The following is a 142,241-nucleotide window of genomic DNA, read 5'->3' as shown; positions in this document are numbered from 1 at the left end:
TAATAGTCTTATGCTACTATTATTTTTAAAATTATTAATTTTAATTGTTTTTAATCAAGATTCTTATAATTCAAAATTTACGAACACTTTATATATCTTATTTATTCTATCCTTAATCGGACCACCAACGTATCTCAAACAGGTTAAAAACTTGTCAAACACCAAAAAAAAATTAATTTTTCATAATTTGTTACATTTATTAATCATTAATTGAAACTTGAAGGATTCACATTCAATATTTTATTGAAGCCCCTTTATTTTGTAACTTATGTCCCTTTATGCAATTTGGTAAAAGAAATATTGATTTGCTATTCTTCTCTTTCTCTTTTGTACCGACGAACATTAGCATTGGGCACAAATTGTACCGTACAATCTTAATGCGCATATGGAGCTCACTTTTACAAAATCTTGTGCAATATTGGGTATTCACAAAACTGTAGTATATGGAAGAGGAAAACAATTGCAAAAGGAGATGACTTCAAATTTATGTTATAAGCATAATAATGAAATCTGGTCTAAGATTAGAAAGCATATGAATTTCGACGTAGCCTTGTAATTAAGAATGTTGGTCTCTTAAATTTGCACTCAGGAATAATTACATAGACAGTTCATGTTATAGGTATTTGATGGTCCTGTTGGCCTAGCTTACTTGTCTAAATGACTTCTTTGGAATGCAAAATGTCTTTTCTACCTGTGATAAGGTAGCTTCAACATATTTGTAATACAAACTTCAGCACCTTTGTCTTTAAATTTACCTCTTCCTGAACCTTTGTTTTTCCCTATTTTAAGTTTATCTCTTTTTTTCTGGAAAAAAAAACATGGATCCGTTGTTCAAAAGAAAATTATACATAAAAAAATAGCACTAAGGGAACTATTTCTTTGAAATTTAAATGGACGCAAGACTTTCCTAACTAACCTGAGGAAAGAAAGTTGAACAACCACAATGACCTTAAAAACTGGCTACTAATGCCAGTCATTCCATTTAAAAAATAAAAAGAGACAACCTTAGAGAGCTGAATCCAAAAGTTAAAGTTACATTTAAAACGTAGGAGCTTGATACAATAAAGCACAATGATTATCACATCGACAAAGCAATGCTACTAAAATAAGGGTATACCCAACTTGCACAATTTTTCTTCAATTTGAAGCGAAGGAAGTGGGAGAAGTACAGAATTCTCCTATAAGTTGCTCCCAGGAGTAGATACCTCAGTATTACAAACATGGCAAACCTTGTATATTTTCAACCAATTGTTAATGCACTAAGGATGGTAAAGATGTTTGCATGAAAGATCTGTCAAGGACTCACCAGTGTCACAGTCCACCCGGTAAATAACACATGATTCATTGCTTCCATTTTGATCTTTCCCAGTTTTGTACTTGACTGAAGGCAAACATGTATTAGTATCAGTTGGATGACCTCTGCTTTCAGTTTCAACTACTTCCCCCCAATGCTAGTATGAAAGTTCATATGGACCTACATGCTCCCAAGCATCCTATGAATTACCACCATGTCCATGGCCTCCACTGTAATTGAAAATGATATTGTCTTTATAGAATTCAGAAGCTGCAACATCATTTCAGAGAACCTAAAAACGAAAGATAAATTCTATGTCACTTACAAAGAACACATTTGAAAAGCCAAAGCAATGTAAACATAATTTTGATAAGAGGCTAACTTTGCCGGTTAACTATGGCAATAGCAATTTTCAGAAATTTCAAACCAAATGATGTAACTAAAAGCATATCAAGTTGAGCAAAACCATGTCCATTTAGTTTCAAAAACAATAGAGCAACTCCATAAAGATTTATGCATTAAAAATTAAGGGAGGAAATAAAAACAGAAAACCAAGTCCAAATTGAGCAAAACCATATACTTTGCCAGCATGAAGTTTGATAGACACAACATCCCCAAATAAACATAAACCTGAAATGCAAAGGAACACATGAGTCCAACAAAAAAACATAAATCACTAAAACAACAGCTATGTGAGACTGACAGTTGTATTATTCAGGTTTGTGAAAAGAGGAAGAGCAAGAAGTTATTGATGGTCTTGGAAAGAAAAAGATTGTGGCTGGTGGAGAGACGATAAAGATGAAGTGTTTGGGAAGGTGGAAGGGGATTACGAATTTAGGAAGTTTCCGGGTTATATTGAACTGAAAGGAAAGACAATAGAAACACACAGCTAAGATTGAAAGGTACACAGTTAAGATTTGATCCCTGACTAATTACTCCCTCCGTCCTAATTATAAAACACCATTCAAAAAAATTTCTTTTATAAATATTTAAGATAAGATTAAGATGTTGTCCTCAATGTAATGCCATAAAGAGGGTTTATAAACTTTCTATGGCAGGTTCATATAAAAGAGGTACTTTGAGGGTGATGTTAAATTTTAGTACTAATCAATCAGACCTACGAATGAGATAAATGATCTTAGACAACACATACATGGAAGGTAGATAGAGAGATCAATCTTTACCTTTCTTCAATGACTCAAGTACTTCTTTCAAAATCTAAGGAATAATTGGAATCTAATTTAATCAGGGAGGTAGTAGAAAATCAAAAGATAAGCAAGACACAATTCTGTGTGGCTGGACCAAAATAGAAGAAATGCGACAAAAAAGAGAGCAGATTGCTTAAAATACAAAATATTAAAAAAAAGAAAGTGTATATTTATTCAATACACTTTGTTTTGGTCAATTTTTTTATCATTATTATCCACTTTAAAGCCGTATTTAAATTCCTTATTAAATGGTACAAATTCTATAACTGCTACATAACTTTTGAAGACAATTAAACTTCGTAACTCATGTTTTTTTTATTATCCACATGACATCTTTATATTTATTTAAGACACTTTATTGTGTTTAATTTGGATCATTATTGAAGACAATTTAAGTTGGTAACTTATGTTTTTTATCATCCATTTCAATGTCTCACTGATATTCCACACGTTGATCATTAATAGCATTTGAGAAGCTTCCATATACATGTGCAGTATTAGCAGAGGACCCATATAAATCATTGATGTCCCTAAATGAGAGTTGAAAAAACACCAGAAACTCCACATAAAGCAAAACTTCTAAACTATCCCCTCACTAAAAACTGTCCAAACAAATTTTCCTACCTTCATTTCTCTCAATAGGGTATATAGAGATAAAAAAATGAATAGTATCATTATATTTAGTAGATAACTTTCATGTGTAATGGCATAGCTGTAAAAAAATAAAAAACCTAACCTTACCATCTATGTCTCCAGTAGAAATTGCATTGTTTAATCAATTCATTGCAGATAAAACTGAATCCATTTCCTGGCGCCATGATTTGAGCAAGTCCCGTGCAGCTCTCTCTACTTATATTGCAGCTCTAACTTCTTGATTATACTCCTTGCAAATGGCCTGATCAAATTATCATTCAAAATGACTATCTAACATAAGATATGGACCTTAAAGTTAAACAAAAGTATACTGATTTTGCCATTGAAATAACTCCAAAGTATACTGCACTAATTTGCTAAAGAAAACAACACATATCCCTCATATGTAAAAAACCCAACGGTTACGGTCATGACATGCTTTTCTCTTCATGTCAACACATCTATGCGAGCCCTTTCTAAGTTTCTATCCCTTCTATCACCCTTGCAAGCCCCAAAACCTGCAGCATTATCTCTCAGTATCTAGCAAAAATAAAGGGAAGAGAAAGGATTTTCTTACCTTGCCATATTTTTGGGAGAGGAAACACATTCTGTAGCGTCAAGAGCAACAACGGAGTGGCTGGAACGAATAAATAGGAGGGCCGAAACAGATGAAGGAAGCCAAAGCGATACATGGAGTGGAGAGGATGAATGGATCTAGCTAGATTTTGCATCGTTTATTTGTACTCGCTAAGAATAGTAGTTGCAAGTGCAGTGGTAGTAAGCAATAGCAAAGCTCTCACCATTTCTCAAAAGTTAGAAATAATTAAATGAAAAATAGCATGACTTAATAGTTATATGATTTCAACTTAGAAGAAAAGAAAGAAAAGAGGTTAAAACGAAGCTGTAGAATAAGGTTAAAGGGTTCAATTTAGATATATGGAAGTAGAATAAGAGCACCAACATTTGCATGCAATTTAGTCAAAGAAAAAGGGTACAAAAAGAGGAGAAACACTTGCAGAATTGTAATCTGTAAAGCAGCAAGGGTTGCAATTTCAGACACAATAGTAGTGAAGGATAATACACACAGAGGGAAGAACAACAAACACAGTGAGGGAAGAAGGACAAAACATGTACTGCAAATACAAAAATTTTACTCACTTGATATTTGGTTGGAGATTTCTGAAAATTCCCAGAGAAGCACAAACAGAAGAATGAAGCACCTGATTTGTGAAGAACAAAAGAAAGTGATCCAATACATATGTACTACAAATGCAAACAAAGGAAAATCAAGAGAAGAAAATCATATAAATAACAAAAAATACATGGAATAGCAGACCTTGCACTTTAAACTCAGTACTTCATGCTGACCATTGCTAGCCAAGAATGATGTTTTATTGATGAAAGCTTCAACATTCACTGTGTCATCATCCTCAAGGTTAATCGATCTATTTCACTTTCATCATTCAGCTTTAAAAGGTATAATATCAATCAAAACCAAAGAAAGAAGTACATAACATTGTAGGTTACCTTCAAGTTGATCCTTCTTCCTCTATGGCCAATGGCAAATCCATGAGCGATTAAATTCTGCAGACACCGATTTCATATCAGCAGAGAGAGGACGGGGCTGCGTTGCAGCCGCTGCTTCAACTCTGTCGCCAGGTGCGCCATCAATATCACATTCAGGACCACAGAAGAGAAAGAAATCATTTTGAGTTTGCATCCTCCAAAAGTTAAAAACATAAGAACCAAAATTTAACAAGATTGTATGAGAGAAAAAAGGAAAGAAACCACACCTATCCAAATTTCTAAGCTTCTCTGAAAAGAAAATGCTCCAAAACCTGGAAATTAGGCATGGATTCAATGCAAAGCCGGAACTGATCTCTCTGATGCAGACAATCTAACGAAAGGGGGAATGTTCAGAGCGAATGAAACGATCACCCATGACCCACCTTAATACTGGAACAAAAGGTGGTGGAATTGAAACTGAAGCCTTGATTGCAGAACAAAAACGTAAACATCAGATAGGATGATAGAATGGAAACGGAAATCTACTGGAGCGAATGCGATACGGCAATCCGCAAGGACCGTAAAAATTAAAATCAATGGACGGCTAAGATTGTGTTGCAGTATAATTATTTGGAGATTTACTAAAATAACCATGTCAAAATTGAAGTTCATGTACATTGGCTTATTGAATTACTGATTTGCCCTCAAGGCTGCAGAAACTCTGCTTTTATATATAGTATAGATAGATAGATAGATGAGGTGACTGGATTTCAACAAATAAATGTGACTAACGATAATCGAAAAGCAAAATTTGTACATACCTACAGGCTACAATAAGTTGGTAACATGTATATGATCGTGTGTACTAGTTATCATTTTTATCAATAATAAATAATTATATTTTTGTCAAGAATAAGTATTAATCCCAACTAATATTCCTTTCTATCATTTTATCTAAAAAGGAAAAATGGGAAAACTTGTAGAAGACTAGAAGTAGACTTAAATAATTAAAAAACCTTTTTAAAAGTTCCACAGCCGGGATTCGAACCCGGAAATTCATTAAGCGAATTTATCCAGGTGAGCTACTGCGGAATTCATGGCATTTGTTGCTAAACAATAGTATATGTACAATAAAAATTCGATGCCAGTTATTACAAGTTCTACATAGAGGTTAAGAGCTTTGCCATTTTCTTAATTTCTTGTATTCTTTGGTCATAATGATTTTATTTTACATATTTTTCCAAAAAGAAAATAAAATTTCAACTCCTATTTAACTAATTTCTTTTATTCGTCTTCGTAGTTGACATTATATGAATATGCCTCTCCGACCAAATCATTTTTCATACACATCGCTCAGAAATCAAATCGTAGATTAAATGCTTGAATTTTTTTTACTAATTCTCTTGAAATGTAAAAGTTTAGTAGCGGTAGTATATTAAAGCTTTCCTATATGATTAGATCTCTCAAACCTCGATCCACACTAACATCCATCAGACTAATTCCTTCATGATTTAGAGATCACATAAAGTGGGAAGGTCTCTTCAACCAAATATTTCTCTAGACACATCGCTTAAATATTGAATCCTACATTAAATGTTTGGAATGTTTTTGCTAATTTCTCTTGAAATGTAAGAGTTTGGTAGTACTAGAATATTAAAGTGTAATTTTTACATTTTTATAGTTAAATATCTCCGTATTAAAGACTGATGTATCTTTATAAACTCAATTTTTGTTTATATTTTTCTTTTGGAACAATATTTGTTTATATTTTTTATAGCAATTTTTAATACAGATGATCTGAAATTACAAGTAGAACAATATTTTACTTTAAAATAAATAAATATTATTATATTGTATATAATGCATCCACAATTTGTTAAACCCTTTATTATTGTTTTCAAAAGTACTAAGAAATAATTTCATACTTTAAATATTTTTTATGAAACTCGTGCATTGCACGGGCAACTTCCTAGTCAAATAGAATTTAAATCAAAATGAAAACATTCGTTGCCTCTAAAGTTAGCCACCCTAAATCTTTCTTTCTGCCTCTTCAACTTCAAGCCTTCGTTCCTCTGCATTTGACAATCCATAACCTTTAAGTTAAATTGAAGGACTTTCTTATAACTAAATTTGTTTTGAAGACTTAAAGGACTATTTTGAAAAAAAAAATATAATTTGAGGCGTTACCCGCTATAATGGGTAAAAACTTGGTCCATCACTGCACCAGTATTTTTATGGTTCATTCTGGAATAGTCATGTCCCCGAGGGTTAGTTCAAGTGGTAAGAGTTAGGGGACATACAAATTTGTGGGATGAAGGGTGAAGAGTTCAGAGTTAGAACTCCCATGAAATACTAATTTACTAACTTTACTAACAACTAACATTTGCATATGAAAAAAATTCTAAAATTATCTAAAAAAAATTCGAAAAGAATTTTCACAACCGAGATTCGAATCCGGAATTTCAATCCTCTTCCAAGTAATTTGCAAAGAGCTACTACAGAAGTTGTGGCAGTTATTGCGAAACTATTAACTATATAGCGTTCCCAACTTGAATAACAAGTACTATAATTGGTAAGAGGTTAAGATCTTTTACCATTCTCCACATCACCCTTATGGCGAAGTGCTCTCCGAGATAATGATGACAATATTTTCTTCAGCTTTGACTGGGACTCTTGGTTTGCTAGGAATCTTACTGGGTTCTTCAAGGGCGGGCATGGTATGGATTGGGCCAGGTTTTTTGCGTCGGCTCTTTGTGCAATATGGCAGATGAGGAATGACTGGGTTTTTAACCAAGTCCCCTTTAGCACTACTCGGATCTGGCAATTGATGAAATCCCTGGGTATGGAGCACCTCGCGTTGGACAATGCAATTGGTCCCTCTCTAAGGGGCATTCAAGGTCATTGTTCAGGAGTGTTCGAGTGTAACACATGCATTGCTTCTATCCCGAGATGGATTCCTCCTGATGCAGGCTGGTTGAAGGTTAATGTCGATGGCGCGGTTAGTATCGATCTCTGGGCAAGCTGCGGTGGTGTCATCCGTGACAGTGAAGGCCACTGGGTGAAGGGGTTCTCGCGACATATTGGCCAACTGGAATCATCGAATGTGTTGTTCACAGAGCTTGTTGCAGTCCTCACCGCAACTGAGATGGTGATGGGGATGGACCTAGCTGAAGTTATTATTGAAACTGATGCCTTGGAGGTAGTCAATCTACTCACGCCCACTGACACTACCAGTCACAGGTTCGAACACTTGGCTTCTGAGATCCTCCGTCTTCAGGCTGCTCATGGAGCTCTAGTCTTTCAACATACCTCTAGGGATGTGAATTCCCTGGCTGATTTTCTAGCTCAGTTTGGTTTATCTCCCCTTTGGTGAGCATTTGTTTGATTCCCCTTTTGGTGAATGCCACTCCTTGCTATTGAGCGATGGTTCCTCTGATCACCGTTTGGGTGATTCTGTCCCGCCTTATTGCGCGTGGTCTTATTGCACCACTCATTGTAACAAAACAAAAAAAAGTATTTTTGATTCAAAATTAACTAATTTCTCTTGGAATGTAAAACTTCGGTGGCACTATATATAATAGTCTATATAATTGGATATTTCCAACTTTATTACTAGGTTTATATATAACTTTAATACATGTATCATAACCTTTTTAATAGTGTACTTTTTTAAAGTGAGAGAATGATGTTTCACACTTTCACTTCAATACACGAGAAGCCATCTATCTTAATAATCATTAATAATTGATTTATATTTATCTCACATGTTCATACAAATTAAAAGAGACAAGACTTTATATCAAAGATAATATAAATTTTATTCCTACTGTAACAAAAAAAATATTAATGTCAGTCTTCTTAATATATTTTAGCAAATTTAATCGTTTAATTCTTTTAAATTATTGCAATGATTGCTTCTATTAAAATTAAAACTCTTAAATTATCATTTTCTGTCCCCGAATTATAACTCAAGTGGTAAAGAGCTAAATGATATATGAGTTAGGGTGGGAAAGTCCATGGATCAAATCCTAAAGCGTGCAATTTATCTTTTCGATATACCAAAAAAAATTATCAATGTCTACTTAAATATTTTAAATGTTGAATTAATTAGCGTCGGGTAATCTCTTCCAATACAAGAAAATCAGTGGTTAGCGGGCCAAAAGCCGACGTAATAAGGTAAAAATCGACGTTAAATCTGATTTAACCTTGGCTTAGCATCCACTTTACCAACGCTGATGCAAATCCAACGCTATTCACGTAGAGTCACCCGTAAACCAACCATAACAACAATCAGCATAAAAAAAAACCCAATGAAATTAAGTACATGAAAAATAAATCAAAGAGAGAAAGTGAAGAGGCTCAGTCGCGATCCTCCTTCTCCTCTAGAACAAATCACAGTGGCGGTCAGTGGAGCTATCAACAAAGAGTCTCGATGGGTCAATTGAGAAGTGATGCTATGATGCAGGAGAAGGGAATGCCTAAGGGTTGAATTGTTTCAAGGGATATTTTTGGGGAAGGGGAAGAAGTTGGAAATAGTGTAAGAAACAAAGGGTAGTTTTTTTTTGGAACTCAAATTTAGCATCAGCCGATGTTAGGCCAACGCTACCACTGGGCTATAGGATATGGGCCTTCTATTTAGCCAATGCTAACTAATGTAGAACAAGCCTGGTCGACGCTACTTTTAAGTTGCGTAAAATCTTATTTTAACGATTTGAATAACTTTGGAGCTAAATCGACTATTTCTTATAGTGATTATTATGATTCAATGTTTTTGGCCCACCAATTTTTTTTTTATAAGAAATTACCTCTCATTTTTTTCAATTGTTAAAATCAAGCATTCCCCCAATTTCCTTATTAGAATTTCCAAGTCTCAATTTTCTAACTAAATGGTTTTATAATTAAATAATTTTACAATTGAATATTGAAGATTTAGGATAGATGAGAGATAAAAAATAATTTAAACAGATTTCAAAATATAAAAACTTATACGAATTAAATTTTTAAAACTTTGAGAACTTTAGATGAAGGAATAGTAGAATTTTAAAATTGGAGAAAATATAATTTGATTATCTACTACTTCTTATTCATGAGTTTGGTTTTTACTATTCCTACAAGACCTCCAATCACGTTGCGCCATCTGTCCTTCTTTTATTACTTTTTTGAATTTGTTTTTCATCTTCACCGTTCATCTGATCTTCTGCTTCTTTTTACTGATTTCCTGCTTTTTTTCCTTTTTCCCCTCACCGGTCATCCTCTTCTACGTCATATGAGTGTATTCTGACCCATTCATCACAGCTCGCGTTTCCAATCCAAGGTCGTCATCTTCGTTCGCTGGCTCCTTCTATTGCTTGCTCATCCATGTCTACAGTTCAGTTGCTCATCTGCTCCCGTCAAATCGCGTGTTTGCTTCCTTCCATTGCTCATATGAGTGCATTCCCTAGGAGCAAATCGCGGATGAACAATCCTTTGGTATGTTACCGGTCTTAATCGCCTTGAATGTTACTGATTTTCTTTGATTTTTTTGTACTTCTCATCCATCTTTATTTGTGTTCACATGATTATTTTCACTTAATTTGATTTTTGGAGTGAACATTTTTTATTCAAGAACATATGATGACCTACAACTCTCTATCAGATGTAGGTATGTCAGTTAATTTATGCAATTTCTCTATAAATACTCCCCTATGTGAGGATTTTCATTCATCCTGCTTTCCCATATCCCATTTGCATCTTTTGTTCAACCATTTGTATATTTTCACTGATATCTCCAATGTCTGGTCCTGCTTCAGCAAATTCGAAGCTTATGCGCTGGAAAAGAAGCATGAAAGATCAGAGCAAGTGTTATCAGAAAGGGAACTCCATAGTTGGCAATTATGATCTTGATTTTGCTGAAGGACTGTCGGCCAGTGGGTTAGGTGAGAACAAGAATGAGGACAGTAAAAACTTGAAGGAGAAGGAGGAAGATCCACAGTCGATTGTAAGGAGGACAGTAGACAGTTTATTCTGAGGTGGAAGCTTGAAACTAGATATCTTACCTCCAATTTTCCCAATTCAGGCATCACCTGCATCTAAAATTTAAGTCCTGCATTGTCCCTGCTGCTCCTTGGGCATGTCCCTATTACATTACCTAAAAATAAAATAAATAAAATCTTGATATAAAGTACTGCATATATTAACATGTAATATCTAAGTGTCACGTTTAGAATTTGCTTGCTTCTATGTGAAGCTTCTTGCTATAAGTTAGGGAAGTTGTAGTTCAACTTACTTAATCCAAAAATTTGCTCAGGAAGCTTAAAATAGGGTTCCTTTGGTTTAAGCCCCTACAAAATTTTTTCTTGGGAATAAGCCCCTAATGAGAAAATAATATATAGTGATAAGCCCCTGCCGTCAACTTCCGTTAAAAAATATATGAGTCAGCAAACGGAGCTGACGTGGACCTTTGCCACCTCATCAAGTGGGCCCACAAGCTGTTGACGTGGAAATGAGAAGAGAAATATGAAAATGTCAAATGTGGGATTTGAACCCAAGACCTAGAGCATAATGGGCAACATCCTTCCCACTAGGCTACAAGCTGCATCTTTAATACAAGTGCAAAATTTGATATATATCTCATTTAAACTAACAATTTTTTTTAAAAACACCATAATCAGGATTCGAACACCATAAATGGAGGATCATACTCAATGTCCTTACAATTGAGCCACTGGCTCATTTTGTTATTCATGCGCACAACAATATATATATATATATATATATATTATGTAAAAAAAAGAACAAGAATTCAACCCCACTTAAATCATAAAAAACTATTATTTTGTTCTTTCAGTATATATACTCATTAGTACTTAAAAAAAGTCAATATATGAACTCTAATAAATTTGTAAGATTTAACTTTTTTACGTTTTAAAGTTTTGTAAATATGTTTTTCTATTTACATTTAATATTTTATTTTGTTTCAAATTGATACATTATATAAGAGCGTCTAAGAGCCTAAAAATGTAATTTTTAGATCTACCACATCAAATTTATTTAGCATTATCAGTTTGTTTTTAAATATATATTTAGTTTTGCGCTAAAAATACATGCATAAATTAGGCATTGACTTAGTGGTTAGAGCCTCCTCCATGAACCTCTATGTTTTGGGTTCAAATCATGCTTAGGACATTTTTAAATTTTTGGTTGAAATATTAGCAGCTTCAGTTTAAATAAGATATATATTAAATTTTGCACTTATACTAATGATGCAGCTTGTAGCCTAGTGGGAAGGATGTTGCCCATTATGTTCTAGGTCTTGGGTTCAAATCCCACATTTGGCATTTTCATATTTCTCTTCTCATTTCCACGTCAGCAGCTTGTGGGCCCACTTGATGAGGTGGCAAAGGTCCACGTCAGCTCCGTTTGCTGACTCATATATTTTTTAACGGGAGTTGACGGCAGGGGCTTATCACTATATATTATTTTCTCATTAGGGGCTTATTCCCAAGAAAAAATTTTGTAGGGGCTTAAACCAAAGGACCCCTATTTTATAGGGGCCCCCAACATATTTAAGCCTTAAAATTTTATCATTTGAAAATCTCAGTGCTCATTTTGGCATGCAAATATTTGGGTATTAGACTACTTTTTCTACCCTTTAGAGGTTTATTTTCTCGATTTGTTTTTAATGCTTGTGAGCTCATCTTAAATGTATCTCAAGTTTCCATTTGAGAAAAGTATTTGAAATTGTTACAGTTACTTTGTTAGCCTTTTGTGATTAGATATTACATTAGTGTAAAAAAGGCCTAAAGGGGCCTGTCATTCTTGGTGTTTTGCTATTTCTTCATTGTCTGTTGTGTTTATTAACTTTTCTGTTTATGCTTTATGACTACATATATGGATTAATTGATTCAGCCAACTTATTTTGTCCAAATGCCTATAGTTTTTTTATTTCCAGTCACTTTTATTGAATAGGTATGTTTTTTAGTTGTGACACCTCTTATTGCTAAAGAATAAAGATATTTTTTGGTTTATGGTTTATGATGGACACTACCCATTGTAGTGCATCTTCAACTTCACCTGAACTACTTTGATGCTTTGCAATTCATTATTTTCTATTTGATATCCTGTTCTGGAGCATTATGTTTTGGGGTGAAGTTTCTTTATCATTATATTGTTGGTATGGCTGATCAGTGGTATGCTATCTTGATGGTGCTTGTGATAATTGAGCTTTGGAATTATTATCAATCTTAACATCTATATTTTAATGAAATATCACTTCTACTTTTTGTGCAGATACTGGTTTGCCTTTCTCTCTGTATTCAACCTTTATGATTGAGGCTCTTCATGGTTTTAATAAGGTTTATATCCTTTTTTCAAATTCAATCATCTATCTCTTATTTCACCAATCATTTTAGTCCGCAACTTTTGAGTTTGATCTGGCATCTTATTTTGCTAATATTGATAAAAGTGCATCTGTTGTAAAATTCATATATGCATTCCTTTTATCATGTCCTTAAAGAATAGTCATGGTGTTTGCTGTATGATAGGAATTTTCCTTTCTGTAATAACTGGTTCACCTATTGTGGTTGCAATTGAAATAGTACATATAAAATCTCAGACTACTGGAAATAACTATCACTGACTTGAAACCTTAGCTTTTAAATAATTAAATTTGGATTATCCAGCTATTTTTGATTTAGAGTTACTTTTGGTTGTGAGGCTTTGATCCATCAAATTTAGAGTATATATAGCCTTGCTGGCAATGTGAGTGAAAAAAAATGGCCCTAAACACTACTGTCCAAGTAGTTTCCAACTCTCTTCTTTGATTTTCTTAATTCCATTGGTTGTAAGAAAAATGATGATCACAAGGTTTTTATCCAAGTTTTGGAAGTTTAAGGATCTTTTAAGAAGCCACAGTTTATGGAAAACTCAACATTGCTTGAGTTTTAACCTATTTTGCAAGCTTTATTAGTTTCGTTGAATAACTATGACTCTGTCTTTTGAATTCAGCGGCTTGCTTTAGACTTTAGACAAATTGAACTCAGGTACTTGAGAGCTTTTTGGCATGATATCAGAGTCTTTTGAATTCAGCTACTTGCTTTACACTTTAGAAAAATTGAACTCATGTACTTCAGAGCTTTCTGGCATGATCTAATGTATTCAAAGGATATATTTTTTCTTTTTCAATATAAGGGTAGTCAATGTAGAAAATGGATAGCTATGACTGATAGTTGAAGTGAACTGAATTTGGTTGATGAACTTGGTTCGTACTTAATCTATGTGATTTTGGTCCTTGTGACATGTTCTTTTCTTTCTTAATATGATACACTCCTGAGGTGATAATGAACTATCCGTGTCTTTATCAAATTCTGAAATGGTACTTACTTCGGTCTCTTATTAACTTTATTGAGTGTTCGTAATCTCTTTTTTTGTTTCATTTCATTATTCTTTTCTTACTTCTCCCTATGTCTTATCACCCCCACTTTCTTATTTGGGTTTGTTGCTGAAAGGTTTAGCCTTGCCATGGAGTTCTTGAATTATAGACTCATATACAAAGTACAAAAGGTATGATATTTTTTTCATGCATAATATTCTTGGGTTGTTAAGGGTACTGTTTCTCCAATAATTGTGTAATGAATAGTTCTATTTATTTTCATTGATTAGTCTCTGAAGGCCCAAGAAATCATGTTTTTTGTGATGTCTTTTTCATTCTTCTGAGATAGGAGATGAAACCCCTTTCCTTAGATTTTTTGTGTTATCATTTTGTCTGTAAATGAAAGAACTAACGAGGAGGTGAACTCTTCGGTTCGTTATGAAAGAACTAACGAGGAGGTTTATGTGGTATTGGTTTATCATGCTCTTCATCATTCTCTTCAGTTTCTATTAAAATTTGAGGGAGAAAAGTTTTGAATCAAGCAGATTTTACTATAGAGGTACATGATCAGCCAAAAATTTAGAGGTCCGGAAAAATAATCTTTTATATAAAATGTCAAGCATGACTTAATTTTTTTTGGACTTACTTTATTGTGATGAACCATGTATTCTAAAAGATTACATTGTTGAGATTATAACAAATTATCAATGGGTTCATATTAAAACGGTCAATTTTGTACAGAATGTAATAATTTAAGAAGATAAGGAAATTCATGGACAAGGAAATTATTTATTCATTTTTGTGCTTTATCTCAGTCACTATAGATTTATATTAGCAATGGATCATGAATCGTCATAGGTCTTTCCATTGTCAATTGGGTTTCTTATTGTCCTTTTAAAACAATTTATTTTTTATTGGATGAATTATAACTGATGTGGTTTTGTCTCACCGATTACTGACATACAATAATGTAAATATGAGAAGATGAGAATCAGAAGCGTTACCTTTTTAAGCTTGGTGATTAGTAATTAGCTAGAGTATTTTGTAAATTTTAGATTTTGAAAGCTTGATATTGATTCTCTAATGTGATAAGTCAGTCACTATGTTAGACAAATCTGATAGTTTATATAGCTCACCATATCTACCCTATATTGGTATTGTTCTTTTTTATTACGCAATTGAAACATGAAGGATTTATGGGTAGGAGTAAGAAAAGAAAAGAGAGTCAAATCCACACTCACAAGCCATGTGCTTATTTAAAATGTGAACCAAACTTAATATTAGAGAGTTATCCAATTACTATCTATAAGTAAGATGAAACATTGAGACATAAAGAAAGATAATAATAACATATAAATATTTTACTAATTAAAATTGTATGTTTTAATAAATATATCATTGTATTAATCTGTATATATCAATTACTCAATGCAATTAATAATTGATTTAGTAAAACATTACCCGTGCATCGCACGGGCAAACGGGGTCTATCCTAGTTAAGTTTAAAGCTAAAGAGAATCAATAATACTTCATCCACACATAAACAGAGCATTATTGGGCCAACTTCACCACCCTGTGTGGAGAGAAAATTTGAGTCTGTGTTTGACATAACCAGGCCTATTTGATTATTGGTTCTTCTCCAAGCAAAAGCTGTCTGAAAATGGCTTCACACAAATATTTTTCATGAATCATCAAATGTCCCCCATCAGGAACTTCATGGTAACTTATCCAAGGTAGTTTCTTGGCAAGGTATTGTTGTAGTTCAAATGGAACAAGCTTGTCCTCATGACCCTGCCAAAGGTAGACACTTCCCTCATTTTGTGGGAATGGACTTTCTAGCTCCATTGGGTCAAATTCCCACCTTCCAAAATGCACTATTAGATCTCGATACAGAGATTCATATTCACCTTGCTGTCGTATCTTATACTACAATCCCAAATGGACAATAAAAAATTGTGACAATTAATGTTCTTACTAATAAAAGTAACATATAGTAAAAGTGAAATTATATGCTTAATATATCATGATAATTTAAATCAAAATAGAACTTGTACCTCATGGGGCATAGGTACTTGTGACATTTGTTGTATAGTTTCCATGTCCCTTTTGTTAAATAGTATTGGATGTCTTTCCGTTATAGAATCACAAGGGAACCACTTCTGGGTCATCCACCAATATAACAATCCTGGGGCATAATGTGCAATCCGCAATTTCCATTGATCCCTTTTAAGTTGCTTCTTGAATACCTCGTTGGCCAATTTTGAAGGAAAAGAAGGCCACCAGAAATTGATCACAGGAACTACCAGTGTGACACCAGCTAGCCTGCACCCAAAGCTCTCAACGAAACTTATTTTACTTTTCTGGGGTCAATTACAAATTTGATTTTGAGAACTTAATAATAGAATACGAATGCGTTTTGAAGAATTTATTGGAATTTATCTTTTAAGATAAATGTTTGTGCAAATGTTTAAATAGTTTACAAACATAGTTTATGATATGCTTATAAGCTGTTTAGTGTCTTTTTCACAAGTCATAAGTTGATTAGATTAACGGATACGTAAACACTTATATCTACATAAAATCAGTTTTGACCTTATTTCAATAAGTTTTTTAAATTAACTTATAACTTAAACTCTTGGAGCTAAGCTGACGCTCCTGGAGCTTATGTGAATAAGCGATTAATTAAGTTGTCTACGTAAACACATACTAAAATATTAATAAAGATATTTCTTTTTTAGGTAAAAAAAAAGTGAATGAAGATTGAATTTCATATAGCATGCCTGTGGGGTATGTATTTGAGGCAGGCCCAGACTGCATAAGTTCCTATGGAGAGTCCAATGACATTAAATTTTGGACCTAGCTGCAATTCATCAGCTAGTTCTTGGATATCAAATGCTTCACTTTTCACATTGCGCTTTGGGTTTGGATCACTTTCTCCATACCCTGCTCTGTCAAATGTCACAACGTACAAACCCAGCTCATCCATGACTTCCTGCAAGACCACCAGATCAGCCAATTCCTCTAATTAGCTTTAGCTGCATGATTCCAACTCCATTAGGGGTGGATAGTACTATTTACTATTATCATATCAATCTTTCAAAATATCAACCAAATATTGTGGAAAAAGATGTCACACAAATTTTAAGTTGGGTGAGAAAAACATCAAAACTTATTTGTGACTACAAAATACATATCAAAGATCGGGAATTTTTTTAAACCAAATATTGTGGAAAAAGATGTCACACAAATTTTAAGTTGGGTGAGAAAAACATCAAAACTTATTTGTGACTACAAAATACATATCAAAGATCGGGAATTATTTTAAGAGTTTAATTTTGATGCACCGACGGTGTAAAGTTTTTTTATACCGTCAACCAATCAGATTTCAAAGATGTGAGAAAATCTCTCTTTTCATTTAATTTCATTAATTGACGTGGCATATCTTTGAAATCTGATTGGTTGACGGTGTAAAAAAACTTTACACCGTCGGTGCATCAAACTTTTTCTCTTATTTTAAACCATGAGTATGTTTAGAATTCAAGTACGAGTAAAAAACCCCATATTAGATAATTAAGGGAGTGTTAAGTTTATAAGTGAGAGAATTTATAAACGCAATATCTTCAGATTTTGGGTGAAAAAATGTGGTGTCTAATTCATTTGTGTTTTGTTCTTTCTCCCAATGTGGAGATCTACCGGAGTTTTATGCGTAAAGGAAGGACGGTTGAAAGCAGTTATTGCTTCTTAATGTGAAACTTGCTAAACAGAGAACTGAAAAATCTTTGCCCTTCACTTCCAAATTTACAACTCAGTTGGAGGAAACTCTACTAAACAGAGAAGTGAGAAAACTTATATAAATGTCTAACCTTCTATAAACTCATTAGAGTTACTATTTAATGAAGATTTCAGTCAAGGAATCTTTGCAAAGGTGTTGATAGCTTCAGCAAACAAGCTAAAAAGGATGAAGCAATTAATATGGTGTGTAGAGTTCTTACTTGAGAAAGTGGCAAATACAAATCCTTGGAGCTGTCATAGCCATGGACAAGAATAACCTTGTATCTGGATTTTTCTTTAAGAACACCTCTTTCCTTGTATGCCAAATGTCTTCCATCACTGAGCCTGATTCTTGGTGAAGTAACAGCAGGACCTTTTGATGGAGGAGGTTTCATTTTCTGATATGCATAATAAATCAGAACACTCACTATCAAAATTACAGATGCTACTACTGTGAGCATCCTGGGATGTGAGAGAAAAAGTCGTTTATCTTGGTACGGATTTTGAAACACAGAATAAATGGTATGGAATTTAAGGTCACTTCTTTACTATCAATATATAGGCATTATTATGATCCTGCATGTGAAAATTCTCTCGTACTCTATTCTATTGTGTTGAAAATTTGTGTTTATCTCTACTTTCATAAACATTTTAAGGGTCTCACCTACACATACTTAATGCATACACATGTGAAGAAAGAAAGACACAAAATTTCAACACGACGGAATATAAAAGAATTTTGACTTGAGAGGATCTTATACCAATATGTAAAACGTAATTGTTAATCCTATGTGTCAAACGTACATAAATCGCCAAGACTCACTATCCTACGGTCTTCATGTTCGCCAAACAGGGCATGAGGTCGCCAAGACCCTCAAACGTACATAAAGCGCCAAGACTCACCATCCAACTGTCTCCATGGTACGTGCTCGCCCGTAAGTTTTTGATGTCACTGGTCGCCTTAAGCGAATCTTGACCCAATTCCTCCAACGCGTCCGCCATCTTTGAAGACCAAATGGGGCGACTATTGAGCTGAGTCACCCGATTGCAGTCCAAGTATCTAGCATTGATTTTTTTTTTTAGTCTTATTTACTTTGAATGTTTGTTGGGGAATCTATTAGATTGCTCTCGAGGTGCTTATTAGGTGGTTTTGAAAAATTACATTTTGGGGTATTTTCACCATACTGATCACTTGAGATGGTTATTTTTCAGTTTGTTAAATTGCTATCGCAATTCTAACTTAGGTGTGGTGAATGCTAACGATTTTTTCAAGAGTGCGGCTTTTAGAAATTGTACTCTCGACTAAGAGAATGGATCCTCTGCAACAGTTAATTCCCTCAATCTCTCTGCTGCAGAGTTTTCAGCCATTTGATTGATCCAACAATTCACAATTTTCAAGCATTAAAAAAATGTTTTAATTAAGTGAAAACACGCACGTGACCATCAAAGTGATGCAAAGTGTAGAACAACGCCATTGGAACTGACAGGATGTTTAGAAGCAAGGGAACCATTGCCAGTAGGCGGTACGCAACCCATATTGGAAGAATTGGTGGCAACAACATTCGCCGGCGCCGGAGAATTGTTGTGTCGTTGACGTTCAGCGGCAAAAGTCTGTCGTCCAGCACTGTTGTAACGATTGAACCGCCGAGGTTGAGTCCTCCACATATGTTGCCCATCAAAATTGAATGCTTTCATCAAATTGCTCTCCTCTCCACTTTCTCTGTATCATCATATCGCAATTTGTGCAAAGGTTGAATCTTATGGGTTTTTCTGCAACAATGATGAGAAGACGTAGAGTAAGCAAAGGAATTGACGGGAATCAAAAACTGGTGGAGTTTGTTTCGGAAGATCGATGAAGAATCGGTTTCGCCGGAGACTATATTGATGGACGGTGGCGGACGGTGACCGGCGTGGAGCGGCGCAGTGGTAAAGGAAGAGAATATGGTTACCACGCTTCCTGCAATGCTTCTGATGGTCACGTGGGTATTTTAAATTCTTTTTAATGCGTGAAAATTGTGAATCATTGGATCAATTTAAAGGCTAGAAACTCTGCAGCAGAGAGATTGAGGGAATTAACTGCTGCAGAGGATCCAAATCCCTCGACTAAGGAGTTCAAACAACCACCCTCTATCACTACGATCTACACTCATCAGATACTTTGAGAGGGTCCTATTCTCAAGTTTTTTTGGTAGATTATGTTCTCAAGTTTATATTTGAATAAATTTAGTTTTCAAAAAAAATACATGAACCCGTAAAACTGTAAGACTATCATAGCGGAAATCCTTCTTTCTTGCGTCATAAATGATATTAACAAAAATTTATTTAATAATTTACCCTAATTATTCTCTCCCCTTTACATTATTTTTACATGTCTCCCCTTTTCATTAATCATGGAAGTATCAAGTATGTTGACTTGCAAGAGAATTGAAAACTTAAAAAAATTAGTTTATGTGATGTACTTGCTTCTAAAAAAAGTTTATGTGATGTACTCCGTAAAAAGAAAAGAAAATGTTATGATTTTAGTCCTTGAATATATGATAATATTTTTTTTGGATATAGTCTCTTTTTAAATTTTAGCTTTATATTCAAAGATAAAAAACTGGTTGTTCTTTTTCCTAGTCTTATGCCTAGCTCTTTTTAGCTTTTATTGTCTTGCTTTAAGTGTATCTTATTTTTGTTTGTCCTGCTTCTTTTCTTTTATTGTACTGTTATGAACTTCTAAAACTCACAAGGGAGAGTCTTGTTCCCTTGACCTTTATTTTATTTTATGAAATGTTTCTATTTTCTAAAAAAAAAAACTAGTTTTCCAATGCACAAAAAACTGATTTAAATTAAATAAAAATTATGTAAAGTCATTTTGATTAGTGACGAGTTGTTGTATCATTTTCAATTTTCTAACCTCTTTTCTCAACAACCAAAATCAATGAAAAGAAAAGTAGCTGGAAGCTACCACTTTGCTTGATGTTCAACTGCCCTTCATTCCTATTTCCTTTCAACTCTTATTGTTAAGTAGTACTTGATGAGACGGCAGGTCTGTATTATTGGGATTTGGGATTTAGCACTTCTTAATTAAGGCTATGTTTAAACATATCATTTCAGCTAGCATATACTCCTTCCGTTCATTTTTAAGTGTCGTTTTAGAAGAAATTGTTTGTTCCTATTTAACTGTCTTTTTTATGTTTTAAAGTCTATTTTGTCAATTATACCCTTACTATTAAGTGGAAATTAAATTCTCATTACATCAATTCAAAGTCTTGTCTAGTAAGTGAAAATTAAATTTCAATGAAAGTACCCAAAAGAGCTTTCAAAGTTACATAGAAAAATGTGTTAACATTAAAAATTGGGGGTCTACCTAATATGCACCACTTTTTAGTGGTGTAACTTTGCACCACTATGTTAATTGTCCATTTTACCCCTGTTCAAAAAATTAATCCCATCAAAATCCACCCGGTAATACCAATATTTTTTTCTTTTTATAAAATAATTTTTTTTAACAGGGGTAAAATTGACAATGGTATAGTGGTGCAAGGTTGCACCACTAAAAAGTGGTGCATATTAGGTGGCACCGTTATAAATTTTTATTGCTACTAGGGAAGGAAGAATGATAAATAGTTTAATGATATGATAGAGAGTGGAACAAAAAATTAATTATTCACTATTTTGGCCGGAAAATTTTTAACTTCATGATTAGGATGTGAGAGGGTAGAATGGAAAAAAAACTCTAATAACTCACTATCTTGGTTTGAGAGTTTTTTGCTAGAATGACACTTAAAAATGAACGGAGGGAGTAGCTTATTTGACTAGCTTAAAACTTATTTAACTAGCTTAAAAGGTCTTTAAAAGTGTTTGGTAAATGAGCTTATTTCAGTAGCTTAAAGCTTTAAGCTATAAGCTACCTCAGGATAGTTTATTAAACATATTCTCATTTTTATCCTTATTATTTTATTAAAATTCCACCTTTAGCTTTATATGTTTTTTACTAAATCTATTTACTTATCAGTTATCACACTCGTCTTATTATGGGATGTAAGATGATATTTTTTTATTACTACTTTGGAATAAAACAAATAATTTTATATTACATATTACAAATTATTTATTTAATTTAATTTAATTTAATAAAAATATAGAAAATTAAATAAGTAAAAATTAATATTATATTTTTAAGATGATAAATAAATTGAGTGAAATTAAAATATTTATAATAATTGTAATATTAATATCATATAGATATTAATGTGAAAATAAAGTAATGTTAAATATAAAAATAATTATATAAGTATGTCCTTTTATGTCATTTAACAATGATCAGCTTGTTGAACAGCTAGTTTTACCAAACACTTTTGTTCAAATCACGTAGCTTTTCAACTTTCAGCTATCAGCTTTCAGCTACCTTATCAGTTTACAGTTTTCAGCTAGCTTATCAGCTAGGCGTGCCAAACATTTAAAATTTCAATTTTCTAATATTATATTTCCTTATAAGTTATATCATCTCTCTAAGACTCTGATATGCATTGATCCCTCTTTCATGTGATGAATTATTTTCACCATACAGTAATATAGACAAATTTCTGAATTGCTACAATTTAGAAAGTCAGGTGCCTAATATTATATGGTGAAAATTAGAGTGAATTATTCACCATAGGCATCAGCTACGTTACATCAGTCTCAGAGTGATGATATAAGGCAGAATAATATTAGAATTGTATTAATTCATAAATTTGAATCTTCATATAATTAATTTAAAACAAACTAATCATCAATTCTTAAAACACTAGAATAATTGTTTTAAAGAATCATATGTAGAAAGGAAAAAAGCAAAGAGTACTAAAAAAATGATAAAAGAAAAAATGAGAGAAAGTTGCACCAATTAACTGTGAAATTACTTGCAGATATAGATTTATAGAAATTTTACTCAAACTTGAAGTAAAATTCACAAAAAAAAAAATTTGCAAAAAAAATTGGTAACAAAATTCGAGGTAATAAATAGTAAATGAGGTAGAGTGTAATATTTAAGTAAATTTGGAGTTTAGTGTTATATATGAAAAACTTTTTTTTTGTGCATCGAAAAATTAACAACAGACAGAGCAGAACCAGGGGACGGCTAGCTAGAGAATCATTTTGCTCGAGAGAAGGGGAAACAATAGTCTGAACACCAACTGAGGGAGAAATTAAGTGCGCCCTATCTGGGAAGCCAATAAGCCGAAGAATTACCATCACGATGAATCCACGACGCCCGAGCCCTCTGATCTCTATCTAGGAGCTCACGAATGTCACCCAACACCTCAGCATTGACATGGAACCACGCCCTATCACCATCCTCCAAAAAAATCGCCACCAGCTCAGAACAATCCACTTCACAAAGAACTCGACGGTGACTACGGTTCCACTCCATGCACAACTCATTTCTCAAAGTTGTCGCCTCTTCAGTATAGGAAAACCTTAAGGTTGTGGGTGTAATTTACTCAAAAAATAAATCCGTAAAAAAAATTAAAATCATAAACTTATATTTTTTGTTGTTGTCATGTACATGTGTAAATTTGTTCGAAAAAACTCTGATTGTCCCTTCTAACAAATAATTTTCCTAGCTAGGGTACAACCTTTTGACTTTCCTCGATCATGAGTAAAATTATGATGTACTTTTGGATTGCAATAAGGGCGATTCAGTCTAGGGATCATCCCATTTGAGCTTCAATAATAGAGGGTGCACCGAAAGGGTTGAGCCAGGATCACTCGAGGCAACCAGTGGCGACCAAGGCCTATGGGCGAGCTAGTGAAGATAGCAGAATAGAAGGTTTTGGCGATCCCATTCCCATTTTAGAAATTTATGCATGTCTAGATTTGTGGCGTTCACATGCCCTTATTGGTGATTTAGGTATATATTGGACGTTTTTAACTTAGGCCCAAATCTTAAGATATTTTGGGTTAAGGTTACACACCTCTATAAAAGGAAAAGTAACGTATTGGAATAAGTATATTCATTGGAACCTAATTACATAGTCTTCTAACTTCGTACCTTTTTTTTTATCAACCAAACAATTATAATAAGGGAAGTACTAGGTGTACTTCAAACCAAGAGAAAAGGAAGAAAAAAAAGCCAAAACAGGTACTAAGAAATAGGGGAAAGGAAAAGTCCCAGTGAGAACTATCAAAGTATCCACAAAGAAATCCTATGTGCAAGGTCCATAAGCATTATATAAGATCAACTGAGAGGTCCTTGTGATCAACAAACAACCAAGAATGCATCCAAAGAATTATAGCAATGACAGATATAAAGATGGATGAATTTGCCATTCATAGAAGGAGCATCCAAAATCTTTGAATTTTCCACAAAGCCAAACCCAAGACCTGAATTGTAAATTGTCAATGACTTTATCAATGTCAATTTCCCCTTCTTTAAATATACTTGCATTTCTCTGAGACCAAATTATAGCAATCCAAACGACCCATGCATGTCCCCCTTATTTGATTCTTTGACCAGCAAGAGAAGGTGTGTCGAAGGAAGTGATTCACACCATATTTAGGTAGAACAGTTGAGATACCGAATCATTTGTAATAGGCCATCCAAATATTCCACACAAAAGGGCAATAGAAAAGAATATGAGAAGTATTCTCCTCTTCAAGCAAATAAAGGGGGCAAACCGCTTCCTTCGGTAAATGAATCACATGCCTTCGTCTAAGATTTCCTCTAGTTTGGATCGTATCATGAAAAACCTTCCATCTAAAAGCTATAGCATTGGAAGGTGCTAGCACTTCCCATAAGGATTTAAAGACAGAACCCAGTACCTCATGTGTAAGCCCCTGCATAATAGAATAAGCAGAAGAGACAGAATAAATGCCATCAATAGTATCACACCGAATCCAACTATCACAAGTGTCCAGCTGAGGTGAGAAAGTATTAATTATTGAAATCAGATTTTCCTTCATAAGTGCCTCACTGTCCCTTAGATTTCTTCTCCAATTTCGGTCCCAAATCCATGTACCATCATGCCAAAAGCCCATGTCCTTCACAGTTCACACGCTATTATCCTTTTGAGTTGAGAGCTGAAATAGCTGAGAGTATTTTTCCATGAGGTTGCCTTGGGAGTGCCAATCATCATGCCAGAATAATACCTCATTCCCTTCTCCATTTTTTCTTTTTAAATTGTCCCCGAACCACTGTCCATTAACACCTGGGAAGCAAGAATTACATAAGTCTTGCCACCAAGGGGAAGGTTTGGAAGGATTGACATTGTTGTATTTTGCTTTAAGGACCTTGCACCAAAGGATTTCTTTTTCTATTAGCCACCTCCACCTCCATTTGCCTAATAGTGCCAAGTTAAACTTTCCCCAATCCTTAATGCCTAGTCCTCCTTCACACTTTGGTCTACATAATTTTTCGCATTTTACCCAAGCAATCTTTGTGTTCCCTTCAAAGCCTCCCCATAAAAAATTCTTCATAATACGAAGACAAGCTTTGATGACACCAATTGGAGCTTTGTAGAAGGATAGATAATAAAGAGGAATTTCCGATAATACACTCTTAACAAGATATATTCTCCCTCCAAAGGATACCGTTTTATTCTTCCAAGCCGACAATCTCTTCTTGATTCTATTTATGATAGGATCCCAAAAGGTTAATCTTCTAGGATTGCCTCCAACCAAGATACCTAGATACTTGAAGAGGACAAGGGCAGTGTTGCAATGAAGGATAGTTGCATATTCACCAAGAAGGATGTTCTCCATAGCTACCCCAATGAGATTGCTCTTGTGAAAATTCACTTTCAAACCTGAGACCATTTCAAAACAGCGAATAATGCATTTTAGGGTCATCACATTTTGAGTTGAAGCTTCCCCTATAAAAAGAGTATCATCTGCAAATTGTAGCATTGAAATTTCCACCTCATCTCCTTGACCAATTCTAAAACCTTTAAATTTTTTTAAATCCACCGCCCTCCGGAGGAGGCCATTTAGACCCTCTGCAACAACAAGGAAAATGAAAGGTGCCATAGGATCACCTTGTCTGAGACCTTTCCACATTTTGAATTCCGATATTGGGCTTCCATTAAGTTGAACAGAGACAGAGTAGGAGTCAAGGCACCCTTTTATTCAACCAACCCACTTTGGACAAAAATTCATCCTTTGTAGCATATAGAAGAGGAAATCCCATATGACAGAATCATATGCTTTTTCATTACCACCGGTTCACTAATACTAACGTGAACAACTTTAAATTAATTAATATTATCTCAACTTTAGCAATATTAAATAGTAAATGCCAACTTTAAAACAATTATGATGGGTATTTGAGTCTATCTACCATCATTGGTAAAATTTAAGACCCAAATTTTTCAATATCGTCATGGATTGACCCTAAAGAAATTTAAAAGATGGAAGGAGAAAAATCGACTACTCTTTCAAAAGGGAGAAGAGAGGTACTTATAAATGTTGTGGTGCGAGCTATTCCCTCTAATATTGTGCCTTGTTTTTCCATCCCTTAGAATAAGTAGTTAAGGTATACTTAAGCGGTTGACACAGTTAGCTCAACACCTCGTTCCTTTGTGATTCATTTCCTATACCCCTTAGATATATTTAAGTGGGTTGACACATGTAGATGAAAAAAAAAAGACTATTTATCCAGCCTTATACCACTTTGATAATTGATTGTCTAAAGACAAGCCGGACTAACTAATCAATTCAACCATTGATGAATTATTAAAACTACTATTCATCGCTTTAATTATTAGTTTAAAATTTTGTAAATTAATCAAACAATTCTTAATTATATATTTTGTAAATTAATCTTCATATATGTTAATGACATGCATAGTTAAAGACTTGGAATTGATATAAAATTTCAACAATATTAATTAAAAGATTAGGAAAATGGTGAAACATACATACAGTTGCCTAGGTGATTGCTAGGAAGTCATATGGAAAGAAGGGACCAGGACATGGCCAACTCTTTGGCTAATCCTGATCCTGTAGGAAATACTGAAGTTTCTCAATGATAGTGCTCTCATATAACGTCAGGGGGTTGGGGAATAGAATAAAATGGAGAGCAATAAGAGACTTGATAGTGAGGGAGAAAATAGAGATGGTACTATTGCAGGAAACAAAGGTGCAAGAAGTGGAACAAAGTTTATGTAATTCCTTATGGGGAGACTCGAGTTGCGATTGGAGAATGAGTCCGGCGGTGAACAGCGCTGGCGGTTTACTTTGTATTTGGAATAAAGATGCTTTTGAACTGTTGGATTGTACAGTCAATCAATCGTTTATTATTCTGGTTGGCATTTGGGGAGATAGGCATCATGTCATTGCAAATGTGTATGCACCTTGTGACCGGGAAGGAAAGAGAGCAGTCTGGAGGGAATTGCAGCAGTGGAAGCAAGGGTGCACGATTGATTCTTGGTGCATTGGTGGAGATTTCAATGCGGTAAGAGCGGCTCACGAGAGAAGAGGCGAAGCAAATGTGCTGAATTATGGAAGACGAGATATGGAGAAGTTTAATGAGTTCATTTCCCAGATGGAACTACTGGACTTACCTATTGCGGGAAAGCGGTTCACTTGGTATCGTCCAAATGGGAAGTCCATGAGCAGAATTGATAGATTCCTTATATTGGGAGCTTGGTTGACATATTGGCCGGAAAGCTCTCAGCTTGTGCTTGGTAGAGAGCTTTCTGACCACTGCCCTTTGCTATTGAGGAGTGTTATCCGCGATTGGGGTCCGAAGCCTTTTAGAACTTTAAACTGCTGGTTGCAAGACCCGCGCTTTAAGGGGTTTGTGGAGAAAACTTGGGAAGAGATCCATGTTCAAGGATGGGGGGCTCATGTTCTAAAGGAGAAACTCAAGTTGTTGAAACCTTTTCTCCGCACTTGGAACAAGGAGGTGTTTGGAGACGTGAGAAAGCAAAAGAAGGCGATCATAGAGGACTTAGTGAAGCTCGACAAGAAGAAAGAGGAAGAGGGTCTCACAGAAGAGGAGTGTTTGAAAGGCAAGGAGTTAATGGGGGATTTGTGGAAGGTCTCTAGGCAAAATGAATCAATCCTCTACCAAAAGGCTCGGGTCCAATGGTTGAAAGAAGGTGATCGCAACACAAAGTTTTTTCACGCCTATGTGAATTGGAGACGACGCACAAATAACTTGACAAGGCTCACAATTGATGGAAGGTGGGAAGAAAGACCAATTGAAATTAAGAAGGAAGCGAAGAGGATCTTTGAAAAGCGGTTTGAGGAAGTAGCATGCCCTCACTTGAACCTAGATGGAGTCCCGTTCAGGTCTATCACTTCGGTAGACAACATTGCTTTGTGTGCTCCGTTTGACTTGCCGGAGATATAGGAGGCGGTTTGGGATTGTGATGGCGACAAGAGCCCAGGACCAGATGGGTTCAATTTTCAGTTTCTAAAGGCTTTTTGGCATATCTTGGAAGGTGATATTAAGCGAGTCCTAGACGATTTTCATTTGAACAATGCTTGGCCCTCGGAAGCAATTCGTCGTTTATTGCCTTGATCCCAAAATGTGACTCGCCACAGGGCCTTAATGACTATAGGCCAATTTCCTTGGTTGGGTGCGTCTACAAAATTGTGGCAAAGATTTTGGCTAATAGGCTCAAGCTTGTGCTTCCTAAAGTGATTGGGGATGAACAATCAGCCTTCTTAGCTGGGAGAAGTATGTTGGATGGCATCGTAGTGGCAAATGAGGTGATCCATGATGCAAAATGCAGGAAGAAGCAAGCCATGATCTTCAAGGTGGATTTTGAGAAGGCGTATGACACAGTGGGTTGGGGATTTTTGAGCTATATGATGAGAAGGATGAACTTTCATGAGAAGTGGGTGAGATGGATAGATAGTTGCTTAAGATCCGCAAGAGTGTCGGTCCTTGTGAACGGGAGCCCAGGAGAGGAATTCAAAATGAGAAGAGGTTTGAGGCAGGGATACCCATTGGCCCTTTTTCTTTTCCTTATAGTAGAAGAAGGTCTAAATGGCCTTTTCCAACAAGCTGTGCGGTTAGGGAAGTTTGAAGGCTATGATATAGGTCAGGCAAGTGGAGTGGGAGTCTCCTTACTACAGTTTGCGGATGATACACTTTTCATTGGAAAGGCAACTCGTCTAAATGCCTTGGCAATAAAAAGTGTCCTAAGATGTTTTGAGCTTGTTTCAGGGCTAAAGATAAATTTTCACAAAAGCAAGCTAGCGGGACTTGAAGTAGAAGGAAGCATTACTAGAAACATTGCTAGTTTCCTCAATTGTAAGGTAATGAAAGTTCCTTTCATTTACCTCGGATTACCGATTGGGGGAAACCCGAGAAGATTAGGATTTTGGGATCCAGTGGTGAATAAAATTAAAGTGAGATTATCTCGGTGGAGGCAAAAAACTATTTCTTTTGGAGGGAGAGTAACTTTGATTGCTAGTGTGTTGTCTTCTTTACCGCTCTTTTTCCTCTCTTTCTTCCGTATGCCAAAGGGTGTGCTTAATAAGTGTACGAAAATTTTGAGATCGTTCCTTTGGGGAGGAGGAGAGGAGAGCAAAGGGGTAGCTTGGATTAAATGGGAAACAGTTTGTAGGCCAAAAGAGCTAGGGGGCTTGGGCTTGAGAGATTGGGGCAATTTTAATAAGGCGCTCCTTGGCAAATGGAGGTGGCGGCTTTTGTCGGATACAGAAAGCCTGGCCTGTGGGCAAGAGTATTACGGGCAAAGTACACCATACCTGATCATTTAGGCAGTATTGAGCGAGGGGGAAAGATGTCTAGCTGGTGGAAGGACATTATTACAATGTGCTTCGACGACGGAGGAAATAGATGGTTTGATCATGGTTTGAAGCGCATTGTAGGAGATGGAAGGGGAACTAGGTTCTGGTCGGATCGCTGGTCAGGAGAAGAGAAGCTACAAGAAAAGTACAGCAGGTTGTTTAACTTGTCGGTGCAGAAACACTCTTTTATCCCTGAACTGGGATCCTGGTTAGATGGGACATGGCAATGGAATTTCCTATGGCGAAGGCAGCTACTGGAACGAGAGGAAGAGTTGGTGGCTGGTCTCATTTCCTTCATAAGCTCCAGAACACGTACTCGTGGAAGGAAAAGAAGATAGTTGGTTATGGCCGGCAAGTGAGGATAATTGCTATAATGTGAAATCTGCATACTGGTTTTTACAGGGCATAGAGCTTGAAGAACGAATCCCGGCTTTTGAAGTATTGTGGCGATGCAAGGCACCGTCAAATGTGCTCGCCTTCGGCTGGAAGACCCTGTGGGGAAGAGTGCAAACAAAGGAAAACTTATCTCGTAGGGGAATCCTACCAGCAAACGAATCTTTAGCCTGTGTTCTTTGTTCAGAGGACGAAGAAAATCTGGTTCACCTACTGCTACATTGCCCCTTTTCATATCAGATTTGGCAGAAATACAATAGGTGGCTTGGCATATTGTCAGTAATGCCAGATTCGTGTGTAGCACATTTTCTGCAATTTGGGGGAGATCTTTGGACAGAAAGTCAAAGGCGGGGAGCAAAATCAATTTGGCTCGCAATAGTCTGGACATTATGGCAATCAAGAAACAGTATCATTTTCAGAAATGGTGAGAAGGATGCAGAAAAGTTATTTGATTTGGCACAATTGAGGGCATGGAACTTGCTCAAGGCAAAAGATAAGAGGTTTGTCTTCTCAACATATGATTGGGTTTCCAATCCTAGATATTGCTTGGGATGTTTATGACTCATTCATCTTGCTACCTTGGCTGTTTTCCTACTGAAGCCTTAGTAGTTCTTGTACTGTTACGGGCTCAGGGGCTCTTAAAGTGGCAAGAGGGACACTTGAGTTTTGTATTTGTTGGGGAAAGGTAGGTGTTAGCAGGCAAGGAGTTGTTAGTGTCTACTTTCCTCTCTGTTCGTGAGAGTAGCATTGACATGCACCACTGTTTTGGTTTTTTTCTGTTCTTTCTCCCTCCCCTTGTAATTATTCTCTTGTTTTTTTTATATTTTTGGGTTAGAGTACCCCTAGTACTCTTATTCAATACAATTTTGCTTATTAAAAAAAAACGATTATAAATTGCATCCTCTTTCAAATTTGTCATTGAAAAGAGATCAACCACAACAACCAAAAATATATTCTTACATTCTAAATAAATTGCAACTTCTAACAAAATATATCGAGTACACCATTGGTTTAATATACTTCTCATCAAAGTTTGTAAAATTTAAGTAACTATAACGTTGTAATTACCAAACAATTCTCAATTCATATATTTTGAAATGTTCATATAACAGAGTTAATTAAAAGACTTTGAATAATTGATGTAAAATTTCACAATCCCAATAACAATATCAAAAGATAAGATCTTATGAGGCTAGAAGTGCTCTAATTATAGATTCACATTCATTTCTCGATTTGATGAACATATGCCCCGCATTAGGAAGCTCATGATAATGAATCCAAGGTTGTTTGTGTGCGATGTAACGCATCAGCATACATGAAATTATCGTATCCTTGGAGCCTTGCCAAAGGTGAACAGCACCATCATTGTCAGGGAATGGATTTTTTATCTCTGTTGGGCCAAACTCCCACTTTCCCAAAGCAACTATTAAGTCTCGGTGTAATGATTCATATGTACCTTGCTGAGTTGCTTTCTGCAAAATGTTCAAACACATGGATGGTATTATTGTTGGAAAATATAGCAATAGATCATGCAGAATGCCTTTTCTTTTTCACTGGAGTCTGGAGTTTACCTCCCTAAATTTTAAATGCATGTGTGATGGGTGTTTGGAGAGTCACGAGAGAGAGAGACCATATTACGATGCATCAAATCGATCAATGCATAATGAATGTGTGTTTGCATATTATTTCATTTTTCAAGAAAAACCAAAAAAGATATTAATTTTTATGCATGACTATTACTCCCTCCGGTCCTATTTATAAGCATGAAAGAGAAGAAAAACCTTGGTCCTTTTTATAAGAACCAAATGAAAGTTTGAGCTATATTAATTAATTTTTTCCAATGATGCCCTTATTAATTCTAACTTGTAAAATGTGTCTCATTAATTATTCTCTCTCTTTCCCACTTTCCAACACTAATAACAAAGGGTAATTTTGGAAGTTTATTTTGATTTAAGACAAATTTAATGCATTTTATCTAGTTTAACTACATTTCTTAAACTATGTGAATTTTTTTTTTGTTGCTTATAAATAGGACCGGAGGGAGTAATTTTAAAGGCAAAACGAATTGTAGGAAGAATCTTATACAAATAAATAGCTTTAAGATGTGAAAAATGATTATGAGAGAAAATAGAAGTAGATATTAGCATATGGCTCATGTGCAGTCCTAATTATTTTTCTCCCAAAATGTATGCATGTGTTTGGATCAACATTGTAAATTGATTGTGGATAAAAATTATTGAGAAGTCTCATATTGATTAGAAATATAGTTAAATAGGTGTTTATAAATGGTATAACAGCTTTCATCACTAAATTAGCTTTTGGTGTAAAGTTAAACATTAACATAATTATAATATAGTGGAAGAGTCTATCCTAAACATGTATATTGGAGACCACCTATATATGAGCCATCCGCAAATGTTCTTTCACGTAAATTTTAGTCCTACCTTATCTAGATTGAACCTCAAAAATAATTATCAAGATATCCATCCCTAAGTTTGATGGGGTGTGTTGAGAATATGTGTCTATTAAGAGCATAACAACCCTTATCTCTAAGCTTGCTTTTCACATAAAATTAGACCTTACATAACTTTTTATAGAATAGATTTTAGTAAAACTATTATGTCCACCGCATAAGCTGAAATTTGTATATTTTTGAAGCTAGAATCAATTGTGAACGGAAACATCAAACACCCTATAAATTTATTTTGGTACCTAATGGAAAGATTTATACATGCTATAAATATGAAGATAAACGGATAAACTCAAAGTGACGAAGAAGTTAAGTTACCTGGCCCATGTTTGGATCTTCTGGCAAGCTCTTTATGGCCTCTATATCCTCATGAGGCAACGTTTCAAGATTTACCGGCGACAATGTTGGGAACCATTTTTGAGTCCTCCACCAATAGAACAACCAAGGGGCGTAATGAGCAACTCGAAGTGTCCACCGGTCTGACTTAGGTAGCATCCGAAGAGCCTCTTTTAATAAATTATCAGGAAAAGAGGGCATCCCAAAGTAATTTAGCACTGGAGCTACCAATGCTACTCCTAATAATCTGTCAAAGAATCAAGAATGGTAAACATTAAAACCTTGCAAAATCAAATACGTATTACAATTTGTGATGCGTAATTCTACTCAAAAGCTAGATTAAGATGTGATGATTGTCTTACCATATATAACGACTATTTTTTTCATATATCTAGTCAATGTAAAACTTACTATGATATACGTACTATATTAAAATTTGCGAGGCATAACGCTATCTTAAAAGCTAGCTCAATAGGTGAGGATTATCTTTCTTATATATAAGGATTATCTTGGTTATATATCTACTCAATGTGAAATTTGCCAACCGTCGCATACCTATGTGAAATGTAGTTTAGGCAGCTCCAAGCAGAGTAGCCTCCCATTGACATTCCAAGGACATAAAATTTATCCCCAATTTGCACTTTATCAGCTAGTTCTTGAATATCATATGCTTCACTCTTCACTGAACGCAATGGATTTGGATCACTCTCGCCGTAACCTGCTCTGTCAAAGGAGAGGAAATATATCCCTAGATCTTCAACAAGTTCCTACATATAAGCAAACCCAACACATTCAACATGATGGTTATTGTATTATGTCAAATAACAGAATGTGTAAAATTATTCAGTAAACTAGAACACATTCACATATATCTATTTTAAAAAACAAGTAACTATTTCACGAAAAAAGCATACTTCAAAACCAGACAAAAGCATAAAGAAGAAATAAACAGAGGGGCGCGTTCATACTTGAGAAACATTAATCAATTTTGAATCTTTGGAATCGCCATATCCATGAATGATAATCATCTTGTACCTAGCTTCTTCCTTTGGAACACCAAATTCCCTATAGGCCAAATGCCTTCCATCACTGAGTTTCACTCTTGGTGAAGTGACTGGAGGACCACCAACAGATCCACATGCTGTTGGAGGAGGAGGCTTTATGGCCCTATGTACCCACCCTATGAGAATCACCACCGCCGCCACCGCCACCGCCACTGCTATTGGATTAAACATTGCTTGAAAGAAACTGCATTTTCAATCATATTATCAACATGATAACAATGTACGTACATTTAAAAGTAATTTTAATGAACTTTTTATGGGGTGGTCTCAACTTTCAAAAATAATAATTATTTTAAAAAAGCTGAAAAAATTGTTTTAAAAACTGCATTTATCTCTTTTTTGGTACATCGGAAAGATAAATTGAACCCGCCAGGAATCGACCCCTGGACTTCCCCCTACCCAATCGATATGTCCCCCAGCTCTTACCACTTGAGCTATCATACGATGACTCTTTATCTCTAATATGATGTACATGTGTAACTTACTGCAACGATTGATAAAGGATATTATTAAATTAAACATGTAACAAAAAAATTATAAGAATATTTTAATTAATAACATATGATGATATCTAAACATTGAATGGCTTTGAAATCTGTCTTAAATCTATAATAATAATAGTTATTCTCTAATAAAAATAGTCATCGTTCAAGATTTTATTACAAAAGTTAAATAATTTTAATTAAAAATATATGAGTGCATTAACTAAAATATTGTTTCACTCAATATTTGATTTCTTTTACTTTAAAATTTAGGATTTAATTCTAAACACCGACAGGTAAAGAGTTTTACATATGCATACAATTAAATCTCTCCATTTTCTATTTCAAATTTAATTATGACATGATAAATTGATGAATTATTATTAGATGACTATGCCTAAATTTTTTTTTGAAGTCAATATAAAATTGAGAAATTATTCATGCATTTTTAATGTATATCTTTTTAATCAATATAGTAAAAATATTGATAACATAATTCACGAATAAAAATTATTTATGAAAAATGTTAGAATTAATTATATATTCATAATTCAAAAAATTCTGCTTTCTAGTAGAAAATCAAACCCAAATTTTCACTTTTGATATCCCACTCACCTTGACTAAAATTTTACGATCTTTTCTTTATAATTGTATCAATTATCACATACATAATTATTTCGGGGGGCGGGTAGCTCATTTGGTGAGCTAAGGAAAATGAAGAGATTTGCAGGATGAAGGACCAGGATTCAAATCACGGCGAAGAATTAATTTACTAACAATTAGTAACTAACATTTGTCTATCAATACAAAAAACATACATAATTATTTCCCTTTTTACCGCTTTCCATCCCTAGCCTCTTTTCTATCCAAGAAAATGAGGAGGAATAATTATGTTCAACAAAAAATATGCACTCTTTATCTCATTTTATTCATTTATTCTCTTCTTATTTTATTTTCTTATTTTTCCTCTTTTTTTATCAGATGTCCCCAAAGGGACATTCTTATTATTTTCTTATTTTTCCTCTTGTCACTTTTTCTATTTTCTATTCGTATTTCTCCAATGTAGAGGTGAAATTTGAATGTGAATAAAATTTATAGCAAAGATTTCAGAAATCTTTAAGAGGGGTAAGGTAACATCGGATTATAGAACAAATTTCCAATACTCTACCCGAGACTAAAATTTCCAGAAATTGTTTAAATGTGCCATTCACAAAATCTGAAGCATAATCAAAATCAGAAGGATTGGAAAACCTACCTGGTTCCTTGCTGGTACTGAAGATGATGATAGTATGAATGGTCCTGAACACGAACCACTGAATCAGAATGATGCTTTAATTTCTCTCCTTCAAAGAGCCACGTCCTCTCCAAAGGTCACGACACTTAAACTCTCTAGGTTCGATTCATGGTCGCTTCACTCTTACACTTATATATAGAGAGAGGTAAGTAACTAAACATAAACGCATATTGTAATTTCCATTTTTTTTCTTTAAACGCTATTGTTTTCCGGTCAACATCTCTTAAGTCATCATGTCATTTAAGATATTTGACCAACAATTAATGATGTGTTAAAAAAGAGTCAATGAATATAAATAAATAGTGAGTTTAAAAAGAAAGGTTTTTCTTATTCTTTGGGTTTCGTTTTTTGTATTAGTCTCGATTGCTGAGTTTTTCTGGGCTTATGACTGGTGTATGTTTTTTTATTCTTGTTGGGCTGTGAAGCTTCCTTTTTTGTTTCTTTTATCTCTGTTTCGTTTTTTCGTCTTTGCATATGGGTAGCATCCCTCTTTTGCTACTATTTATTCATTCTTTCTTTTGCCTTCCAGAAAAAAAAAAAAAAAAACTTACTCATGTTATAAAGAGGGAATTATAGTGCTACCAGACACGACCCTGTGGCCAACCAAATTGGGAACCCACCTATCATTCCAAATGTACACCTTATCTCCCTCGCCAATCCTCCATAAACTTACATTACCAATAACACTCTTAGATTGTCTAATGTTTCTCCAAGTGTAGTAAGGTCTAAACCCCAATTTCGCATTTTGGATAAAGCTATGGCTATAATAACAAGCCTGGAATAATGTCGACACCAAAGAATCACCACTATTCAAATCAAGAGCACTTGACCACTAATTGGCTAGAATTGCTGAATTATATATCAGCAGAGCATGCGAAAACCCAAGCCACCTTTCCTCTTTGGCCCAACCTGTTTCTCCCACCTCATTCATTAAATTTTCCTTGACTCCATATATCACCCACCTTAAAAATTTTGCTTATAAAAAAAAAAAAACCACCTGAAAAAACTTGCCTACCATTTTCATAATTTGAGAACAAATAGACTGGGTAAAAGGAAGCAACCTATGATGTAATAGGTTATTTTTTAAACAATTGATTTGATGAGCACCTCCCTCTCCGCTTGAAATAAGGTCTTCTAGTTTCAACTTTCATGAACAAAACTAAATATCTGGGACTTTGATATACCACTAATGGTAAGCAAAAGCTACCTAAGCTCATCACAACAAGTACTAGCTAGGCACATTTCGGTTATAAAGGAGCTGTGATTTTTCAAAATTCACCACTTAACCACAAGAAATATCAAAAGAATGGAGAATTTCATTTAATTAAGTGTGTCACTTCATGAAAATTTCCTTAAAGGAATACAGTGCTATCATCGGGAAAAAGTATTTGAGAATTAAGCGGAGCCTTAGGAAATGTTTATACCCTAAATAAAGTGCACCTGATTCCATATATTTTCTAAGCATAACAGTAAGGGTCTCGAAATTAAGGAATACACAGATAAGGGGAGAGAGGATCACCCTGCCGTAAGCAAGAGAAAGGATCACCACTTTAGCACAAAACTAGAATGAGGGAAATCATTAATCATAATAAAGCAAGAGAAAATAGACATGTCTCAATACCTTGATCTAAGTGGTGCTTTCTTTGCTTATTCGTGGACACGTTTTCTGGAAATGAGATTCAATGGTCCAAAATAAAAGAATTGAAAAACCAAGAGAGTTAAAGAGAAAGAAAAACAGATCGAGAGTAAAATGCCACTCCTAAACGACAAATATTGTTATTTTTTTGGAAAGAAAAATACACAGTTCAACCACCACTTCTATTTCTGTTCGGGAAGGGTAAAGTGTATTGATTCAGTTGCTTTATATTTATATTATTTATTTACACCTAATACTAAATTAATTAAATTAATTTTTGTGGTACATCGCAAATATAAATTATTAATTCAATATAACTTAATTAATATTTAAAAAAGATATAATAAGTTAAATTTCATCATGATAGGAAGTGTATAATTAAAATTCAATATGAAGGAGAAAACATATTATTTTATTGAGTTCTGGTGCTCAAAGAAAAAGAAACAAAGATTATTTTATTTAAGAACTCACTTTTGAAATTTCAAAAAAAAAAAATCTCACTTTTGAAGGTTGCTTAACTAAAGTACGGATCTTAGCTTTTACTAATAACTTTAATGACGGAATCAATGTTAGATGAAGATCCACTACAACAAATCCGGAGATTAGCCTCCAAATTTACCTGCTATTTTTCCACCCAGTAAACTAGAGGTTAACAAACCTGATTTTTACTTCTAATTTTCACATGACATTAAAATACACTTAACTTAAAAAAAATACAAACATTTTAATTTTTTTTCTCAACCGCTTAGTCTATGTTTGGATTGATGGTACATAATGGAGCGGAGCGGAATGGAATGTAATGGAACAGAATGGAGCGGAACGGAATGGAGTAAAAATCTCATTCCATTGTTTGGGTATTTTGTGATGGAACGGAACAAAGTTACCACTCCACTGTTTGGATATGGGACGGAGCAGAATGAATTATAACTTTATTATTCCTATATTACCCTTATTATAAAATATCATTAAAAAAGTCATCTTAGCTTATAAGAATGTCAAATTGATCGTTAAGGGAGCTCAACAATTTATCTTCCTTTCATACATATTATATATCTCATCTCCAATCTGGTGTTTATATGAAAACGGGCTTAAACACTAATTATCCTTAAGAAATCAAAAATACCTTCAAACAAATGGTACAGTAATATCGTCAAAGTGGATTGCATAAAATAGTCCGTGATTAAAACATGATTGCAGGTAATAAAAACTAATTACAAGCCACCAATGAGGAACATACTTAGAAAAATTAATGAGAAATAGCGCAAATATGCTTAGAAGTAGCCGATTTATACTGAATTTAAAAACAGAAAATTACTATAGGAAATAAGCCTTGCTAGTTACAGAGTTATGACGTGCAAGGGAGGTTATGGTGGTAAGTTACCAGGGGTGAGAATTCAGAACAAATACATGTATATGAGTATATGGAAAGGCTTAGCTACATTGAAGAGATAAAAAAATTTTACTTGCCCAGAGAAAAGCTTGCACCAGACATGGGAGCAACTGCAGGGGAAAGGCAAGAGAAAGTTGCAAACAAAGATGGCAGCAACTATTGAGAATGGGTGAAAAAGAGTGAGTAAGAACGTGCAAGGGAGGTTATGGAGGGAGGTTACTAGGGGTAAAATAGTATTTTTACAATTTAATTAAATGATGGTTTTGCTTTCCATTCTTTTCCATCCAATTTGGGGGGAGCAAATATGAAGGTAACCAATGGAGCATGATGGAATTTGGACCATTACTTACCACTCTCTTCCATCCTGTTTTAAATAAAACAAACAATGGAACCCCCATCCTTCCACTCCACTCCTTCCCCCTCCCTCAATCCAAACAGACCCTAATCCCTCACGTAACACTGGCTTTGTGACTCTCTCTCTTTCTCGCGTTCTCTCTCTCTCTCTCTCTCTCCAGATCCTTCGCCCTCGATGATTCAGTGGAACCCTTGATTTTCGACCTTGATTCAGATCCTTCGCTCTCCACTCTCTCGATTCCTCAAGCTTCTTCGTTTGAATTGCAATCACCGAAGCTTAAGCTTCACTTCGATTTTCTTCACCAATCTTGTTAGAAGTCCCACATTGGCTAGAGATAGAGCCAAGATAAGCTTTATAAGGGTAGTGCAAACCTCAACTCTTGAGCTAGCTTTTGTGGTTGAGTATAGGTCTCCCAATTTCTAATAAATCTCAATCAACCATTCCTTTTCTCTCCACCGCTTCTGGAATCTCCTTTCCTAATTTCCACACATTACAATGTTCGTTCTTTCTTAATTCGAATCGATGTTCATTTTCAGATTCTGTTGAAATCGCTGGTGTGAAACAGCATGATGAGGTGCTGATCAGCGGCGGAAGAAGGTGCTCCTTTGGCTAATTTGATCACTCTGGTCCTGACTCAGAAACGAACTCACGATTTCACCATTTTCAACGTTACAACGGTGGCTGGAACATGGGAGTTGGGTTTGGGGCCCCCCCTATGGGGCTCCGCGCCCCACTTAAAGTGGGGAAATTACGGAAAAACCCCCTTTAAAAGAATACGGAATATTAAATTTCGTATTCAATACGGAATATAAAGTTCCGTATTATATTACTATGTAATCGACAGGGGTTTTTTCAAAACCCATTTCAGCGCTCCAAACCATTCCCAACCCTTGCTCTGCAATCTTCGAGTTCGACGCTCTCCTTGCTTCAATCATCATCTGGACAGGGTACCATCGTCTCCATCATCAACCCCATTCTCCCCATTCATTGCATTGAACCTAGAGGTAAGTAAGTTTGGATTTCAACTTGAATTCACCATTTAACTTGAAATTATGGAATCTTTCAACCCTAGGATAGTCGATTTATGCTTAAGTAGATGTTAGGTTGGCTGAAATTGTATAAATTGGTCTTTGGGGCGAGTTCCAATCATGCAATGTCGTTAATGGAGTTCTGGTTCGATACGGAACATAATATTCCGTATTCAATATGAAACTTAATGTTCCGTATTGGATATGAAACTTAATGTTCCGTATTGGATATGAAACTTAATGTTCCGTATTTGGTGTCTGTTTAGAGTTATAAACTTAATTTATAAAATGTTTTTATAAAACTTAATATAATTAGCTTAGTTTATTTATAAAACCTAATCTAATTAGCTTAGTTAATTTATAAAATGTTTTTAATTTAGTTATAAACATCGTGAATTATTTAGTGATTTTATTTAGAGATTTAATTGAGAAATTTAGTAATTGAGCGAGTATAATTTATTCAGTGAATTTATTTAGAAAATGTTTGCTCTGAATATATAGTGAGAATGAAGAACAGAAAGAGGTCTCGAGCTAGTGAGGATGCGGGGCCTACAGAGGATAGACACCGGCGATTACATGCTTCTAGCCGGCGCGGCGATCATGCTGCGACCTCTCACGCGGTTGAGGCTTCAGCTCCAGCTCCAGTTGATTCTATGCAGTCGCCCATGGTAGAGGCTTCAGCTCCAGCTCCAGTTGAGCCTACTGATCCAGTTCCTACTCCGCCGTCTCCCATGGTTGAGGTACCTCGCCATGAGTCACCAGGCGAGGAGTCATCAGGCGAGTCGTCATCCGGCGATGAGTCATCCGGCGATGAGTCATCCGACGAGGAGTCATCCGGCGAGGAGGGGTCATATGACGAGGATAGTATTCCTCCTCCTGATGTTGATGCTGATGTCGTGCTAGAGGCACAGGGTGGCGAGGAGGACCTGATCCAGAGGTTGCCGCCGTTTCCGGGGGGGCCTGTTGATCTGTCGCTTCTCACGCATTATGCTGATCACAAGGCTCCCTGGACGTGGCATGCACTCCTACGCACAGACGAGCGGTATGTGGACCGTCGACACTTGAGGGTGGCCACAGCTGGGGGGAAGGTTTGGAACCTTGCTTGTGATGGTGATTCAGACAGTCACAGGAGGGTTCGAGAGTTGATTGAGCAGACGGGTCTTCATCAGCTACCCTGGTGCAGCTACTCGGAGACAGATGCAGGCCTCATTTTGGCCCTTGTGGAGCGATGGCATGAGGAGACTAGTAGCTTCCACATGCCGTTTGGGGAGATGACCATCACCCTGGACGACGTGTCGGCTCTTCTCCATCTCCCAATGGGGTCGAGGTTCTATACGCCTGGGAGGGGGGAGAGGGACGAGTGTGCAGCGCTATGTGCTGAGTTGATGGGAGGATCTGTTGCTCGTTATCATGCTGAGTTTGATAAGAACAGGAGCCAGACTATTCGCTTTGGGGTCTTGCAGACCGTGTATGATGCTGCGTTGGAGGGTATGTCTTAATTATTACTTGATTAAATAGTATCTATTATTATTGTATTGTTATTAACTGTTAACTCAATTCATTTCATTGTAGAGCACCGATATGAGGACGCTGCACGGATTTGGCTGGTGAACCAGCTAGGCGCGACGCTCTTTGCTAGCAAGAGCGGTGGATACCACACGACCGTCTACTGGATAGGTATGTTGCAGGATCTCGGTCGAGTGTCCGAGTACGCGTGGGGCGCGATTGCGCTCGCTACGTTGTACGACCAGCTTGATCGAGCGTCCAGGAGGGGGACGGCCCAGATGGGAGGTTTCAGCTCACTCTTGCTAGGATGGGCCTACGAGTACCTTTCTGATCGCGTCATTATCCGGAGGGCGGATCCGGAGTACTCGCAGGACCAGCCTAGGGCGCGGCGGTGGGTTATGTCCCGGGTCGGGCATGCAGGCCTCGATGAGAGGCGAGTCATGCTCGATGAGCTGACGGTGGATGACATTATATGGACCCCATTTGAGGACCATCGGGCTCATCGACCACGGGATCAGAGGGCCATGTATTCTGGCTACATCCGGACGCCATTTGGCCGTGTTGTTCGACGACATCTACCAGAGAGGGTTCTGCGCCAGTTTGGCTACATCCAGGATGTCCCTCGACACCCCTCCGAGATCCAGACGACTGGGTCCCTTGCTGAGACCGCAGATGCTGCCTATGCTGATTTTGTGCCGCACCTGCGCCCTCAGGGGATCCCTGCTACTCATTCGGGAGAGGCTGTGGAGGAGTACATGAGGTGGTATGGCGGTGTGTCCCATCGGTTCATCATCCCTGATGATAGGAGGGAGGAGTTCAGTGCTGTGGTAAGTTTGAATTTTATTTTTCATGCAATTGTGATTTTTTGTTCATGATATTTTATTTGTACACTCACATTTATGTACATTATTTTTGCAGACGGTTGTGCGTCGGGTCGTGGACTTGTTGGAGCAGTCACTGGAGGTGCCAGATGCTCTTGCAGTTGGCACGCATGCCCGATCCCTCACTGAGAGGGCGCTGGATCTTATTAGATCCAGCGCATTCATCGGTACCCAGGGAGTAGCCTTTGCTGCTGTCCGAGGAGCTGGAGCTGCAGGAGGCAGAGGTCGTGGAGGTAGAGCGCGTGGAGGCAGAGCCCGTGGAGGCAGAGCCCGTGGAGAGGGTGCACCTGCAGAGGGCGCTCGTGGAGGCAGAGCTCGTGGACCTAGAGGTCGGAGGGGTGGCGGTAGGGGTGGCGGTAGGGGTCGGGGCGAGTGACTGTATATTTGTATATATTTTTTTGTGTACTTTTATATTATGACATGTGACGACATTGTATGGACTCTTTTTATATTAACCACGCTTTCTATTTCCACCTATTATGTTTAGACTCTTATAATGAAAAATAACCTGTATAACTACACCGTGAATAATGAAAGGCAAGATAAGTAACATAAGGCCCATCAATATACCAATGACCATCAAATTACTATTATTAAAAGCAGCAATGAACAACATAAGGGCAAGGCCCATCAGATTAATATTACAGAGCGTTTACAAATGAATATTACACAAAGTGTGGTGTCAGTCTGTGGTGATGTCTACATAGCTTTGGTGACTAAGAGGAACACCAAAAGTAACAAACCAAGCTTCCAATTCTGATGTGAACCTGTGTAAACGTGTAACATATGGGACGCACCAGCTTACTGATATAGGATCAACATACCGTTCCCACTGGAGAGCAATTGGCGGCATAGAATGTCCAGGAGTTAGATGGAGCTACATTATAGAGAATAACAATAAAATTAGATAACTTACAAATACAACAAATTAATTCACAAACTGGATATTAGTGTACGCAATAAAAAAATACCTGTACAAAGTGATTTATCACATGACCAACAGCTATAACACGATGTACAGGAGGTGGACCTTCTCCTCTTAGTGGAAGGTATGACCAACAACCCTGAGAAGAGATGGATATGAAAACCACTTGGAACCTGGTTGCTACAAGGTATCCCATCTCTGGCAGTTGCATCCATTTATCCTCGGTAGCCGGATGACCAGGAGGAAGAGTGAGTCGAGAATGTAAGGCATTAACCACATGTCTGGACCACATTTCATCATACAATCCTCTGTGTCGTTCAAGTTCGTCTATCAACGCTTCCCTAACACATGGCCAACCTTCCTCACCTGATGGTAGTCCCAGTAATGCAGCAATGACTCTATAGCCACAGTTACCATCGTCCTCAACATTCTGAACTGTGTGTATATATGGGTGGAAAAAGGATGGAAAATGACCCATGAAATAGCTTGTATCAGACTTCTTCACACGCTTCTTCTTCTTTGGTGGTTGCGAAGCCTTCTTTGCCTCTTTGATCTCCCTATCAACATGCTCAAAACCTGAAGGATCACGAGTCAAGGATCCTATTGCTTTAACCTTGGGTGGTTTTCTTTCGTTCGCCTTAAGAGTGCGCTTGGACCTTATCTGAACCTCAGGAGTACAAAGTGAACTGCTTTCAGGACAATAGATAGCTTGAAGCTTCCTCCTTACCATACTCTGCCCTCCAGTATCCAAAGAACTGAAATAATGTGTCAATGCCTCAACTTCTGGTTGCATATCTCCATGGTTCATGCCGCAAATATGGTTGCTGATAGTATCTGCAACAGGTTCAGGTACATGCTCCCAACTCAGTCTCTTTCAGAATGGATGAATTGACTCATATGGAATTCTTTCATAACCTGCAAGTTCACAAAAGTGTCACTTTCAATAACAAATAGAATTAATTGACAAGAGAGTGGTTGACCGGTGACCTGCAAGTTCACAACCGCAAGGTAGTCCATGAGTCTCTCTCAACAAGCAATCGCATCCGCCGTAGGACTTCATTCTTATATGTTCATCGTCGATGAGCTGCAGGCATTTGTTTGACACAAATCCTCTAATATTTGTGTAAAATGGGAACATGAAAATGTGATCAATTCTGTGAATACTGCGCTCAAACGATGCTAATATTTCAGTATGTCGATTACATGTCAAACTATGCGACGCATCCCAAGAAGTGGCTAGGTCACCCTTGCAATCCCGCAACATCTTCTTCAAACTGGCATGTGCACCCTCAGCCCTGCAAACAACAAACAGATATCTTATTAACTCTCCAATGTAAACAATCTATCAAATGAAAAACATATAACAAGGCATAAATTAAGCTCATATAATTTTTGTACCTGTTACTTGTTGTTGTTCCAAAGTGCATCACATGATTTGTCCATGCCTTGGCAAATTTTTCCTTGTGGACCAACCATGTAGTAGAACAATAGGAGGTAAAGTTGCTGTATTTGTCCTTGCACATATTAAACAATTGCATCCATTGAACTTCAAATTCTTCAACTGTTGCAGCATCCACCACCTCTCCCCACTTCCCCATAACCAATTCAGCAAAATCATCTGTACCAACATAGAGTTTGCACTTTGCCAAAACACACTTGTTGATGTGCCACAAGCATAATAAATGGCTGGTGTTGGGAAGGCTTTGCTTAGCAGCACTCAATAAGGCAAGATCCCTGTCAGTAACAATCACCTTAGGCAACATGGCTTGATCAGCTAATAGAGACTTCATACACTCCAGTGCCCAAACGTAGTCATCTGTGCCCTCATTAACAATGTAGCAAAAGGCTATGGAGTATGTCTTATCTGTGGAAGTCAGTCCAACAATCTCAAGCAATGGAATTTTATATTTGTTTGTCTTGTATGTGCAATCCATAATCACTACATATGGAAATGTGTTGAACAGTTTGATAGCATTTGGATGAGCCCAAAATACATCCCTAATGACTTCCGATCCAGGCTCATGTCTTTCAAAGTGGACGTACTTGTCACCGTCCAACTTCTTCAACAAGTGTTGCATTTCTGTCAATGACCCGCGGAGGGATTTTCTTAACCTCTTGCAAGCACCATAAATCTGAGATATGGTAGTCAAGTTTAAAGGATTGTTTTCCTTCAAAGTCAACAGCATCTTTCTCGGTGGAACCCAACTCTTTGACATTTTTTCCACTTGCTCCTTCTCTTCGGAATTTAGACGACCAACAAAATTGTGGCCAAGTAGTGACCTAGCTGGTTCATGGTTGTGTGTACCTTCCATCACCTTTAGCCGCCAATCTCTATCTATGCCATTTTTCATAGGTCGTCCTTTTAGTCTAAAAGGACATTCTGTCTTTTGTGTTCTCGTTCCTTCAACAAGGTCAGAGTCTCTGTAGGGAACATACTTACCATGCTTCTCGCACCCCAACATGACATAAGCTTTTCTGCTTCCATTCCCACCGCTATCTGACTTTGTGATCAACACAACATATCCATTTTCAATCGCAATTCCATGAACCCAATTGATAAGATCATCACGGGTAGGGAAAATCTGTTCAATGATGCATACCCAACACACAAACAAGGCATAAACAGGGGTGATCAAGACATAATAAGAATTGATATATTACACTTTCAAAACAATGCAAAAATCTGTTCAAAGAATACCTGATCAGTTGTAAATAAATGCGAGACATCTATACTTATACACGGGGGTACAAATGCTGGTGGTGGCACCTCTTCAGGTTGAGCATTGTTCAATCCAACTTCAATCAATTGGGATTCATGAAATAAAAATGATTCTGTCATCCCTGGAAGAGAATACGGAACTTTATTATCCATATTGCATACGGAACTTTATAATTCGTATTGAATACGGAAATTTATAATTCGTATTGAATACGGTATATTAATTTTCGTATAGACTCCGAAACTTTATATTCCGTATTTTAACACATCTCAGAATTCAGAAAATCATCATTCTAACTACTTAATCTACTTAATCTAACTACTTAATCTAACAACTTCAACTACTTAAACTAACAACATACAACAAACAACTAACAACACTTACCTCAAATGCTATCTTTTTGCATCCAATGGTGGAGAGCTTGCCAATGAAGGAGTTGGTGGTGGTGGTAGGAAGAATGGAAGTGAGGATGAAAGTGAGGTAGGAGAGGGTGAGAGAGAGGGTGGTCTGGAGGCATTGAGGGGGTTAAGGGGGCTGGTGAGGGGTTGGTGACGGAGGAGTAATGGTGGAGGGGTTGGTGGAGGGAGGAGTAATGGTGGAAAAGGTGATAACTGTCAGAGTTATAATACGGAATTTTAACTTCCGTATTCTATTTTATTGAATACGAAAGTTTAAGTTCCGTAGGGCATTTATGGGTTAAAAAAAAAGAGGTGGGGCGCGGAGCCCCATAGGGGGCCCCAAACCCAACTCCCCTGGAACATCAGCAATGCCAATTACATTACAGACGGTTACTCTCATTCTCACTCACACTCTTCGGTTTACAATTGTTGCTGCTTGTTTTGAAATTTCTCTAAAATTGATTCATAAGCTAAAATTAATTTTAGGGTTCAGTTATAGAAATAGTTGAGAAGTGTCGAAATTGATCATGAGGAAAAAGAAGCTGATTCTATATTTTTGTTCTTTTTGTTGATGTGAATATTTAGAGGAGCTAGAATTTTCAACTTCTTCGATCAAGTCCTGAATAGTAAAAATGTTACGTGTTCTACGCCGCTTGCTTTGGTTTCCGCCAGAAGCCTTTCAAAGTTCTATTTGATGATGGAACATTTAAGCTGACACAGCCCTCAGCAATATTCTCAGTGCTACTCCTGCCAAGGTCTATTCAACCAGGTCTGTTGTTGCAAGAAGTTTGTACATTGTGCTTAAAGTGTTCGATAAAATGACTTAAAGAGGAACCAACTATATGCTTTAACTGTTTGATTGTGTTTAAACTTAAATTATGCTCTGTTTAGAGCAGAATGTGGTGCTACATTTCTGCTATTTTGGTGTAAAATTTGGTTAGTATATGATGCTAAGGATGGGAGGAAACTAGCATGAACCTTAAATGCTAACTACTTGATGATTTTGTGCAAATCGTATAGCGGGGGTAGCTATAAGTTCAATTCAGATCGATGATCTTGTGGGTAACACATTTATGAACCACATGCTAGTTAGGTTCATATGTTCATAGTTAATCGATTGATGCAGATACTTTAGGAATAAATTAAAATGATTCAAGAGGAGTAGCTAAACATAAGTTATCTAAATTTGAAGCATTTTGATCTATTAGAATATTTAAGGACAAAGGGAAGTTAGAGGACTTAGTTCTATGGTATACCAATTAGGAACAGATAGGTTCGAGGGGATAACAGTTAGAAAACTATGGGTAATAAGTAATAACTAAAAAGGATGGAGGATTCATTCGGAGAGATAGCATGCAATCCTCCTTTTCATGTGTTATGTTTGTGATCTCTTGATTAGAATTTATCAATATTTTGATAATGTACCATAGTATATATTAATATTACAAAAGATAATGTAAAAGTTTTATACTGTATACAACAATTCACAAACGTTAATTTCTGGATTTTTTGTACTGTAGAGATATTTGGGCACAATTAGAGAAGAGGATAGCTTAAATATTCTTCTGGAGTTTGTTCCTGGTGGATCTATATCATCACTATTGGGGAAGTTTGGAGCTTGGTTCTTTTCTAGTTGCTGATGTTCAAGTGCATGTTAATTTCAGGGAGCCAACATTCTTGTAGATAATAAAGGCTGCATAAAACTTGCAGATTTTGGGGCTTCCAAACAGGTCGTTGAGCTGGTAATCTCACTCTATCTGTTGCTTTTAATACCATTAAACTATATATACTGCTTGGCGTTTGTGAAGGCTCTTGCATTTGTCTGCTTGTTTAAATGGGTCAATTTTTTTTTCCTGCAGGCTACCATTTCCGGTGCCAAGTCTATGAAGGGTACTCCGTATTGGATGGCTCCGTAAGTTATTCTTCAGACTAGGCATAGCTTGTAAGGACAATCCACCTTCTTCACATATTTTATCATATGTTGCTCTGCCTTTAATATGCTTTGACATGATCAACACTGAGTTGTTACTCAGTATGTTTGTTGAGACCGACTAGTTTATGATTCTGAGTGTTGACCTTTATATGCAACAGTCTCTGATTATCTCTCTGTTGCAGCAAAAGACTTTCTCTCGCACCTTCAGATCTCGTTCATGGAGGTTCCTTCTCTCTTGTTCATGGAGGTAAGGTGGTTCCTTCTCTCTCATTCTCATCTTCATTGGTAGAATAAGATAGTTGACTTTAATAGAATAAGAAAATTATGTAGTTTGTTAACTGATTCCTTCATTGGTAGCATGCTTTTTCTGCTTGGAAGGAACCTACCCATGACTGAATCTGAAATTTTACTTGTCTTGATTAATTTGTTAGCTTAGCGTTTTCTATCTTGTCTTTGTGGAATTTTTATTGTTCAACGCTACACCTGACATTGTTAGAATGCATCTTTTATAGGAGATTTGTCTTTTATACATGGTACAGGAGGAAGCTGAATATGTTTCTGGATAGTTCTCTCAAAAGAGGATACAATTGTTTTATACATTGCCTATTCTTTAAGCACGCATTTTTATCAGATTTTAATTAGTATTGATATATTGATTTTACAATGTCTATGTATCTATTTATTGTGTTTCTTTACATTTTTACATGCTAGAATGGTTTCGCTTCAAGAAAAAAAACATGTTTTGTTTTCATTTTAGAACCATTTGTCTTATTGGGTTTTGCATTTGTAGATTCCTTCTTTAAATTACTGAAACAGAATGAGCAAAGGATTGTTTATGCAATATCTTTTGTTTATGAAGGATGAGCTTCAGCTCTTGGCTAGGCAGCATATGGACATCCTTGAGACACTGCCAGAATAAAGGTATCATGATCCTTGCTCTGTTGCAGACTACTACTGATGTATCAGATATCTGATGAAATTATGGGTCTATTTTGGGGGTTCATGCAATGTGACAGACTGACAGGGGAGGGGCTCAATTGAGGAGGCAAATATACACGAGGGGCGATGCTGTGCAATTCTAAAATTTGTAGTTCTTGTTATAGAATTCCAAAAAAAAGTAGAAAGTCCTTAAGATGTTCTTGTTTCTTGTACTATAGATTAGCTTTGAGCAATCCCAATTGACTGATATATTTTTTTTTCTAGAATTGCTTGGAGTGAACTTGGATTGAACTACTTATGCTTAAGTTATTTTGAATTATTTGGTTATTAATTACTAAAAGCATTCATAATTATTTGTTGTTTTGTATATGCACCTGTTATTTTGGTTAGCTTCTATTAATTTATGCAAACATAGTAATGATAAATGAAACTAAACAAATATTAAGACACTGCCAGATGAAATTATTTTATATTTAAATAAAAATATCATCATCAATAGAATGAGTATGACATTAGTTGTAGATGAGCTGTCATTTAAATTATGTATTAGCTGCCAATTAGCTGCGAAATTGCTAACAATATTTTCCTGCGAATCATCTAGGAAATAGCTGTAAAATTTCCTAGTTAATAACTAGTAAAATAAAAAATATTGTAATATATGGCTTGACTTTAACCCGTAAATAGCTAGGAAACTTTTCAAATTTGCCTCCATTTAGCTAGAAAAATATTTGGAAGCCAATCAGCCACTCAAATCAGGCTACCAACGATCTGGTAGCCAAACGCTAGTTTTTTTCTAGCTAAACGCGGTTTGCTATGAATTTGCTAGGAAACGTTTGGAGGCTAATCTCCGAATTTCTTGTTGTGATCTGATTCTAATATCTCAACTTAAGATTTCCATCAGAGATATGCTCTAAATGGCTAACATGAGAGAGAACATATTTCCTATCCTCCCCGTGACTGAAAACTCATGAATCATCACTTTTCCAAATTTTTTAGTATTTTTATCAGACAAATCTTTTATTTGAAATTATTTTTATCAGAAAAATTGAAATAAGAATAAATAAGATGTTTATGTTCACCTTAGGGAAAACCATCGTTATATATCAACAAAAAAATGCATAAATCACGAGACAATATTCACACAAATAACCAAGTTGGAAAACTGATATGAACTCGTACCAAAGAAATTAGAAGCATAATTAAAATCAGAAGGATTATTGGAAGGTCACCCGTTCTTGTTGGTACTGATGAAGTGATGATGATGCTTTCACTGCTTCAAAGAGCCACCTCCCCCAATGGTCACTCACATGCAACACTTACACTCTCTTGGTTCGGTTTATAGTCACTTACACTATTACACTTATATATAGAGAGGTAAATAACTAACCATATGCAAATTGTAATTTTCATTTGTTTTCTTTCAACATAATTTTTGGAGTCAAAATCTCTCTCACTAATCATAATCATGTCATTAAAGATTTTTGACCGCTAATTAATGATGCATTTGAAAAATTAATCTTGAATCATTTGAGTACTTGAGAGAGAGTTTTTTAACAGTAGAATATGATAGAGAGTTAGATAAATGCAGCATAGAATAAGAGCAAGATCAATAGAGTCTTACCATATCTTATGTTTGAGGTGGACAAGATAATGATAAGATATAATATAAAAATGAAAGAATTTAATGGATATGCACTGTCAGTGTAAAATAGTTTTACACTAACATTCAATTGAATTCCGCCAAATAAGCAAATATGATTTTGTTTTAATTAAAATTAAAAATGAATGTAACTCTCTTTCCTACGTGACAAACATTGATTGGATGTCCGTGTAAAACTATTTTACACTGACAGTGCATATCCATTAAACTCAAAATGAAAAATGTATTGAATTTTCCTTTAAATAAAAAGGAGGGATTGACATTTTTTAGCATGTTTTGTTTCCACATTTGTCAAGTATTAGAATTGATTTTTTATTGTCAATTCATTTTTAGGTGTTTAAATATTTCCTTTAACAATTTTGTAATTATTGTCAATTTAATTTTAGGTGTTTAAATATTTCCTTTAAAAAATTTGTACTTTTTGACATTTTTTTTATATTGGTAAGTACAATTTATAATTGACGTTTTGTACTTACCAATACAAAGTTTAAACTGACGTTGCACAAACCTTTAGTCCTATCTAAATTTTAAAAATTTAAATATGAAAATCATTTTAAGAAATAGAATAATTAATGGAAAAAGAAAATATTTTCTTAAATCAAACTAACCCCTAGTTGTAGCTGTATAGGTACATAAAACACTTAGTTAAGAGCAATTGAACTATTACGTGGGTGTGGTTTAGATGTACAAATATTCAGTTTTATAGAGTACGTTTTCTTCCACGTCCAACACGAGTAGAAGCGCCTCCAAGTATGTTTGGATATAAATTTTGAAATCGATTTTAAGCTCTGCCAATTCACCCTTTTCCTTTACTAAGCTCTGTGACATTCTCCTCCCTACCCTTAGATGTTTCCTGAAACTGCGCAAGAAACAAACAAGTTGATGTCTGATAGAGGTGTGTTCATTGAAGATGATGACTATGAGACGAACCACTTTTCTTTGCCAATTATTTCATGCCACTTAGCATCTAGCTAGCTCACAAAAAATTAGTTTTGGAAGGAATCTAATCAGTAAATGAAGGAGGAAATGTGAAAAGAATGAGGTAAAGATATAGGAAATGCTTAACTGTTCCCGATTTACAATCAATGATGAAAACAATATTTACTCCATTTACAACATAAATTATGAACTCCAACCAAATTTACCAATGGCAAGAACTCATCATGATAGCAAAGTTACCAATGATTTCTGCAGGAACAGCAACCTTTATCAAAATGATGAAACCGGTTTTGATCTCTAACAACAATTCGACGTTTGTAGATTTTGGAAACCAGCTGCATAAATGTGTGACAATCACAACAAATTCTTAAGTTCTTCACTATATGAATGGGAAGGCCCTGTGGCAAACTCAATAGTCCAAAGGCAAGAGCCACCTTCTCACTGTGAAGAACTAGTTGGCTCTCTTTCTCATCACTTTCAAAATCTAGAAACACTTGATTCAGATCAGGTTCATATCCCTCCAATTTCAACCTCGATACAACCTCCTCTAACTTAAACATAACGTTTTGGTTGTGCCCCAAATCCATGGCCTTCCCCACCAGGAACTCATGAACTTTACCATCCACAAAAATGGAGCTACAGCCAGGAATCTTTCTTACTCCCCTGTTTCTCATCATTGATCTAACTTTTGTCACATCATCCCACCTTCCTTGTTTGGCATATATATTTGAAAGAAGAACATAGCAACTTGAATCTTGTGGAGCCAAATCTATAGCTCGCAATGCAGCTTTGCGCCCCATTACAAAGTTATTGTGCTTCATGCTGGCACTGAGAATGGTCTTCCAAATTAAAACATCAGGCTCCAAAGGCATGTCACGGATAACCCCAAGCGCCTCGTCTAACTGACCTGCTCTACCAAGAAGGTCAATAATGCACCCATAGTGCTGAATTTTAGGAACTATCTTGTACTTCAACTGCATTGTTTCAAAGTAAAATTGACCTTCATCCATAAGGCCTTCATGGTTGCAAGCACTCAAAAGCCCCAAGAAAGTGACATCATCAGGAACAAGTTTTGCCCTTTCCAACTCCAGAAAAACCTCTATAGCTTCATGACCCAATCCATGCAAAGAAAGTCCAGATATCATAGAATTCCAATCGCCGACATTTCCCCGCTGAGAAACGCTCCTGAATACATGATAAGCATTTTCTATCTGCCCACATTTTGCATACATGTTTATGAGTGCCGATCCAATAAAGCTAAAACTTTGATGACGTATCTTGTTAGTTAATACATAATTGTGTATCCATTTGCCTTCCTCAACAAAACCCAGATCAGCAATAGCTGAAAGGACACTCACAATAGCAGGGGCATCAGGCTGAACCCCTTCACTCAACATTTCTCTAAACAAACACAACCCTTCCCTCGGGCGACGATTAAGAACAAAAGCTGAAATCATACTCGTCCAAGTAACAACATCCCTGACACTCAAGACCTTAAAAACCTCCTCAGCAAGCTCACACTCGCCATGCTTCCCATACCCATCAATCATCGCATTACACGAAACCAAATCCCTTTGCGGCATTTTCTCAAACACCTCCCGCGCCATATCAATCTCACCCGCCCTCAAGTACCCCGTGAGCAAAGAATTCCATGAAATCAAGTCCCTCACAGGCATTTTATCAAACACCGATCTCGCAAGCTCAACGACACCAACCTCCAAGCACATTCGAACCACGGAGTTCGCAACAAAAGGGTCACACCACAATTGAGTTTTCACTACAAAACCCATGATTTGCTTCCCTTCCTCAAACGCGCTCGATCTGCCGCAAGCTCTGAGAACCGAGGGAACGCAGAACACGATCTCCTTCAGCTGGAAGCATGAGAGCGCGTGAGCATATACCGAAACCGCGTCGTAGGGGTTGCAGCTCCGAGATAAAGCGTGGATGAGTTTGGCGACACATGATGCGTGAGTGGTGAGGTTTGTTTTGATGATGTGAGCGTGGAGTTGGCGAACCTGGGACAGTGTTGTGCATTTTTCCAATGCCAACGTTGTTGATTTTGGGTTTGTAGCAACTGAAAGTGGAAGTGAAGAAACACAGGTTGAACTCATGATAACCAGAAATAACTAACTTCCGCGGCAACTCTAACTGTGTTATTACTTTATGCTTAAAAGGGTCCCTTTGAGCCTATTGAGCCACCCTTGCTTCTTTTTTATCAGGCCCATTCAACAAAATATTAGTGTTTCAAGGCCTGAAACTTTTGGATAGAAAACAAAAGAATAACTCTAGGCTTAATTGTACATCAGATTCACCATATCTTGGCCCATAATTGGGAAGTTTGCCTTCTTACTTTTTCTTTTTTGAACTCTGCCTTCTTACTTATTTTTAAAGTAAGTTAGTAATCTACACTTTAGGAGTTTATTTAAAAAATCTAAAATTATAAACTTAGAGCTTAACTTTCTCCCTTATTCTTTTTGAAACAAAACAAAAACTTATCTGAATGATTTTACTAATTAAATATATGGATGGTCTTTTGTATTTTTAATTAATGCTTTTTATTTTATAATAGCTATTATATTTTGGTTTTCTATTGAAGAAAATGTGAAAGTTAAATTTTTGGTTAGCTAACCAACAAGGTGTAGCACAACTGGTAGATAGTTGAGTTCCTTGTCCAGGGTTCGGTCCTTGGGCGATGCATTTGATGGGAGCTCCCTACCCAATTCATGTGATCTAAGAATCTCGGGGGAATTGTCTCATAGCTAGGCTATCGACTGTGAGGATACCTTGGAAAAAAAAAACAAAAATTGTTAACTAAATTGTGGGTAACGGGCACGGGTATGAGCATATAGGTACCCAGAGGGTACGAGGACTGGTATTCATGTTGCGGGTATGTGGACGGGTACCGGTACTTTCTGAAAACGCGGGTATTAGGATGTGTACTACAATACCATACTCATACCCTACCCATTGTCATCTCTACCCGCACGACACCTACCAGTTCAGAGACACTCAAACAATGAGCAATGAACTCTATACAAATGCTATGTTTGAAGCTCTTACGAAAATCATCTTGGTAGATGTTAAGTAATTTCCATTAGGCATGTCCAAGCAGGCCCGACTCAATCCCGATCCAAGCTGTCCGACAATTTCTTTGTGTTTGGGACGGGCCAGTTCGACTGCAATTTTTGGCAATTTAATGGCACGATTCATATAGCTAGGGTTGGTCCGGTCGGTTTTGGTTTGGGCTGTAGCCCGAACGAAGTACCTACTAAAAAAAATACCAGTCCAGACCAGCCCAGTTTTTAACATTCCGAAAAAAAAGGCCACACATTTAACCTCACAAACCCTGGAACCCTGGAGGTGACAATCTTCTTCTCCTTCATCCGCCTATTCTCTCTAACAGATTTCTTTTCTCTTCTCTCCTTTAGTCACCGCCCACCGCACAGTTCTCTTCTCCTGCCCCCTCTCCCACCACTCAACAACACTAGCATTCTTCTCCTCGCGCCGCACAAATCTCTTCTTCTTTTCCTCACTCAACAAACCCTAGTCGTGGTGAAAAACAACCACATGCCTCCATCATGAGGGAAATTTGAAACAATAAAAGACCCCAACATAGCCTAAAAAAACAAAACACACAACTCCTTCATATTATCTCCAAGCATACCAGCGGTTGAGATTTCCATTAACAGCTCCTTCATATTATCTCCAAGCATACCAGCGGTTGAGATTTCCATTAACAGTTGAAATTTGAACGAAATTTTTTTTCTTATTCCATTTCTTCTCTTTTCTCTATATTATGAACATCTTCTTCTCCTTTTTTTCTTTGATCGGTTACAGTTTATCCGATCTCGTGCACCCAAAACCCGCAAGGATCAAACCTAAGCAACTGGTGATACTGATCGGACGGTGGTGGCCCTTGGCTAGAGGCTGATTTCGCCCGACCAAAACCAAGATTTGGGCCCGAATCTGCCCGTTGGACAACCCTAATTTCCATTATTTAATAGTATGTTATTGATGAACGACAATTGTTTTGTGGTGGTTTAGGAACATAAATAGAAAAATTTGAAGTTCTTTAGATGAAGAAAGATGCAACATTGTGACAAATGGTGCGTAATCGATTAAAAGTTGAAGTTCTTTACACTAAGGTATAACTTTCATCCGGAAAAATAAAGAGTTAATCTAGGGACAAATCGAAGTGACAAAGGCTGAATCTTAGTGGACCATGGCAGCAAGGTCACTATGCCACTTACAATACTCATCGTGTATTTAAGTCGTATACAAAGGATTCTTCTCACTGCTCGATGAGAATTGCACTTCAAGGTGTCCTGCAAGGTGCGTCCACCTTACGAGTACCACCAACAACACATGCCTTTAGGGGGCATAAGCCCCATAATACTGGTCGGAAAATAAATAGCGCGCATGCGCATCAATTTAGCCTGAATTCTGACATAGAGGCGTCAACTCATAATCCAACGCATGGTAGCTTCACGCCACAGACTTTTCAACCAAGCACGATCACCAATTTTGTGAATCAACGGGTTCTATCATACTAGGTTGAATTACTATTGGGACACTATCATCAGTAAGGTAAACTAACGTGTCTCACAACAGTCTAAGGAGTGATTCTAGTCAAACCTAACATGATTATCGACAGATTACCAACGACCTTGACAGTCAGCACTTTCTATCTTTATCAACAGATAATTTCGTCGGAAATTTACTAGTGGAACTTACTAACAACTTTACCAAAGCACTGCCGGTAGCTATTATCCATGAGGTAATTACCAACAGATACTCGACCGTCAAAAATTTGACGATATCAACAATTTTTTGTCATAGAGGTAATAGCAAGTTTTCTTGATGATACCAAAAACTGTTATTCATATAACAAGTTTTCTTATAGTCAATACACACGGGTTCACCTACTATAAGTTGAAGTTCAACTATTTATTAGATTAGTAAGAGCAAAAAGGCTCAAAATCTAGATCATTTGGTCATAAAAAAATTTGATATCATATTAGAGTTCAGGTTGAGTTGAGGTAAGTAATACATTGATGCCCAAAAATATGTACATTGAGGTGAGCATAGCCTCCTATTTATAAGTAATACATTAGTCATATTTCTCTAGACAATGTGATAGTACAAAGTGAAATTTCATAAATTATAAGGGGAGTGCATCTGTTCACCACTTGGTGTACCTTGGACAAAGGCAAGAAAGATAAAGGCTTTGCTGAATACATAGAGGTAAGAGATGCTAAACTTATAGATATTAAAGAGAAAAAAAAGTAATGGAAGTGACTACTTAATTAGTAAGTGATCACAGCATAATTATCGGAAGTGAACCAAAGGGGAATAGGAATCCTGTAATTAAGAGGATACCAATTTCATGGTTCTGGGCTCCCCGATATAGTCATCCACTCTTACTTCCTTACTATTATTGATCAATATCAAAAGTGATCCATGTCCCTAAAAATCTTTTTTATGTAAATGACCTCAAATCACTAGCACCCGGATTTTGTTTGTAGCTTCCATTTGGTGAGTGGAATGCCTTTATACTCCAAACTCTCCCTTAAATTATCCTTGTCATTGGCAACATCACCATGAGTTGGTTTAGTTAAGGAAGGTTCTAATAGCACCGACGGCAGGAATTTTACCTTTTTATTCTCTTATTGTTAATGATCCTGAACATAATCTTTCACCGATCTCCGATGCCTTGGCTCCTAGGATTCTGCTTGCCTCCCCTATGGAGATATCTTAAGAAATAATTGAAATTGAGAATCACTACTAGCTTCACCTTAATTAATAGTATTGTTATGACTCGGGCCTCCATGGTTCGGCCCATCATCAGCTGGCCACCATAGAATATAGTACACAAGATCCTATCGTTGGACCATCTTACAATCTTGATATTCATAGCATCTGTTGACTCAAGCAGACGAAGTCTGTCCAGTTTAACAACCGCGGACGTTTGACCTTTTTCATTAATCAGGAGCACACCCCGCACCGTAGGACTTGGAATAATATCTTTGCGAAGGATCAGGAATCAACCTTTCACGATTGGCTCATTGTAGATATTTACATGGGAAGGGTCTAGAACCTTGTACGTGGTAGAGGAAACGAATAAGCACCTACAAAATAGGGAGTTCAGCTGGGCCGTCCAGCATGGTACGACTGAGGGCGTTCTTTGTTACGATCCAACAATCCCATGTGACCTAAGTTGAGCCCATCAAGGTATACTACCGCAATTTGGTCTAACGCTACCCTGCCAAATTATACCTGACTTGAGTGTCGAATTGTCTTTGTCAGGTTGTCAAATTATAACTAGACGTCGGAGGACCTTTGCCTTGACGATGGGGAACTCTCAACAACATGATGATAGATGATGACATATGAACCGCCCAACTCTCCGGCGAAGCTCCGTTGAGACAACACAAATGCTACTTTTTTATAGTTCGGGCTTGTATGTATCCTTGGTATATGAAGAAACAAAAAATTGTATTAATGTGATAGAAAGACCTAAATAATGGAAGGTAAATGCTACCATACCACAATTGTATCATACCTGAGTGATGTGGACCAATAGGAGTTGTTTTGACTGTAAACTTTGACTTCTTTATTTTTCTTTTTGAAAAATAACGAAAAACAAAAAAAAAATATTTGTATTAATTATGTTATGGTCCTAACATTTTTGTAATTTCTTTAAGTGGTAACTCAATTTCATGAAACTTCTTTTTTGTGCGTTTTAGGGTTTTCACATTCAGGAAAAGAGATTAAACTTCATCTTAACCCAGAAATTCATCCTTCATCATCATCTTCTTCATTAACATCTCCCTTACTAAAGTCAAACCCCCATTTAACCTTCCATAATCGAGATCTGGAAAAAAGAAAGATAAAAAACATGAACACCAAAACCCTAAACAAGAAGTGATGGCGGCACCGGAATTAGAGAGGGCGAGTGACAGCGGCGCTGAACTAGGAAGGGGAAGTGATAGTGATGGCGGCGCTGGACTCAGAGAAATGGTGGCGGCGCTGCAAGCAAGAAGTGGTGGCAGCCGCGATTTGGAGAGAACGATGGTGATGGTGGCACGGTTCAGGGAGAACGAAGGTGATGGTAGCGGGGCATCAAGCAGGAGGTGGCGGCGGATGCGATTTTGGGTGGTTATGGCTTGTTGGTTGAGCTTTTAGGCGAGAAGAGGCTGATCTGCAACCCAAGATCCGCGTTTTAGGGTTTTCTGGGAAAGAGGAGGTAGTGATGGCGATTTCAGATCTGCCACTTCTTCCTCTTCTACCCCAGATCTGCAGTGAACCCACTTTTCCCCCCAAATCAGAACTGAGAAGAAAAGAGGCTAAGAAAGGGAGATGTTGGAGGAAAGGAAGAATATGAAGAGCAAAAAATTTGCTTCTGAAACCCCAAATCTGTATGTTGTTTTTGGTTCTGAAGAACTGAGTTTTATTACAAAATTGATGATTTTAAATTGACGAATTTAGGGAAGAACAAGTCACAGTAACAGAGATAGATATGACTTGTGAAATAGCAGGAGAATGGAAATGAAATTGCAGATTACCAGGATGTGGATTTGCTGAAGACGGAAAGATTTTTGGAGAAGGGAAATGAAATAGTAGGATTCTCAATTAGTACATTAGTTGAGGACTAATTAGTAAATAATAAAATCAATATTAGCCTATATTTGACAAAAAAAAGAGTACTTAAGTAATTACACTCTGGATTAATTTAATTGGTACACATTATCTCATGTATCATACCCCACCTAAATGTTGTGGTATGGTAGCAAGCACCATAATGGAAAACTATAGTGTAATGGGGTGTTGATGATGTTTTATGTGTTTAAAAATCGAGACCGTATATATTATGCTATCATTGTATATATTAATGTGATGCAACTTCAGCCTTTTCACAAGGTTCCTCTTTTCAATTTTTTTAATTTTTTGTCATTCTTTAATTCTCGCTTCCCTTTCCTAGTCCGTTGGTTTCCTATGATGAGTCCTATCTCCTATGATACCTATATATGTATTGAAAGGGATGAACGCTATAAATATAGGGTCTCTGATTCACATTCAAACACACAGCAAGTCCCCTAAATCAACATTAACTGATTACATTGTTCTTCATGGCTGCACGGCCACTTTCAGTGACTAGTACTGCTTTAACTAATTTTCCGACATCCATGAACTTGTTAGCAGATCCTCTTGCTATTGGAAGAGTGGTCGGAGATGTAGTTGATTATTTCACTCCAACTATGAAAATGGCTGTCACTTACAGCAACAACCAGGTCTATAACGGTCATGAGTTTTTCCCTTCCTCAATAGCCATTAAGCCTAAGGTTCAGATTCATGGAGGGGATATGAGATCCTTCTTCACACTGGTTAGTATCCTTCTACTTCTCTCAGATAAATCTTTTTTTTTCCATATATTGTGTTTCAATTTAAAATAATATTCTAAATTCCATGAACTAATTCTTTCAGGTCATGACTGACCCTGATGTCCCTGGTCCTAGTGATCCTTACCTGAGGGAACACTTACACTGGTATGGCACTAAAATATATGAGATATCCACACCTAATCAACTATATATGGCAGCAGAATTAGGTTTCACTCTTAACTAATTTTCCAGTTGCATGTTTGATTTTGCATTTAGTGAGTCAAAATCGATTCTGGCTATTTTTTAGATGCTACGTAATGTATGTTTAGGAATATTATACAATTGTTTTTAAAGCCAAAATTGACTTTGATAAGAAGTTTATGAAAATAGCTTAATTTTCATTCTAAGAATTAATTTTGAGAAAAATAAAAGTTGATTCAAATACGCTAAAAGTATAGCTTCTCAAAACTAAAATCATTTTTTTACTAACATAGGAGAGTATAATAATGATTTTCCAAAACACTCTTATGATTTTTTTTTTACATTGAAAAGATAAATTACAACTTTTAGGAATTGAACCCTGGACTTTCTATCCCCAACTCATATATTTCTTAGCTTTTAGTCTTTTACCACTTGAGCTATTATTCGGAGATTTTCGTTGTTGTCATTTAAGTTATAAAGAACATGATAAGTATTTGATAAAAATAATAAAAAAGAAGCTGAAATCTGCATGCATACTGCATATATCTAAAAGACACATAAACAGAGGAAAAGAGAAATAGAAAAGTAATTAATGTGATATAAATATAAAACTAGGGAGATAAAGAGAAAAATGGGGTGTATGTTGGTTGTCTGCACTATTTGTGTGTTCAACTATTATTATTGAAAATGATTTATAGACATTTGCGGATACCCATCGTGAGAAAGAAAGATAAGAGAGAAAAAGTAATGAATCATGCTTAGATAGGAGGTATAAAGAAAAATTGAGTGTTTGTTGTATACACTATAGTACTATACACTGTTTGATGAAATGTTTGAGTATATTAGTATAATAATTTGGCCAAATCTATAAGAAAGCATTTAATTACATGCAGGATGGTCACAGATATCCCAGGCACAACGGACGCCACTTTTGGTAAGTCATTTGGTCACATTATTGATATAATGCACACAAAATAGAGAGCACTGGCTTTCACTTTATTGTTGTATAATTACATGTCCTTATTCAATTGAACAGGAAAGGAGGTGGTGAAGTATGAACTGCCACGACCCAACATAGGGATCCATAGGTTTGTGTTCCTCCTTTACAAGCAGAAATGCAGGCAGGGAGTGATCAAAATACCAATTTCAAGGGACCTCTTTAACACAAGACGCTTTGCTGATGAGAATGAGCTAGGGCCACCTGTGGCTGCTGTGTTTTTCAATGCTCAAAGGGAAACGGCTCCAAGAAGACGTTGAACAAAAAGTCATGAGATGGTGCAACATCGATCTACAGTGTGTTTTGTACTGATAATTAAGGATCTATAGTATATATAAAATGGCCTAGCTATATATAGAATATAGGTGTGTGGTGGCCAGAAAAATAAGCTAAGGCTACTATAAGGGTGTAGCAGCCCTAGCTAGCATCAACTATCCCTCTCGTATTGTTGTTTCTAGTTAGGTACGTGATTGTAAGAAAGTTGCTGGTTGAACTTAGCGTTTAGTTTATGTTCTCATTAAATTATGTTATCTAGAAACCAGATTCCTAGTATAAAGTTAGTGAATATATGTGGGCAGTATATATGCGTGAATTGGCTGAAGATATTTCACTCTTCAGAACTTTTGAAATATTATGTACAATTACTAGTAAAAATGAATAAAGGTTGATTCAGACCTTAATCACACTCACACCAAGTTTTTTTTATAAGCTAATAACATTAAATGGTACAAGGGTACCAACCCAAAAGAATTCGAGGGAGCTTACAAAGATTCAATACAAAAATTCAGTGGATTCATAGTCCACTCAAAAATAGAGAAGAAAAAAAAAACACGATACCCTTTGGCCTTTGCACCATAGCCGTGGATTAGGATTATACTGAATTACATCCTTGACTATAGACAACTCTATATCTAGGGTTGTCTATCGGTCGGTTTCAATCAGACTCGGTTCAAAATAGTTAATTTTATGAGTGAAAATATCAAAATATCAGACCCGCCACAGACCGATTAGTAGCTACTGGTTATTCAGGTTCGGTTTGCATGGGTCACGGTTTTGTCGGGTGGGTTCATACGGGTTGTTAGTCCAAAAAGTATTCAAAGAAAAAAAGATGCACTACGAAGTTGGCTCTGCCTTGATGGTGCATGGCAGTGGCATAGAATGAAACTCTACTTCGATAGATCTTACTCATCTGAATGAAGAAACTTTTAGATAAAACCTCACTAGTCTTAAATGACTCATTCAAATTTATGATTGTTAAAGAGAAGGAAAAAGTTTGAGGGAGGAGACAAGGCAGGCAACAAAGTTAGTAGTAGGGTAATGTGAGGTTGTGAACCATTTAGATAGGATTGAGCGAAGAGATATCAATGGATCAGACTCGGGTCCAAATAGTGGACTTTGTCGAGTGAAAAACGTCAAAGCACCAAGACCCGTCACCGGCAAATTAGTGGTGACGGGTTGCTCGAATTCTGTTTTGCGGGTGACGGTTTTGTCAGGTGAATTAAATTTCGGTCGGTAGTGATTTTTTGGACAGCCCTTTCTATATCCCCTTGAATATGATGTTTTTTGGGGAGACAAGGGAGCTGATGGGTCGAGGAGCAAGAAACTAATCGACGCTAACTCTTAACCCAAAATATTATAGGCATTATGGTTATGCGTCACATCTCTTATAAAGTCTTCTCCTCACCCTTACATAACCAATTTGTGATTCCAACTCACTTGAATTCTCAACAATCTTCCCCTCACGTGCAAGTCACAACCATATTATCATGGTCTTTCTCCGTGGAAGCTATCCACACTTGTATCATCGTTCGCTGCGTCAACGGAACCTGTCGTCTAACCACACTTCTAGGAAGACTTTCGACACAATGAGTCGTTACCATGGTCTCTCGAACCATCGGCTCTGATACCACTTGTTGGGGGAGATAGGGGAACCCATGGGCCGAGGTGCAAGACACCAAGAGATATCAACGCCATATCTTAACTCATAACCTTAAGACATTAGGTTTATGAGTCACATCTCTTATAAAGTCTTCTCCTCACCATTACTCAACCAATGTGGAACTCCAAATATCAATTGAATTCTCAACAGATGTTATTCCTCAAGTTTCACATTAGACTAACAGTAGCAACCCAAACCAGCCCCAAGCCATACTCTACTTTCCCTATTCCAAGAGGTTAACAAACAGTGCTGGGGAAAATTTATCCCTACATCATTTGGGATTGCAAGTGAAAATCCAAGTCATTAATAGATCCTCATCCAGATTTTCTAAGAGTTTGGGCAAGAGAAGAAAAGATGATGAGTAGTTTCATCATAAAGAGTATCGTAAGGTTTCATGGAAAGAGTATCGTAAGGCTTCATGTCTCCCTTGTTTCAATTTTCCTAAAGAATAAGTTTGTACCATTGTGATGGGAATTGAATAAGTTTTCCCACAGGTTATATCAAAATGTTCTTCTGAATCTAAATTGTAAGACCAAGATTTGGTCAGGTGGTACAACTCTATATTTTGATGATAACAAGTTTATTATTATGTATGAACAATTGTGATACTCTAACGTTTGTCTTTTAAAGTTGTGACAAACAGGCTCTGACTCTGATTCAAAGACGATATATCAATCAGAGGTTGAACACCAAGAGTAACCAGCACAACGCTTCTGCATTTAACTACGTTCTTATGAACGGTAGCAAACGCTTCAGATGCTCTGAAGATTAAAGCTCTGATGTGGACTCTGAAAGATTCAAGATCTGAAGTCTTGAAGACCAGATGTTCTGAGGAACGGTCCAGAAGCTGAAGACTTGGAAGCTCTGAAGTCCAAGAGTAAGCTGGCTCTCAAGACCAGAAGCACTTCATGCTCTGAAGGCCAGATGTTCTGATGAACGGTCCAGAAGCAGAAGTTCTGAAGGTCAGAGGATTCAAGTTTTCTTCTGACTCTTATCACACAAGCTTCACAAGTTCCAACATGAAGCGTCGCCCAAGATCAAGAGTCAACTAGGCTAAGGCAATGTCACTGTCATTCGTACAAAAGCAAATGTATTATTCTGACTGCCTTACCTACGACGTTCAGCCATAGCAGGCTCTTGAAATTTCAGAACTGTCCTCCAACGGACAGATTCATCCAACGGATACACACTCTAAACCTTGGAGTATTTAAAGGCTGAAGATAGAAGAAATCAGCTAAGAAAAAACTTTGTGCATACACGTGAAATACTTTCAGCGAATACCTTAGTAATATTTCTTCATTGTTCTTATTGTGTTTACGTTTGCTTGTTTAGAAGCATCTTTGTGTAAACCAAACTCTTTCACAAACTTTGTTTGTAGTTCCTTGAGAGACCAGTGAGGTCAGTATTCTTGAGAAGACTAAGGCAAGGTTGTCTTAGTGCTGCTAGTTCATTGTATTGTTAGTCACTGAGCAAGGTTGCTAGTGCAGTTGTAACAATCATTGAGTAGTGAATTGCCTTCATTCTAAGAAGGAAGAAATCACTTTAACGGGTGGACTGGATTAGCTTGAGTGATTTATCAAGTGGACCAGGATAAAATCATTGTGTGCTTTTCTCTTTCCCTTATCTCTTGCACTTTGTGATCTTTAGTCCGAAAAGATTATCCTTAATCTTAGAGGGAAATTTCTAAAAGCTAAAAACCATATTCGAACCCCCCTCCCCTTTCTAGTGTTTTTCATACCTTCATAAATTAGTTGGTTCTCTCGATCTCTTGTGGTGGTTCACAGTCCTTGAATAAATCTTTCAGCCCATTGGTGTGATGTTGACATGGCTAGGAAGGTACTGTCAAAGGCACTCTGACGTTCAAGTCAGTATGAGAGTATTAAGGAAAAAGCCTAAAGCCCTTCAAAAACAATGAGTTAGCAAAATGAGTAATGTTTATGTAAATGAATGATCAAACATATATGTTTTTATATACATGATGAGAATCGTAATTGAGGAGTTAGGCCTTAAGCTAGTCTTTGTATATGACTTATGAGATCTTGGCTCCTCTTTGGCAGCCTTACAGATTTTTACAAATATTTCAGCTTTGTTCTTCCCAACTACCTATTGGATGAGATGAATCTCATTTTTGTCGTCCTGACTTGGCCAACATGAAATCCACTTAATTATGAAATTTTTTAGCTGTCCAAAATGATATTAAACAGTTTAACTATTCGGGGTGGTCAGGAAAAAAAACACATGAGTCTAACTAAAAGTGAATATCCATACATTAAAAAATTATATTATATGATCACATATAGGATATGATTAACTAGAAAATAGCTACCTATTTATGTCTTCAATTGCTTATTAATTAGCATCAATCATTAATTAATTAATTATGTATTGTTCTAGGGTGGATTATGTTAAAAAAAAAATTATTTACCGTTGAATCACATTATATTATGGGGCTGTCTAGATGACTCATGTGGGTTAGTAACCCCACAACTCAATGGACCAATAAAAAATTTTATAAATAAAATATAGAAATTCTAACCCACTTATCTTCAATGTGATTGGACGATGGGTTATTTAATCTAAACTTTCTCATAGGTCATTTAGACAATCTTTTATAACTAACCTTGTTATTTACATTATATATGTTGATATTTTTTTACAGGTAAATTGCATCCGTTAGGAATCGATCCCTAGACCTCTCCCCTACCCAACTCATATGTGTCCTAACTCCTACCACTTGAGTTATCATATGGGGACATATATGTTGATATAGTAAAATTAATTTGCAAATATAAACCTTATTTTTAATCCAGAAATCTATTAATTAATAAAGTATCATTCATACACGATTAGGGGTGTAATCAGACCGGATTGGTTCGGATTTAGGGTGTTGAAATGTCCAAACCAATCAAAAATCTTCGATTTGGTTGGTTCAGCTTTCCTGATTTTTACTTCTAAACTCGAACCAAACCAACCCGATCTCAATTGGATTCGTTCGGATCGGATGGTCGGATTTGTAATAAAAACAATTATTTAAAAATTTGCATGAAAATTATTTTTAAAACGTGAAAATTATAAAAATATAGAAAAATTCAACATCTCCAAAGAACAAAACATTCGATAATTATATAATCCATATAATTTAAATAAAACCAACATTTTCAATACAAATATAAATAGACAATGAAATGATCTAGAGTGTTTGAGCGGAAGGTAAATAATAATTATATTTTCAATTCATTGGGTTAGTTTGGATTGATCGGTTTTTCAAACCCAAATCTGATACCCGAACTGATGGTGATCGGATGCAGTAAAATAAATCCAAACCAAACTGATGATATAATCCACCATAATATGTTCAGTTCGGATCGGATTAACAGAAAAAATTATTTACCGTTGAATCACATTATATTATGGGGCTGTCTAGATGACTCATGTGGGTTAGTAACCCCACAACTCAATGGACCAATAAAAAATTTTATAAATAAAATATAGAAATTCTAACCCACTTATCTTCAATGTGATTGGACGATGGGTTATTTAATCTAAACTTTCTCATAGGTCATTTAGACAATCTTTTATAACTAACCTTGTTATTTACATTATATATGTTGATATTTTTTTACAGGTAAATTGCATCCGTTAGGAATCGATCCCTAGACCTCTCCCCTACCCAACTCATATGTGTCCTAACTCCTACCACTTGAGTTATCATATGGGGACATATATGTTGATATAGTAAAATTAATTTGCAAATATAAACCTTATTTTTAATCCAGAAATCTATTAATTAATAAAGTATCATTCATACACGATTAGGGGTGTAATCAGACCGGATTGGTTCGGATTTAGGGTGTTGAAATGTCCAAACCAATCAAAAATCTTCGATTTGGTTGGTTCAGCTTTCCTGATTTTTACTTCTAAACTCGAACCAAACCAACCCGATCTCAATTGGATTCGTTCGGATCGGATGGTCGGATTTGTAATAAAAACAATTATTTAAAAATTTGCATGAAAATTATTTTTAAAACGTGAAAATTATAAAAATATAGAAAAATTCAACATCTCCAAAGAACAAAACATTCGATAATTATATAATCCATATAATTTAAATAAAACCAACATTTTCAATACAAATATAAATAGACAATGAAATGATCTAGAGTGTTTGAGCGGAAGGTAAATAATAATTATATTTTCAATTCATTGGGTTAGTTTGGATTGATCGGTTTTTCAAACCCAAATCTGATACCCGAACTGATGGTGATCGGATGCAGTAAAATAAATCCAAACCAAACTGATGATATAATCCACCATAATATGTTCAGTTCGGATCGGATTAACAGACGGACTATACCCACTTACACCTCTACACGATGGTGCATAGTACTAAAGATAGCTATATCATTAGACATTTAAAAAGACTTTCTTGAATGACCTGATTATTAGACAGGTCGTTCTCTTTCTCGAAGTGTGGAAGTCCATAAATCCCACTTTTTAAGGATTGAAGATTCTGAAGTTCATCCTCAAGTCCAAGCGTGCTAGACGCCGTTCTCAATTTCTGACGCCCTATATAAAAAGCTTAACGTAAAACCAAACACTGTTACCTTTTCTTTGTTTTTTTTCATAAGCAATTCAACAGTGTTACCTATAACTCTTAATTTGTTTTCCTTTTTTTTTTTTTAATTATAGTAAACTGCATTCTACTAAATATGGGTGAGTGGTGTCAAAGTAGAAAGGGATATCAACATAACACGTCCCTTTTATGTTAGAACAGAGAAATTACTCCTTAACGATGGTTCAGAAAATGGCATATTTCTCTAAAGAGAAAGCCCTTGTATCTATTTTTGTTTCATGTTTGATTGATTGAGATAGCAATATGTAGATCAATAATGTATACTACTCCTTATGGTTAATCTCCAATGGTGCATGTGGGAGGAAATTAAAGTGTCATGTCGGCCTGATTAAACATCTATGGTTTTATAGGTAAAATCATATGACATTTCTAGTACTGATTCATTTAAATTTGATGTATATTCATTGTTTTTCAAATAGTGTTTCCATATTTTATAAATGAAATGTAAAATGTAAGCATGAATGTAATGATTTTTACATTAATTCATTTTTTTGGTAAATGGCGCTAAAGAAAACAAAAATTAAGCCCTTAAATGAGAGACACCAATGCTATATGCCAACAACAAAGGCTTGACCCTAGAAGGAGGCTCGCGTAAGATACAAATTCCCCTGCACCGAATGCAATCCAGCTCCCAGCTTGGCCATAAAGTCAGTCGGAGCATTCCCCTAAGGTATGCCTCAAAATCACTTGTCATGGCTACTGCAACAAATGACGGATATGGAGAGGACTAGCGCAGCATACAAGTGGAATCGAGACAAGCTTCCTTCCACGACCCCAATAGCGAGAGCTGAATTTGAAAACACCACTTGCTTGTACCCCTTGTCCCAACAAATCTGCAGACCGTGAAGAATAGTCGTTAAATCTGCCTGCAAGATCTCAGAGAAGCCAACCGACCTTGCGAAGCCAAGGATAAAACCACCCAAATCATGGCGCAAAACATTAATTCAATAAAATAATGTCATACATATTTAATTTGCCTAAAAGAATGAAGCTTGTCTGAGTTGTCTCCACATCTACCCAACTTTAAAGTATATAATCATCTAGCACATTCATTCATTGTTCTTTGGTTTTGTCCTTGAAATTCATAACTGTTAGAATACATTCTCAAGGAAGTTATTTTTATGTGTGTATGATAACAATGTAGTGTCTCAATTTATTATTTTTTCAATAAAGCTCCCAAAATATGCTTCGTTTCACCTAATTGTGAGTAACTTTATAACCACGCACCTTCACCAGCTTACTCATCTCCATTTTTGTTTATAAGCAAAATGACTTGTATTAAATACTAGCACAGGGGTGCTAGAACCCAATACAAAGAGAAACAGAATTTAGTATCCAAACATGAAACAAAGAAAACGAAAATGCACAAAAACCACCAAGGAGAGCAATGGTTAAACAAAAACACCATTCAATCCCAGAGGAAAAAACAATCGATACAAACATGCCTCTCAACACCAAGGAGAAACACAAACCACCGCCACCGCCCAATCCAAACCACCATGCGCATAGATCTACACTTGGGATATGCAGGAACAAGGACCCAAAATTCATTCAGCCATCGAGGATCTAAACTCTCTCATAGTCGAGTAGACCCACAACCAAGCTCTCCATTGAATTAATCCCAACCAATTAGTCTAGTTCGGGCTCTCATTACACAATACCATCCTATTGCGAAGGCACCCAAGGGACCAGGTCACGCTCCCTAAATGGACCACCAGACCCAACGCTGCCTCTTATTCTAATTGCCATGAACAAACTGAAGGAAATGCAGTCTACTATCACCAGGAAGAACATAATTGACACCCAACCAACTTATGAAAGAGTACCAAACAAAAGATGCTTTGCTACAAGTAAAGAAAAGGGCACTTTATATGAGAATCAGTCAGGAGAACACCCTTTCTAATAATATTTTGCCTAGTCTGAATGTGATCCCAGTGAAGTCTCCACATGAGTGCTTTTATTTTTTAGGGAATAAAAACCATCCACAAGTCTCCAAATGTTGGAATTTGAGGCAAATTAATTATTCTTGCCCACAAACCAGTGTCACCAAAATAAAGCCTCCATCTCCATTTGTCAAGCAAGGCTTTATTAAAGTCGCTCCAATCCCTTACTCCAAGACCTCCAAGGGACTTCGGCTTGAAAACTATGTCCCATATAACCCACGCAATTTTTGAATGCTCCACCTCAAGCCCACTCCATAAGAAGTTTCTCATAATTCTCTTGCATTATTTCGCCACACCTGCATGCATCTTAAAAAGAGTAAGCTAGAAGAGCGGGATGTAGGATAAGGTACTGTTAATCAAACAAATACGCCACAATCTCGGGTCATCAAAGCACAACAATAATGAGGGAGATCAGTCTGTAATCAGAGAAAACTTGAGGACTATCCTTCTTGGGGATCAAAGTCATGAAGGAGGTATTGCAGCCCTTGGCCCAACGACCATTGGCATGAAAATCATCAAGTAGTTGAAAGTCCTTAGAAATCAAATTCCATAAGGTTTTAATAAATTAAAAATTAATATCGTCGGGTTCTGGGCTCTTATCAACCCCGCACTCCCAAATTGCATCCTTAACTTCCAAGGGGTCGAATTTTGCTGTAAGCATTTCCTGATCCTCCATACTGATTTGACGAAAAGGAACCCCATCCAGCAATGGAGCAACAACAGTACCCCTACTGAACTTCTGCTTGAAAAAATCTTTGGCCACTCTTTTAAGCGAGCGCTATGTTCTATTGCCTCCAAAGTGTCTTGTTCCAGAAGCTTTATGTCATGTTTTGTTTCATCTTAATAACATGACAAATACATAATAGAACTCATATTTCATGTTTAATTCCCTTCTCACAAGTCTACCAAATGTTACCTATATTTTATCTGACATTTCAAACTCATAAAAATAGTGATAAGGTACCCTTCAAAATATTAAGTATTAAGATGCTCTAAATCACTCCTGACACAATTTCTACGTTAGTTGAAACACCTTTGTTTTGAGAGGTTGTCTAAATGCCTATGTGATCGAGTTTATTAATCTACAATTCAATAGACCAATAGGATTATTTATAAATAAATGAATAAATAAATAAAATATAGAAATTCTAATTCACTTATTTTCAATGTGATTGAATGATGAGTTATTTAACCCAAAAAATTTCATGATAATTTAGACAACCCGTTATTTTCATCAAGAGTTTTCATTCTCCATGAAAAGTAAATCAGCACTATCCGCATTTATTACTCTATTAATTAATTATTCGCATATGGTTAAAAAGTTTCAAGCTTCACCACTATATATTCTTTCATCGCGTATTGTGTATCAAATTTTTTTTTGATAGGTAAATGTTTGTGGTTAGTTGTTAGTAAGTTAGAAAATCTCTTCTAATTTCTTTTCCAGAATTCGAACCCGGGGCCTTCCCTCCCAACCCTTATGTCCCCTAGCTCTTACCACTTGACATCCCCTCCCAACCCTTATGTCCCAACCCTTGTGCATCATTGAGTTGTAGCTGGGTAATATTGATCATTGAAAAGCAATGTCAGCACTACACTTGAATATGACGAGACATTGATGCTAAAAGACACAGTGTACATGCTAGCTACTATTGTCAATTGATACTTCCTTCTCTCTAATAGGGGCATGATCCTTTTTTCTTCTGTCCGGAGGGGAGGGTGAGTAGAGCACAAATTCACCTTGTTATTATTTTGCTCCTGTCATTTCCTTTTGAACCCATTAACCCTATAGTATTCAATAGGACTTCAGTCTCCAAACTGAAAAGTTGATTTGCTGTTTGTTTTCTACACTAGCCACGTCTTGAAAATCCACGGAAATGGTGGGAGAGAAACAAGGACAAGGGGACAACTAAAACAGTTTGTTTCATCAGTTAACTATTCATTTTATTTGTAAGAAGAAAGTGTTTTACCATGGTTCTGTGCCAGCAATAACCACGGATGAACTGTTTTATTGCTCAATATTGGTTATTACCCATCTATGTGTAGTAGATATATAAATGATGCGATGGCTACACTGTAATACAGTGTGGGAAATTGAAACTGAATGCTAGCTAGTCTTAGCCAAATGAAACTTTATAATGAACTCAACTAAAATGAAAGAGATGAGAAGAAATGATATTCAAGTTATAAGTAATGGCATACAGATTAATTGTGTAAATGTCCTTCTTAATTGACTACAATACATGAAATGATATTTAAAATACTAATTCATACAAATTAAAGATGAAATCAGCATTTTCTTTTGTTTTCCAAATTGATTGTTGTTTGGTAGGTTCCTTTATATTTTTGTTCAATCAAGGTTTACAGGTATTTTTTTTTAAGTTTGACAGGTTCTTGGTAATGATGAATGTTTCTGAAGTCTTGGGCCTTGTAGGGAAATATAGACTGCAACGTGGAAACCACATTCAATTAATGGGGTTCTAACAGAGGCCTACTTCAAGACCCAATTGAATCCCTTATATTCTAATCTCTTTTGACAAAAATAAAATAGGACTAAATGCATTTTTAATCCATGTATTTTAAAAGAAGGCTCTCAATAACTCAACTTCAATCCATGTATTTTTTCCTAATGTTGCAATTAAATTCCTCCACCAAAAATGTTATCCAATTTTAAGCCCATATTGATGATATCATCGAAATTAGTCCATGTGTCAGCTAATGTGTTAAATAATTAAAGTAATATTTTTGTAACCATGGGTTAAAAAGAAAATTTCAAAATATATTTTTCGTCCTTATATAATTTTAAATTTTAATCCTTGTAAAAAATTTACTTGTTTTAGTCTCCATAGAACATAAAAGTCATATAGTTTTAGTCCTTGATGACTCATGAGGGTTGAAAACACATTATTTTTTATATTTTATAAGAACTGAAAATGAATAAATTTTTTACAGTGATTCAAATTAACATATGCCAATTTTACAAGAATAAAAAAAATATTTAAACAAAAGAAACACTTTCTAAAGTCAAGCTTTGTGCATTATATTGTAATGGGGAGTAATTAAGTATAGTTTCTAATGTGGTTATGATGTTAACTTTCACGAACTTCTAGCATATGAATTTTCACACATGTGTTCAGAAATTTTGAAAATGTTAAGGGTTATAACCTCTAAGTAGGGGTGCACATGGGTTGGGTTGGATGGATTTTGGTCAAAATAAAATCCGAACCGATCAAAATTGTATGGGTTGGGTTGGGTTGGGTTGGATTTCACAAATTTCTTCTTCGGACCCGATCCGAACCAACCCGATGAAGTTCGGATTGGGTTGGATGAATTGATTGGGTCACTATATTAAAATAATAATATATCTGAAATATTAAAAAAAGAAAATGACACAAAAAGTTATACCAAATAGCATGAAATAATACCACATAAATGACATATAGCCAAATATCATGAAAACATAAAACTTCATTATCAAATGACATGAAACAATCTAACATAAATAGTACCTAAAAAGTGAAAAACACAACATTAAATGTCATGCCATGACACCTAGAACTTAGATGTCTCCAACATGCCAAATAATATATATAGACATGTAACAAATAACTACGAATAAATACTCTAAGTTCAAATATGACAAATAACTACAAATACTTAAGTCTCAAAGTTTCAAAAAGTCATCACTACAACACTAGCACTCCAAGTATGAGTAAAATTATAAAAAAAAAGTATTATTATATGTATGGATTCTGGGTTGGGTTGAATGGATTTGAACTGAATCCGAAATCCGATCCGAACTTGGTTGGGTTGTAGTAAAATCCATCTGATTAACCTGACTACCCGATCCAACCCGCATTTTTTCTATTGGATCGGATTGGGTTGGACGGGTTCATTGGATCTACCCGGCCCATGTTCACCCCTACCTCTAAGAGTACGGGTAGAAATGTGCGTCAACCCACCCCAACCATTTCATAAATTGGGTTGGGTTGGTGCAGACCCACCAAATGGGAAAATGAAAATAATATTCATTTTAGAAGAAAACTGTCGTGCATTATATATATTATCCTAACAATTATCATAATTTCTCTTGAGTTTTAAAGATGTCGTATGTTATCATATCCTAAATCACATAACTTAAAGATGTCGTATGTTATCATTTAGTGTACACAAGAAAAACCTTGTGTAAGGTTGCACCACCCTAGATTTACATGTTATAGTAGGTCACTCTCCAGGTTAATATTTTTTTAATTAACTATTTAACCCTGATTTAACTCCACTGTTCAAAAAAAAAACCACCACCACCAGATTTTCTCATCCTCCTTCAACAATCACACCACCACCAAGTCACCAACCGATTGAAGAAAAACCCGAAAAAGGAACTGAGCCTTCTTGTCCCCTAATCTTCTTCTCCAACGAAAAACCCAAAACCCACCACATGAAAAATCCCACAATTGAAGAAAACCCCACAATCTTCTTCTGCTCCAACGCAATTTCTTCTTCTCACTCAATCAACTCCTTCCTTCATCACTGGAAAATTAACCAGGTCTGAACAAATCGTGGATCATAGTGGAGGAGGAGCATCAGAGAAGATGAAGCAAGAAGAGGAATTGAACCACAACGTTGTCAACCACGCTCCGATCCTCCTCAATAGAACACCAATCGTCTCACTCTGTGAACCACTGTGCCGCTGCTCTTGATTTGGCGGTCATGCTAACGGTCCTAGAAGCCATGAGGAAGAACCCAGATCTGTTTGCGGTTCTGATTTCCTCCATGATCCACTTGACCATTGCCAGCGCCAGCATCACCTCCCTTCCTCGCCGCTACTTTGTAGCCACCACCTTCTTGTTGCTATTTGCAAAACCATAACAGGGTGAGGTTGAGTTTAGAGGTTTAGATCTGGTGAGAGGAAAGAAGAATAGGGTGAGGTTGAGAAGGGAGTGGTGGTGGTGGTGATCGGGAGTAGAGGAGGAGGGATTGGGGAAGGAAGGGGAGTGGATGAGTTTATGGGTGGTGTTGTTGGGTGGAGGTTTTTGGTGTTGATGTTGGTGGGTTCTAGGGGAAGGAGGAATACGGGGACGAGAAAGCAAGGAAGGGGCGGGTATTGGTGTGGGAGGGAGGAGACGATCTGGTGGTCGCGGCGGTGTCGTCGGTTGCGGTGGCAGCGTTGGCGGTGGCGGTGTCTAAGGTCGATGGGGTGGAGGATGATGGGAGGAAGGTGGTGGAGGGAAGGAGAGATTAAACAACATACTAAATTTTTAAATTAAAAACATATAAATTTAAAAGAAAAAAGTTAAAAATATAGATGACCCGAAAACCTACAACAGCAGGTAAAAATGACACTTGTGCAATCTTACACAAGAATTTTCTTGTGTACACTAAATAAACCCTCACAATCACAAACAATATGAGAAAGTCATTGTAACACAAACAGAGATGAGACATAAGAGTGGGTAGTGTTATAAAAGTAGTTAAAAATGAATTGAGCCTGAAAAAAAAATTGTTTGAGTAAACCGCAGACATAGTTAAGGCCCGCGGTCCACAATAGTATTAATTTTTTCACAAAAAAGTTGGGCTAGCCTGATGGACCAACCTACCCTAGTTAGCTTTCAACTCATTGAAGAAGTGAACTACGTTGGGTTAGTTGAAACAGGTTGAAGTGTCGGACATTTCGGTCCACCCCACCCCGTTTAAGCGGATTGATTCATGGAACAAAGGACAAAAGCATTTTTATGTCAATCTAGTGTGAGATGGATTTTTGTTAAAAATCTTTTTTCTGTTTTGCTAACGAAAATATAAATACACACTAAAGTAATTACTCAATTATATATCAATAAATATAGAAATTCCACCTGATTATTTTATTAATTTATTATCACAAGATTCAGAAATGATTCAACTCAAGTAACTTCGTAGTTTGTTGTTGTACCAATTTATTCACTTGTTTAATCGAACACATTACACATGACAGAACTTTGGGGTTAGTTTTAATTAATTAACCAGCACTATATCTATATGTAGTTTTAATTCCACAAATACGTGTAATCCCCATTCTTTCTGGATCTGATGGATTGTGTTGAAAATAGTCACAAACTTAATCATGATGAGAAGAAGTTAGAAAACGCCTATATTGAATTTTAATCATCAAACATCAGCTCCACTGAGACCCAGTCCTTCGATTGCGGAACACTTTTTGAATCAACCGAAAATGATTAGTCTTTATACGAATTCAGGTTTTGGGGGAATTTGACAAGAGACTGAGACAACTTCTTCTTGTGCTGCAACAGTGCTTCCTTCTGGGAAGCTTCAACCTTGGATCATTATTATATATGTAGACACATGACACGACTTCAAGTCTTCAACATTTTAGAATTCAATAAATTCGGCCAAACGGGACCAAGGTTAATGTTTTTGAATAAAAAGTGTGACAATATTGCAGCAGCAGCAACAGGACAAATGTAAAAGAAATTACTCTTTATATATGTGTTAATATGGCTTATATCATATGTGTATGACATTCTTCCAATGTACCAAAAAGATGTATATAACATGAACTGTGGACTTATTAGCGTTCAATTCACCTTATACCTTCAAATTATCAAGTGTGTTAATATTCATTTACATTAATATCGATAGATATTTAGACATAGTATATGTAATTGTGAGGAATTATGAGGGCCAATATTGTGAGGAAGACTGGTGCAAGGTGACGGTAATGGTGACAATCACGGTGGGTGTTGGTGTATGTTGAGCAAAGGAGTAGTAAAATATTTCCATTGAGGAGCTGCAATAAAATAATAAAAAATCTACAAAATCTTTGGTGGGGCGGATTAAGAACAATAATTTTTTTAGTAAAAAAACATATATAGTCGATAAAGAAATTAAAACTCTTAGGGGTTGTGGCCTCTGCCAGCCTCTTTAGATATGCTCGTGATGGTGGAGGAGGAACATGATGAATGGGAAAAAGAGGGTGACAAATAAAAAAAGTAACATGTAGAATAAAACAATTACAATCAAGATGAGTGAAATGACACATAGGAAGTTGATTGGGCAAAACTCATGCCATGAGGGTTTCGAGACATCACTTGGATAAGAGTTGTCAATTAATTAGGCCCTGCAGGGCTCAGCTCATTCAGACCCCTTTTTGAACCTTTTATTTCATTAGTAAGTGGGGCCAGATTAGCCCCAATTAACCCACAATCTTATATTAAAGTATTTTGTAGACAAAAAAAGTATTTAAATTTATTTATTATTTTTAAATTTAAAAATTGATTTAAAAATTAAATTGACAAAAAAATATTAAACAAGATTCTCAAATTCTACCCATGAACCTTAATTCCAAATTGACTCGGAGTCGACCCACATGGTTTGTCGCCGACTTGCTCTACCCGACACGTCATCTCGGCGCCTATAAGACTAACTGGAAGCTGACATGCCCGACCAATCATGTACCTTAAACTCGACCCTTCATGTACCCTAAAGTCGGTTCAGCCTTTTTAGGTGGGCTAGACTCATCCCAACGTTTACGCGGGGAAGCTGCCCAAACAAATGGATCCAAAAAGTAATCTAGAACTTGGATCAACTTATGGGGTGTGGGTTTTGCACCCTTCTAGTCTCAAACGTAAGTTTGAGCCCTGAATTATGGCATGTGCTTGAATCTGCCTCGAGAACCTCCATCTTTCGTCGCTTGACCTGAAAATCACTAAGTATTTGACTTCCTCGAGGGTTGCTAGTTGCTTGGGTTATGAGGGAATTACCTAAGTGTTGGGATCTCCTAGGGATCCTCTTGTGACTTCAAACAAAACTTCAAACTGGAACTGTCTGAAATCCCTTGGTGCTTGGTCTTCTCTTTCGCTCCTTGTTTGATCAAGACCTTTAGTTGTGTTTCTCCTCGAACTTTCTATCTTCAAAGTCGTTGATGACACTTGAACTGCCATCGTTTGACCTTAAGTCATAGGGTTTACCTTTATTCAAAATTCCGGTATCAAAACAGGTCGGTTAGGCTTGTTCGGTTGGCCCGATAAATTCATGTTGATTTTAGGGTTCAAGTCGGTCTGACATGTTCTAGTTGGCCGACCAACTCATGTCAGGTTTAGTATTTGGGTTTAGGTTCGGGTTCCGATCACCGACAATTCAGGACGATCAGACCCGTTTAGTTATCTGACCGGATCAGGTCAACCCAACTCATTTTTGAAAATTACAAGGGCCATGGGCTTTTTGGCCCGAGTGGCTTTTTGACCCTAGCCCATGTGGGTCAGGTCTATCTTGAGGCCAAAGGCATAATTGACAAGTCTATTTAAATATATTTAAAACAAAATAAAAATTCAAAGACTTATAGCAAATGGTTATTTTATGATTCAATTTAGATTCCTCTTTAAAAGTTAGAGAATCAATATATTTAAGTAATTTTTTTACAAGTCATATATCACTCATCTACATCATATATCATTTATCAATAGGCATTATAAGATCATTAACTTATGACTAGAAAATGTGAAATTGGACAAGTGATAATTTAGATGAATTAGAATCTTTATTCGTTAATTGAACCTACTTGAATTGGAAGATATTTGACACACATAGCAGCGTCGTCCAGTTTGTCTGTTATGTAGATTCTGAAATGTATAGCATCTCAACATACGCGTCGTAGCCAAGAATGTTGAATACCCATAAACTAAGTACTCTGTGTACTCTTAATAAGCTAACAAGAACTAAAACTAGCATTCCCCAATTCCAATATAAGATTTTTCCCTTTTATACCTTATCACACTAGGTTGGAAAACCCCCATTATACATAAAACTTGTAGCTGCCTGCCATCATCAGCACCAACAACTATGTGTCATTTCTTTCCTTTAATTATTGATTTTTGAAAGTTAGCTAACATGGTGCATATATTAATTGTAAAACTCAAGATGACATTCTGTCCAGCCATTATTCCTTCTGGTTCGTCATTTATGATATTTTTCTCCGTTTAGGTATTGACCAAATGCGTCTATGCTTGATTTCATAGTCTCATTTTGCGATCATGCTTAGGGTCAATTTGTGAGAAAATGTGTGTGCATACGTGGGTCAAATTCCAATATATGTATATTAGAATTAGAATGAGAATGAAAAAGGATAAACTCGTTCGCTTCACATTGTCCCATTACCAAGTACTAATTCAGATCAGAGTTCATACTATTTATTCTAGGATTCTTTTGGTGAGTCCTGTTTTGCATGTCATTTTCTAACCCCACCAATTAGTCCCTCTTTTTCTCTCACCAAAAAGAAACAAACATAGGCCAACCAAAGGAGAAAAACAAAGGTAAGGGTGATAAAAGGAAGGGAAAAAAAATAAAGAAAAAGAAAAGCTCCATAAAGAACATCCCAAGAAAGCCTCTTTTAGCATCAATCAATACCATATAAGTGCATATATCAATATCTTCTCTGATATATTTTTTATAGGTAAATGGTAGTTGTTAGTATTAGTAAATTAGTAATCTTCAGAGGTTCGAACCCTGGACTCTTCACCATTCGTCCCCACCCAACATTTATGTTCCTAATTTTTAACACTTAAGCTATCCTTCGGGAACAATATATCTTCTATGATGACGGGGAGACTTGAGCAACTATAAAAGATGTTATTATGTGAATGAGGTTACTGATTCAACTTGTGAAAACAACCTCTTAGGTAATTAAGGTTGTATATACTGGACCATGTGAACAGTTTCTTCTTCGGACCTCGTGCATAGTGAAAGCTTTAATGTATTGACTATTGACTGTATTTTTTTAATTAAATCTTACCATGTAAGTTAAAAATGATATTTTTGGTGTTAACCAAAGTATCTCATAATCGGTAGTTGTAAAACTAATTCATCTCTCAATTTTCGACGAACTAAGCGGAAGGAGGCTCACTAATGTTTTTTTCTCAATTCTCAAGAGGTAAGAATCGAACTTCTGACAACTTGCTTAAGAGACGTAGTGCTTAACCATTATGTCAACCAACTCGGTTAATTCAAAATGATATGAGTACGACAGTTACAAACTTAGATAGTAATTTTAAATTGGTATATTAAAATTTATTGGTGAGACAAAGAATGAGATGCAATTTTGAGTATATAATCCTAATTGCAAGCTTTAAGATATAAAAGTCTACATATATAGTCCTTTATAAATAGAGAAATTCACAGCTAAACTAAAGGTATATACTCTCAAGAAAAATGGGTTTGAGGGAGTGCAATGTAGAAGACAAGAATCTATGCCTTCAAACCCCAAATTTCATTGAATGGCTCAAACCACCTTCATCAGTATCATTATCTCCTACTTCTTTGACAAAGCATGGAGTTATCAGGGAAACTATTCAGTTTTTGCCAAATTCAAGTGAGTTCATCCATAGAAAGCACTTGGAGGAAGACCATGAAGTTTTTGAAGTAAAACAAGAGAAGGTGGAACAGGTGACTGTGTCTTTGCACATTGGATTGCCTAACACAGGATGTTCTGATGAGAAGAAGAGTGTTTTTTATCATGTTAAGGAAGAAGAAGAACCCGTGAAGAAAACCTTACATGATGAGTGTTCTTTTAACCAAGAGAGAAGGTTTTGGATACCAACTCCTGCACAGATCCTTGTTGGTCCCATGCAGTTTTCTTGCTCCATATGCAGCAAGACCTTCAATAGATACAACAATATGCAGGTATTGGTTTTACTTTTCAACTTCCCATGTGAAAAAATTGGATTTCATTCTATTAAACTATTTGCTCATAGATTATTTGATATATACAGACTAAAGAGCGCCTTTGGAATTGAAATTAATTTTAATTAGTCTGTGTTATAGAAGTATAGCGCCTTTGGAATGGAGCGAAGTTTGAGAATATTCAAAAAAGTAATTAAAATTTATGTATACAGGATAATAATTATTGGTGAGATATCAATTTACTAAGGAACTATATTATATTTATAGCATAAGACATCATGAGGGCTAGGTTTTCTTGACAAATTAATTTTAATTGTTTCTGTGATCAGGGAGTTCTATCATATAATTCACGAAACTGCATACTATAGTAGTCTAGTTCATAGTGATTGGTATCAGCCTACATGGTTCTTTCATATGTCATTTTCTTTCGATATTTTTTTCATATTACCTGATATTCATTATGGATCAAACAACTCCGTCCCTCTTTTAGCTAATTTCTAATTTCTGCATATTAAGAAATTATTCGACAAGTTGTTCAAAAATAAAACATATTCAACAATTGATTTTAAAGTCAAAACTAATTCTACGAAGAATCTTATAAAAATAGCTTTTGGTAGACAGAATTGATACTAAAGCTCATATATGTTAATAATATGTTTAATTTGATAGTTTAATTAGCCTCTATATTTTCATATTGATAACAAATTTTTGCAGACACATATAATTTGAAATCTAAATAACCTCACCCATCCATGACAAGGCTGAATTTCTTAGAAAGCATTTGATGACAAAACTGTCAAACTTGAATTCTCTGCCCTTAATGTATATATATCCTAGCTAGCCAACATCAAATATAGGTGTTTTACACGGTGGTGGTGATGATGAGTGTGGAGATAATCATCAAGAAAAAACAAAGAATCATTTATTTAAACATGATATATAAACATGACTAATTGATGACTGTCTTTTTTCTTCTTCTTTTGGTTTCTTTTGCTGGCAGCCTTAAAACTTTTAGCAAAAGGCTCCTTTTATCCGGTAGGATGTCAAATAGAAATTATCATTTCATATCTTCATGCTTTTGTTTCCTTTTAGGCTTAAAACCTCAAAATACGAATAGCATATATAGGATCTTTTATTTGTCGGAATTTGACAGGATGCTATTGCTGAGGATAAAATCACAACATAAGTGAAAGTTCATGCAGTATAGTGCAAGATCTACTCTCTTAGCATACTTGTGAATCTTTGGAGAAAGAGAATTATGCCTTTGAAAACATTTTTTTGTAGAGAAGGCACAAATTGCCCCTCTTTATATCATATAGAACTGTTTGACTTGAAAACACAAATTAACCCAAAGTATTATCGGGTTCAAATTGAGAAGAAGTGCTTGTCTAGTACAAAATATAATATCAGTATGAATTATGAAACCCAATTTTTTATTCCATTGTAATCTCTATATATATTATCAAATGTGGGGCTTAGTTTCAATCATAATTATTAGCCTACATAAGTGAGATTACGAAAACATGCTTTAAACTCAAACTTTCCTAGTACTCGGATACTAGCAATAGTTTTGACGAGTATTTGACCAATTAATTGAACTTTATCAGTGAGATTAACAATTAATTTGGCCATATAAGCAAGCTTGGCTTGAGGATTAATGTTGATGGCCTAATTTGAAGCATGTTAGGAATCAATTAGAAATGAGTTTGTCTGGAGTGGGCCTCTGCTCACCTCCATAGGGGTAGCGAGGATATAATCCTCCCCAGCTCGAGACCCCAGTATGTCATTGGCACACTCATCATTTTTCTTACCAAAAAAAATGAACCTGCCTCGGCATAACTCACAAATTAACTTGAAACTTTACCCTTTCACAGATGCATATGTGGGGGCATGGATCTGAATTTAGAAAAGGACCAGACTCCCTCAGAGGAACACAACCAGCTGCTATGCTAAGGCTACCATGCTATTGTTGTGCCCAGGGTTGCAAGAACAACATCAATCATCCAAGAGCCAAGCCCTTGAAGGACTTCAGAACGCTCCAAACCCACTACAAAAGAAAGCATGGAGCAAAACCATTCATGTGCAGAAAATGTGCTAAAAATTTTGCAGTTAAAGGGGATTGGAGGACTCATGAGAAGAACTGTGGCAAATTGTGGTATTGCACTTGTGGTTCAGATTTCAAGCACAAGAGATCTCTTAAAGATCACATTAGATCCTTTGGAAAAGGTCACTCCCCACATCCTTCTCTTGAAGGCTTTGACGACGAGAGAGAATGCGTTACCGGATCCGATGAGGATGAAGTTGCTCATGCATGATCATGATCTAACATGCTATATAGCATTCCTTCACCACAATAATTATAAAGAGTAGTAGTAACTTTTACAGACTTGTGCTCCTTGCTCAGTGATCCGGGATCCGGCTTGGCTGCAGTCAATTTCTGGTGTAGTTGACTGCAGCGACTACACCAAAAATTGACTGCAAAGAATCCATTTCCGGTGGTAATATGCTAGCTTGAATTATCGAGGTAAGAGTTTTCTCTGTATTTAATTAATAAGATGGTAGTTATACCTCAAGTGATGAAGCATGTGAATTTTTTCTCATAGCTAGGAACGGAAAGAAGGTGTTACATGATGTTAAATTATTGTAACCGTCTCAATAGTGGAGAAAATTTATCCGCTTCATTACTAAAAGGTAGTCCTCATCAATCTAGGACTTCAGTTCTGTAACTTCTGTTGTTGAAATCTTTATAACACTTTAATGACATTTTACTACTACGGCTTATATTGATCCCTGGATTAATTAATAACTTCTAGATGATTGTACTATTCTTCCCCTGTATAGTGTACAATTACCATTGAGGTGTGTATCAGCATGCAAAATGTGAGACCAGATACAGCTGCATGAGTATATACGAAATTACGAACAAAAAGTCTTATAAGAGTGTTATGTATAGAATGCCCATTCACATTAACCAAGTCAATATTCACGAATCTGATGAAAAGATGTCACAGAGAATCATTTGTAATCTTATGCTTTTGCCTTTTTCCAAATCAACATTTTCAGGTCACTATTTTGGGTTCACAAGATCAAAATTAAGGCAATATATATCGAATTGCTAGCTACAGCAGTTGACATCAATTGCCACCATACTCTATCAGAAGATCTGCTTAGAAAAGCACCCAAAATGGTTGATTTATATTAATATTATATATTAAGCAAGTGTGTACTGAAAAGTGATCTTGTGTTAGACCTCCTTTTTCTTAAGGAAGACATGGTGATCCTTGATGCACGTGCGTAAGGAAGAGAAAGGGAGAGATAAAAAAAAAAGGTTGGTGATTTGGATTCTTTCGAGATAGGCTTGACCAAAGCAAAAAGTGGTAGAAAAAATGGGAGGGTATATGGTTCTTGAAGATAAGGGACCTCCAACATTTTTTGTCGGAAAAATGCTGGAGAATAACTAGAAATTAAAGATAACTACCATCTTCAACTGCACTAATCTAGCTAAACTGTTAAATCATAAGGGCATGTTTAGTGGTGAGAAAATGATAAGAAATGATAGGATAAGAGAATTAGATAACAACACAATAGAATAAATAGACACTACAAGAAAAACTCTAATTAGTGTTGGCTTAGCGTTGGTGTCCGGACTCACGTTAAATGAAGCTACTATTTTAGCTTTGGTCATGACGAATGACGCTAAGTCGATGTTATACGCTTCATAAGATTTCTGGCGCTATTGTCCTTTTGTTAGTGTCGGTCGTATAAGTTGACTTTATTTACAATCATTAACTAAACCAACGTTAAACTTTAAAATATTATTTTTTTAAATGTCGCGGCAGCTTTGATCGACACTAATGTTGGATGCCAATGCAAATTTGATAATGAGTTACAGTCATTTGTCTGTTCCTTTAAGGCCTCTAAATTGGTTGGTCTCGTCCAAACCAAGCACTCCCCCTAACTCAGAGTTGCTATACTTAGCATCTCTAAACTAGGACCAAGCCAATAGGCCTACTACAACATTTTTTTTGTTTTTTCCAACAATTCAACATTCACGAATTGGTTCTAATGCATTTTTAGGCAACATTTTTCCTGTTGCATAAACCAGTGTAGCTAAAAGCAAAAGATGTTGTAATGACCCTCAAACAGTTAGCAAATAATGTAAGTTATCATCATATTTAAGTTGACAAATATAAATCATCTACATACCCATGCATCAAGCAGATCAGAACATAACACACTCAACAATACTAAATTATACTAATATTATGTGTAGTGATGGCGGTGGTGGTGGTGGCGGCGGCGGCGTTGGTGGTGGTGGTTGTGGTGGTGGCAATGAGTTACATGTCTTGAAACTAAAAGTCAATCACAAAATATCATCAGCTAAATTCTTCAAAGAGATAAAGATTTTACCATCATGTCGAATATCTCTAACATCCAAGAAGTATGACATCAATATAAATGATTAGACAAATTAAATTCGGTCAAATGACTGCAAACAATGTTGATTGAGGAAAAATGGTGGGACTCCAACGAGAGTAGGTGGTGGTGATAAAAAGAGAAAGGACCGGTCCGCGATAGTTCGTCATCAATAATGCTCTAGAGGGATCCTTGCAATGACACTCTAATGCCAAAGTATGTAGTTGGTGTTAGAGAGATACTTTTGGCTATGGTTGGAATGAGAGTATGTACCTACGGGTATTTTCCTTTACTTTCCTTATGTGTGTATGTTTGCGAATACGGGTGGAGTAATGAGTGTCTAGCGTAGCTCTTAATGTTGGTCGGTGGATCTTATATGGGTGACAGGAACTTGAGGATTCAGATGAGCACGTACACGCCACCCCAAGTCTCGAGCTTTTCAACAATACCATATGCTGGGGTGAAAGACTCCTAATGGGACGTGAGGAAATGACACAAACACCTTGGATTATAGATTCTAGTACGGGCACAAGTCGTGAAGGGGGGACTCGCATGTTAGATGAGAACGAGAAAGTGGCGGTCGGAGATATATGTGATCAAAGTAGGGACAATCGAATCATCCTCATATTTAGTTTATTGCCAACAAATATTAGGTCATCAACACAAAATAACATTATAAGACTATCTTGAGGCTCAATAAATCTAACATATGAAATGTTTAAAATGGAGACTCTCAAAGTCATGCTGCACAAGTTAAGAATTAATATGCTTATGCCACACTTTTGGTGCGTGGTTCAATTTATAGATAACTTTCTTCAATTCACATGTTCATGTCTTTAATCACATGTTAAGAACATTTTCACATCAACCACCAAACTTCTCGTGCAAAGTAAGTTTCCATAATCAATTTGAGAAGTTCGATAATGATAAACTACTTTACTCTCTAACTTTAGAAGAGTTGGACACAATCGAATATAGCTCATACTAAACTCTACATAAAAAATAGCTCATAAAATAACTCAACCAATGGTTTCTATAGTTTTATCTTTGAGTGTACCTAAACAATTTGGTTTGAGGCCCTAAATTGTTTATTTTAAGTTTTCCTATGTTACACTAGTTTCTTTTGCTCTCTTTGTTGAGTACTAGTATTATCGACTTCTTTTTTTTTTAATAAAGGTTTCTGCTTTCTAAAATATAAGTAAACTCATTAAAATAAAAAAACATGAAACATGATATCTTTTGGTGTAAACCATCCCATGTTATTATTTTTTAAATCAACCCATCACTTTATCAATGTCGACTATTTCGATACATATTATTTTTTTTTTGAAAATGAAAGATATGTTATTAATAAGAAAGCCTGAGCTAGAGAAGCAAACCAGGCAAAGTACATTTACATGGAGCTGAGAAACAAAAACCCACCACCAACCCGCAAAATGGCAAAAGCGTAGTCCCGAGAAAGAGCCTCATTAAAACCTTACTATGAAAAACCCATTGGGATAAAAACCTAGCAAGGAAAAAGAGTACCACAATCTTGGGACAGCCATTTTGCATCAAGATACAATAAGAATCAGCCCCTCCAATCATGAAAAAATTCCAGGAGTTCCAAATTGTTTATTATCGCTTAACAGCAGTGACAACAACTACAGAACATCACATGCATGGTCCAAAAACTGTAATTTTCGAAATCAGCAGCAGCAACAACAACAACAACAACAACAGCAACAGCAACAGCAACAGCAGCAGCAACAACAACAGCGACAACAACAGCAACAACAACAGCAACAGCAACATGAACAGAACCAGCAAATTTCAACAACAACAACAGAACAGCAACAGCAGCCAGCAACCACAGCAAAAACAGCAGCAGCGATATTAACACCAACAGCAACAACAACTTCAAAAATTCCAATTTTAATGCATCCGCCAATCCTCCTATAGCCTGCAAACAAAAAAAGCAAGACCAAAATACCAGCACCAGCGTTACTAAAACCCTGTTAACCCCTGAAAAAGCCACACCGGTTCCACGCACAAACATCCTAGCTTTGCCAATTCATCTGCCTCTGTGTTCCCTTCTCTCAAGATATGTTTGACCCCATTACAAGACACAACCGACATCAAGTAATCAATCAAATTCAACTCATTTGTGAGCTTCCAAGGCCGCATTTTCTCTCCTTTCACCCAACCAACAGCAAGAGTAGAATCACTCTCAATTTCCACTGAAAATAACTGAAATTGGTGGCAAAACAAAAGAGCATACAAAATGGCTAAAACCTCAGCCTCATCAGCTCGCTGAACGTCAACTCTCCTGCAAAATTTTCCTACCACCGTCCCAACACTATTCCTCAACACACCACCAATACCAGCACAGCCAGACTGAAAAGAGCCATCCACATTAAATTTTAAAAGCATACCTTGTGGTGGTTTCCAGGGCACTACAGGTCGAACTCGAACGCTACCCTTAACATCAATTTTTGTAAAGCCTCTAGCAAATTGATCCGCCCCATACGGGCACTCCTTCCACCACGCCTTTATCCAGGAAAATATCAAAAACATATGAGCCTCCCAAGCATCTTCTGGATCAAAAGGTTTGTCATTAAAGAGCACATTATTACGGGCCATCCATATCACCCAACAAATTGCGTACGGAATCAATTCCCATAACACTTTTGAAGTGCTTCTTCGTAGTGATGACCATTCTGCCAAACATGCATGAATTGAACCCGGCAATGACCAACACACGCCCTCCCTATGCACCACTGCTGCCCACACATGCCACACCCTTGGGCAATGCAAAAAAAGATGCGCTACCGACTCTGTGACTAATAAACAGAGGACACAAGTCATTCCATCCTCCAAAGCCACCCCACGATTCACCAAATTCTCCTTTGTGGCAATCCTGTTCTTCTGAACCTGCCATAAAAACAAAGCAATTTTTGAAGGTAAAATAGGCCTTAGAAATTTTGGAACGGACCACCCATCCTCTGTGAACCACCGCGCCTCAACAACAGCACATAAAGATTTAACACTAAATAATCCCATGTTGTCGTGCTTCCATACCATACAGTCAACAGTTGCATTCTCCCCCTGCTTAGGAACCAAACTCTGAAGGTGGCACATAAATACATCATAGTGTTGGCGCTCCCATCCCAAGAAATCACGCTGAAAAGTTATGTTCCAGAACCATTGACGGCCTACAGCTGTACCACATTCCATAATAGTTGTCCGTTTATGCGTTGCCAATGCAAATACCCGAGGGAAAACAAGCCTGAGAGGACCAGAACCTGTCCAATGATCAAGCCAAAATAATACACCTGCCCCTCTACCAACCTGACAAGCTAAACCGTCCCTGAACACGCTCCCAACCAGCCCACTGTCTCGCCATACAGTGCAAACATCCATTAGCGGGATTGACAATTTTTTAAGCTCCAGAGTGTCCAAATTTAATGAAATCAATTCCATGGGCAGCCCATATTTTTTACATATCACCATGCGCCATAAAGCATCTTTCTCCCTACCAAAGCGCCAAACCCATTTCAAAAGCAAGGCTTTATTTTTCCATTCGAGAAAACCGACTCCTAAACCACCATATCGTGTCCCCTTGCACAAATCCTCCCAAGCAACCCACATAATTTTGTTTTCACCTGCAGCCCCCCCCCCCCCCCAACAACAAAAAGCGCCTCATGATCCTTTCAATTCTCAATATGATCCCTTTCGGAGCTCTATATATAGCCATATAATAAAGTGGAATAGCATTCAAAACTGATTTCAGAAGCACCAGACGCCCACTCAAGGATAAAAAGCGGGAACTCCATAAACCCAACTTTTCTGTTAACCTCTCCAGAACCGGATTCCAAAATGACAACCTCCTTGGATTACCTCCAAGAGGAGCCCCAAGATACATAAAAGGTAGGGAGCCTACCTTGAAATTCCACCAACTTGCTGCCTCTTGTACCGTAGATGAAAGCGCATTTACCCCATAGACCGCTGACTTGCTAAAGTTAACTTTAAGGTCTGAACAAAACAAGAAGACTTCTACCGCCAAGGCCAATTTTTGATACTGTTGCTGGTCACAATCTGTAAAAAATAGAGAGTCATCTGCAAATTGTAAATGATTAATTCGTAGCCCCAGCGCCACTTCCACCCCACAAGGGATATCATCTTCTAGCAACTGATTCAGCATACATGACATCCCATTCGCCACAATATTAAAAAGGAGAGGGGATAAAGGATCTCCCTGGCGCAAACCTTTTTGGATTGTAAAAAATTCAGAAGGAGATCCATTAACCAAGACCGCCAAAGAAGCTGTTGAAACACAACTTTGCATCCATCGAATCCATCTTCCCCCAAAACCCATCTCATGAAGAAGCTCCAGCAAGAAACCCCATTCAACACTATCATAGGCCTTCGCAAAATCAATTTTGAATAGCAAACCTCCTTCTGGCCTTGAGCTCATGGAATGAACAATTTCACTAGCAATCAAAGAACAATCTGCAATCTGACGTCCTGCGGTGAAAGCAAACTGATTCTGACTCAGCAAACCAGGAAGAACCAGACTCAGGCGAACAGACAACACCTTAGCCAACAATTTATACACGCTTCCAATTAAGCTGATGGGCCTGTAATCAGAAATTTCTTCTTGCTGACCACCTTTGGGTATTAATGCAATAAAGGTAGAATTCAATCCCTTTACGATGCGACCTGAATGATAAAAATCATTGAGAAAATTAAGCAAATCATCCTTCACTAAATTCCAAAAATTTTTTAAAAAATCCATACTGAAACCATCCGGTCCTGGTGCTCGATTCCCATCAAAGTTTTTCACTACTTCCCAAATTTCATCAATAGTAAAAGCTGCTTCCAATAATTGATTTTCCGCTGTGGTCACTTTTCTGAGGTTCACGTTCTGAAGCCAAGGTCTAGGCACTTCTGATGTACGGAAAAAATTCTGAAAGTGATCCCGCATAGCCTGCTTAATCTCTAATGACGTCGTTAAGAGCCTACCTTCATATTTAAGCTAAGTGATATTTTTCTTCACTGTGCGTACCTTGCAAACACGATGAAAATATTTTGTGTTCCTATCCCCCTCCTTCAACCAGCGCACCCTTGACTTCTGACGCCAAATTCTCTCCTCCTCCCTATACGCCCTCCATAAATCCTCAAGGATGTCCCTCCTTTCCTTCGTCAATGCCTCCGTTCCCCCTGGTTTTCTAGCGCCTCCATCACCCCCTGCAATCTATGTTCTAATGAAACAATTTTCTCAACTCCCCAGGCCCCTCTCCCCTTGCGCCACTCTCGTATTTTCCCCCTCAACCCTTTTAGTTTTTGCTGTAAAACATACCCTGACCACCCTTGATAAACTGCAGAGTGCCACCAAGCCTCAACCAACTCATTAAAACCGGCTTCATCCGCCCAATGATTGAAATAATAAAAAGGTTTAGGACCGGCATCAAGCAGGCCAAACAGCAAGCCCACTGCCCTATGATCAGAAACATTCCAGTCAAAAACATTTTGAGAAATATTAGAGAAAGATAAGAGAACCTCATCAGATACCAGCCAGCGATCCAAACGACTCCACAAACCATCGTTTCGACTTGAATATCAAGTGTACTCTCCATTAGCTAGAGGCAAATCAGCTAAATTAGTAACCTGGACAAACTGCTGGAACGCTTCATCACCGGCATCCAACACTCCGCCTGAAGAACGTTCCGACCCCAACAGAACTGCATTAAAATCACCACCAAGAAACACCAATCCATCATGATTCAGAATATGTGTTTTCAGGGCCTCAAAACATAGCCTGCGCTCCGCTAGAGAATGAGGACCATAAACATTCCCAACTAAAACAGGCTGCTCAATATTTGATATCATCACTGTCAAGAAAATAAACCATACATCTGACACTACTGACAAAACACGGATGGAACTCTCCCGCCACAAGCACATAAGACCACCCGCTGACCCAACAGAATGGACCTCAGCATGACTCATACGCAAGGCTTGCGTCCAAGTCTCCACAATATGCTGACGCTGATCATTTAATTTTGTTTCCTGAAGCAACAGAAGTTCTGGATTCAAGTGCAAAACTGCTTTTTTCACAGCCTCCCTTTTCGTTGATTCTCCTAAGCCCCGAACATTCCAAGTAATCCAAGGCCCTGACATACTAATTGATATGGGGATGGTTTTCACGAATCTGAGCTTCTAATCCTCTCAGCATCAAAGCTTCTGACCCTCTTGGTTTGAGTCCCAATTCTTTCCCTAGCAACCAAGCTCTTTGCGCGCGAGTCGACACACCATCTTCACCTGCTACAGGCTCTAAAAAGTCCTCAGGCAAGGGATGGGATTTATTTTTGCTTCCCCTTGGACGCCCCCGCTGAGAACTTCTCTGTGAGGAATTTGTATTCGGGGAAATCACAGCTACTGCCGACTCTGGTTCACCGGAATCCACGCACGTAAGGGGAGGAACGTTTGTAGAAGCTGTATGATTTGGCACGTTCTCACTCAGAATTGGAAATTGCTGCCTGACAATTTGGTTTGGAGTTGTATGTACGAATACGTCAATTTCTTTCTTTTCCTGAGACGCTAAAGTGGGTGAAAATAATTGATTCTGCTTTAATCTGTGAGGCAAACATGGTTTTAGCCCTTTAGCTTGAACTTGAACTTGAAACGGGGCCCACTTATCAGATTGGTAAGACAAACAATAATTCAGAAACAAATCCTGTGAGTTAAAAGAGTAACCTGTAACAGAAAATCTTTTATTTTTATTAGGAACAGAATTTTGAAAAACCTCATTAAGGATAGGATTTCCTTTTAACTTGATTCCTTCTGCACGTGTTTTCTTCCTCCAATCAATAATTTCTTGTAACGTATAACCTGAATCAAGCAAGACCTGCATCTGTTCCTTCTGATTCTCCTCTGTATTGATGGCCTCTTTACTCACGTTGGGATTTGAATTCAAAAAATCCTCCTCAGGCAATCCCGCCACCGGCGCCGACGCCACCCTTGCAACCATCTCCACCACCGGTGTTGACGTCCGTCCGCCATCATCATCAATCGCAGGCTCTTTCTCTTCCTGCTTGGAGAACGAACTAGGCAGAATTTTGAGGCCCTCCATCCCCTCGTTTATGTATACCTCATCTTCTTCATCAGTTTCGACATCAACGGCGGATTCGGAATCCTTATCGTTGGAACTTATAGCAACGTGAACAAACCCGGTTGCCTCTGTCTCCTTAGCATCATTGTTATCCTCATCATCCTCAGTAAGGTTATCCTCCTCTGAATTGTAGATTTTCCACGGCGTTGACGGCATGCCCTGAACTGAACCGTAATCATAGGAAACATCATCCTTTTCGACCAAGATTATACTGGAAACGCCATTCACATCCACAGCCATAGTAAAACAGTGTAATAGGGGATGATGCATTCGAACTAAAATGCGTGCATAGTCAGCTCGAAGTCGTAACTTGGTATCTGCATCGGACTCCACATAGCTACCCAATCTATTACCCATGGCTCGGGAAAAAATTTCAGTCCATAAACCCATCGGTACTTGCCACAGTCGGACCCAAACCAAGTGTGCAGTGCCAAAAGTTAGAACTGTGCAAGGTTTAACATCCGACAATTCCTGCGCCAAAAAATTGCCGCACTCCGAAATTGTTTCCAGTATCTCTTCGTTGTTCTCGAACTCAAGCATGACTTCATTAGCACCATGTGGAATCAAGCGGAAATTGTACAGTCCTATCTTTGCCAGATCATCTTGTATAACATCGACTGATTTAGGCGTGATTGTACGTGATTGTGCACAACGTTGGAACCAAGACTCATCCAAATCAGCGGCTGTGAATCGCAATTGACACGCTGCCAGTTTTTCAGATGTTTCATCCTCCTTGGTTCTATCTTGTACAGAGTTATTTTGCTTGGGCAATGGCTTTGGTCGCCAAACTTTCCCTTGTATTTCAAATTGATGGCGTTCAGGAGACGGCACCTTCATCGACCGAGGAGATTTTTGGATCCTAGCTCTCTGTACCACAAGGTAATTACCTTCGAGGCGCAATCCATTAAACATTCGAATCGCCGACCATGCCTCATCATCACTCTGAAATCGCACAAAACCAAAGCGGAAGCGTCGTTGAAATTTCTTCTTAAATTGAATGAACACATTCCTCAATCTTCCTGCTCTCCCAAAAATGGCACTTAATTTTGCCAAGGTAATTCGATCACCCAAGCCATCCACAAAAACATAGAAAGACTCCTCCTTGTCTTTAAACTTCTGTCGATCCTGTTTTTGGGTGGAAGAATCATGAACATTTTTTTGCTGCAGTGAACGCACAGCTACTGCCCTTGGCTGGAAACTGGTTGATGCTCGTCGCAGCCCACTTTCATGGCGTTTCCATTGATAATGGCCACCGCCGGAATTTTGGAAAAGGGTTGAGAACCTATCCTGAGCGTTTTGTTGTTGCTGTGGACGCAGAGCTCCTCCTCCTGACCGGAAATTGGCTGTTGTTCGCCACTGCTCGTGATCTATGCGGTTATGGCCGCCACCTGTGTTCTGCACCCTACCGTCTCTTCCACTCCAATGTCGACGCTCCTCAAAGCCGCGAGCCTGAAATCTTCCATAATCCGAACTGACCACCGATCGTCGCCATGGCCGGAGCCACCGCGACTGAGGCCAGCCTCCAGAGCCTCTCTCTCGACTCTCTCTCATCAGTCAAAGTCTTTATTGTAGTTGATATCAGTTTTTACTTTTTAATGATTGGTGTAAGCATGTGTATTTGATTAGATACATATTATTCGATACATATTATTGAATGTTTGTGTTTTTATATGCATTTTATTTTTAAAAAAAAGGTATATTCGATGCAATAGATAAGAATACACAATGAAATCTTACGAATTCAAGACCCATTAGAAAGATGGCAGCTCACGAAACAAGCAACCAAGGCAAACACCTACCAACAAAGAGAAGAAGCAACCCACGAGTCACAACAAGGAGTCCAGAAACACCGGCAGAGCAACACAACCAAATATTCAGAAAGAAGCCACAAAAAACATAAGAGAAACAACCTAGAACTTTAACCGAAAACACTAAACCACCCAAGCTAGCCAAAAGCAGAAAGACAAGAAAATAACAAAAAACAATAAACAAGCCAAGGAAAAAATTATACCTCCCAAATCTAACTCAACCTTACCTCCCAAATCTAACTCAACCTGAATAACTAATCTGGGCTATAAGGTCTTGGAGGGCAGTGTCCAAGCAAATCTTAAACCAAACCCTGGCGTTTCCAAACCCTAGCGTTTCCCCGTGAGCAAAGCATGTCTCGCCCTCGTTGACACACCCTAGGGTTCCAAAAGCACCAACCCATTATGCTCGACCATAAACCATCCTCAAATAGCACTACTCAAAGTCGCAACAAACCTTCATAGGGGCTTGAATAAGTTTCCCCTCGCGATCCACTTTTTTGAGTCTTTTTTCTCTAAGCTATAAGCACTGTCACTAAAGGAGAGCACAAGACACCACCCTCGCCCCCTAATATGACTCACAAACAAATGAACTAAATTAAGAAAAACTAATTAAATCAATTTTAGTTTAAATAATCAATAATCAATTTGGATCAATAATTCAAACTTTTAACCCATGAGGAAGGTAAATGGCAAGCAAGCTATTGTTGAGATACACACACAAGTAATAATCCTATTAATCCATGAGCGAATATCAGCGTCACGCGGAGTGACCCTTCATTTTGAAATAATTTTCAGCCTGCAAGAGAATTAATATTTTAAAGCTAGAAAATAATTCAACATTCAACTGTAAAGACAATTAAAATGTTATTAAATTTAATTTACAATCACAACGCAACAATGACCCACCCACTAACCCAACCACCCCCACCACCGCCTATTACGGCGCCGATCCGTTAACACCACCGTGAGTCCGACCCGGATCCATACCCGGGTCAGTTTCCACGGACAAATCGGTAACAACGACAAAATACGAAATGACCATAACGCCCCTCCCCATCTCAGATCTTCTCAAGCTTCTCCGCCTTCACTACCGGATTCGCCTTCGCGATCTGGTCCCTCCCCAAACCCTTGAAATCGAACTCACAATCATGCTGCTCCGGGTAACGGTGGACCCCACACAGCGTCATCCCGCACCGGCACTTGAACCCCGTGAGCCCCACGCGCTTCCTGCACGTCACGCACCGGCTCGGCCCATTCGGCTTCACCTCCTCCACGGCGCGTGGCGACGCAACAACCGACGAAGAAGAAGCCGCCGCCGGCTCGGAAATCACCACCGGAGCCGGAAGCGCGAGCGACTGGTTGAGAACCTGCTTCGCTGATGAAGCCTGTTGCTCCTTGAGCTGCAGATCGCGGTAGCACCTGGAACAGAGATTCTCCGTCGCCGCGCTCCCGAAGAAACCGCAATTGTTCGCGCAGAATAACGGAGCCTGGCACCTGTGTTCTTCCGCCATGTTTCTCACAATCTGCAAATCAGATCCAAACAACCGATCAATCGATTAGATTCAAAATCAAAATCAAAATCAAAATCAAAATCCCTAAAAATCGCTACAAATCCAAAAAACAAAGGAAGAATCGAAGATTACCGGTATGAGAATCTGCAAATCGACGGTGAAATTGAATGGATTAGAGGGAATTCGAAACGAGAGAGATGGAAAATCGAAGGAAAATTGAAGAGAGAGAGAGAGGGTTTGATTGGGGGTTAACAAAGAAGAGGAGAGAATCTGAAAATAACGGAGATTTGAAGGAAAGTGGAGAGAAAATAAAAACCTAAACAGAGGGCGATTCGTTCGTCTGGGTAAAGAAAAGAAAATTCTAGATAGTTTTTTTTAATTTTCTCTCTCTTGAATTTCTTTCTTTTCGGTTTTCTTTCCCGTGGGGTTTGTTTGGTTTTTGTACCAAACGGGGTGCAACCGTGTCTATTATTTCGCGGTGGAGTTTTCTATGGACTGTGTTTCTCTCTCTTTCTCTTGAGGGGAGTTGTATGGGGCCATGATTTCGTTTCTTCTGGAAACCGTCTAAGCTACGCTACCTCCTTTTCTCAAAAGAATTATTTTTTAAATAAGTACTCTTAATTATTTTGGGAAAAAGAGAAAATTAAAGGACACGTATCAATCAAATCACTATGGTGAAAAGTGAGGACATTCATTCAATTTATGTGTGGTGCATATGAGGTCAGAAAAAAGTCAAAAAAACATAGCACATTTTACAATTTTTTTAAATAACGTGCGATTTTGTATATTTAAAATCAAATCAATTAAAATGTTAATGTAATAAATGATTGATTAAATTTATATTTATAATAAATTTCAATTATTAAATATAAATATTTTCTTAATCAGATAAAAAAACAATCAAACATTTTTATATAAAAATATATTTTCGAGATTTATCTTCAATATAGAGTTTATTTAAAAAAACAAAAAATCTTCAATTTAGAGTTATTATAAGATGAATTTAAGGAGATAAAAAATTTGATTGAATTAGAAATATGATTTTTGTTTGGCCAGCCCCTACCGCTTAGTGCGCTGACCGTGGGGCGAGGGATTAGTCTCATGGCTGTTGATTGTGGGGATACTATGGTCAAGACCAAAAAGAAATATGATTTTGAGAAAGAAAAAAGTTATCTTATTTTACAATTAAATATTTTATAGATTTAAATTTAAATTATTGGAGTTTCTTTTTAAATACATCAGTGCTACATAAATTATAAGAATTCTTTTTTTAACTTTCTTCTTCCAAGCTTGTCAATTAAAGTATCATCTAACCCTTATTTTCAATCAAAATTTATAATATATGAAGTTTTAAACCATAATTTTTTTTTGGAAAAAGCTTGATTGATAGGATTCACAAGTGCCCCGACATAAAGGCAACTAACTCACAAAGGTATATGTTCTTGAGCTAGCACCATAAGGGCGACCAGTGCGGGGAGAAAATGGGAACTGACTCCCCGCATTTCTTCTTTGCCCTTATCCCTCCCTCATTCGTGCAATGGGGTGAATTATTTTCTCCTCCCCATTTCCCTTCTCCCTAAGTTAATACTTTATGAATTGATCTATAAACCTCGCTCATCTAACTTATATATTTCATAACTATTATAACTTGAACTATGCAGTTTTTGATTGAACCTTTTTCATTTTTAAATTATGTCATGTCATGTCATGAGCATATTCGTCATGCATTCTAATTTTTAAAACAGAAATAATGAAGCAGCAGGCCGTTTTGGAGTGTACGATAGTGGACGGGAAACATCGGCGCCGCGCGGATAAGGGCTGAATCCACCAGATACTGCGCATACACGTTTCAGCTCAGCCCGTTGATTCCTTCATTTCTTTTATTTTCCTTTAAATAAAACAAAGAGAAATGACATCACACATATGCATCATTTTCATAGTCCTCCAAAATTGACAAGTCGAATGTTGTTTGCCTCGGGAAAATGCTTCTTACTATTAATATTTTTATTGTCAACCATGTCATGTGACCTCATGAAACGTATTTTACACGTTCACAAGGTGAAAAAAATGCATTTGTTACGTTTCATGACAATGAAATTGCCAGTATATATAACTAAACACATATTAGACCATGATTTTCTTTGAAATTGAGTAGGTAAATATATTTAAACATTGAAATTATCTGCGTGCAGTTGAAGGAGTAATTGCCAAGGGTCTTTTAATTTTTAACAGCTTTGAAGCTCCATTATTTGTTGCAGGATAGTCTGTCTCGTGTTTTAGCCTTTCATTTTTGTGCTTAGTGTAACACCCCCTCTTTCCCATTGTTTTATTTAAAAACGTTTATCAGAGTTTAAAAACATATTAAGGGAGTATTACGCACATTCACGAAAACTCATTAAAATTAACACTGATTGTGGTTGAAAATTTATAAGTTCATATGCTTTCCAAAGAATGAATTATTTCTGCAAATAAAATTTCTAAAACAGTCAGATAATCCTAAGATGCATAAAATCACTTATTTAAATAGGTTTATCTTCCTTGATATTCCAATAAAAGTCATCATACTCAAAACTGAATTTCATAGGCACTTGAGCCATCAACAGTACGACATCGTCATAATTTAGAAAATTATTCAACAACTTCCATAAGGAGAGGTTATAAAATCCTCTCAACAAAAATGTAAAAGTAACTTAAAATATCTACCCAGTGTTACATTACAGAGCAAGACACTTATTTTATTATAATAATAATAATAACATAAACTAAGACTCTCCGAAGCTACTCCTCATGAGCCACATCTCTACCTCCAGTACCTGAGCGATGTCGCATAGAACATCATTCCAACAGAAGGGTAAGAACTTACATTGTATAAAATATAGCATAACAAAGAGCAAGTAAACAATTCAGATCCTGCTATATAAACTCTTCACATTGTCTTTAAAATCTGAGTGATTATAATATTTTCTCTCAAGACAGTTTCACAATTCTTATTAATGTTTCGGAAAATTATAAGCTTAAAGAAGAATAATAATTCGACTTTACCACAACAGCAAAACAATTCACTAACAATTTACCAAACACATAAAACCACTGAAAACGTGAAACTTAGTGTGTGAGACTCTAATGTATGCATGTGGTACAATTGTTAACCTTAGCGGTATCACCGCGTCCACTCCAGACAGTTAACCACCAATGAAGTCCACGCCAGACTTCCAGAACCACTCCAGTTCTGGGACAAACCTCAGTTTTCCGAAGAAAACCGACACGTTGCCTCTTGACTAAATGAAGTGTATTTCGTGCAAAATCTCATAAATTAAAACATGCAATTTGAGACCACTCCAGCCCAAATATATAACATATTTTCTCACCAAATTCCATAACGGAAATCACACCAAAATTGCACAAAATAACACTTCAATACAATTATCAAATCATTCATTATTCCACTTACAAAATAGCAACACAAAATCATCAAATGTTTCATATCAATTACTAGAATGAGTTTCAGAATCAATCCCAGAAATAAGCAGAAACATAGCAAACTTGCATATAATCCTGGTACTAAATGAGCAGTCCAAAAATTATGAAAATTTTACCAAACATAGCCTTATACGTTAGCTTTCATATAAAATTGGTTTCACCCAATTTGGAATTCTGTAGAGAGAGTTATGCTCTCTACAGCACAGGCTGTTAGGGTGTCTGCGAGCAGAAATAGAGTTAACTTGCAGATAATTCTGGTATTGAACCAGCAATCCAAAAATTATGAAAATATTACCCAATATAACCCTATGAGTTAGCTTTCATACAAAATTAGTTTCACTCAATTCGGAATTATTTAGAGAGAGTTATGCTCTCTACAACACAGGCTGCTAGGTTGCCTGCGGGCAGAAACAGAATGAACTTGGAATTGATTCTGGTATTGAACCAGCAATCGAAAAATTATGAAAATATTACCCAACATAGCCCTATGAGTTAGCTTTAATACAAAATTGGTTTCACTCAATTTGGAATTCTGTAGAGAGAGTTATGCTCTTTATAACACAGACTGTTAGGGTATCTGCGGGCAGAACATAACAGAACCCAATTTTCCCCAGAACCTCAATTTCGCTCAAAATCAATTTTGCTCACCACATGTTAACACTCAACACAGTCTCTCAGTTCTGAATTTTCAAAGAAGATGGGGGTTCTTTCATGTTAAACTCAACCTTTGTTATTCTACAATTATACAAGATAAATTCAAACCCTTACCTCTTGAAGATCAAATTCTAGGTTTTTCTTCTCTTTTCTCCCCTTCTCTCTTTCACGCTTCTTTTCTTCTCCTCTGCTAACTTCTCCAATTCTCAAATTCTGATTTCTCTCTTTCTAATTCACTCATATCCCTTAAATAGTCATACTAATGGGCCCCACTCTCAATTACTCACACAAAAACCTAACAACCTTATTTATCTAAATCTTATTCTATATCACATGAGATTTAAATTATAATCACATGATTCATCAAATTACCATATAGCATAATAATAATTAAGATAAAATAATAAATAACCTAATAACGAAAAGTGGGGTGTTACACTTAGAGTCTGGCTTATGGTTCATTTGACACTCCGTATTAGACATGATATTAGGTGCACTATATTAGGTATGATAATATAAGCTTATATATATTATTGATTTATTTATTATTTGGTGCTCACATTATATTTTATAAGTTTATACATCAATCATTCTTATACATTACAATGATAAATTATTTAATTCATCATATAGATAATTAATAAGGCATGATAAAAGTGTGATGTATAGATTACTTGAATATATTTAATCAACCGCCACCACCACCACCCTCCGCCACCACCGCCGCCGCCACCACTACCAGCAACACTGCCACCACCACCACTATCGCTACCACCGCCACCACCATCGTCTCTGCCACCACCGTCGTCCCTGCCACCACCACCACCGCAACTACCACCACCACTATCGTCGTTGCCGCCGCCATTGCCCCGCTACCGCCACCACCGTCGTTGCCGCCACCATCACCACGCTCGACCACTGCCACCATCGTTGATACAGTCATCGTTATCGTCACTACTACCACTACCGCTGCCGCCACCACATTCAACCGCCATCGCCACCTCCACCACTATCATCACCACTACCACCGCCGCTGCCACTACACCGTCGCCACCACGCTCTACCATTGTCACCATCGTTGATACAGTCATCGTTTATGCCACTACCACCACTGCTGTCGCCGCCGCCACCCTCCACGTACCACTGCCACCACTACCGCCACTACTACGATCTCCACCACCATCGCCACCACCATTCACCACCGCTGCCACCATCATCACCTTTCAATACCACCATTACTAGCATCGCCACTGTCGCCACCAAATTATATCGTGTATGACCAAACACTATATAGTATTAAAAAAAATTCAGGCTAAAATTATCATATCAAGCCTCATACAATCATATCTTATACAATTAGACTTTATATTATAAGGCTTTATACTATACAACATAACAAACAGGCTAATATTCTTCCACGCCACACAAAACATAAATTAAAAATAAATGTCAAAGATTATATGAACTTTTTTAAAACATGTTATTTACGATATTCTTCTTATAAACTAAATTAAATTAATTTGTAGAAAAGTTCTTGTGTTAAGTGCTATTTCATCAATGCAGTAGCTTTGCACTTTGGATTATTCTACTGTTTGCTATTGTAAGGACCTTGAGTGTTTGTGTGCTTTTGTTTTGTGCAAACCTGGTCTTGTTTCCCCTGTTCTGTACTTAGGTGATTCTCTCTTTTTGTACACCTGCGTTTTGTCTTGCTTTACTTTGATCTCTTCTACATCTTGGGTTGAGATACCCCTAGTATCCCTTATATGACAGAGACTATTTGGACCATCCCCATTTACTATTCACACCATCCCTTTAAGTGCGAAAATACATTTATACCCCCAAATATTTAAAAAAAATTACTTCAATTTACAAACAAAACAAAAAAGCTAATCTCACCATCTCCCTCTCTCATTCTCACGCTAGCCTTCTCCCAATTGAAAAAAAACCCTAGCCTCCATCTCACCGTAGCCTCCCACCACCATACTCACTGTATCACGAAGGAGAAGAAAGAAAGAGGAAGAAGGAAAAGGACGAAGGAGCAAAGGAACAAGAAAGGAGGAAGAAGAAGAAAGAAACCGTTATTTAAATTACAGAATAGCGGAAGTTACCGCTACCTTGATAGCGGACGTTACAACTATTTTGATTGCGGAAGTTACTGCTACTAAGATAGCGGAAGTTACCGCTACTAAGATAGCGGTAGCAATAAAACGTCCGCAGTTTAAATGGCGGAACGAACCAGAACCCACATATTCTACCCAGATTTACGCGAAAAAACCGTAAAAATCCCAAAATCTCACCTATTTTGAGCTTCTATTCTTCTCTTGATCTCACCCACTTATCTTCTACACTGATTTGGAGCTTCAAATACCTCTAAGGTGTGTGATGTGTTTAGAAGATGAAATAGGGATGGGGGAAGATGAGAGTGGAAGAGGAAGAAGGAAGAAGAAGGTGAGGTTGGGAGAGTATTTTTTTTACTACTTTGTATGTTTTCTATGTTGGGGTTATTTTTGGGATTAAAAAAAGGGATGGTGTGGATAGTAAAAGGGATGGTACAAATAGTCTTGGCCCCCTTATATATACCATTTTACTTACCCAAAAAAAAACTTTGAACTGGCCTTATTGTCTATGAAAACTGTAGAGCAATAAAATGAGACTCAAAAAAGTGCAGCACCCAATCTCAACTGATCTACCAGAGATAGTTTACAAGGGAGGCCAGGCCACAAGGCACAAGCTAGGCATGTACAAGCAGCAGAAGAAAAATGCCTCCACGTCCCTTTTTCTTCCATATTTCAATATTCTGGATCTGAAAGAAGTAAACGACGCGGGTCCCTATTTCTATATTCTGGATTTATCTGAAAAAAAGTAAAAGACGTGAGGTAGTGTTGGAAGGGAACATTTTTCTTTTATATTACAGGTTTTTATTTAATTTATTTTAATGAGTTGAAATGATTTGATTGGTTGTGTAAGGTTTTATAATCGGAACAATTTTCCCATTTTCCTCCCCCAAAGACAACGAGACACGACAATCGTATATGCTATTGGGAAGAAGATGTATAGCGATTTTAAGACGCAAGCCATTGAGTACGTGAAACAAGCCGTGCAGGAAGACAATGCAAGGAACTATGCCAAAGCTTTCCCTCTCTACATGAATGCTCTGGAGTACTTCAAGATCCATCTTAAGTATGAGACGAACCCTAAGATCAAGGAAGCTATTACCCAAAAATTCACCGAGTACTTGAACCGGGCTGAGGAGATTCGGGCCATCCTTGACTATAAAGGAGGGTCTGGCCCGACCTCCTCCAATTGGGATGTCGCCGTGGCTACGCAGCCCAAGACAAAGCCCCCGGAAGGAGAAGGCGGGGATGGGGAGGACCCTGAGCACGCGAAGCTCAAGGAGAAGCAGAACAACGATGTTGTTGGATTGGAGAGCGCCAAGCAGGAGGCTATGATCTTGCCTATCACAGGTTCATTAGCTTCATTCATCATTGTTAGTTGCTAACTTGTTGTCATTCACATAATTGAAGTTTGAAATTGAAACGACTCATCATGAACTAAAACCTTTGTGCTTATGTATCTCATAAAATCTATATTTTTGAACACTAAGCCTCATTCATATCATATGTATCTAACAAAATACATCGGTCACATTCTTATCTAAAATTTATATTTCATCCCACAGTCATCTAACAAGTAAACATTATTAAAAAATTTGCTACCAAAATATTTTCAAATTTTTTCTTCACACACTATTAATCTTTGAAAATCCTAGGTGTTGAACTTCAATTTGGGAAGATGTATACCACTTTTTTCAAGGACCAAGCCATAGAGTACGTGAAGCAAGCCGTACATGAAGATAATGCTGGGAACTATGCCAAAGCCTTCCCTCTCTACATGAATGCTCTAGAGTACTTCAAGACCCATCTTAAGTACGAAACGAACCCTAAGATCAAGGAAGCTATTATCCAGAAATTCACCGAGTACTTGGGCCGGGCCAAGGAGATCCAAGTCGTCCTCGATGATATAGGTCCTGACCCGACCTCCAACAAGGACGACACCATGGCTATGCAGCCCAACGAAGGGGAGGGCGGGGTTAGGGAGGACCTTGAGCAAGCAAAGCTTAGTGAAAAGCGAAATGATGTTGGTGAATTGGAGAGCGTGAAGCAGGAGGTGGTGATCTCGCCTTTCACAGGTTCGTTAATTAGCTTCATTCATCACTGTTAGTTGCTGGCTTGTTGCATTTTACATAACTGACGAACTAGAACCATTGAACGTATGTATCTCATAAAATCCATATCTAAAATACTCACTCTCATTCTTATGTATCTCATAAAATCCATCAGTCTCATTCTTATCTAGCTAAAATCTACATTTCATCGCACAACCTTCTAACAAGTAAACATTATTTTCTGTCAAAAAGTAAACATTATTTAAAAAGACAGAATATTCCATTTAACTCAAATTTAAAACAATTATTTTATTTTTTATTAGAGAAATTTAAGATATTTTATAAATATTTTATTTGAAATTATTTTTAATTTTGTATATTTTCTTTCAAATTTTAGACATAAAATTTCAAAAATGACATTATTTTAACTTTGAGCATGCGTTGCTTTATTCTCAAAATTCGCTCACAAGCTAGCATTTGACCAAACAAATTACTAACCAATATTTTAACTTATGCAATGCACGAGAAAATGATTTTCAAAAAAAATTAAATTATATATAAGTTATTTTTTAATAATGTGAAAAAAATAGCAAAAAGGGGTGGAAAACAATTATTTAGTGTTTTGTCGTAGTTTTGACCAATGTGGATGGTGACGTGACTGGGGTTGTCTGCATTCGCAAAAGAACATGCTAGTGTTAATATGACAAAAAAACTTTTCGCCAACTTTTCGCGAGATTCCATGTGAATATTGTGTCAGCACTGTCTTGGGAAGAGGAGAAAGCTGGTGATAAGTTTTTTTGACGTATTAGCATTTGCAAGTTTTTTGCGAATGTTAAGATTCCCGACTACGTCACCATCCACGATGGCCAAAACTACCACTGAAGACTAAATAATCTTATTCCATCCCTTTTTGGTAACAAATTTCTCACATTATTAAAAGACCTACATTATAATTTTGTAGTAATTATTTTAAAAATACTTTATATGTTAGATTTTAGGAAAATTGAACTAAGATCCCCTGAACTTTAACACTATTGCCCTAAACTCTCCTCTATTTTGCGAAAAACACTTACCTCACCTCCTTTATTCACTATTTAGAATAATTGAGGGAAATTGAGGGTTATAATGACAATTTAGAGGTGGTTAGTACAATAGTGATAAATATCAAGGGCAGTTAGTGCAATTTTTCAATGAAATAATGGTAAATAGTGTTAGGTTAAATAATATATGGGAGGTCAGTGCTATAATATCAAACCTCATGGGAGGTTTGCAATGTTCCCGAGATTTTAAATAAAATACATAAATCTAACATTAGTGTATATTAAAGTGGTAAAAGTTAGGACATGTGGGTTGAGTATGGGAGGTCCATGAATCAATTCTTGAAAGGTGCAATTTATCTTTCCAATGTACCGAGAAATATTAAAGTAAAATTTTCTAAATGAACATTTTTTCTAAAATTCAACAGATAAATATAAAGTATCTATTGAGATGAATTAAGTACAAATTAAAATTTTAATACTCTCATGGATATGATAGCAAGGATTATAGAAAATAAAGTAAGAATTAAAAAATAAGATGAGAAGATAAAAGAATATAGTGATAACACATTTCATTATAAAATGAATAAACAACATAATTGAATTAAAAATAAATATTTAAAATAATTTAATGTAATTATTTAATTTACTTACAAAATTTGAATTTAAGCATATTGTTTTTGATAAAATGATTAACAAAGGATTAAAATTCAATAAGTATATTATTAATTTGTCTTATTATGCTATTGAGTTTTGGGAGGACATTTTGGGTGGTGGTGATTTTGCATGAGGGTTTCAGTTGTGCTGGGTGAGGGTGGAAGGAGGAGGAGGAGAAGGAATATGAAATAAATTTATGGGTTTCTGGTTTTGAAGATGAAGAAGATAGAGGGGTGTTTGAGTATTCTTTTTTTGAAAAATAAAGGATTATATATTATTATCCACAAAAAGCCCTTAAGGACAAAACCCTTAAGGAGTGTCTGAGTATTTGAGAAGAAATTTATAGTTCTTAGATTGAAGATATGAATTTCTGGATTTTAAGATCATTATCAAGGGAGAATGACTAAATTTGAATGAAGAATTTTTTAAAGGACCAAAATAGATGTGAAAAGTTCACGTGGACGCCTTTATGTATTGGTGACTAGGAAAAAAATTTAATACAATAATTATGACGTTATAAAGACCATTTTATATTCATGTAGGGCCAAAAACATATTTAACCATATTTGAGATTATATATGTATATTATGAACAAATTTTATTATTGGCTGAATGATTGAATTGTTTAACTGGACCACATTTTGAATATTGGTTTGAAATATATTGGATATAAATTGTGATTATGAATATCGTGAATTATTTTAAATTATCACTACAAGAAAAACTCATTTTATCGAGTAAGGCAAAATAACTGACGATAAGACGATCGACCGACAGCTAAAAAATCGTCATTATATAGCTCATCGGTAATTATTATTAACGTTTTATAGACCGCCGAAAAATTACCAGTGGGTACTAACCATTGATAAGTTACTAATGATGTATGAAATTTATTGGTAATGTGTGAAAAGTTTCCGATGGAAAAAGCCGTCGAAAAAAGTTGTCGGTGAAATACAAATTATTTTCGTTAAAGGGTTCCAACTTATATTCATTATAAATCCTCGTCATCATAGTTACTTCCATAAATTTGATATGGTTGATCCTTATCAATATTTAAACCATCGTGCGAAGAAAACTGATCAGCAACACGTAGAGTAGAATGAAGCGAGAAGACAATACATTGAACATTAGTAGCAACAGTAAGGTAAAACAAAGAAGTATCTGGAGTAGGCTGAAGGGGAGCGGTAGCTGGAGTAGGCTGAAGAGTGGATGAAACTCTCTCACCTTAAGCAAAGCTTTGATTTTCCCGTCGCACCGTCCATGGACCATGAGAAGGCATTGAACTGATCACTCATTTCTAGCAATCATTGTTCCTGCATATCCTTCATTGCCTCCATTTTAGCCCACGTTTGAGCCTTTTATTGTTCAATTTGCTCCTCAATTCGTCGTTGGAGTTCATACTTCTCCTTACCTTCTCAATCTATTCAGGGAGGGTAGCATTTTCCCTCTCCAAACTCTTCCCCATCTCTTGTTACTCTGGATTTATCTGCACATCAGAGACATAAGACGAGTTTGAGGCCTGAGATTCCTAGGTGATGGAATAAACACTATCATCGGGCCTGTATCGTGTCACCATGTCATTAGCACCATATATTTGTCCCCTAAACTTTCCCCTAATTTATTTTATCCACAATTGATTGCGAGTGGTTGAATCAGCCTCTGAACCCCAAGCTCTGAACTTTGGGCCTCATTCTCACTAACTTTATCTTCATAACCAGTCTTAAAAAGAAAATAATACATAAGTAACATATAGTACAAATAATTTTATGTCAAGCGTTGAATTGTAAACATACTCATGTACTCTCAACTCTTGGCTCAACCCACTTCTTGGCTAACTTATGAATCTGTGTACGTTTAAAGACCTCTCCAAAATTTACTGCTCTGCCCAACTATTTCACCTGAAATAACATGCACAATTTGTTTAAAATAAACATTAAATAAATATGAAGTGAAGCCATTATTATTGTTATTAAGTTACTAATGGTCGTCCATGCTCAAGCGTTGAAATAGATTCAGCTTTGTGAAGTGACCTCCCTTTTTCTGATGCTCGGTTCTTCTTGGCCTTTTGCGATATTTTCATGAACCTATCTTACAACTAATACCACACAAGACCATTCCAAGCACTTTCACCTATCAACCCAGGTATCTTTCAAGTTTTTCATGTAGAACAAAGCATATCAGACAATCAATTTGAGCATTTATGCTTAAAAAATTTCTTGACCGCTTGCTCTTCCTGAACAACCCACGCAACTCATCCCTGTAATTTAATATAAACAAGTACTAAAAATATAAATAACGCATAATCAATTGAACTTTTGTTCGTAACATATAATTGTAATCATACCTTGAAGGCCTCAAATCAATCATGACATAAAGTCTCATTCTTTTTCACATCATTATAAGTTGTAATACCCTCCTAATATTGTGATTGTATTACTGCTGTGAGTGAGGCATTCTGTGGGTTTTTTTTCCAGGCTTTGTGTTTTTTGGTAGGTGGTCTTGTATAGGTTTTGTGGGCTGTTTGATTGAGTCCTTTTGGGGAGGCGAAGCGTGGTTTGGTTTCGTTTGTTGGGGCTTTTTCGGCTGTTTCTTACTTTTTGATCCCTTTGAGGAGGGTTTATATCGTGACTATTTCATCATTTTTATACTAATACATATTTCACTTTCGAAAAAAAAAAATTTTTATAAAAAATTACAGGTAAATATATTGCTATATTATCTAAGTAACTAACATACCCGCCAGTTTATGGAAAAGTCATTCTTTTACCCCCCCCCTCCTCATACGCAATTTTGCTTTTAATGACAATGATCACTATTGATTTTCTTATTCAATTTCGGATAATTTAGGAATGTACGGAATTTAAAACAGTAAAATAATAGTTAGTTTTTTTTATTATATATATGTATGTATGTATGTATGTATGTATGTATGTATGTTTATATGTATATAGTATTACACAAGTTTGCTATTCGCTCATTGTTTCTTTTTTTTTAAAAAAAAATTCATTATTTCTATGTTAAAGTGAATTATCAAATGAGATACTTAATGTTAAAGTGTTGCAAAATCTCTCATTGTTTCATTTCTCACGTTTCATATTCCATTGTTAATCATTTTTTATTTATTTGCAATATTGCTTTATTTATATTTATTTATACTTTTTTATTCTTATTCTTAACAAGAGCTAGAAATGACAAATAGAAAGTATGAATTTAATTTTCAAAAGTTGAAAGAAAATAAAGTTGAAAAACTAATTGAAAGTTACTTTTAAGATTATTTTTAAAAAACAATTGCTTTACATTTTCTCCTTAGGCCCTAAAATGTTTGTACACGACCTTGACAAAAAAATTAAAATTTTATTTGACTAGCAAAAATATAAATTAGGAGATTAATTATAAAATGTTAAATCTCCAACAATAGTACTCAAAATTATCAATTTAATCGTAGAGACCTAACAAGTAGTTAAAAAGAACTTTGTGTTATGGTTCTCAATATATTGGTAATGATTAGTGAGATACCGAAAGACTTTTATTTTGTGAATTAATGAAATAAGAGAGAAATATTTGAAATCAAATTTCAGTATCTTATACTCTATTTGCCCCTAATTGTAAATCCCTTTGGAGACATATAAAACTACCTACTGAATTTTATATAAGACCACCTACTAAATTTTAAAAATATTTATTATCATTTTTCATATATACGTCTTGTATTTATTACACTCTTGTAATTTCAAATTTTTTATCATCACAAGTAATTAATTTTTTCCATGTTACCAAACACATTAACTAACGATAAATGTGGAAGATTGTATAATGTTTTCCAAAACTAATACAGTAGTTAACTTCAGTATATGTTATTTAAAGAAGTTGTTATAATATGAGTAGGAATGAAAGAAATATCATTGTATCGTAGAGTAGAAGTAATGAGTAGGGAAGTATATCTTCCCAATCCGGATAATTGTCCACAACTTTATATCTCATTGATGGTTTGATGAGAAATATGAGGGGTGATATACCGCTTAAAATCTTAGAGACACCAATTCTCATGACATTATGTTCTGAGAATGATGTGACTTGTGTTAGATCCTTTCGTTGTGGCCGAGACTTATACTACAATGGAAATATAGTGGACTATAGTACAATCGTATTAGTGACTTAAATACTAGGGTTAAATGTTAGCATATGCATTTCATGCATCTTGATGCTATAATTATGTGAAATTATTGTATGTTGATTTTGAGTGACGTCTTGCATCTATATAGTTATTATTATATTTCCGGGGTCTCACTCCCACTCTGTTGCATATTTTAGCTTATGACAGGAATGAGGATGGTGGCCCTATTTAAGTCCATTCACATGGACTTTGTGGTACCTAGCACATGGGACATTAGTCCAGGCATGAGATGATGTATATCGTAAAAGTGATAAGTATGAGGATTCTTCTTAATATTTAATATTTTACTGGATTTCGTTTATTTTATATGAGGGCTCACGCAAGGTGTTCTTGTGAATAATTGTAAATCTATGTTTACTATTCAGCATCTTCCAATGTGAATGATGTTTAAATATATTACGAGTGTTGTATTAAAATGAACACATGATAATATCAAGTTGGTTCTTTATATCCATTTAATCAAGTTTTCTAATCAAATATGAGAAGAGTATAATTTTTTTTTGAAATTCAACAATAAATTCATAATAAATGTTTATTATTTTTAGAAATAAAATTCACATGTCATGATTCGATTAAAGAACATGTTGAAAATGATATAAGAAACTTGATCAAAGTTTTTTCTTCTTTAAACTAAACGTGTTTTTGAAAATTATTTTTACCTATCTTCTAAATTAATAAAATAAATTATTATTCCATCATATAGGAAGAATAATGAGTAGGGGTAAGAATAAGTTGATCGAGGTAGACTTTGCATGCATAAATAGGTATGACCTATTTAAAAAATATAATTCTTAAGTCTGATTTGTTACCTTTTATAGACTTTTTGTTCAGGTTTGACCTTCCTAAAAGTCTAGTATGTCCTCGTAGATTATTTAAAGGTATGTTTCATAATAAGAATTTGGCTTAATTGCACATTTGGTCCCTGATCTAACATGATTGTGCAAAACTCTTCCCCTATGTTTAAAACAAGCGATTTTGGTCCCTTTTATTTTTGACGTGAGCAATTAAACTCCTTTCGTCGAATTGTCATCCAAAAGCTAACGGAGGATGCTGACGTGGTATCATTAATTAACGTGGAAGTCCATCTCACCTCGCCACATAGATAATATATTAATAAAACATTAATTTTATCACATAATTAGGTCATGTGAGTGGCTGAACCGTCCAAACCAGCATTGAACCGGCCGAACCGTTAAAAACCGGCCGGTTTGCGGTTTTGGGCGGTTTCTTTTTTTTCCAATTTTTTTGGAAAAATGGGCTCGACCCATGCCAATTGTTTGGATTCTGAAAAAAAAATAAGGTTTTGAACAAAAAAAAAAACAAAACCTAGAAATTGAAAATAGAAACGTTTGTCTTTCACGTATTAGTTTTCACGTTCCAGTTTTCACAACATCAACCCTAGCCACCCATCTCTGCCACGCTCCTCTCGCCGCCTTGCTCCGCCCGCCGCCGTGCCTCTGGCCGCCGCTACCGCTGTGGTGCGTTCCTTTTCCAACTCTTCTGCTGTTATGTTTCTTTTCCAGAATTAATAAATTGTCAACTAATTCTTTTAAGTTTTAACAACTTAATATCATATTATTTTTTTGAAAATGAAAGGTATATTATTAATAAGAACCTAAGCCAAAATGAGCTATAGGCAAGAACCAAGTACAAACTAAATCTGATAGGACTAAAGCATGAAAATACATCCTGAGCTGTGCTAAAAACCCACCACCAACCCACAGATTGACGAAACGAAATCCCAAGAGAGAGCCTCATTAAAACCTTACTTGAAAAAACCCAGTGGGATAAAAACCAAGCAAGGAAAAAGAGTACCACAATCTTGGGGAAGTCATTCTGCACTAAACAAGTAAACATATTATTCAAACAATAATATCATATTCTTCAATCATTCAACTATCAATTATCAAACATACATCACACAATAATTGAATTGGTGCTGTAAAGTATTTTGGTCAATTCTTTATATCTTTCTTCATGTGCTTCAATGACAGAATTGGTATTGTAAGTGTTTTGGTCTATTTTTTGGTGTGTACTAATTTTAATTTTGACAAGTAATTTTCATTTGAAATATGAAGTTATATTATCTATTTATTTAAAAATAATATTGTTTAATTTATAGCGGTAAAACCGGTTGGACCACAGTTGAACTACAATTGATCCAATAAACCTTGAACGGATACCCTCACCGGTTTCATCACCGGTCCGGTTCAGATAACTTTGGGTTATTTTGTTTTTAAATTTTTGTCTGTTAACTTTAATTATTACTGAAATTTCTGATTATGTGATAAAATTAATGTTATATTAATAAATTATCCATGTGGCGAGGTGAGATGGAGTTCCACGTCAATTAATGATACCACGTCAGCATCCTCCGTTAACTTTTGGACGGTAGATTGACGAAAGGATCATAATTGCTCACGTAAAAATAAAATGGGCTAAAATCGCTCGTTTTAAACATAGGGGTCGAGTTTTGCACAATCGTGTTAGATCAGAGACCAAATGTGCAATTAAGGCTAAGAATTTTTTGTCAGCTAACAAATTTATCTTTAGAGAGGCTACAAATTTATAGGTTTACGAGTTAAATTATACTAAAATAAACATTTCTATAGGCAAGCTAACGATATTATAAGCTACTTGGTAAAGATAAAAATAAAGTAGATTATGTTGGGTTTATTAGGGTCTGAAAGTCTATTTAAAATCATACTTTATATTAAACTAGACATCATAAATCTATTTCTAAAGTACATCAATAATAATGATAAAATATATTTATATAAATAAGATTTATTGAATTCACTAAAAACGTGAATTAGCGTAGGCAAAAAAACAACGCTAAACAATCAAAACTCGACACAAAAGCCGATTTAGAATCAGCCTAGCGTCGGCATCGCAAAAAACATCAAAATGATTGAATCTAACTCTTTGAGACGGTTGGAAGGCCGACTCTAAATATTAGCTTCGACTAGGTCGACTTAAAGCCAGTACAACTCCAAGAGAAACTAACTGACGCTAACCGTTCCCCATTAGCATTGGTTGTGTAGACCAACTATAGAATCAACACAATAACGTCGATTTTGGCCAACGCTAATAAGGGAATTTTAAAAAAAAAACAATTGTGGCTTGGATAATAAAACGAATGAATGGATCTTCATTTTATCAAGGTTTGTGGACCTGGCATGGCAAAATGGTTGTGGGAGATAAGTGGACTATAGATTTTGTGTGCTACTCGATTAAACAGGAACATCTTGATCATGTTAACTTTCTCAGTAAAAAGAAGGTGCTTGATTTTGAGAATCCTACTAGTGATAAACATAATTCTTTCCTCCCGAGTGTATCTTACTCACGGTTGATGATTCCTTTAATGCAATAATTACTGTATGGGGATCGGGGGTTGATTTGTGATTAGTCCGGAAATTTGATTCGTGGCTTTTATGCTAGAGCTTTTGTTGATAATGCACTCAGTGTCGAAATTTAATCTCTCCAACAAGGCCTGGTTTTGTTACGGAGTATGAGCTTTAAGAAAATATTTTTGTGAAACGAGTTGTTGTAGATCGTTAAGTGAGTCTCTCAATGATGATTGCTTCAAGTGTTTGCTACATAGCTCATGAATATCCATCTCTTTCTATTTCGCAATTGGATGTGCGTCTTTATCATATTTCTCAAGAGGCTAACGAACTTGCAGATTGCTTTGTCGGTATTAGATCGAGTTTGCAAAAAAACATTTGTCACGTCATAAATAAATTTGATTTTAAAACCATGTGTAAAACTCGAAAAAAAGTGAATAATGTGAAAAAAAAATTATTTACCAAAAAAGGTTAAAAAAATCATATTTACCAAATTGATGTGTTTTTGAGAAAAAAGCCACGGATGCATGACCGTGGCCTAAATTGAGGGAAACGCCACAGTTTATTATACTGGCCCTGTGTCCGTGGCTTTTTTTTTTTCAAAAACACACTAGTTTGATAAATATGATTTTTTTAACCCTTTTTTGGTAAATAAATTTTTTTTTTCGTAAAACTCTTTAGATACTTTAAAAAAAAAATTTATACACATGCACTGAAATGGGTAAATGGTCACTTTGGTCCTTGAAAGTGTCAACCGACTTCATATTCGTCCTCGAATGAATTTTATTCAGCTCGCGGTCCCCCAAAGTGGCAAACGTCCGTCACTTTAGTCCTTGACGTTAAAAAACACTAACAGACGTTAACATATTCCTTTTTTTATTTTTTTTACCTGGAAATCATTAATTTAAATTTAAAAAAACAAATTAACTAAAATTTGAATCCTAATCTCCTTCTCATCTTCTTCAGCTTACTTCTTTTTTCTTTCATCTTCTTCTTCAATCCATCCATCACCAACTTCACCATATCAACACGTTAAAAAAAAAAACCTTCATCCTATCATCTTCATCAGATCATTATCCTCTCCCATCATGTTCACCCAAATTCAGAACCCTTATCCTCAACCATTCATCTTCATCCTCAACTCTGTTTATGTTCCCTCCCACTCACCTGTTTATGTCTCTGCATCTCTATTTCTCTCTCACCATCTAAACCCCCCAAAACCCACGCTTCTGCCACCACCAAAGTTCATACCTTTCATACAAAATCAACAATTGCAGGTGGGTTTATCTTCAAAATCACACAGGCACAACGTACAAGCACATTCCTACACCTTTCTCTCTTTCGCTCTCGATCTGGGACCAGATTAGTAACTTACATTGTTGCTCCTCTTGTTCTTTTCATGGCTTAAAAGCTGAGTGTTATTGCCCATGAAGCATAGTATTGTTGACTATTTCTGGGTTGAAAGAGGTATGTGGTGATTGGAAGTGGGGGAGGAGAAGAAATGGTGAAGCAGGTTATTTTGAATCTTAATTGCACTTTTCTGTTTTAATTAATTAGATTCAGTTTTAAAAAAAGAAATTTGTTAACGTCTGTTAGTGTTTTTTAACGTCAAGGACTAAAGTGACGGACGTTTGCCACTTTGGGGGACCACGAGCAGAATAAAATTCATTCAGGGACGAATGTGAAGTCGGTTGACACTTTCAAGGACCAAAGTGACCATTTACCCGCACTGAAATTAAATTTTTTGTTTGTAATTTTTTGATCAAAAAATAAAATAAAATTTGTTTGTAATTTCGATGAATTTTCTTGGGAGGGATACTCCTTTTTCTTCTTCATGATATTCAAACGCGTATTTTCAGGTTCCCTTTTGTCCAGTCCTTTCCCTTTCTTCCATCTCCCTCCGATCAGATCCTCCTCAGCATCACCTTCCAATTCACCCAGCTAGGGTTTCAAAATCGACCCCAATTTCCCTCTTTTCCCCAAACCCATCGAAACACGATCATCGTGTTGCTAATCTAGGGTTTCCCCTTAATCTTCGAACTTCGATTGATTCCCTGTATATGCAATTCGGAAGAAGAAGATGTATAGCAATTTCAAGGAGCAAGCAATAGAGTACGTGAAGCAAGCGGTGCAGGAAGACAATGCTGGAAACTACGCCAAAGCCTTCCCTCTCTACATGAACGCTTTGGAGTATTTCAAGACCCATCTCAAGTACGAGAAGAATCCTAAGATCAAGGAAGCGATTACGCAGAAATTCACCGAGTATTTGCGCCGCGCGGAGGAGATCAGGGCTGTTCTAGATGACGGAGGACCCGGCCCGGCTTCTAATGGGGACGCTGCTGTGGCCACGCGGCCGAAGACGAAGCCGAAGGATGGGGAAGGTGGAGATGGGGAGGATCCCGAGCAGGCGAAGCTCCGGGCCGGGTTGAACTCGGCGATTATAAGGGAGAAGCCGAATGTGAAGTGGAATGATGTTGCTGGGTTGGAGAGTGCGAAGCAGGCGTTGCAGGAGGCTGTGATCTTGCCTGTGAAGTTCCCTCAGTTTTTCACAGGTTGGTTTGCTTCATTCATCACTGTTAGTTGCTAACCATTAGTTGCTCAATGTTTGATTTTTCTAGTTACAAAGTTATGTAATTGAAACTGGGCATCATGAGCTAGAGGCATTCTATTTATGCATCTTATTGAGGGTTGAGGATAGCAATTTTATTTGGTTGAAACATTCTTTTGTAGCTAAGGTGGTGTTTGGTAGATATGTTACAACTAAATAGGACCTATAGGTTTTGCTCTATGTTTGTTGCATATATATTAGAAGTAGAACAGAACAAGACATAAAGTGTGAAAAGTGCTACATTTTGGTTCGATTTAAAACGGTGGAATCAAAGAGAACTCAGTAGTTATATTTATATTTTTTGCTCAGTCCACATGTCAAGTGCTGCCTAAGGGTCCGCTTGTTTCAGTGGGTTGAAAGTTGAAGGGGGAATTGGAGGAAGGAGTAAATAATTTCAAGTTTTCAAGCAAAGTTGTGCCCTTGAGTGAAAATGATTTACATTTTACTTTTCACCTTCTCATACTTTTGCTATGCCAAACCAGTGTGAAGTGGATTTCTTTCTAAACTTTCCATCTTTCAACTTTCTGCATACACTTACATGCTGGCCTTCAATTAGAACTGATGAAAACCTTGTTATATGAACAAGATACCATGTTTATACATTTATTTATTTATATGGAATTTTGTTAAATGTTGAATATGTTTCCCCGTGGTCTTTTTCAGGTAAGCGAAGACCCTGGAGAGCATTTTTATTGTATGGACCACCTGGAACAGGAAAATCATATTTAGCCAAGGCAGTTGCAACAGAAGCTGACTCCACATTTTTCAGGTAAATTTATTCTGCTACCTAGTACCTACATTTCATATTAACTGTCCAGAAAGATAAGAAACATAAAATGCAATTAATGTTGTTAACTTTCGGAAAAGATTTTTATTTCTTCCTATTTTACCCTTTAAAATGATTTTTTATGTCTCCTCATTTATTATTCGGATGATGGCATTATTTGGAAAAAAACATCAATTAATGCTCTTTTGAAATTCTAAGTGAACATAATAAAGTTCACTCGAGGAAAATCTGATTACAACAATGAAGTTTATAGGATTGCGAAATCTCCAATCTGGAACTTACCGAATTAGAAGGAAAATCCTTGGATTGAATCCATATTCATACATGGATATATACAGGGTTGTTAATAGCGCGTGGCCGCGCGCTATTGTGGCGGAGCGTGGCGGCACGACGGCTGGAGGCTGTAGCGGCGCAGAAATCGCGTAGCAGTGGTTGTGCCCGGGATTGTACCCAAAATCGTGTCTGGTGCGGCGCGAAGGGAAAAGAGGGATCACAAACCCTACTAATCCGAGTGAAAATCCCAAATTCCCCCAGTTTTAAACATTAGTTCAAACTTTTTAAGGGCATTTTGAGGCTTTCTTTCCATTTAGAGCCTCCGTGCAATCTCCTTTTTTTCCCGATGAAGTTGTGCGATCTCCTTCCTCTTCCTCCTTCCAGCCACCTTCTTCCTTCTCCTGCAGCGTAGCGGCTATAACTCTACCTGCCATAGCGCTACACGCTATAGCGTTTTTTGGGCTTGCTGCTACGCTGCACCCTTTTATCAGCATTGAAATTGAATTGGAAGTAAGAAATCTTATAAGACTAAAAGACTTTCCCTAACCATAATTACGTTAAGGGTACCTAAATAAACTAAATAAAATTGGAGTTCGTAACAAGAATGGAGATTAATCTGAATTTTTTTTTTTTACTTTTCTATCAATCTTTTACTTTGTGTTTGGATAAACAAAAGAGGAACTAGAATGAAAATGGTTTAGCTTCTTTGGTTTAAAATAATACTAAAAGTTAATGAATTATGTCGGGTGGTGCCATGATTCATTAATATTTGCTGATGGCGTAGCATTTAGAAGATGGCATGCATGGTTATAATTTCCTTCAAATTCATCCTCTAACGTTCTTTTGTGTTTTGACAATAATTTTGTTTGTAATGAGAATTTGAGATGCATTTAATATTTATTTTAAAAAAGGCCTTCTGTATTGCTATGAATGTAGGTCCATAAGTGGACATGTTCTTGCAAGCGTTTTTAACTTTTGAATTCTTCACCAGTATTTCTTCATCAGACCTTGTTTCAAAGTGGATGGGTGAGAGTGAAAAGCTGGTGTCAAACCTTTTCCAAATGGCTCGAGAAAATGCCCCTTCTATCATATTTGTTGATGAAATAGATTCCCTATGTGGTCAGCGCGGAGAAGGCAATGAGAGTGAAGCTTCAAGACGGATTAAAACAGAACTTCTGGTGCAGATGCAGGTAATATTTTTATGGTGAGGATTTGTTGTCAAGCTGAGAAATTAGTTTGTTTGTTTATATTTGAATTGCATTATGCACAGCACGAGTCACGACTAAAAGTTGTCAAGAAGCCTTAGTCCCAGTTATATATAGATCGGAGTCCTTTATCAAAATAGTTTCAAATCATGAAAAAAACATAATATATTTTTGAATTCTTTAATATAAACCATTTAGGCATAAGCTTGCTTGTATTGCGATTCTATTTAATATGTAGGTTTCCTTGGGTTCTGTTCTGTCTGTGCTTTTGATACTGTTTCAAGAACTTGGAGGTGTCGTAAAACTGAGCGCTTATTAATTTGTGTTGCATGCTTTAATTTTTTCCTGTTGGAATAAAAATAATATAGGTTTTTGTGGCAATTGCTGTTTTACAATTTTTCTTGTTTGTGTGTGAATTGTGATTTGTTTATATAGTCAACATGTTCGACTTTTTTTAGTTTGTGTTTTCAATGGGATATATGTTTAGTGTTATGTAACTGAACTACTAAAGCATGTTCTACTGGGTATCAAACACTCTGAAGCGTGTAATTGTTCTTGCCTTCGTTCCTATCCTTCACCTCAAATTTTGTATAGTTACTTGGTTTGTAGTCATCCAGACCAGAAAGTTTGCATGCAACTTTTGATTAATAGATCTGGTCAGAATTTGCCCCCCCCCCCCCCCCAAAGAAAAGTCCCCAAATGTATATTATTATCAAAAAATTGAATTGGTTATCTATATATTTATGTTTATTTGATTCACTTTTTTGTTATTAACATCAATGTTGGTTCCAACAGTTTTGATCGATGTTCTCCCTTTTCTATTTTTCTTTATTCAGCCTAGTTTTTCCACTTTGCATTGCAGGGTGTAGGAAACAATGATCAGAAAGTTCTTGTTCTTGCAGCAACAAACACACCCTATGCTCTAGACCAGGTAAGAAATAATTCTGTTGATGTGTATCCATATAGAGCCTATATAATGTTGTTCAATCAATCTGTAATTTCAGGCAATAAGGCGTCGTTTTGATAAGCGTATATATATTCCTCTACCAGATTTGAAGGCCCGCCAACACATGTTCAAGGTAGGGCAATTTGCATGATTATGAGTTATGCATTTTATTGGGCTTGATATTATTCATCTACCAAAATGGGTTTATAATGCTATTTTTTTTGGCTTGATATATTGAGCAGGTACATCTCGGAGATACCCCCCATAACTTGAATGAAAGTGATTTTGAATACTTGGCCAGCAGAACAGAGGGGTTTTCTGGTTCAGATATCTCTGTTTGTGTAAGTTTCAACTTTATTATGAATTATCTGGTTTTTATAAGCTTTTACTTTGATGAATTTAAAGTAAAATGTTTTTTGTCCTCTTTAGGTGAAGGATGTTTTATTTGAACCTGTCCGCAAAACCCAAGATGCTATGTTCTTCTTTAAGAATCCTGAGGGTATGTGGATCCCATGTGGACCAAAGCAACAGGGTGCAGTGCAAATCACAATGCAGGATCTTGCTGCAAAAGGCCTTGCTTCTCAGGTATTTTAGATGCTATAGATTTTGATGGCACTAGGAAGTCTCTCTCGTTCTCCCTCAACGATAATTGGAGAAGCAGAGTCATTATGTTTTTGGACTAGGTTGTTCATATGTATTTTTAATCCAAGTGGCGGAAGTGCTTACTGCTTTAAAACTGATGCAGATCCTTCCACCCCCTATAACGAGAACAGATTTTGAAAAGGTACTGGCTAGACAAAGACCTACAGTAAGCAAAAAAGACCTTGAGGTTCATGAGAGATTCACTAAGGAGTTTGGAGAAGAAGGTTAACGACGATGGAATCACATTGGCGTTATATTTTATAGTTTGTAACTTATTTAGCTGTTGGATAGAGTGAAATACATCTTTTCCATTTTGTTTTGGGGATGTCAAGTTCCCTTGTGTAACGGAGTTGGATTTATAAATGTGTATACACTTTTTTCCTGAAAATGTGGATGCTCATTTTGTTTCTCCTAAATTGTGTATAGCGGAATTTGAAATGATTAGAAACATAAAAAATAACTTGTGTAATACTCTGGTTTATTTGATCTTCTATGAATGGTGCGCAAAAGTTGGGTTGCCATAGACTTGGGTACTCTTCATATTTGAAGATGGATTTCTTTTTTTGGGTCAATACTACAAATTCTGATTAAGAAATCATAAAATCTGCTTGTATCTTAATTTTGAATGTGATGATAGAAATTATTGTCTATTACTTTACAAATAGGTGTTACATAATTTCCTTTCTATTGTTTCCACTCATTCTTGTACTGTACATTCACTTGTATAAAGTAATGAATTGATCTCTACACCAATAATATTTCCCACAATTTAGGGATTAAAATAAATTATTCGTAGGTTTTATTTTACACAATTGATATTTTTTTAGGTGAAGAGTTCTGCTATTTGTTACACGAATTGCTTATCTGAATCAATTTACACCGATCACGGTGAAGTACTTATTACATAGTAGGATTTAGTTTAAAAGCAACGAGAAGTGAAGCTGCACTCATGGGTAATTTAAATTTTTAGCATGAATTTGTGTAGTTTTGATATAATATAAAAAATATTAATATAATATCAAATTATTATCAATAGTAAAAGCCTAAAAGGTACTTTGGACTACATGATCAAATAGCAAGTCATGACCTGTGTATGTCATTCACGTGTTTTAGTTTGGCTTAAAAGCACATTTGGTCCCCCACGAATTGCATTTGTGCAGAACGAGTCTCTAAACTATTTTATTAGCAAACGTGGTCCCCAACGTTTACTCCGTTAGTGACCTTGGTCCTTCTGTTAGATATTTAACGTTTTTTGCTTTGTTGGATATTTTTAATTGACCTGGAGGAGAGAGAAGCTATGTAGGAGAAAGAGAGTTACCATGTGCCTTGCACGTGCCTCCCTGAAACCTTATCTGAGATAGAAAGGTTGAGGCCCTAATTTGCACATAAAACCTAAGAGAGAAGAAGAGAGAGCAGTTGCAGAGAATCCAAGAAGGTAGGGTTTCGCGGCGTGTCTCGGTGCGATGGTGAAGGTCTAAGGGAGGGGAAGAGAAGACGACATGGCGGGAGAGAATAGGAAGATGAGTACTAAATGTAAGGTGGGGGACCATGGGAAGAACAAGAAGCCAGTGCAAGATGCAAGGGACCACTCGATTCCTTTGCCCTCGAAAGAGAACGTGGTCCCCAAGAGAAGCAACAACAATCTCTTTTTGGTTTTGTGGGGATGCATTGCCTCCTAATATTTTTGCAAGGTAGCTTTCCCAACATTTTTATTCCCACTTTATGTCTTTGATGTTGAATTAGTGGTTGGTGAACATTTTCAATGTTGTGTGGTGTTTGTCTTTTATGATGTGTGTATTTTGGCCTCGAAAGTTATTAAACTGTAGGTTGAAAATTGCTATTTTAATGGCTTGGTCCATGTGATTAGTCTATTTTTTTATGCTGTTGTCTGTGGGCATACTTTGGCCCATGTGATAGACATTACTCTGCACTATGGAGGCAAAATGACAAGTGACCCAACTTTCCCATATGTTAATGGCACAAAGGTTGTGTATAAGCGGTTTGATGTGGACAAATTATCTCCAATTAAATTGGGAAAATTGGTAAATACTGAAGGTGTTATCAGCTTTAAAGGGTTGTGGTATAGGTATTTCAACAAGGATAGGTCTGGAATGTTAAGTCCTTTGAATAGTAATGCACATGTGATGCTGCCCAGTGAAGATATTAAAGGTAAGGCTGTGGTGGATGTCTATGTTGAGCATCTACTAGATGTGGAGGGGAGTGGGGATCTTGATGATTGTATGGAAGTGACTTCTGAGTATGTGAGGAGGGTTGAGAAGTAAGTGCCTGAGTTTGTGAGTGAAGGGGTTGAAACTATGAATGAGGGAGTGCAATCTTAGGAGGTTGTCGTTGAAGTTGTGAGGTTGTGGTTGAATCTGTGAATGAGGGGGTGCAATCTCAGGAGGTTGGGACTGAAAATGTGAGGTCTGGGGTTGAAACTATGGAGGAGGTTGTTGATGGATATGTGGTGGTTGATAAAGTCAAAGGTAAGGCTGTGGTTGATAAAGGCAAGGGTAAAGTTGTGGTTGATAAAGGCAAAGGAAAGGCTGTTGAGGTTGAGGGTGAAGACTTGGTCAACTTTCTTCATGCAGACATAGAGTCTGATGCTGAATCATATGAACTAGAAGGTGATGAAAGTAGTGATGTGTCACTAGATGATAGTTACTATGATGTGGATTGGGAGTGGACTCAAGTGTTACTTGCTGAGTCTTTGGTTGATGTAGGTGTGCCAACTCCAGATCCTGCATTCCCCAACTTTGAGGCTGGTGAGGCTTTAAATCCTGCTGCTGCATTGAATACCGGTGAGCCTTCAAATCCAGCTGCCTTTTCTGACTTTGAAGATGAAGATGGTGATTCTTCTGACTTAGACACACCATCTGAAGGTGAAGATGAAGATGAAGAATTGGTGACCGGAACCAAATTTTGACAGTTTAAACCATCACACGAATGAAGTGTTCATTTTGAGTGTGGTTTGACTTTCAACAACAATGATTTATTCAGGAGGCAGTCTGCTTTGGAGAACAAGAAGGATCTGAATTTCAAAAAAAAATGTCAAGAAAAGGGTGGTTGTCGTTTGTAAACTTGATTGTCCATTCTACCTAAGGGTCAGCAAGACTCCTACAAGGCCTGTGTGGCAAGTAGTTAGATTTTATCCATGTCATACATGTTGCAGAACAGCTACTAACAGGCAAGCTAAGTCTGAGTTTCTTGCTAAGAAGTTCATGCCAATTTTGAGGCATACACCAAACATCAAAGTTTTTGGCCTCATTGAAGAAGCAAGTGTGAGGTGGAGAATTGTTTTGGGAAGATTCAAGGCTTACAAGAGCAAGGTCAAAGCTCTAGATATGATTCATGGTGCTAGTCTGCAGCAATATTTTCACTTGAGAAATTATGCTGAAGAACTGTTGAGAAGCAATCCAGGAAGCACAATGATAATCAAAAGCACACTTGGAGAGCATGACCCTGTGTTTGAAAAAATATGTGTGTTTCAATGCCATCAAAACAGCTTTTGCTAGGACATGCAGACCCTTGATTAAATTGGATGGCTGCTTCCTCAAAGGGGTATATGGAGGTCAACTATTATCTGCTGTGGGCAAAGATGGAAACAATCAGATGTTTCCAATTGCATATGATGTGGTGGAAGCTGAGACCAAAGATTCATGAGAATGGTTTATGGACTTACTGTTGAAGGATCTCAATGGTGTGCAGAAGAAGAGATGATCCTTTATCTCTGACCAGCAAAAGGTACATTATGTGTAGCTTAATGATTTTATTTATGTTGATCTTTTTTTTTGAAACTATTTTTATTTATGTTGATCTTAATTGTGTTAATTATGTATATCTTAACTTGTTGCATTTTATGTGTGTTTAGGGATTGGTTCCAACTCTTGCAAACATGGATGAAAATATTGAACATAGGCTTTGTGTCAAACACTTGTATGCCAACTTCAGAAAGAAGTATCTTGAAGATTTACTGAAGAATGCTACGTGGACTGCAGCAAGGGCAAACACACATAATGAGTGGAAGGTTGCAATGGAGGCCATGAAAGCATTGAGTGAGTCTGCCTTTCATGAAATGATGAACCTTCCTCCAAAGATGTGGACTAGATCAGCATACAGTACACACACCAAATGTGACTGCAAGTGAATACTATGTGTGAAGCATTCAATAGGTTATCTTGGAACATAGGGACAAACCTATAATAACACTGTTAGAAGGATTGAAGTTGTACCTCACCACAAGAATAGTGAAACAGAGACAGTTAATGGTTAATGTTAAGATGGAGGACTTGACAGATTTTTCCAATGATTCAACAGAAGTTAGAGCAAATGAAGAAGCAATCTAACTACTAGCAAGCTACATGGAATGAGGATATTTATTATGCACTGTTTGAAGTTAGCAGAAACACTAACAAGTATCCTGTGGATCTCAGGGTAAGAACATGTTCATGTAGGAGGTGAGACCTTTCAGGAATACCATGTGAATACTCAGTGGCATGCATGTGGCATAATCACCATGTTCTTGAAAACTATGTTGATGTTGCCTACAAGTTAACTGTTTGACCCCGTGGAAGACGTCAGGCCGGGAACAAGCAACCGCTCCCCATGCGAATGAAAGTCCAATAAAGAGGTCATGGGGCCTATGGGTTATTGCAACCATAGGAAGTAGCATGCGGTGCGAAGACGTGGCTCCAAACCCCGATATGTCGAAGAAGCGAAATATACGAGATCATAAACACAGAAGTTCAGAATCAACAAGGGTTCGTAGAACGAAGGGAGTGTACAACTGGGGCTTCCATTTAAGGTTAGCTTTGGTATTTAGCCATTGAGGAGAGAGGGGTATATTTTAATTTTTCGGTTTAGTGAGAATAGCTCTAGTCTGAGAGCCAAAGCGAAATAATGTAATTATGTTTCTTATATTCCTAAACTAATTGCATTGCTTATGTTATTTGCAGGAGAACACTTTCTTAGACACATACTCACACATTATACTGCCAAACAATTGTCCTAAACTGTGGTCTAAAGCTGATGCCCTCCCACTGAATCCACCATATGTGAGGAGAGCCCCTGCAGACCAAAAAGATTAGAAATAAGAAGAATTATGAGTCAAGGAACCCAAACAGATTGAGGAGGCATCACACATCTGTCAAATGCAGAAGATGTGGAGAGTATGGGCACAATATGAGAACTTGCACGAGAAATACAACAACAGATAAGACAATTCCAATTGGAGAGAATTATTGGATCAAGCGCTTACCACTACGCCAAAAGCAATTGCTGTTAGTGAGGGCGCAACTTTATTTCCTTATAGCACAGAGTCCTCAAGGGGCTGCGATGTTAAGCGCCATGGGGTGGGATGTTAAGCCCATCGAATCCTAAGGGTGACGCTGGATTAATAAATCCAACAATCTCCCCCCCAGTGTTAGCCGGGGGATTCGAACCCATGACCTTGCTCTGATACCACTTATTGGATCAAGCGCTTACCACTACGCCAAAAGCAATTGCTGTTAGTGAGGGCGCAACTTTATTTCCTTATAGCACAGAGTCCTCAAGGGGCTGCGATGTTAAGCGCCATGGGGTGGGATGTTAAGCCCATCGAATCCTAAGGGTGACGCTGGATTAATAAATCCAACAAGAATCAGGTATAATAGTGAAACTTTTCAAACTTATCAAATGTTGGGATTACAATGTTACTAACCCTTGGATTGAAACTTCAATTTCAGGACAATCCTATAGTGTTACAACCTGAACAAAGATCAGGTGCTGGTAGAAGCTCAAGGCAGAATAATCAAGGTACTGGCACATTAAATCAGGGAGCACAGGGTGAAGGCACATCAACTCAAGGACCTTAGGGTGCTGGCACATCAACTCAGGGAGCACAAGGTGTAGGCACACCAACTCAAAAATCTCAGGGTGTTGGTACGTCAAGCCAAGAGGCACAAGGAGCTGGAATGTCAAGCCAAGTGACTCAAGTTGGTGGAATTTCAAGCTAAGGAACCCAACCTACTGCATCTTCATCTCAACCAGCAAGACTTCCTCCGAGACAGCCTAGGAGAAAGCCTAATGAAGCACAAACTCAGCCATCAACAACAAGACCTTCAAGCCAGCAAGGACCAAAGAAGGGGAGAAATAGGAAGAATCTAGTCATTAGTGAAAGCCAGTAATTGTAGCAGAAGTTTAGTTACTCTATGTGGAGTTTGTTTTAATGAGATGTATACCTATTATGGCTTATTTTGGTACTTTATTACTCTATTGCGTATTTTGGGATATGTACAACCATTATGGCTTGTTTTGGTACTTTGTTACTCTTCATGTTATGCCATAGTGGCTTGTTTTGGTACTTTGTGAACTTATGGTACTTTTGATCTTTTAGCACTTTTTTCATGAAATGCAACTACTGCATATATTACAGTTATGCCATACTGGCTTGTTTTGCAGATTTTTTTATGTATTTTGATGTGTCTTCATATTGTTGCACTGATATCAAGTTTAGGTAGATAGATAGAAATCTTGCATTTTAGGTATATGTACAAATTGAACAGGGAGGAACATAGTTAGAAATCTTGCATTTAATCATTGATGACCTTTCCATTACAAACGAAACCAAACAAAATCCTCCTTTCTTAGAACCAACCCTCCCACACTTCACTAAGTACCCCAAAATGTCTTTTGCAAAATTCTACTTAATTGCAAAAATCAAACACAGTATCACAATCCCAGTAATGACCAAACACCAATTCTGGAAGGTGACTTTTTTTTCCAGCACTTCAACCTTCCTTAATAGCATAGCAATAACCTTCTTCTCCCTTGCATTCGCAGCATCATCAAACCATTCAAAGAACTTGCATACTCTCCTACCATGAACCTGGAAAAAACAGAGTCAAAATCAAGCTTCACAATACATGGAACATGGAGAAGGAGAAGCAAAATGCATACCCTGAACAAACCGCAACCGTAGAACCTCCTTCCAGGGTTATCCCCAATCCACGAAGTAACCATAGGAGCTTCAATGCCACAATCACACAATTTCGTAATTCTTCTCCTCAAATCAGCAGAACTAGACGACGCTTCACTACCTCCATGCGTTTCGAGCCTTCTGCGTTGAAAGACACCTTCCATTCCATGCGAGTCATGGTGTCCTTCGCATTGATTTGGTGTTCCTCCATAACTCCCCATGGCTAGGGTTCAAAATTGGGGATTTTGGTGAATAGGGGTGTAAATGTCGACTAAAATAGAGAAGAGATGAAGATGATAGTCACGTGTGCGAAACCTCTCTCCTACTGGTGTCCATGTCATTAAAATGGAGCCACATAAGCGTTTTCTGTCTTTTTTTGGATGGAAAAAGGGCTCAAGGACCAACGTCACTAACAGGGTAAACGTTGGGGACCACGCTTGCTAATAAAATAGTTTGGGGACTCGTTCTGCACAAATGCAATTCGTGGGGGAAGTGCTTTTAAGCCTTTTAGTTTTTGCTTTGTATCTAAATTCAGTATTATAAATTGGACATTCAAATACCCTATATGCTTTTCATAGTTTTTCTATTATTTCTTATTTTCTAAAACCTTAACTTTATCAGTTATCACTTCTTTCTCTTACAATATCAAAGATATCACTCCTAAAAAGGAGTTGAAGATAGCCAAAATCATTAGACTTTAGGTAATTTTAAGTTTCAGTAATGCCACCTTCCTCAAAGGAAAATAACTCACAGAGATGCGGACCATGCATGTCACGAACTAAACCACCACTGCCCATACAACTCTCCACCTCCATAAAGCTACCATAAACATTGTGCTCGACTCCACCCGCTAGCAGAGGACGCCAACAAATGCTTACACCTTCACAAGTTGAACCCAAGAGATGTGGGTCACAAAACCGTTGGAAATCATTAGTGACATATGTGTCGCCGTCCAAGGAGACTTCTAAAAAATCATATTGTTATGTCCATTCCACAGACCTCACAGGCGCGCAATAAATTTACTCCCATTGTTTCTACAAGCTTGGTTGTGAAGCCAAATTAAAAGGTCTTGTTGCATGAAATTGGGCCATGCCATAGCACCTATCATCATCCAAACTTCCATCGAGTGAGGGCAACCCCTAAGGCAATGGAGAGAGCCTTTGAGATTGGAAGAGCAGTGACCACATGCCGAGGAGTGAGTCATGTTACAATTAAATATGCTTTCATTCACCTGGATGACATTGTGAAGAATCCTCCAAATAAACATCCTCACATTTTATGTAATCTTAAGCTTCCAGATCATATCCCAACATTCACCCATGATCACTTCTTCAAATAATACATTTGTTATAACTTCAATGGTCATATGAAAGTTGAAACCTATACATATATATATTTGGGTCTTTTTTTTTGGTTAAAATATATTTAGATCTTTGGCTATGATATCCCACATATGACAATCATGAAATTAATCACTTACATCAAGCCCAACACACTAAATTGTAAATTTGGTCAATGAATATTTCTCATTTATAGGATTTTATACACTTTTATATATATTGTTGTATGTATTTAGGGTACACAAATTTATTTGTTTTGACAAAACAATGTTCTCTATTCTTTGTTTCTTCTAACAAGATTCTTGTGCTCTCTCTAGATACTCACCTGTCTGTCAGCAATTTTACATTACATGGAGGCCATGATTTTACCAAACTAAAAAGAGTAAGTGACCATTCAATCCATCCATTTCATCTTCTCTTAAATTCTTAATTTTGACCTAAAAAGAGTGACAAATATTGTTCTTTTCTTTTTGCCTTTTTATAATTAAGAAAAAAATCTCCATTTTAAAATTGATAGATAAGAGTAGTAAGTTTTTTTTGTGGGGGCAATTACTCCACCCACTACCTTATGAGTAGATCTGTCACTAACTACCACCATTGCCACCACCACCAATACTACCACCACGTACATCTATCTCCTCCACCACAACCAAGTAACATCACCACCTAGTAAAGTTGATAGACTTTTAAAATGGTGGTGATTTTGTGAACTTACAAATCTAACAACAATTTTCTAAAAATTGAAAAAAAAAACTAAAACTGAATTTAAAAAGTGAAAACTAGTTTTTGTTTTTAAAAATTTTGAGACACAAAACTTAAAAACACTCAGGCCATAAATTTTTTTTGTTAACAGCCTATTTCACTTATCTAACCCACATTAATTTTCCATTTGTCTTCTTGCACACCTTTTGCACGCCTTTTTTATTAAAAAAAATTATTTCATATTATGATTTGAAACTTTTTTTTGGAAAGATTCGTAATACATTAATAAACAAGAGATATATGAGTCGATGCAAGAGGAACTTTCTCCACCAAAACTGAAACAGCGTAAGTGGAGTTTTAAAAGAAACAAGTTTAAACTTGTTTACAAATCACTTTGATTTTCCACCCCTATTTGGATATGTCTTTGATTATAACTTTCAAGATATGTTTAGTTTGGTGGAGGGAAAGGGAAACACGTAAAACAATGTTTTTTTTTCTTGTTTGGTTCCTTTCTCATAAAGGAGAGAAAAGAAAGCAAAAGTGAGTCTCACCTTAATAAATGATCACCCTGAAACGGGAAGAAAAGAGAGAAATTACATACTTTTTCACCAATTTTCTATAATACCCTTCCGTATTCTTTGAACATATTTTTTCTTACGTTCTTACAAAAGTTATTTAGTTAATATTATTTAATTGATTTTTTTTAGTTTAACATTATTTTAGTTTTCTTGAAAAAAAACTTTATTTTAGTTTTAGTATTAATAATATAATTTTAAGATAAAATATATATAAGTGAAATTAAAATTATTTGGAAATAAGTGTTGTTAATATAAAAGGATTAAATCGTAATTGCATATTACACTTCTTTTCTTCCACATTTTCTTTCACATTCTCTCATACCAAACAATTTAAATAATCATCTCATTTTCCACTCTCTTTCTTTCCTCTCACTTTTCTTTCTCAACCAAACACACCCTCAAAGTTTTCATAGCATTTGATTCTCAAGCGTTGCTCCGGTACCCATTAAAAATAAGAGGATATAGTACTCTTTTGTTCAATTTTAACTATACCAAAGACTAATTTGTAAATTAAAAAAATTTATTATGGAGAAAACATGACTAAAAGGTATAAAACCCTTTACTTTTAAAGAGGTAGCAAAGAAATTGCCTTGATGGCCTTAATTTCCTATCAAGAATGATCACGACAATCTCATAAAAAATCACTTTTGATAGAGATTTATCCTTTAAGATAACCTTTCAAACTAACATTCATACATGTTCTTCAAATGACTAAGGCCCTGTATATCCTCCACAACCATGGGCCGAGCAATTGCTATCAACCCTAAGCCCATTTAGTCAAACAACTCTAAAAAAAATAAAAAAGTCTCAATAGCTTAGCAGCTTGATTAAGATTTTTTTTTTGCTAATTAGCTTGATTAAGATTTAAGAGGAAGAGGTCTACCATTTGGTATTTTGAACTTATTTAGTTGTTGTGATCATATGAAAGTTGAATCTTGTCTTATACATATATTTGGGTCTTTGGCTATGATATCCAACATCCAACAATCATGAGATTAATCACCCACTTCAAGCCCAACACACTAAATTGTAAAATTGCTCAATGAATATTTCCATTTTAGGATATTATACACTATATATTGTTACATGTCATTAGGGTACAGAAATTTATTTGTTTTGACACAAAACACTCTATTCTCTGTTTCTCTAACAAGATTCTCGTGCTCTCTCTCCTAGATACTCACTGTCTGTCAGCAATTGCACATTACATGGAGGCCATGATTTACCAAACTATTTAGAGTAAGTGACCATTCACATCCATCTCTTTCATCTTCTCTTCAATTCTCAATTTTGACATAAAAAGAGTAACAAATATTGTCCTTATTTTTTTTTGCCTTTTTATAAATTCTTAAAAATCACCATTTTTCAAGTCATTGGCATCTTGGCTAAGATTTGACTGTTAACAACAGAGAAGTAAAGTTAACCCTTCTCGATCTTCTCTCTGACCCATCATTACATTTTAGGGTTTTTGCTCATTTGTCCCCCAAAGCTAGGGTCTTTGTCCTTTTACCTTATTTTCCCCCAATTCAAAATTAACAAAAATCATGTTTTCTTTTTCTTTCTCAGGTTTGTAAATTCTCAACAATTTAGGGTTTTCCCCCTTTCATGAAATTTGCAAAACCCTTGAGTTGTTCAGTTCACATGTCAATTTTCTGTGTATTTAATTTTTACTATTTGTGGTTTTTAGGGTTTTTCTGCGTGAATCAGAACCTGCAATTTGCGTTGGAATCTTAGGGTTTGAGCAAATTCGGTGGTGTTTTCAGCTTCTTCCACTTCCCCTCAAGGAAAGAAAAAGGAATTGAAGTTGCAGAGAGTAGAGTGGAAGAAAGACTGTTTTTTTACCGTTGAAAAGGCGATTTTTTGATTTTTTTGATTTTGGGAAGATGATTGCTGAGAAACCAAGCTGGGTTAGCCATGAGGGCATGCAGATTTTCTCCATTGATGTTCAACCCGGTGGACTGAGGTTTGCCACTGGTGGTGGTGACCATAAGGTATGGAAATTCTCCCTACAATTCTTGAACATGTGATGATGATTGCTTTCGGAGCACCGAAGATGTTATTTCGTGCATGCTTACTTGTTAGACATTGATTTGCAGGGCTTAGAGTATCTTTGTGTTGCATGTTCAATAAAATTGCCTCCTGATGGACTTGTCAGTTATTTTCTAGATATGGTTTAGCTCTGGAAGCTAAATTTCCTTTGGTGCATTTTGGTTAACTGTTTTTCGTATTGTGATTTGCATATAAAAAAGGAAATGTACTAAACATCCAATGTTAAAACTGCCTGCTTAGTGTCAGCTAAGAACTATAACTATTGCCGAAGTTTATTGATTCTGTTTTGTTTGTTTTCATAATTAGTTAATTATGCTGTGGACCTTTGTAATACTTTCTGACGGTGCATGAGCAAACTTGCTGTATACTACTTCAGGTCTTCAGGGTCGGATTAGTTTCGACTCGATCATTCACAGTGTTACCAAATAGCGGCTATGCCGCTATAGCGTAGCGCATTTTTGGTTAATCGCGACGCCACTATTGCCCACTATAGCGCGCTATTCCTGCTATTCGCCGCTAAATAGCGGCCGAAATAGCGGATTTTTGGCTCACCGTGATGGTCCGCGATTTGATCATGATGTTCATATTTAATTTCTTGATTTGTCTTAAGTACTTGAAATTAATTTCCATAAAATCACATTCTCAAGTATGTTTCATGCAGGTTCGCATATGGAATATGAAGTCTGTTAGTACGAACATGGAAAATGATGACGCTTCACAAAGGCTTCTTGCCACCCTGCGGGATCACTTTGGCTCTGTCAACTGCGTTAGGTGGGCTAAGCATGGAAGGTATGTTGCATCAGGATCTGATGATCAGGTGATATTAATTCATGAGAGAAAGCCTGGTTCAGGAACCACAGAATTTGGCAGTGGAGAGCCCCCGGATATTGAAAACTGGAAAGTAGTAATGACTTTGAGAGGGCACACTGCAGATGTGGTAATGCAATTGCTTCTACTTTTTCAACTTCATTTTTTTAAATTTCATACTGGCATTTGCTCTTTGGAATTCGATGCACCAAATTTGTCATTTAAACTGGCCTCTAGCTGCTTATCCAAATGCTTTTACATTTTCAAGTTATCATGTATTGGAGCTAAATATTTTATCATCATTAATTTGGGATCCTTTTTGTCCATGCTTAAAGTAGGTGGATCTTAATTGGTCTCCTGATGATTCTGCATTGGCTAGTGGGAGTTTGGACAATACTATCCATGTTTGGAATATGAGCAATGGGATTTGCACTGCTGTTCTTAGGGGTCACTCGAGCCTAGTCAAGGGGGTTGCCTGGGATCCTATTGGCTCTTTTATAGCTAGTCAATCTGATGACAAAACTGTCATTATATGGAGAACTAGTGATTGGAGTCTTGCTCATAAGACAGATGGTCACTGGGCAAAATCAGTAAGTTTCTTATTTTGAAATCCTTTCTGATCCGATTAAACCTTTTCTTTTCTTAATTAGTGCATCTTCCTTTCAGCTTGGGTCAACTTTTTTTAGGCGTCTTGGATGGTCTCCTTGTGGTCATTTTATCACCACCACGCATGGCTTCCAGAAACCAAGGCATTCTGCCCCTGTGCTAGAGAGAGGTGAATGGTCTGCAACATTTGATTTCCTAGGACACAATGCTCCAATCATTGTGGTGAAGTTCAACCATTCTATGTTCAGAAGGAATATCTCTAATGCTCAGGAAGTGAAGTCTGTGCCTGTTGGGTGGACCAATGGTGCCTCCAAGACTGGAAGCAAAGAGCCACAGCCTTACAATATTATTGCCATTGGTAGTCAGGATCGAACTATAACAGTGTGGACTACTGCAAGTGCCCGCCCTCTATTTGTGGCTAAGCATTTTTTTACTCAAAGTGTTGTGGATTTGTCCTGGTATTTCTCTTCGTCTCTAGTTGCATTTGATATGTTATGTATGTGCTATTTTTTTAATTAATATTTTGGGTTTATCATATCTCGTTTTCTGTGAGTAACTCTTTATTATTCTTTTCCCATTTGAAACAGGAGCCCTGATGGATATTCACTTTTTGCATGTTCCTTGGATGGATCAGTGGCCACATTTCATTTTGAGCCAAAGGAACTTGGTGAGAGATTAGGTGATGCTGAGCTAGATGAGTTGAAGAGAAGTCGTTATGGTGATGTGAGAGGGCGCAAAGCAAACTTAGCTGAAAGTCCGGCACAGTTACTGCTAGAAGCAGCTGCTGCCAAGCAGACATCTAGCAAAAAGGTGGTTTCTGATGCCCAGCTACACCTGACAATGACAAAGGCTTTTGTTCACGCTGGGGTTACTACAAAGAATGTCGAGCCTCAAGTTGATGATGGTATTAAGAGTGGAGGTCCAGCAGGGGATGGATCAGACAAAGTTACGACATCTGGTCGGATTTCTAGTCCTGTTAAACAAAGAGAGTATAGACGACCTGATGGCCGGAAAAGAATTATTCCTGAAGCAGTCGGAGTGCAGCAGGAAAACATTTCTGGTCAGCAGGCACTTGATTTTCCTTTTGTGTCTTCTGATCACAGAAAGGCTCCTGACAGAGCTGTTTCTAATAATGATGACATAAGAGCAAGTACATTGGGAGGTGCAAATTTCAGAAGTTCAGACTTAAAAGAGCGTTCTGGGGTTACTGCTAGGGCCACAATTTCTGAGAGCCTAGTGATTCAGAAAGTTCCAGCTTCTGCTGGTGATGGGAGCATCAATGTTGAACAGTTGGGCAACATGATGACTTCTAGTTCTTCAGCTTCTTCTGGTGCTACACTTACCATTAGGGTATTTGACAAGAAAGGCGATGACGGTACTTCACCTATTCTTTTGGAAGCACGCCCAAGAGAACATGTTGTAACTGACATTGCAGGGGTGGGAAATACATCCATGACGAAAGAAACAGAAATTTTGTGCACGAGGGGGCCTCATACACTTTGGTCTGATAGGATATCAGGAAAAGTCACTGTTTTAGCTGGTAACGTAAATTTCTGGGCCGTTGGGTGTGAAGATGGATCTCTGCAGGTAAATTTACTTTTTGCATGTATAATTTTATATACATGAGTTTTTTTACTCATTTTTTGTTAGTATTTCTTATATATTGCAGATTATGATTGTATAATTAGCTTTTGTAGTTACACAGAAAATTCTTTGTTGCTCGTTTCCCTATGTCTTTTATCAGCATATTTTACTATTATCTGATATATCTTTTTTTTATGTATATCCGATGTTATCTCTTCTATGCCTTTCATCACACATATTTTATGCTTTTAAATATCTTGGTAGCATCTCTTTTGCATTGGTTAAGTTAATACAAGTTGTTAGTGTATGCAGGGTGTATGCCCTGCATACACGCTACAGGAAGAAACTCAAACATTGTGTCACTAATGCTTGATCAAAGAAATTTCTTGCACACTTCAGATATCCCATAAATGAGACACAATTTTTGTTGGGGGGTGGGGTGAAACTGCAAATTTTGCATGAAGATGGTTATCCGTTGTAATCTTCTACTGCTCTACCTTAGTGGATTATGTTCTGTGGCTTTTCTCTCATTATCTTTTGGTATTCAGATTTTTGGAAGAAAAAATATTTTTAAATTTCAATTCCATTTTTTACTTGTGTTCCAATTGAAAAATGACTAATCTGTATATACGGTGGGGTACATGGGCATAACATATTGTTCAATGTATCAGCAAAATGGTAGATCTTATGCTATCTCTGTTTTTTTGTATTTTGCTTTCTCTGAGAAGATTTACTCCAAGTGTGGGAGACGAGCAATGCCTACCATGATGATGGGATCTGCTGCGACATTTGTAGACTGTGATGAATGCTGGAAGTTGTTGCTGGTGACAAGAAAGGGATCCCTTTACTTATGGGATTTATTTAACCGAACCTGTCTCCTTCAAGATTCATTGGCTTCTTTAGTCACTTCAAGTCCTAACTCATCTGCTAAAGATGCAGGTACCATATATTACCTACACTTGTTTGATGATGGAGAATTGGAGACACTTGGTTTTTATGTCCTCACTGTTTTCTTTTTTACCCTACTCGTGGGGAACTTCCCTTGGTATTTCCATCAGTTTTCTTCTTTGGTGGCTTTAAACATTTTATTGCTTTTTTTAGGAACTATTAAAGTTATATCTGCAAAGCTATCAAAATCGGGTTCTCCTCTTGTTGTGTTGGCCACTCGCCATGCTTTCCTATTTGACATGAGTTTCAAGTGTTGGCTGAGGGTTGCAGATGATTGCTTCCCTGCATCAAATTTTGCCAGCTCTTGGAGTTTGGGTTCAATTCATGGTGGTGAGCTGGCAGATTTACAGGTTGATCTTAGAAAATATATGGCCCGGAAGCCAGGTTGGACAAGGTGTGTATTGATTGGGATCTATTCTTTTTATCTAGCCAGGTTCGATTTATATATGCTGTTGGATACTTTATGAATATGGAATTAAGGGTATATAGAATGTGGGATAGATGTGACTCATTACTACATCTGAACAAACATTTGCATATCTAAAATTCTAAATATATTCAGCAAAAACAACCAAGTTTTATCTCACTCATTGGGATCAATTAGTGTCATTAGGGTGCCTAAATTTTTTTCAATAAAACAGTGAAACTATTTAGAACTAGGCCTTCTTTTAAATAGTTTCTCCTAATGTGTAATTAGGTTTTCTTTTATTCTTTAATCAGACAATTTTTAGTTTGATAAACATTTTTCTTATTTGATCCTCCCATTTGTTCTTACTTTGCTTCTCATTTTACCTAACCACCTTATATGAGTTTTCATCATATTCTCGCTACTCCTACTGTTATCTTGGATACATTTGTTCCTATTCTCATATTGTATAGGCATTATCTTAAAAGTTGATATGAAAAATTATAAGTTAGTTTGAATGTATCTACAATTATTCCATTATACTTAATTTTCCTGTTTAGCAGGACAAATGGATTTTGCTTGTTATCTAGATCTGATGTCTTGTTTCCCAATTTTCCCACCCCCTTTTAATTAGAGTTCTGATGTTTCAAAAGAACATATACTTAACTCGACTATCTTGATGCAGAGTGACTGATGATGGAGTGCAGACGCGTGCTCATTTGGAATCTCAATTGGCTTCTTCCTTGGCTTTGGGATCCCCCAATGACTATCGCCAGTGCCTGTTGTCTTATGTACGATTTCTTGCAAGGTGTTATTCTTTTCCCTTTTTCTTTTAGATATTCTATAATTACAATTTTCGCACCTTGTTGATCTTGCATGAAACATGCATGCTCCATGTTGCAACCGAGGTACACTTGCTTCTGTACTTTTTTACTTTTACTATAAAATGTGCATGTAATATATTATTTCTTACTCCCCTCCTGCCGCTAACCCCCTTGCCGTCTGTCTCCTAGCTATTCTACTGCTTAAACTTCACATATTTTTTTCTAAACATCTTGTGATTGTCCTAAATTATACGGTTTACATGATGATAACTATTCTGGAGATGGATGGAACTCAACTTGTGAATAGTCTTCCGGGATTTTTCTTGTGAAGATGCCATATATACTTTAGAAAATGTAGTCATAAATCTTAGTTTTAAATGCTTTGTAATTATGTATATGCACATTCTGTGGTCTTTGTTGATTTGGACTTTCTTAGACTAACTAAAGATGACAAAATGATTGCAGGGAAGCAGATGAGTCTCGTTTAAGAGAAGTCTGCGAGAGTTTCCTTGGACCTCCAACAGGAATGGCTGAGGAAGCATCTCCGGATTCAAATAAATTAGCATGGGATCCTTTTGTTCTTGTAAGTTTTTTTCCTACCTGCGTATGTGTGCTTGAACCCAAATATTATTACTATATGTTAAAAATCAGTCAAAGCTATGAATAGAAACAGATAATTACTGAAATTTATTATCAGTCAAGAGGTAAACAGAGGATAAGTGCTAGAGGAAAGATTTATTGGCTGATTATTTAGGTCCAGTGATACCTATGTTCATTTCTATTGAGAATTGTTAAACACTGAAAGATCACTTATCATCTCAAATTTTCTGGCTGGATCTTTGCAGGGAATGAGAAAACACCAACTCCTTAGGGAAGATATTCTTCCATCCATGGCATCGAACAGAAAAGTCCAGAGATTGCTCAACGAATTCACGGATCTGTTATCTGAGTATGACATTGTTGATGATAATCAAGACCAAAGAAATCCCATGTTACCAAAGTCATCTTCACTAGGAACCAAACCAATCGAGAACGGTTCACTAGCAAAAGATCACGAGGAGAACTCTGATCATGCAGCCATGGATTGCCAGGACAATACTCTAGATCAAACTCGAGTTCTCCCAAATGAAGCAAGTTCCGATGCCCACATGACTGATCAAGTTAACCAGGATGCACAAGTGAATGAAGAAGGTTCCATGCTTGTGGATGAAGGTGGCATTCAGAGCGGGATTGTATCAACATAGGATGTTTCAAGTGGCATGGATGAATCTAATTTCACTCTTGAAAGCTGATCTTACTAACAAACACTTCAAAGGTACTAAAAGTTGAAGCTAATCTGTCACATCTGTGGCTTCTCTAGCCAACTTGGAACTTGCTTTTTGTAAAATGTCAAGTTTAGGAAGTTATAGTTACTTAGTTAAGGAAACCTCAAGTTTTACCGTATGCTGTTAAATCCAAATTTCACTGTCAATTTCATTTAACAATTGATTTGGTGTTTCTATGTGCCATTGAAGAATGGTCATTTTTTTGGCTAAATTGGTGGGTGATTTTTTTTTTTTTCATTTGGTGTCACATGATGGTAATCATGTCAGTTAGGACCACTAAGGGCAAAAATTACATTTTAAAATTAGTTGGAATGTAGAACGTAGCTTCATCGGCCCAATTCCAAACTTTTGCGTGGCTTGAATTGCGCTTTTATCATAAGCCTATCTTGGGAGGACACATTTATGATTCATTTTAAGGTCAAGTTTATTGTTCAGTTTTATATTGTCTCCATCATTTATAAATAAAAAATCTCAATTTTTTTCTTGATATAATTTGTCATCTATTTGATGGGGTTGAGAACAATTTATATACACCGATAGTATTAATACCTTTTACTTCAGATTTGAAAGATGTGGAATTAATTTTTTTTATTATTTAATTTTATTGGTTAACATGACACATCTTTAAAATTTAATTGGTTGATTCCATATAAAATCTTGGCTTATTAGCACTTTTGGTCCCCATGGTTTTTGAATTGTTAAGCGAGTCTCTTAACTCTTAAAATAGCATTTCACTATCCTCATGTAACGCTCCGTCAACATTTTGGTACCTCACTTGACTTTTGTAAAAAAACCAACGTTTTTGGCTGAGCTTGAAATTTTTTTAATTGACATAACAAGAGATTATGAGAGAAAAGGGTTACTAGGAGATATATGTACATGCAACTCACGTTATTCAATTAGAATTCTCTTTTGTGGGCATACAAGTCGGACTTTTCTTCTTGTGGTACCTTCCCAATTGTCTTGGAAGAGTCTTATTGTTTGCACCATTTTTCTTTTGCTCTTTCTCTATCTATGTCGTTCCAGACCTTCATTGTTACAGACAAGCTTCCTCTCCACCTCGTCGTGCTTCCTCTCCATCGTTGACCTTCTTCTCCAAGCCGCTTCCTCTTCGTTTCGTCATCGTCGTCGAGGAGGTTTTGGGTGGATTTGTGCAATTTTGGACCTTAGGGTTTCTATTAGGGGTTGGATTAAGGTTATGATTGAATCACGTCAGTGGCACGTGATCTTTATCTCTCATAATAACCCTTCTCTTTCCTAATCTCATGCCACATTAATTAAAAAATTTCAAGCTAACGATTTTGGACAAAGCCTAACGTGGGGGTTGCGAAATGTTTTTAAAGCCTAACCTGAGGGACCAAAAATACTAATAAGCTTAAAATCTTTTCAATGTAATTGCATGAATATTGTACTCAGCTTATTTTATTTTATCATATTTTCTTTATTTTGAAAACTAGTGGGGATCGCTAATGTTCATTTTGTTCAAAATGTATTTAGAAAGGGTGATATATGACTTTTTTTTTTATGAAAATCTCTAAAGTACCTCTTGCCTCTTGCATCTTTCTCACTTCTTTAGATGTCTTAACAATATATATTGATAAAAAAAACAAGGTGATGTCTACATAACAAGGTGATGTCTACATTGAAGTAGCCTTTAAATCATTCATTAGTGAAAGGTATTGGAGGACCCATACCTCTAATGTATTAAGATTTTAGGTTAAAGATACTGTTTAATTCATTAGTGATTTGCTCTTTAGTCCAATGTGAAGATCCTCAAGAGTTTTATATCTCTTGCGGCCCAACAATAAATAGAGAGTTGAGTGACTTCTAAAAACATGATTATTAAGTAAAAAAAGCTGGGAAGCATGTGGATATTTTAGTCAGTCCAAGTGACCACTAAGCCCACAATTGTTCGCGTAAGCTCAAATGACCATTACGCCAACAACTGTTTTGATTGATTCAAATGGCTATGACCAAGTTATAGTCAAGTTGGTCGGTCATGATGGCATAAACAAAAACTTCTATATTCTATGTAACTTTCGAATTGATTGAGTTGATGGAATCTTGGGCAAGTTTAAGCATTAATCATAATTCCTTTTACATTAATCATATAGTCCAAGGTTTGATTTCAGGGCGGTGTGTATAGATAATGATTTGTTGAGAGAAGACTATCTACTTAATGTGATCTCCGAACTTCTAAGGGATTAGTTTCATTGTTGTCGGTTGTATGGATAGGTTAGGAAACCAAAAAAATAATTGCTTTCACATTGCTTTTCAAGACTTATGAAATTCTCTCTTTAATTCATTGATGACTTAATGAACATCTGAGTGTTTTATGCGAGTACCTCCTCTGTTGTGGACTCTCTCACCACCTTTGTCTTCTTAGGCACATTCACTATTGTGTGCCACTGTTTGAGATCAGAGGAACCTCTTGGTATATTTTCTGGAAGAACAGCGGCAATAGTTTTGGCTTAATCCTTCCTCTATGTTGACAAGTTATTATGAGGTCCAATTGATGGAACTTAATTATCCAATTCAAATTTCACAACCGAACATTATCAATTTCAGTTGAGGGACTTGTTTGTGTTTGTGGTCCTGCTTTTTATTCATGTCACTAATTTGTTAAATTAAATAAACCTTTCGTAGTCACATTCATTATTCATACCTTTTCCTCTCCCTATTAAGATCAGAGCCAGCATCAATGCAAAAAAGATTTATGTGCTGGCTACAACCACAGATGTTGGTACCCCGTTACTGTCCAAATCCAGCTTGCTTAACGCCCTTCATATATTATATTTTATCAAAATTATAAAAAGAATTTAATAGATTATAACTGTAGATAATAATTTTAGAGCAACTGTGACATGGAACAGGTGTGCTGCTCCTACAGAGAAACTCCATCAAATTTTTTTCTGTCAGTGCGCCTCTTCCAGACATGTGTGTTCATTTCAGGTTCTTGCTCACTTTTATAGTCTTTTTTCATGATTGATTTTGTCCTTAAGCTTAACAACAAAATTATATTATTGTGATTTCAGTGAATCCGAAAATGGTGTAACAACCATATTTTTGACACTCATTTTTGGCCAGCTAATTTTGTTTTATGGCACATTTTTTTTTCTTTTCATTTCAGGGAAGGTTAATGAATGTTGTTTCTATAGTGCCAAATGTCGTGTATTAAAGTGAAATTCATTTAAATGTAATGACAGTTGGATCTCTAGCTTACGTAGAATGTGCGTGATGTTGTTTTGTGTGATTAGGATGGACGAGAGATATTCCTAGCATCTCTTAATTACAATTTCAATAATGGAAATGCTTTTTATATGCTGAGTTACTCACGGTATAGATTAGTTTATACCATGCTTGGGACTATGTTTTGTAAAAGGTTGATTTGTGAATCCAATTACTTATTGGTTTAACGATATGATTACCCGAGTTAGAAGGTGAGTATGCTGATTTGGAGTTAATTTGTTTATTTGTCTCATATCTCTAAGCACGGCAACATGATTTCATACGCTTTGGTTTTTTGATTGGACAACCTTTTTCTCATTTCCACCTGTCAATTTTTTTTCCTAACTTAATTGTGTAGTTTGTCTTTAGTCATGTATAAAAATAAAAAAACTCCAGATAATAAAATATTACAATTTCAAATAAAAAGTATACATTAAATATTTTTTTGGAAGAGCCGGAATAAAAAACAATCCCATCAATCTGTCCCTACATTTTAAGACCACACGGTTCAGAGTTGGGAGACTAAGATTTTATTCACAGACAACAAACAAAGTGGGGGGTTGTTGGTTACTTGTCCAGGCATTTATTTCTTTCAAGATATTTTAACATTTACTTTAATTTTTTAATTGTTGTTGATAAAAAGTTCTAACTCGCACATGTGGGCACACCTAAACTTCCACATGCAAAACCAAAGCACATTTATAGGCAAAGTCCAATAGGATCTATATATAATTACTTAAGCATCACTCGTGTACCAACCAAGCACTTCATTGCTAACCGGTTGTTATCAATGAAGTTTTAATAATTAATTTATAAAGAAACCAACATTTTCCTCATAATGAAATAGGGTAGGCCTAATAGGTTATGTCTATTTATTGCGTCATTATAGTAGTAGCATGATGATCTCTTTCACACACTATATTGCACAACTTAATGAAGAAAACAATCAACTTGTTATCAAGAGTTTATGAGTATATTTCTTATAGAGTAATGATTTCTTCATATTTTATTTTTCTCTTTCATTTTATCTTTCTTTGCATTTTTCATCATATCATACATCATATCACTCATTTACCTTTTTACTCTTTCAATTTATCTCATGTATATAATTGAAAATTGTGTCAACAAAGAAATATTGTCTCTTATATAGTGTTCAACTAGTTCATTATTAGACACCATCATATTCCAAAGTTAGTGCACTCAATTTCTTAACACTCTTCTCATTAAGTGCGAGTTACTCTTGACATCATCATTATGCTCCCATCAGCCGAAGCTATCAACACTTGCATATCCATAATTGCATTACTGTTCGCTCTCATGCATCAATGAGACACATCACCTAACTACCACTTATTGAAAGAAAGACTTTCGATATACCGATTGTTACCATAGTTGCACCAACCGTCAACTTTAATACCATTGTTGCG

At 36.6% G+C, this 142,241-nt stretch overlaps 13 protein-coding genes and 3 long non-coding RNA genes across 20 annotated transcripts; 8 read left to right on the top strand and 8 right to left on the bottom strand.

The window, feature by feature from the left end:
* Window positions 1-15,371: 15,371 nt before the first annotated feature.
* Window positions 15,372-18,798, bottom strand: LOC130709553 (uncharacterized). 2 transcript variants are annotated; one of them, XM_057558937.1, is made up of 5 exons: window positions 18,665-18,798; window positions 17,983-18,159; window positions 16,771-16,982; window positions 16,045-16,312; window positions 15,372-15,916 (listed from the first exon to the last, which is right to left on the bottom strand). In XM_057558937.1, the coding sequence occupies exons 1-5, from the start codon at window positions 18,761-18,763 to the stop codon at window positions 15,608-15,610; spliced, it is 1,065 nt and encodes a 354-aa protein (XP_057414920.1). In that variant the 5' UTR covers window positions 18,764-18,798; the 3' UTR covers window positions 15,372-15,607. The 2 variants fall into 2 exon arrangements, with proteins under 2 accessions (XP_057414920.1, XP_057414921.1); XM_057558938.1 differs by lacking the exon at window positions 18,665-18,798 and adding an exon at window positions 18,566-18,581.
* A 12,267-nt stretch (window positions 18,799-31,065) lies between these two features.
* On the bottom strand, window positions 31,066-33,922 carry LOC130743809 (uncharacterized). The gene is made up of 4 exons (XM_057596035.1): window positions 33,656-33,922; window positions 33,243-33,454; window positions 32,670-32,934; window positions 31,066-31,353 (listed from the first exon to the last, which is right to left on the bottom strand). Exons 1-4 carry the CDS (start codon window positions 33,920-33,922, stop codon window positions 31,066-31,068), a joined length of 1,032 nt encoding a protein of 343 aa, XP_057452018.1.
* Window positions 33,923-39,696: 5,774 nt separating this feature from the next.
* On the top strand, window positions 39,697-42,798 carry LOC130748808 (protein MAIN-LIKE 1-like). Its single transcript, XM_057602052.1, has 4 exons — window positions 39,697-39,912; window positions 40,438-41,424; window positions 41,509-42,269; window positions 42,361-42,798. The coding sequence occupies exons 2-4, from the start codon at window positions 40,443-40,445 to the stop codon at window positions 42,697-42,699; spliced, it is 2,082 nt and encodes a 693-aa protein (XP_057458035.1). The 5' UTR covers window positions 39,697-39,912; window positions 40,438-40,442; the 3' UTR covers window positions 42,700-42,798.
* Window positions 42,799-42,884: 86 nt separating this feature from the next.
* On the bottom strand, window positions 42,885-44,142 carry LOC130748810 (uncharacterized). Its single transcript, XM_057602054.1, has 2 exons — window positions 43,295-44,142; window positions 42,885-43,200 (listed from the first exon to the last, which is right to left on the bottom strand). The coding sequence occupies exons 1-2, from the start codon at window positions 44,054-44,056 to the stop codon at window positions 43,006-43,008; spliced, it is 957 nt and encodes a 318-aa protein (XP_057458037.1). The 5' UTR covers window positions 44,057-44,142; the 3' UTR covers window positions 42,885-43,005.
* Window positions 44,143-44,173: 31 nt separating this feature from the next.
* LOC130748809 (protein FAR-RED IMPAIRED RESPONSE 1-like) lies at window positions 44,174-46,528 on the bottom strand. The gene is made up of 4 exons (XM_057602053.1): window positions 46,353-46,528; window positions 45,947-46,089; window positions 44,647-45,830; window positions 44,174-44,543 (listed from the first exon to the last, which is right to left on the bottom strand). Exons 2-4 carry the CDS (start codon window positions 46,085-46,087, stop codon window positions 44,189-44,191), a joined length of 1,680 nt encoding a protein of 559 aa, XP_057458036.1. The 5' UTR covers window positions 46,088-46,089; window positions 46,353-46,528; the 3' UTR covers window positions 44,174-44,188.
* A 267-nt stretch (window positions 46,529-46,795) lies between these two features.
* LOC130749062 (uncharacterized) lies at window positions 46,796-49,526 on the top strand. The gene is made up of 5 exons (XR_009022840.1): window positions 46,796-47,135; window positions 47,887-48,108; window positions 48,226-48,308; window positions 48,482-48,546; window positions 49,159-49,526. It is a non-coding gene; the product is annotated as an uncharacterized LOC130749062 (long non-coding RNA).
* A 2,547-nt stretch (window positions 49,527-52,073) lies between these two features.
* Window positions 52,074-53,948, bottom strand: LOC130743808 (pentatricopeptide repeat-containing protein At5g48910-like). Its single transcript, XM_057596034.1, has one exon. The coding sequence runs from the start codon at window positions 53,946-53,948 to the stop codon at window positions 52,074-52,076; it is 1,875 nt and encodes a 624-aa protein (XP_057452017.1).
* A 5,964-nt stretch (window positions 53,949-59,912) lies between these two features.
* LOC130748300 (CEN-like protein 2) lies at window positions 59,913-62,059 on the top strand. The gene is made up of 4 exons (XM_057601482.1): window positions 59,913-60,221; window positions 60,322-60,383; window positions 61,313-61,353; window positions 61,456-62,059. The coding sequence occupies exons 1-4, from the start codon at window positions 59,967-59,969 to the stop codon at window positions 61,674-61,676; spliced, it is 579 nt and encodes a 192-aa protein (XP_057457465.1). The 5' UTR covers window positions 59,913-59,966; the 3' UTR covers window positions 61,677-62,059.
* An 18,020-nt stretch (window positions 62,060-80,079) lies between these two features.
* On the top strand, window positions 80,080-83,386 carry LOC130749689 (zinc finger protein WIP3-like). Its single transcript, XM_057603064.1, has 2 exons — window positions 80,080-80,599; window positions 82,474-83,386. Exons 1-2 carry the CDS (start codon window positions 80,129-80,131, stop codon window positions 82,912-82,914), a joined length of 912 nt encoding a protein of 303 aa, XP_057459047.1. The 5' UTR covers window positions 80,080-80,128; the 3' UTR covers window positions 82,915-83,386.
* Window positions 83,387-90,616: 7,230 nt separating this feature from the next.
* On the bottom strand, window positions 90,617-91,177 carry LOC130743807 (uncharacterized). The gene has a single exon (XM_057596033.1). The coding sequence runs from the start codon at window positions 91,175-91,177 to the stop codon at window positions 90,617-90,619; it is 561 nt and encodes a 186-aa protein (XP_057452016.1).
* A 3,456-nt stretch (window positions 91,178-94,633) lies between these two features.
* On the bottom strand, window positions 94,634-95,986 carry LOC130749126 (zinc finger A20 and AN1 domain-containing stress-associated protein 3-like). The gene is made up of 2 exons (XM_057602421.1): window positions 95,620-95,986; window positions 94,634-95,499 (listed from the first exon to the last, which is right to left on the bottom strand). Exon 2 carries the CDS (start codon window positions 95,485-95,487, stop codon window positions 95,035-95,037), a length of 453 nt encoding a protein of 150 aa, XP_057458404.1. The 5' UTR covers window positions 95,488-95,499; window positions 95,620-95,986; the 3' UTR covers window positions 94,634-95,034.
* A 2,063-nt stretch (window positions 95,987-98,049) lies between these two features.
* Window positions 98,050-99,852, bottom strand: LOC130748714 (uncharacterized). Its single transcript, XR_009022762.1, has 2 exons — window positions 99,736-99,852; window positions 98,050-98,300 (listed from the first exon to the last, which is right to left on the bottom strand). It is a non-coding gene; the product is annotated as an uncharacterized LOC130748714 (long non-coding RNA).
* A 2,764-nt stretch (window positions 99,853-102,616) lies between these two features.
* LOC130709495 (uncharacterized) lies at window positions 102,617-110,113 on the top strand. The gene is made up of 3 exons (XM_057558862.1): window positions 102,617-103,085; window positions 103,391-103,810; window positions 109,792-110,113. Exons 1-3 carry the CDS (start codon window positions 102,671-102,673, stop codon window positions 109,824-109,826), a joined length of 870 nt encoding a protein of 289 aa, XP_057414845.1. The 5' UTR covers window positions 102,617-102,670; the 3' UTR covers window positions 109,827-110,113.
* Window positions 110,114-114,830: 4,717 nt separating this feature from the next.
* On the top strand, window positions 114,831-119,931 carry LOC130748149 (protein SUPPRESSOR OF K(+) TRANSPORT GROWTH DEFECT 1). The gene is made up of 8 exons (XM_057601309.1): window positions 114,831-115,553; window positions 116,273-116,378; window positions 117,661-117,859; window positions 118,737-118,805; window positions 118,879-118,953; window positions 119,063-119,161; window positions 119,250-119,405; window positions 119,566-119,931. The coding sequence occupies exons 1-8, from the start codon at window positions 115,082-115,084 to the stop codon at window positions 119,689-119,691; spliced, it is 1,302 nt and encodes a 433-aa protein (XP_057457292.1). The 5' UTR covers window positions 114,831-115,081; the 3' UTR covers window positions 119,692-119,931.
* A 907-nt stretch (window positions 119,932-120,838) lies between these two features.
* On the top strand, window positions 120,839-125,091 carry LOC130749096 (uncharacterized). 2 transcript variants are annotated; one of them, XR_009022846.1, is made up of 4 exons: window positions 120,839-121,153; window positions 121,380-123,206; window positions 123,334-124,266; window positions 124,418-125,091. It is a non-coding gene; the product is annotated as an uncharacterized LOC130749096 (long non-coding RNA). The 2 variants fall into 2 exon arrangements; XR_009022845.1 differs by having other exon boundaries at window positions 120,847-123,206.
* Window positions 125,092-130,130: 5,039 nt separating this feature from the next.
* Window positions 130,131-137,797, top strand: LOC130748145 (protein HIRA). 3 transcript variants are annotated; one of them, XM_057601305.1, is made up of 11 exons: window positions 130,131-130,276; window positions 130,725-131,028; window positions 131,748-132,023; window positions 132,232-132,483; window positions 132,560-132,957; window positions 133,087-134,086; window positions 134,812-135,022; window positions 135,185-135,425; window positions 136,123-136,245; window positions 136,727-136,844; window positions 137,107-137,797. In XM_057601305.1, the coding sequence occupies exons 2-11, from the start codon at window positions 130,921-130,923 to the stop codon at window positions 137,503-137,505; spliced, it is 3,126 nt and encodes a 1,041-aa protein (XP_057457288.1). In that variant the 5' UTR covers window positions 130,131-130,276; window positions 130,725-130,920; the 3' UTR covers window positions 137,506-137,797. The 3 variants fall into 3 exon arrangements, with proteins under 3 accessions (XP_057457288.1, XP_057457287.1, XP_057457289.1); XM_057601304.1 differs by lacking the exon at window positions 130,131-130,276 and adding an exon at window positions 130,393-130,603; XM_057601306.1 differs by lacking the exons at window positions 130,131-130,276; window positions 130,725-131,028 and having other exon boundaries at window positions 131,885-132,023; window positions 132,229-132,483.
* Window positions 137,798-142,241: the final 4,444 nt, after the last annotated feature.

The sequence above is a fragment of the Lotus japonicus genome, chromosome 3 (genome assembly GCF_012489685.1).
Source record: "Lotus japonicus ecotype B-129 chromosome 3, LjGifu_v1.2".
Taxonomy (NCBI): Eukaryota; Viridiplantae; Streptophyta; class Magnoliopsida; order Fabales; family Fabaceae; genus Lotus; species Lotus japonicus.
Note: the sequence above shows the minus strand (reverse complement) of the source record. Positions and strands in the feature narration are given on the sequence as shown.

What these genes read in the sequence shown, in the direction of transcription:
- LOC130748810 (XM_057602054.1), bottom strand. Translation starts at nt 44,056, where the DNA reads ATGAACCATGGAGATATGCAACCAGAAGTTGAGGCATTGACACATTAT. An exon ending in TGATAAATCACTTTGTACAG is followed by an intron (nt 43,201 to 43,294) that starts GTATTTTTTTAT and finishes TCTATAATGTAG; the next exon opens with CTCCATCTAACTCCTGGACA.
- LOC130748808 (XM_057602052.1), top strand. Translation starts at nt 40,443, where the DNA reads ATGAAGAACAGAAAGAGGTCTCGAGCTAGTGAGGATGCGGGGCCTACA. An exon ending in GTATGATGCTGCGTTGGAGG is followed by an intron (nt 41,425 to 41,508) that starts GTATGTCTTAAT and finishes ATTTCATTGTAG; the next exon opens with AGCACCGATATGAGGACGCT. An exon ending in GGGAGGAGTTCAGTGCTGTG is followed by an intron (nt 42,270 to 42,360) that starts GTAAGTTTGAAT and finishes TTATTTTTGCAG; the next exon opens with ACGGTTGTGCGTCGGGTCGT.
- LOC130709495 (XM_057558862.1), top strand. Translation starts at nt 102,671, where the DNA reads ATGTATAGCGATTTTAAGACGCAAGCCATTGAGTACGTGAAACAAGCC. An exon ending in TATGATCTTGCCTATCACAG is followed by an intron (nt 103,086 to 103,390) that starts GTTCATTAGCTT and finishes TGAAAATCCTAG; the next exon opens with GTGTTGAACTTCAATTTGGG. An exon ending in GGTGATCTCGCCTTTCACAG is followed by an intron (nt 103,811 to 109,791) that starts GTTCGTTAATTA and finishes TGCATATTTTAG; the next exon opens with CTTATGACAGGAATGAGGAT.
- LOC130743809 (XM_057596035.1), bottom strand. Translation starts at nt 33,922, where the DNA reads ATGTTTAATCCAATAGCAGTGGCGGTGGCGGTGGCGGCGGTGGTGATT. An exon ending in AATTGATTAATGTTTCTCAA is followed by an intron (nt 33,455 to 33,655) that starts GTATGAACGCGC and finishes GCTTATATGTAG; the next exon opens with GAACTTGTTGAAGATCTAGG. An exon ending in CTAAACTACATTTCACATAG is followed by an intron (nt 32,935 to 33,242) that starts GTATGCGACGGT and finishes ATTCTTTGACAG; the next exon opens with ATTATTAGGAGTAGCATTGG.
- LOC130743807 (XM_057596033.1), bottom strand. Translation starts at nt 91,177, where the DNA reads ATGTCAGGGCCTTGGATTACTTGGAATGTTCGGGGCTTAGGAGAATCA.
- LOC130748809 (XM_057602053.1), bottom strand. Translation starts at nt 46,087, where the DNA reads ATGACAGAATCATTTTTATTTCATGAATCCCAATTGATTGAAGTTGGA. An exon ending in ATTTATTTACAACTGATCAG is followed by an intron (nt 45,831 to 45,946) that starts GTATTCTTTGAA and finishes ATCATTGAACAG; the next exon opens with ATTTTCCCTACCCGTGATGA. An exon ending in GGAACAACAACAAGTAACAG is followed by an intron (nt 44,544 to 44,646) that starts GTACAAAAATTA and finishes TGTTGTTTGCAG; the next exon opens with GGCTGAGGGTGCACATGCCA.
- LOC130743808 (XM_057596034.1), bottom strand. Translation starts at nt 53,948, where the DNA reads ATGAGTTCAACCTGTGTTTCTTCACTTCCACTTTCAGTTGCTACAAAC.
- LOC130749126 (XM_057602421.1), bottom strand. Translation starts at nt 95,487, where the DNA reads ATGGCGGAAGAACACAGGTGCCAGGCTCCGTTATTCTGCGCGAACAAT.
- LOC130749689 (XM_057603064.1), top strand. Translation starts at nt 80,129, where the DNA reads ATGGGTTTGAGGGAGTGCAATGTAGAAGACAAGAATCTATGCCTTCAA. An exon ending in ATAGATACAACAATATGCAG is followed by an intron (nt 80,600 to 82,473) that starts GTATTGGTTTTA and finishes ACCCTTTCACAG; the next exon opens with ATGCATATGTGGGGGCATGG.
- LOC130748149 (XM_057601309.1), top strand. Translation starts at nt 115,082, where the DNA reads ATGTATAGCAATTTCAAGGAGCAAGCAATAGAGTACGTGAAGCAAGCG. An exon ending in GTTCCCTCAGTTTTTCACAG is followed by an intron (nt 115,554 to 116,272) that starts GTTGGTTTGCTT and finishes GGTCTTTTTCAG; the next exon opens with GTAAGCGAAGACCCTGGAGA. An exon ending in CAAAAGGCCTTGCTTCTCAG is followed by an intron (nt 119,406 to 119,565) that starts GTATTTTAGATG and finishes AAACTGATGCAG; the next exon opens with ATCCTTCCACCCCCTATAAC.
- LOC130748145 (XM_057601305.1), top strand. Translation starts at nt 130,921, where the DNA reads ATGATTGCTGAGAAACCAAGCTGGGTTAGCCATGAGGGCATGCAGATT. An exon ending in ATGGTCACTGGGCAAAATCA is followed by an intron (nt 132,484 to 132,559) that starts GTAAGTTTCTTA and finishes TCTTCCTTTCAG; the next exon opens with CTTGGGTCAACTTTTTTTAG. An exon ending in CGGAAGCCAGGTTGGACAAG is followed by an intron (nt 135,426 to 136,122) that starts GTGTGTATTGAT and finishes ATCTTGATGCAG; the next exon opens with AGTGACTGATGATGGAGTGC.
- LOC130748300 (XM_057601482.1), top strand. Translation starts at nt 59,967, where the DNA reads ATGGCTGCACGGCCACTTTCAGTGACTAGTACTGCTTTAACTAATTTT. An exon ending in TGAGATCCTTCTTCACACTG is followed by an intron (nt 60,222 to 60,321) that starts GTTAGTATCCTT and finishes TAATTCTTTCAG; the next exon opens with GTCATGACTGACCCTGATGT. An exon ending in CTGAGGGAACACTTACACTG is followed by an intron (nt 60,384 to 61,312) that starts GTATGGCACTAA and finishes AATTACATGCAG; the next exon opens with GATGGTCACAGATATCCCAG.
- LOC130709553 (XM_057558937.1), bottom strand. Translation starts at nt 18,763, where the DNA reads ATGGCGGACGCGTTGGAGGAATTGGGTCAAGATTCGCTTAAGGCGACC. An exon ending in ACCATGGAGACAGTTGGATG is followed by an intron (nt 18,160 to 18,664) that starts GTGAGTCTTGGC and finishes TATGCATATCAG; the next exon opens with AAAATGAAACCTCCTCCATC. An exon ending in AAGTACCTATGCCCCATGAG is followed by an intron (nt 15,917 to 16,044) that starts GTACAAGTTCTA and finishes TTGGGATTGTAG; the next exon opens with TATAAGATACGACAGCAAGG.